The sequence below is a fragment of the Cyprinus carpio genome, chromosome A5 (assembly GCF_018340385.1).
Source record: "Cyprinus carpio isolate SPL01 chromosome A5, ASM1834038v1, whole genome shotgun sequence".
NCBI lineage: Eukaryota > Metazoa > Chordata > Actinopteri > Cypriniformes > Cyprinidae > Cyprinus > Cyprinus carpio.
Window position 1 is genome coordinate 37,684,596 of NC_056576.1, and position 144,179 is coordinate 37,828,774.

Genomic DNA, 144,179 nt, shown 5'->3' on the forward strand with positions numbered 1-144,179 from the left:
GTATAAACAGGGTCCTCCATGAGGCTTAGAATATGCTTTTTTAAGCTAGCGCATCGCGGTTTGTGTCCTCAACCAAATATCTTTAGTAACCATGCTTTAAAATGTTCAAAAAACAACATTATTTTGAAAACCTAGTAACGCATAAGCAAAAATTCTGCATTGGATTAATAGCCGTAAATAGATATTTTTAAACAAATCTTTAATTAAATTAACGTTACAGTAGGCAAATTTCAGACGCACTCCTACCTTCTCAAGGAAGCGGTCATCCTGTCGGCAGGGCATCATTCAGCCCCCGGGTATATAAAACACACCTTAGCGATTCCTAAAATCTCTTTCGTAGATTGCGTTCTGGCCAAATTTTCAATGCTTTTTGCTGTCATTTTAGAAACTATTCCACAGCATCTAAATGTTTCAGACTCGAGACTGGCCTGTAAACCACTGGTCTAAAAGGCGGATGCTTTTGACCCACGCCTGTCTTTCTTTGCGTGCAAGATTTGTGTTGGCAATTATGCAGAATGACAAACTACGCCTTATGTTGACGCGAGCGGACACATGGTGGGTCATCGTAGCATTCGGTTTGCCGTTTCAGGGGGGCGTGGCAATGCTGGTATATTTTCTGATAAAATGCAATATCACATTGTTTATTCGTGACTTCAGTCTTTACAAACTTAGGCCCCTTTACCATAGCACACAATAAGTATGGTACTAAAATCTATTTCCCTAACATAATAAAATCAAGTAAAATAACGCATCATATGACCCCATTTAAAAATTAAAAAAACAGAAACCTTAGAGGTTGCATACTGTTTCGGCATATATGCTTTTTTAAACATCATAGTTGTGTTGTTATAACTATTATCGTAACTATGCTCTAACTCTGCATTTGGAACCGACGTCTCTGTTGCAGTAACGAGCAAACACTCTGCATTTGTGGATAGTCAATAGCCCAATACGTTAAACTAATAACATACTTACAAGTAGCCCATGATTCAGAAAGCACTCCTAGGTTCACTGAAGCGGGTCATCCTAAATGGCATTGCTGTTTTTGTTGTAAGTAATCTCTTAAAAGATCCTTCAATGAATCTACTTTCGGAAGGCCAGATAAAGTGTTGTGGCAACACAAATGGGGGCCCATATGGATGTTCAACAAATGGGTTAGACATGGGCAAAAACACAATCAGTTCCCATAATAGGCGCCTACAAATGGGCTCAAGGTAGTACCCACATAGGTAATATTTGTGTGGGTTGTGAACGGGGACATACATATAGGGTAGTGATGGGTCCATTTTTTTTTCATTTTTGGGAAACGATCTGTTCATTGCATCTGTCACCGTGACCTAAAAGCTCTGCATGTAATAACTAGAACGGTGCTGTTTGTCTAAGACTTGATGGATGCTCTGTCAAATTCTTCGTTCATCAGTGTAGGAAAATAGGCTGTGCTATTTGATAGCAACTTCTCCTATAGAAAGCCACATTTCTAGCATGTTGTCAAACTGGCATTTTTCCATTTCAAAAATATATCTAAATTACGGCCTATGCTCTCATTGTCAAATGCACAAATGTTAATCCATGTGTTTATGACCTCAAGGTTAGATTATGTAATGCTATATTGGGGGGTTGTTCTTGCACACTTAGTAAAACAAACTCCAGTTAGTCCAAACTGCAGCAGCGAGAGTTCTTACTAGAACCAGGAAGTATGATCCCATATTAGCCCGGTTCCAACACATGGCACTGGCTCCCTATCAAACATCCATATAGATTTCAAAATCTTTGCTTATTACTTATAAACGCCCTGGAATGGTTTAGGACCTCAGTATTGAATGAGCTCTTGTTACATTATAGTCCTCCATGTCCATTGCGTTCTCAAAACTCTGGGATAACCTACATAACATTGTTCGGGAGGCAGACACCACTATTGCAGGTTTAAATCTAGATTAAAAGACCATCTGCTGTAACCTGGCTTTACACATAGCACACATAATATGCTTCTTATATCCAAATCACGTTAAAGGATTTTAGGCTGCATTAATTAGGGTACCATAGGTGTGATTGGCAAAGGACAAAAAGCAGGAAAACTATATGGTGGGACTTTACACCCCCCACCCCCCCACACAGTGAACATATTTTTTTTTTATATACATTTAATGAGAAAATTGCAAAACAGTGCACATTGAATTAGACTACTTCGTTTCTTGCATAAGTAGTGTTGTCATGGTACCAAAATTTTCAGTATTACGGTACCGATTTACCAGGTAAACATCCACGGTTCTCGGTACCAATTTCGGTACCAAAAGCAAAAAAACACAAAAACCATAATTAAAAAATTTGCAAAAACATTTTAGAGTTTATTCAGCGAAGAATAACATCTAAGTTAGCTAAAAAATAAAAATAAAAAAGGCCCAGGACTGCTTTTCTGACTGATATGGGACACCCCCAATGTTAACTATTTATTCATTCTTCTCTAAAATGCGATATTCTTAGAATTCATAATTCATTTAAAAGCCCTCTTGGTGGTAAAAATAGTAAAATAGCATCATGTCCTCTTGTTTTTTTTAACCCTAATAAAAGTTATAGGAGCATTAAATAGTTAAAGAAACTTATTTCTAATGCTCATTATATTTATGAGTAGTTATAATTCATTATACGAGTAAAACTACCTCTAATAACAGCATTCATTTCAATCCGACATTCAAATTAAATATTTAATAATATTTCATAACGGAAGCGGTGTTTTCCACAGCCTTCACACTCTATTTTTTGACGGCATATATCTGCAAAGTTCATTTTTCTGCCAGCAGAGCGCGCTTGTAGAGATGCGAGAAGAGGTTTCCTCAGTAACGGCTGTAATCAAATAAGCGCTGCTCCTTTCCTTAAAAAAGGAATAGTTCACCCAAAAATGAAAATTATGTCATTAATTGACTCACCCCCATGTCGTTCCAAAACCACGTGAGGGACCTCCGTTCATCTTGGGAAACACAGTTTAAGATATTTAGATTTAGTCCGAGAGCTTTCTGTTCCTCCATTGAAAAAAAATGGTATGTAAGCGGTATACTGTCCACGTCCAGGAAAGGTAATAAAAACATCTTCAAAGTAGTCCATGTGAATCAGAGGGTCCGTTAGAATTTTTTGAAGTATCGAAAAATACATTTTTTGGTCCAAAATATCAAAACTACGGACTTTATTCAGCATTGTTTTCTCTCCCCGGTCTGTTTTGAGCGCAGTTCACAACACTGCAGTGTAGTGATAACGGTTCGCGTCTACAATAAGCATTAATCCACAAATGACTTAAGCTGTTAACTTTTTAACATGGCTGACACTCACTCTGAGTTCAAATAAACCAATATCCCGGAGTAATTAATTTTACTCAAACAGTACACTGACGACAAATGCTGTGAAAGAGAGAACTGAAGATGAACGCCGAGCTGAGCCAGATAACTACGAAAGATTGACTCGTTCTCGAGTCAAGAACAAAAAAACCGTTTCGGTCGGACGCGTCCGGTTCGAGAACCGAGGAGCTGATGATTACTGTGCATGCGTGATTCAACGTGAAGCAGACTGACAACACAGCGCCGTCTGAACCGAATGGTTCTTTTGATGGACTGATTCTGTTGCTCATGTTATCAGTGCGGGTAAACGAAGTCGAGCGCAAAAGAACTTGTGAACCGTTTTTCGGCAAACCGGTTTATTGAATCAAACTGTCCGAAAGCAACAACGGTTCGCGGAAAAAGAAAAAGAACTTCCCATCACTACTGGTGATCACGAAAAAACGATGCAAACCTGTTCTTGACTAGAGAACGAGTCAATCTTTCGTTCGTTATCTGGATCACGGCTAGGTCGGTGTTAATCTGCAGTTCTCTCTTCACAAGCCAGTTCAGTCAGTGTACGGTGTTTGAGTAAATTAATTACTCCGGGATATTGGTGTATTTTGAACTCAGAGGGAGTGTCAAGGCCATGTAAAACAAAAATTAACAGCTTAAGTCATTTGTGGATTAATGCTTATTGTAGACACGGAAACTGTATTCAAACGATTCAGTTCGATTTGGTGAACTGGTTCAAGACAGATACGGTTATACATCGAGTGCTTCATTCGGCGAACCGGATATCACTACACTGCCGTGTTGTGAACGGGCTAACAACAGACCCGGGGAGGAGAGAAGACACAACGCTGAATTAAAGTCGTAGTTTTTGATATTTTTTGGACCAAAATGTATTTTCAACGCTTCAAATAAATTCTAACAGACCCTCTGATGTCACAATGGACTACTTTTGAAGATGTTTTTATTCCTTTCTGGACATGGGACAGTATAACGTACATACCATTTCAATGGAGGGTCAGGAAAGCTCTCGGATAAATCTAAAATATCTTATACTGTGTTCCGAAGATGAACGGAGGGTCTCACGTTGTGTTGGAACGACATGAGGGTTTGAGTCATTAATGACATAATTTTAATTTTTGGTGTGAAACACTATCCCTTTAATTCCTCCTTTTGATGTAGTCATGGTCTCACTGCTTTCTGAAGACAGCAGCTGACGCATTTGCCACTCTTTCGGATAGTTGCATCAAGAACCGGGTTGCGGGGTGCTGGGTTACCTCCGCCCCCCGGGTACTTTTGACAAACACTACTGGGCAAGCAAGCTTTTTCAATGCTTTCAGGCCGCAGCTTTTTGATAAGTCAGAATACGATTCCCATAGGTTATATTTCAGCACGAATTCGCGAATGGACATCGACTCTTAAGTAGCACGTAGCACGGCGGTCATGTCAAGTAAAATTCTTTTGGAAAAAAAAAGCGCGTGGAATTGCGGCGAGCATTTGTAACCTTGCACGTGGAGAGTGCTCTTCAGAGCGTAAGGATACATCGTTTATCGGGAAAAACTACGACCCAGATTCCAGTTTTAAGCATTCATCCAAAGTGAATTGGTTTCAAAGGAGTCATTAGTTCGCAAATCGCGACGTGTCATTAGTGGACAGATATGCTCATATGCCCCGCAACATATAACGTTAACCCCAAATATATTTTTAGGTCGTTACAGATTAAATTTTCAGGAGCATATGCGACAAAAAAATGTTGGCAATTCGAGCTTTGTAGAAGCTGCTAAGCTTTTAACGTTAGCTAGAAGTAAGCAATAAAAACAACATGGCATTACTTTGCTATAGTAATCGTTTAACATTAATCGTTATGGAATCATGACAAAAATGATCATTAGATTGGTTAAAATTTTACTAGACCCTGCATATAAAAATGAAAGACAATATATTGGATTTGATCACCTGGGAATTCATCCGTGTTCGCTGTCTTCGTCAGTGTCCAACTGAAGCGGTTCACGTAAAGTAGATGCTTGGGTGTGTGCGCATTTATAAAACGGCGCTGCGTACACACTTGACCTTTCAATCGTGGACAAATGGGGATTGGGAGACTACTTGCGGTGTGACGCATGAATCAGCAGGGCACAAAAAATGTTGACACGCGGTGGATCGCGGTGTCATTATGGTTTACCCAATAACCCAAAACACATTCGCAACCCCCCCCTTCTTTTTTTTTTTTTTTGCAAGATTAACGGAGAGATCATTTTTCAGGTCGGAAGAAGCCGGATTTCCGGATTTTCCGGAAGGAAATCACACCCTGAGGTAAAACCAGAACCGGGAACACTTCACCATAAAACACCCCGATCGTACGTGCTACATCCATTAGAAGAATGGCATCTACGCTAATATTAGTCTGTTTCTCTATTATTCCGGAGGTCAACCACAAGCCACCAGATCCAGTCTGTATCCAAGTACAGAGGTGTCAACTGCAGTCACCCGGATCCAAGTACGTATCCAGACCAGATGTGTGGATCTAAGGGAAAGGAAAACCTCTACAAAGCCCTGAAAAGACGACGCGGAGATGACCAGGGACCCAAAATAGAGATGCGGCCCCACGATACAGATCCCTGGTAAAGACCGTCTCAGGCGCCCCACGGGGACAAGACCAACAGGAAACAGATTGATTCTTCTTGCACAAATCTGACTTTGCTGCGCTGGAACTGACACTGCTGGTTTTCGTCTGGTTCAGAGGGAGAAAATGGTGACTTGACTTGACTTGACCTTGTCCAGGAGTAACTTTTTTTTTTTTTTTGCTACTACTATTAAATTCAGTGTGGACCCAGCAAACTGTTTGGTTACCCAAATTCTTTCAAAAGTATCTTATTTTGTGTTCAGCACAAGACAAGGTTTTGGGACAACGTGACAGTGAACTAAAGTAATGGACAGAAATGAAATTTTAAGTGTGATCTATTCCCTTGACAGTAGGCTGCAATGTTTAATAGTCCTACTATCCCCCAACTTTAAGACCTTGCTACGCATCAAATATCAGAGTTATGTGGAGGCGGAGTGGAGCGGGCACACAATGTTCCCCCTATCCGCTTTTCCGACCATTTAATAATCCTCTGCTCGCGCGCTCACGGCAAGGATACAGACACACTGCTCCTTACTTCGCTACGTTGGCTAAAGTTATTTCAGTCTGTTTTGAAAAGTTCACCTACACGTAGCCTATATTAACTGAATAAAATAAATAACAAAAACGGGCGATTCAAATTTGCGCATGAGGGCTCATTTTGTGCAAAAACTTTTTCACATTGCCAACAAAATGTTTTGTGTCAGCATTAAAAGGTATAAATTGCTGCTTTCTGCCCTGTGCAAATTGTTGTTTGTGATGAAAATAACAGTTTAACATTTTCACAGTTATTTTTTCTACAAGATCGATGCATTGCTTCTTACAGCAGTTTTGCTCACTTCCACAAAATCAGATTACAGATGAAGTAGCACTGTAAGGAAAATTTACATTTTGTTTGAAGGCTGATTGCGGAAAAAGCGATGGTGTATGAATGTGTTGTACCTGTTTTTATTATCATGCTTTAACCAAAAAAATATTCAGTCAAAGGAAACAGGACCAAAAAAAAACTCCTTGAGAAATAGTCTGTAACTTCTCCTTTCCGCCTCGGTTATGCTGTCATTTATAACATTTCTGCATTCTTGAGAGATCCAACTGTTATCAAGCCTATAAGCTAAAATATGTTTAACACGTGTGAAATTTCTTGGCTAAAAAATATTGCAGTTATATTACGGGAGTCCCCGTTGGCCAGGGAATTTGTTACTCGTGGAGGAGCACACTCTTGGAGCAAGAGGAGAAAAACCACGGATCGCATCCGAACTTTTAAAAAAAATCCTGCTTTCCTCGGGTCCAGGGTCAAATCAACCCACACCGATGTCAAATCTGTGCTTTCCGATCCGATTCCTGGTGTACGCCCGGGTGCTCAGAAAATAAAGACACAAGGTCAAGGACCAGCCACACGGAATGAAACATTTAGCAAGGGAAGGCACAAGCAAAAATTTAATGGAGAGAGGTAATACTACTCCCCGCTGATGTTAACACTGCTGTGAATGCACGTGGAGTAAGTAAAGTAATATGATGGAGGTGGCCAGAAACTGCAGCTGGATGGAAATGTGCGCTGTAGCACGAAACTACGATTATCCTTCAAAAGCAGATCGTGGAGACATTTTTATCGTCCACGAGCAACAAATTCATTCATAGACGCACCAACCACTACCTACAATAATGTACCAGTATTTGAAAAATAATGGTTTTTGAACCATTAAAAGCATGTTCTATTAACCCTATATTCTGTTTACACCAAATAGCTACAACAAAAAAATAATTTGATCCCTTTTAAAAAAGCATCATAAACTCTCACTCATTCTCATCATGGATTCGCACCAAAAGTTCCGTTTTAACCAAAGAATGTACCACAACAATGAAACGTTTTTTTTTTTTTTTTGTTTTAAATGACGTTACGAGCCGATAGAACTCAGCAGGACCCAAAATGAGTTAGTGGGTAGAGTCCAACTAAACACATCTGACTGGCCATTGCATTGTAGAATCAACAAAATGTCTGTGATTGGTTAACTTTGCTTCCCCTCTGCGAAAAGCAATTTTTAAAATCATTTGATGCTTCCAAAACAGAAGGCAGATAACTGGATTCTTTACCATATCTATTTCGTTATGCTATTATCATGAAGAAAACAGATCCAAGACCAGACTGATCATGGAACGTACCAAAAGAAGGGGGTAAGATTGTAAATTTTACATCCTAGTTACATTTTAATAGGCTATTAGAAAACAGTGTATAGACTATTAGTTAGATGCCAGATATTATTATTAAGCTATGACTCTGAATAATTGATTTTTAGAATAGAGATCCCAGTTCTCCCATGATTCTGAAAACAAAACATTTGACAAAAACAAAAATAATGTATAGGCTAATTCACTTAGGTTTCTTACAAAATGTTTTATTTATTGTTATAAATGAGCCTATTGAAAAAAAAAAAAACCCTGTTGGGTTTTATTGTTTTTAACCTTGTTCCAGACCATTCAGTTTTAGGCTTTGGAAGTCTGATATAGATATAGATATTCAAGATTCAAGATTTTTATTCGTCACATGGTTATATAGACCATATATAACCAGCAGTGAAATGTGAGTCAGGTCCACTCCATGGACAGTGCAATGATTAACGAATAAACACAGATGAAAATATCCATAAATAGAGGTATGACAATAAAAAAAACAAGTAAAAATAAAAATCGTCCATAACATATATAAAAAGATGGTTATACTGTAGAAGAATTAAATGATAGAATAGAAAATATGTGCAGAAAGTATACTGTGGTATTAAAATTACAGTACACAGGAATGTACAACAGTGCAAACAGGTAGTGACACTGTCAGTATGTCATATGAGGTAGAGAATGGGAAATTGGGTACTAATTTAATGAATATTAACGTGGGGAAGTAGGACATAAGGAGGTGGTTTTGAGTTTAGGAGTCTTAGACCTGGGGGAAGAAACTCCTCCTAAGTCTCTCGGTTTTTGCCATCAGGCTACGGAATGCGTTCGTACCGGATGGCAGCAAAGTGAAAAGATGGTTACTGGGGTGAATGGAGTCCTGATGATTTTTAACAGCTTCTGCTTTTGCAGCGTTTTGAGGTATTAATGTCTTGCAGAGAGGGAAGTGCGGACCTGGAGATGGGCCTCAGCTAATTGCGCACACAACTCTGCCAGGGCTTGCAGTCTTGATCTGGAGCTGTTCCCATACCACCACTGAGATACAATGCTTCAGTACCACTTTCTATGGCCCCATGAATAGAAAGTTTTCAGGATTGTGGTGAGACCCTTAATTCCTCAGCCTGGTCGCAGATGGTACAGTCTTTGCCTGGTTTATTTACCTCCTGTTATTGAATGTTGTGAAGTCAAAGTAGGTCCTCGGAGAATGTTTACCCAAGGTACTTGAAGTGCTCACCCTCTCCACAGGGTCCGCTGATAACTAAGAGGAGTATAGAGCTGTACTTGCGTCCCCCCATTCCTGAAGTCAACAATAGCTCTCTTCTAGTTTTGTTAACCTTCAGAGAGAGGACAAATTTTGTCCTGGCACCCCGATGTTAGTTTCTCTACATATCATCCAAGTTATGTGGTCTATTAGCATATGTTGTGAATGAGGCCCAGAACCCACAGTATCCTCGAAGCCAACATTTGATAATAGAGGTGGAGCTGTGGGAAGATTACACGCTAGGTCATGTGTGTAGAGCGAGTAGAGCAGGGGGACTCAGGACACAGGCACTGTGGAGCCCCACGTTTCAGGGCTAGAGGTGAACGGCCTACTTTCACACTTGTGTCTGCTGGGGAGGAACAGTATTGTAATCCAGTTGCAGATGTGAAGATTTCAGGCTGAGGTCTATGAGTTAGACACTAGCTATTTGGGGACTATAGTCTTGAAAGCTGAGCTATAGTCGATAAACTAAGCAGGTCTTAGATAGTTCCCGTTATTGCTGTAAATGTGCGTGAGAAGAAAAAGTGCAGGATGTGACAGGCTGGCATCATCAGTGGATCTTTGGGGCGATAAGCAATACTGAAGAGGGTCCAAAGTATCCGGGATGGAAGGGAGCAAATGTACGTTTTACCAGTCTCCACGACCTTCAGGACTATTGATGTGAGGGCAATGGCTGACGACAGTCATTCAGGACCAGAGAGAGGTTTATTGTTTTAGGCACAGGGATGATGACAGATTTTTTAAATGATGTGGTGGGAACCCCCGAGGTGAGCAAGAGACTCATTAAAAGATGGATGTAAACAAACCAGCGAGTATGATTTTACGCCAGGACCTCAGAAACACGGCCAGAAATCCCGTCAGGTCCGGATGCTGTTTTTGACGTTCACTCGCTTAGACCCCGCACGAACCTCGTCCTCCGACATGGTGATTAAATAGATTTTTTTTATACGCTGCTCTGAATGCTGCTTTCCTGACGCGCTGTGATTCCGATCAGGCAGACTCATAGCTGTTAGATTGTTTTCAAAGCGGCCATATTTTTGAAAGAGTTTGTCACTCGTCAGCCAGCGACGGATCTGCTCTCACAACCTGCAGAGGATTTGTTTCCAAAGGCACAGATGGTCCTTGAGTCCTTGCCACATACGTCGGGAGACATGCGTCATTGAGCTGGAAATGAGGACTCCATTCATTCCCTGTATTGGAGTTGGCAGCTTCTTATGCGCCATCGAGAGAGCATAGCACGATGCTTTGTACTCGCTCATGTTTCGGACAAAAGGGACGGCGGCTGTATGCAGCAGTGCATTGTTACTGCAGCACGGATTGTTCTGTCCCACCCACGGTTTCTGATTAGAGAAGGTCCTTATAGTTATTGTTTCAGTTGCTTGCGTGGCTAGCGTGTTTACAAAGCTTAATGTCTACAACTGTGAACTCGACGCTGACGCAGAGGAAACTTGCCCGAAAATTGTCCCACGGTCTACGTCATCAAGAGCCGCCTGTAAGCATGGCTTATGATCGTGGGCGGTACCAGCGCGCGCACACGTCTTCTGCACCAGGGGTTCTTGAACGAGCCTTTGTGTTAATCGCGTATGTCTTTTCTTGTGAGTTGAAAGGAAAGCGGTGGCATGATCAGATTGCCAAAAGCCGGAGGGTGAGTGAGGGTTGTAGGCATCTATTAAACTGGCGAGTAATGCAATGGTCCGCAGTGTATTCAGGCATGTGGTTGGACAGGATACATGTTGATAAAAGTTCGGATAACCTGCCTGACGGTTGGCTTGTTAAAGTCCCCAGCAAATGATAAGAGCAGTGTCATTTGTGTATGTTGATGTTGCCGCTGAGCACATCGTGAAGATTAGACAAAAACCAAGCAAGGTGTCTGTTGTGGTGGGTGTAGTGTAGACAGCAATAACGATGATTGATGAACAACTCACTCTATGGGGTTAGATCGAATGGGCGGCAAATAATGAATAAATGTTCCAGATTGAAGCAAGAGGTTTTTGTCAGGAGCACGGGACCAGAGTGGAAGATTATTAATGGGCGTCACACCATTCTTGTTAATCATGAAACATCCACTTCCTCCACCTTGTACCTTTTACTGGCCTTGGCTGTCCTGTCCATCTGTAAAACAAGAGAGAAGTTATCAGACGGTTGTTTATCAGCAGTGCCAGGGACGAGGTCGTGAGCCATGGTTTTCAGACAAACAAAGGATTTTACAGTCCCTTTATGTCCCGCTTGAAAAATTATCCTGGCTCTAAGATAATCCATCTTATTCTCCAAAGGACTGGACACTGGCGAGCATTCTGTTACCGGTCTAGAGGAGGAATGTGAGCTTTCTTTTCCTCAGGTCTGTTGCGAATCCCAGCGCGTTTCCGCTGTGTTTCTTGATCCGTCGGCTCGGGTGCGTTATTCAAGTGGCCATTGTTTCATCTCTGGGTTCCGGAGGAATCTCACAGATGGCCACGATGGATTGGAGGATAAAGTGTCCTGAAACAGGTCAGTGAAGCATGTCCAATGTCCAAAAGTTTTTCTGTGTCGTAAATGATCAGTTGCAGACGTTATGTGTGTTACAGAGAGAAAGCCAACACGTATGTAAAACAGTAAATAAAATTCAATCTAAGCAGAGCGACCTGGATGGCATAGGCCTCATAGATTTACGTTTTTAACGAAGTCTCTTATGCTCATCAAGGGCTGCATTATGTGAATCAAAAAATACAGAAAAAAATATTGTAGAATAATATTACAATTTTATAATAACAGTGTTCTATTTTAATATACTTTAAAAATGTGATTTATTCTTGTAACAAAAAAGCTGAATTTTCAGCATCATTACTCCAGGCCTTCCGTGTGCACATGGATCCCTTCAGAAATCATTCCAATATGCTGATTTATTTCAATGGTTGGAAACATTTTTTTTGGAACTCGGATAATTTTTTCAAGCTCTCTTTTATGAATAAAAAGTTTAAAGAATTCATTTAAAAGGCATTTATTGAAAATTATGAAACCTTTTGTAATGATATCGTTTTTACTGTCACTTTTATCATTTTTACACATCCTTGCTAAAAAAAAAAAAAAAAAAAAATTTACTGACCCCAAACTTTTGTTTGCGCGCTAGTGTATATTCTTGCAAAAGATTTCTATTTAGAATAAATGCTGTTCCTTGGGGGACTGATCCTTATTCCCTATTCCCTGGTGGGTTGTCAGCCACTGCCATTCTTTAACAATATGCTTTATTTTGTCTCTACTCAAAGGCTTAAGAAAGCTGCACACATTACACAACCCTACATCTTGAAAAGATTTTTAATGTCTGCCTTATTTGCAGAAAAATAGCCTAATATTGCTCTAATTTGATGATACTGACCTCAGAAATAACTATAAAAACCAATCAGATACCCATTGATTTCATTTCAGCAAAAAAGAATTTAGACTTTTTAAATTATATATAGGCATGTATGCGTCAGCTTTAAATGCACTTATCAAATAACAAAAGCAAGTTCAAATGTCAAAAGTTTTAATGACAAAAATGATTTAAAAACTCATTCAGTGTTCATGCTACTCCACTCTGATCACAGAATTATCTGTTGATGCACTTATTTGCAACAACCCTTCAACTCATTAAACCTCAGGCAAAACTTCAAGGGTGGCATATTAGAAGGAGTTTAAAGTTTGATTAACATCTGTAAGCAAATATAAATTGTCATAATTTAATTTAATATGTATCACTAACTTCCATGTGTATGTATATGATATTATATTAATCATCATTATCACGTAATCTAACCTGTCAAATGCATAAGCCACCCAAACTAAATGAAAATGTATGTTCCTGCAATGGTTAATAAAATGAAAAAATAAAGTTTTGTTACATTGAAATGTGTCCTTTTTCTTATTTAATCCATATTCATGATAGTTGACTTTTACCAACTGTCGAGACTGGACTGGAAATGGAGGATGCTCTGTGGTAACCTACTTTCCCGGTTCACTCTTTTTTACTTTTTGTGCTTTGCCATCAGGACGAGTGTTCTGAAAACAATTTACGGAAATTTAGGGCAATGGCAATGTTTAATGAAGAGGAATGTGACTCACGCTGCAAACGGGGGGGGGGGATTTGAGAGCATAGGAAGGCCACTACATCCAGGCTTTAGTGGTAAATGATACCAGCTCAGATCATGTGCCTGAAATCGTAGATGTTTGCTCCTTCTCATTGCCGCATCACAAATTCGATCCAGTTAAACTGCCCGGTCCAGAGGCTTCCATCGGCTGATCATGGTGGTATTCTGGGACCGTCTCATGATGCCTGTTCCTGGTACCTTATTTAGAGAAGAAAATACGGAAGCACTGCTTAACACAAGAACAAGCTCTACAAAAAGCCTACAAACATTTATAAATTTTTTAGAATGTGGACAAGCCATGCTTTGAACCTATGAGATTGTTACTGTAAGCATCATGTTTGAATAATGTGAATCCTGGACTGTGAAACATTTATATACTCTAATGTACAGTGCTCAAAGAAATTCATTAAGGGTGAACACTGAAACTAAAAACTTTCCAGTTGAAAATCTTGACTTTTTTATACATGTCACAGTGGGTATAGAAAAGAATCAGCCCCCTTAACCCACCCTAATCACATTTTTGCTTTGGAGCCTGAAATGAAAACAGCTAATTTTTGTTTTATCCAGCTGTATTTACTCAGTGCTTACTTATAACAATCCATGTCGCAAAAGCAGTAACACCTCACTTGTCAGGAAAAAAAAAGAGAAAAAAAATCACTGAGTAGGAAGTGTAGAACGATTTTTATTAATAAGATTTTTTATTAATCAAGTATAATAGAGGTGGCCACATCCTAGCCATTTTCTCCATATATATATCTATCCCCTATATATCTATATAGAATATATATTATCATCTATCCAGAGGACAGCTGAAAAGGTGTAACCAAGAAACTGAAGGGGATCCAGACAAGGAGACCAATTAAGTGGCCAACATTGTTTAGAACTGCTGTGATTTGGGGCCTATGCCGCCAGCTGTAAAGAGCTATCAATTTGTTAGGTAGAGATGCATTATGTAAAATTAGGGGCTACAAATTTGGGTGTTTTCCAGAAGAAGGATATTTATTGATGCAATAGGAAACAGGAAACCACAATTATGGTAGTTGCAGAGCCAAAGCCAAACTGTCTATGGATAGGACAGATATGACAAGATGTGCGACAGACAGTCAATAAATGGGGGAAAGTTTATTTGGATTTAGCACAGATTCTGAAAAACACACCAGCACTACCTAAAATCAAGAATTTTTATTGCACAATGATATATATCCGAGAGGTGATGAAAAAATAGAACAAAAAAATGGCAGAAATGTAGAAACAAAAAGGCCAGCACATTGAGATAGTCCTCCCAGTAAATCATAATAGGTGCAAACAGGCGAGCCAGACTTGGTAAATATACTCAGATGTGTGGAATTTGTTACAAAATGGTTCAGTGTAACTAATTTCTGTCCCGCATATTGCTTATTATATGTAGGAAAAAATTGTTGAACGCAAAGAGATTTAGGACCAATGATTGAAACAGGCAGAAACAAAGCAAATGGGGAAACCAACAGAACAGCCATTTGATTTTTCATTTTCAGCTGACAAAAATTACATCAAAATTTTCGGTGTGCAACCAGTTTGCTGGGAATTCCTCAGAAAATAGTTATTGGTCACAAGAAAGTGAACCAGATGACTACAACCAGATGACTACAACATCACCACATTTATTTAATAAAATTCTTAAGGCTGATCTAGAAGATCTTATAATAGATGGTTCACTATTACAAATATATGAATGATTTAAGATCTGTTTCTGCTTCACTAGATAACAATCTCAACAAAGATTCAATTAAGTATTGACAAAATTAGCGCAAGGAGGAATAAGGTGTCCAACAACACAATTACAGTATGGCAAACCTCAAGTTGAATTACTTGGATTTTAGATTTGATTGCATTTGGCATGCTGAGCTCTATAGCTCCAGCTCAATTAGACGGCATTATAGTTAAAACCACTATTGCCCTCAGGACAGTAGGGACAACTGATGACTTCCTAGGAATGATGGCTTTAGTGCCGGACTAGATACGAAGATATTCTGTAAAGACTTATTAGGGCCATTGAGAGGAGATCATGAAAACAAGCAGGATTACAAAACATTTGAGCAATCCAGTAAATGGAACACAGATGCAATTACTAAGCTTTGAAACAATAAAAATAAGAACCACAACAGGACACCTCCCCTGGAAAAATGGCACCGATTTATGATAAATGTTTCATCTAATGTGGCAAATAGAGCTCATGGTTTAACGGACACAGCTGTACTGATTGCAAGAGACTGTAGTGTGGGGAGGAAAAAAACAGACTACTAGTATATTACAGCACAAAAGTTAGACATTATTGTGTATTTTCCCAGGGATAACCAACATGGTACCAACTAAAGGCCTTAGCAGCAGTATATTTTGTATGCTTATGGAAAAAGTATCCACAATACAACTATGGGTGTACCCAGAAAATATAGAGTCTTCGATTACACAAAATGAGGAAATTAATTTGAGAAACACAAAGGAAATTTTGTCCTGAATCAAGCTTGTACGATTCGAGCCTAGTCCTCATTACTCATATATTCCATTTGAGTTACCATTAAGCGATGCCATCCCAGTTAATCCAACCTAAAGTTAATTCCGTTGGAATTTTGAAGGAAAACAATCAGGATGTGTAAATAACATTCTTGTCAAACACCTATCCCTGAAGGCAGAAGTTCACTTTACGTCCTCGCTGTTTTCAAGCTTTAGAGACCATGAGGAAATCATACAGGAGATTAGCAGTAGTGCAAACGAGACAGAGAAACAAAAAAAGTAATTGGAACCTGTGGCGCGTGTGAGAAGTTCATTTCATTTCATTGGTTCTGGATTTTAATGGATTCATGGCTCGGTGAATCTAAAACAATCTGCCACCTTCCTTGGCCTTAAAAACCCAAAGCTTTTAGCCCTGAAACTTCATGCAGTGTAAATCGCAAAACTCTCTGCAAGCTGATTTTTTAATGCCGGTTTCCTTTCTGGTGCCAGCCGGGCTGGGTGGTAAATTGCAGACCAGTTCATAAAACATTATGACCAAAACTGGGAGAAACAGGACAAAGCCACCAGCTCGCTAGGAAATTCTTGCAAGGGAATAAGAAAAGTAAATGTATTCTAAATGGAGAAACCTTTTTGACTTGATTTACTTTTTGTGCTTAGAGTTTTTTTCTTTCATATCATTTATTTGAGTATCTGCAATTTTTTTGTATAGTGTGTTCAAAAACTTTAAATGTGGGTAATTCTGCATATGAATGAAACTTTATGTTTCTTCTACATTTTCCCTGTCATTCTTGGTATCTGTTTAACCGTCTTGATTTGACTACGAACCCCTCCAGACATAGGAAAAGTACAGTAAAATGTATTTATTGGCATTTACCCTCTTGCGGAAATATAAACTGCTGAATTCTGAAAAAAACACCATAAAACTGCAACAGATTGTGTGTGTCTTCCCCAGAGACAAAGGAACTTTTTTCCCGCTTCAGGATAGTGGACGTTCATTGGTTTGTTCGCGCTTTCCCCCGCGTTTAACAGAAGTCGTGAACCCAGTTTCTTCATAAGAGACTGACACAGAAACCGTATTGTTGCACCTTCGTCTCCGAGCATCTTCCGTCGTTTTTCGATGGACTCCTTGAGGAGCTTTCATTCTACGTTTTTCTTTTTCTTTCTTTTACTAAGTTTTATTATCAGATTCGCCTATCCATACACGAGGGCGACAAACTCGGACTTTATTTTCCGTTCGTTGGTAAAACTCCACGTTCGTCTGAACCATTTGAAACTTCTGCGTGCGAGTCTTTGGATCGCCCCTTAGAAGGGACACTAGAGATACCTCGCATATTTAATCGGAGGTGGCATCGTCCTAGTTTGATTGTATTATTGAGTTCCAATTATTCAAATACAAATATATATCATGATTGCTTCTGTCTAAAAATGCTCACCATCACGAATGTCAAATGGAAATGTTTGATCTTAGATACCCCCGCTTATTTGTTACTTTTCAATAAACCTAAAATTTTTAATAAGGACAGGAGAATGGTTGCATCGGCGCAGAAAATATTTTCTGGAATTTTTATAAGAACGCTGATAACTTATTGAAAGTTGATAAGTTTAATCCTTACTGGCCCTGTTTGTGGACAAGTCCAGTACAAAGTATAACGTTAATGATATTGACGCATGGAATCTTGACAGATTAATGAGGTACATTACCGTTGCCTTGTAATGCGTTATTGATATAGTAAAATTGACCTAGTTTTTGATCTTCAATAATTTAAATGTAAACTGTCAGATAGAGATTCTTATATAATCATCATATTCCGGAGTAATTATTGGAAAATCCCTATATATCATTGAAGCTAACGTTAATTGTACTACCCAGTGCGGTTACCACCTGTGATAATAAAAATAAATTACAACATGTGGTACTGCCTTGCTATGCTCAAATTCGTCAGGAATTAAAAGCTCCTTAAAACGGCATGTCAAGTTGGAGGATTTAAGGACAAAACTGCCACTCATTTTCACCGATTCAGCATATGACTAATGGTGTATGTCAGCTATCGGAGCAGAGCAGTGTGGAAAACAAAAGAGGTTTTTTTGTAAAAAAGGGATGGGAATCCCATCCAACAGAGGTGACAACCAATCAAAGGTGGCACCAAAGGGGAGCTAAAAAGACTCACAAGTAGATCCGGCGTACAAATGAAGGACACATTGTTGGACCTACTTCACTTTTGAATATTCTTATTACAGATGCGCATGGCTTTGACCATTGCGCTAAGGGGGAAGTTGGTAAGAAAAAGTAAACAGCAAGGATCTTGGTCTCCTTATTTATATGCCAATGGTGGATGATTTTTGTCCACATGTGAAGTTTGTGCCAAATACAATGGGAGAAAGGGGATAGCAAAAAACCAATAGGCCATTATTCCAGTCCATGAATGGGCACTGGAAGCATTTAGTTAATGGAGTAGGTGGCTATGCTAAAGACGAGTACAAGTCAAAAAGAGACATGCTTGTTATCATGGACAGATGTAGACGGCAGTACCATCAGCAGAATTGGTTAGCAGGAAACCCCAGTTAATTAAATTTCTATTTTACAAGAATTTCGTAATTCCAGATTTGGTAAGACCATCAGAAATATAAGTTCAGATAATGGGTCGGCATACATACAAAAAACTGGGAAAACAAGTACTGCAACAATTAAGATATAAAACCGAGACTCGCTGCATTATCTCTGCGGAACACCGGCCCAAGGGTTTGTCAAAAAATGTAAGGAATATCAAGGCAAAAATAGAATACTCCTTACATTTTCACGCAATTATCTTTACTTTCTACTCCTTACATTTTAAAAATAGCCTCGTTCTTGATTTGTTTTCATTCAAAAAAAATAAATAAATAAAAAAAAAAAAATAATAAAATAAAATAAAAAATAAAAACCTATCCAGATAAGTATGGAGTTAATTTTGTTGTGGTTTTGTTTGTGGTTTGATGTTAAGAAACCTTATTGGTTTGTACGTGATCCATCGCGCCTGCACATGACACAAATCACATCACACTCCAGCAAGGACATAGCCAGTGTTGGGTTCGTTTATCAAAAAATATATTTCTTAAAAGATATTATTTCTTACTACTGGCTGATTTATCAAATGGGTGCTTTCTCTTGTTCTTCCGATAATTAAGCTACTGTAGGTAGTTCGGTAGCGAGACGTTTGAATAAATTGGCGTTTGCGATTGACAACGCAATTGACAATGTTGTGATAAGTAGGCTATACCAACTTTGTAACTCGTTATCCCCTCGTTCAACTTTTTAAAAACATGTCTCGAGAATTTATGGTGGGTTTTTCCCCATCCCACATGCCTCTCATGTTTTTAAATAAAAAATGTATTGTGTGATTGGCTTTCCGCGCTTTGTATTAAACTATGCATGCATACATGATGCTGTTTTGTTTATAGTTGTTTAAGCAACTTAATTATAATTGGTTTATAAACATTATTTTAAATATTATTCACTTAACTGTCATGTATTCTAATGCTTGAATAAACGTACATTAGTAATATTTTGCTCGATGCGCCCTCTTGTGACCTCAGGAGAAAAGCCACTCTTCACCCTAACTGAAATTATGCATTTTAAATTTGAATATAATTCGAATTTTGATAATACATAAGTAAAAAACTCGAATTTAGTTTTTCAGCCATTTTGACAGCCCTATAGCAGACGTATGTAGCGAATACAGGAAGGTATCAGTCAAGAAGGTATCAGGATTATGAGTTATTTTTCATTTTTATTTTTTGATTAATCACTTGGATTAATCATTCATTTTGACAGCACTAATGTTTATTGTATATAGACAACCATACAAGGGTAATTGTTACTAAGCCTGCCCTGGGTACACAAATTTTCTTGTCCATTGGCCTCGCAGATTCCTGCAGCTAAGCTTGGATGTACATTTAAATTCCATTAAAGGTTATGGATGACATGCCTCTGAAGTTTGACTTTTTGCACCATTACAATACTTATAGGCAACTAGTCATCATACCTCTAGTTCTTTAATGTATTTGCATTGTACTAAAGTGCGTTCATTTTCAATGGGCATATATGCGGCTGAAACAGGTAGCCTAGTGCATCCCAAATTTTTAGAAAAATGTTTTTTTGAGGAGGTGGGGTAGTGGCGCGAGCTAAGCTTTTGTTCTTAATGGCATTTTTTTTTTTCTTACATTACTTTTACTTTTATACTTTAAGTAGTTTTGAAACCAGTACTTTTACACTTTTACTTGAGTAAAAAGCTTGATTTAATACTTCAACTTCTACAAAAGTCTTTTTAAACCCTAGTATCTATACTTTTACTTGAGTAATTAATGTGAATACTTTTGACACCTTTGTTGTAGACATTACTATCCGTTACAGTGTGGCCAAGTCCAAGTCCGTGGTTTTCCAGTGGAATTGGGCTACTTTATCACCGTTGCCGCAGGATGTTTTTCATGTCCGCGCCCAGGTTGAAGCGACCCCAATAATGTTATTTTAGCACCCGGAATGCGATTTTTACTGGGGGACCCCCCTCGAAACGTGGTTAGTTTGGGCTAGTTTTGTTGTGAACACCTGGCAACCCTTTCCATCAAGCAGGTAACATTATTATTACTAAGTTAGCGGACTAATTGAAAAATACATTGGCAGCATGTATTAGAGAGAAAATAATCACTCCATCCTATTTTTAAGTGAATAAAATAGCCATTGACAGACTTGGACCAAAGCACCGTGAGGCAAGGGAGGGGGAGACTAAAAATCTTTCTAAACTTAAAATGCATTTTTACCCCTTTTGTGTTGTTTTACTACTTACACAATTATTTAAAGTATAAAACATTATTATTTACAATACACAGCATGGTTTTTAATCATAATTTTAGGGGGGACAACCCTCAGATTGAGGGGGTGGGTCCTGTCTTCCCCAGGATTTACGTGCCTAGGTGTGCTATTTGATATCAATCTTTCCTTAGAAAGCCACATTTCTTGCATTTGTAAATCTTCATTTTTCCATCTCAAAAATATCTAAATTACGACCTATGCTCTCAGTGTCAAATGCAGAAATGTTAATTCATGCGTTCATGACCTCAAGGTTATTGTAATGCTTAATTGGGTGGTCCAGCTGGTCCAAAATGCAGCAGCTAGAGTTCTTACTAGAACCAGGAAGTATGACCGTGTTAGCCCGGTTCTGTCAACACTGCACTGGCTCCCTATTAAACATTGTATAGATTTTAAAATCTTGTTTATTACTTATAAAGCCCTGAATGGTTTAGCACCTCAGTATTTGAATGAGCTCTTATTACATTATATATAATTAATGGGATCTATAATTTATAGTCCTCCAAGTCCGCTGCATTCTTAAAACTCTGGCAATTTGATAATACCTAAAATATCAAAGGCTGCATTTACACTGCAGGTCTTGATGCCCAAATCCGATTTTCTGACTATATCCGATTTTTTTGACGACCCGCTTACATCATCTTTTAAAAGTGACCTGTATCCGATTTTTGCATTTACACTATACACTGCTGAAACTACCAAACGTAGACGTTCTGACTCGGAAAAGGAAGTAAAACAGCATAAAATACAATGGATGCAGATGCAAATAAAATTATACAGTGTTTTGCTTTCCATAATATATTGAAAAGTCAACAAAAAAAAAATCAACAAAACATTGGTCTCGTACGGCGGAGAAAAAAGCGCTTAAACCGTGCCTCCCCATATCTCGTGAAATGTCTTCAAACTTATTTATTTCTGTAACAACCCTGCATTTTTGCCTGCACTGTCTCTTCGCCCCAAAGACTTAAAAGACATGAAACCTCCGCATTGCTCCACTGTGTGTATCCTTCGTCCTCTATCACGCCTATAATAAGTCATGTGATCTCAGTTGGTGGTGTCCGCCTGAGTTGACGTCACTTTTTTAAGACGTACGACTCGCATTTACTGGGGAATATATCCGATTTGTCTGCTTACATGGCACACGCAAATGCACGTATCCGATTCATATCCGATTTTATTACCACATATGAATGAGGCCTGAATCCGATCTGAGAAAATCGGAATCCATGCGGTTTTTTCCTGCTTACACGTTCACCGGTCATATCCGATCTGTGCCACATGAGAGGAAAAAATCGGAATTGGGTCACTTGAACCATGCAGTGTAAATGGGGCCTAAATCAACTGCGGGCGGCAGATCCTTTTCCTATTTAGTGCCCAAACTCTGGAATAACCTACCTAACATTGTTTGGTAGGCAGACACACTGTCAGTTTAAATCTAGATTAAAGATCCACCTCTTTAACCTGGCTTACACATAACACACTAACACATTTCTAATATTCAAATCTGTTAAAAAGGATTTTTAGGCTGCAGTAATTAGGTAAACCAGAACCGGGAACACTTCCCACAACACCTGATGTACTTGCTACATTGTTAGAAGAACAGCATCTACTCTAATATTAGTCTGTTTCTCTCTTATTCCGAGGTCACTGTAGCCACCAGATCCAGTCTGTATCCAGATCAGATGGTCACTGCAGTCGCCCTGATCCAGTACGTATCCAGCCCAGATGGTGGATCAGCACCTAGAGAGGACCTCTACAGCCCTGAATGTCAGCGGAGACCAGGACAGCTAGATGAGTCCCAGAGACAGATCCCCTGTAAAGACCTGGTCTCAGACGGCCACTGGGACAATACCACAGGAACCAGTTGAGTCCTCTGCAAAATGTGACTTTGCTGCAGACTGGAATTGAACTGCTGGTTTCGTTTGGCCAGAGGAGAACTGGCCCCCGACTGAGACTGGTTTCTCCCAAGGTTTTTTCTCCATTCTGTTACCGATGGAGTTTTGGTTCCTTGCCTCTGTTGCCTCTAGCTTGCTAAGTTGGGGACACTTCATTTGCAGCAATATCGTTGACTTGATTGCACAGATACTATTTAAACTGAACTGAGCTGGATGATGACATCACTGAATTCAATGATGAACTGCCTTTAACTGAAAAATGAGTGTTTACTATTGTCATCTTGTAGTATTGACACATTATTTTCCTAATTAATGCTGAACAGTTGCTTTGACACAATCTGTATTGCTAAAAGCGCTATATAAATAAAGGTGACTTGACATGTTGGTGTTATTTTTTTTTTCACTTGGATGCTGTAAGTTGCACTGAGTAAGTACAGCTGGATAAAACAAAAACTGTGTCTGTCTTAATTTCAGGCTGCAAAAAAACAAAATGTGATTATTTTAAAGGGTGGTGATTCTTTTCTATATCCACTGTGCCTAATTCATTGAGAACAAAATTATGTGACAATGTTCACTGGAAACCAAATTCATGGATTCTATAAGCCCATAGTGTGTATGACCCCCATGTGCACGTATGCACTACCGACTTTTGCCTTGTCCAAATACCCACACTGCGTTCTTTGCACTTGACCACTTGACTACTTATATAACGTATTTCCTCTATTTTTGTGTTAGTGTGCAGAACTTTTCATTACCTGATATGACACACTTATAATGTTGTAAAAATGCAAATGTTTACAGAGCTTTATTTTTATTATTAATACTTTGCATTTTAAAATCAACTTCTAAATGTCTGTTCAGTAGGAACATGAGGACGTCAATGGCATCATTGCCTTTGACATCCAGAAACTGCCTACATGCTCTGGCCACACGAGGCCGGACACTGTCATGCACCAGGAGGAACTCAGGGCCCACTGCACTAATGTAATATCTGACAATGTCTCTGACGGGTTTCATCCCAGTCCCTAACAGCAGTGAGGGTAATGTATGCTAGCACGTGGAGGTCTTGTGACCCTCCAGGGACATTCCTCTCATTCCCGTTACCTTCCCTGCTTTGCTTCTCTCATCTCGTCTATTGTCTTATACTTTGAGAGACTCTCTCTGCACTGCTCTCCAAACTAAAATCATGGATTTGATCAACTGGTCTCTCAACACAATTTACACCATCTTCTCGACGAGAAGCTTGGGTTCGGGGGAACCTGACTGCCCGGCCGGAATGTTCGCAGCTGGCTACACGATGGATGCGTGGGATAGGTGGTGGGTCGTGTGTCTGGCGGCTCTTTCCGTGGAGGACATTGAAGATATCTACCTATTCGGAACCATGATAACAGGTCTTCTGCTGATTGGATTAGGCTTTGCCCTGGGTTATCGAAGAATTCAGAAAACGGGAACAGCTGTCCAAAGCCTCACAGGGCTGCCCGTTGTGATTGGAGCAGTGGGCAGAGTGGTCAGCGCTGAGACTGAGACTATTAACTGCAATATGGATAAAATCACGGAGAAGCTCACGGCTTTGCAAAGGCAAATGGATCGATTTGGAGACCAGAATGGACTAAGAGGGTAGTCGTGTAAATTGGAATGCGGCTACTCGCCCTAAGACCAAACAATCCCAATCTTATCTGCTTTCGGCTCCTCTCAACCAGCACTGGCCTCAGCTAAGGCCGCTGTTGGAACAACAACTCCTCCGGAAGAGCACTGCAGTGAGACGCTCTTGCGTTCCTCCCCCCACTCCACAGACACCTCGACCCCCCTTTTCCCCTCCCATGTTGCAAAGTTGTGTGTTTATGAACTGCTGGTGGTTCCAGCTAACCCATCGTTTCATCACAACTTCTCTATACAGCTGGGTTCGTCAACCATAACTCCTTCCAGGACAACAAGAAACCTAGGAGTTGTGATGGATCATCAGTTAAGCTTCACAGACCATATTGCTACAATGACCCGGTGCTGCAGATTTGCCTTATACAACATTAGGAAGATTAGACCCTTCTTGTCAGAGCAAGCCACCCAACTTCTTGTCCAAGCTCTTGTTCTTTCCAGACTGGACTATTGTAATGCTCTCCTGGCGGGCCTTCCTGCATGTACTATCAAGCCTCTGCAACTGATCCAGAATGCAGCAGTGAGGGTTGTCTTCAATGAGTCAAAAACAGCTCACATTACTCCTCTCCTCATCAGGTTACACTCGCATCAAATTCAAGGTACTGATGCTTGCCTAAAAGATGACCACTGGCACGGCACCAACATACCTATGCTCATTAGTTCAATCTTATGCGCCCTCCAGAAGTTTGCACTCTGCAAGTGAACGATGCCTTGTGTTGCCATCCCAAAGAGGTTCAAAATCACTCTCACAGACCTTTTCCTGGACTGCGCCCAGCTGGTGGAATGACCTCCCGATCTCAATTTGAACAGCTGAGTCTTTACTCATTTTCAAAAAATATCTAAAGACTCATCTTTTTCGCCAGCACTTAACCAACTAATACTAGTACTTACCTTTTCTTTTCTTGTCTATCATATTCTTTAAAAAAAACAAAAAAAAAAAAAAACCTGGCTACGTGTTCTGTACTAGACTAACTGAGACTTGTCATGGCACTTGTATACCGTTGTTGTTCTCTTGTTGATCTGATTGCTTCTATTGTTCTCATTTGTAAGTCACTTTGGATAAAACCGTCTGCTAAATGATTAAATGTAAATGTTTATGCTGTATTGTGTGATGAGTGGGGCGGGGCCGAGAGCCGTGGGAACGGAGCGAGGCCGGTGGAGTGATTGGGAAATGAGCGACACCTGCTCCACTCACCGGTCTCGAGTCCCACGGAGGAGATCGGGAGGATACAAAAGAGGAGCGACGACAGTGAAGGACGAGAGAGGACCAGGCCTGGTTTTATTTTGTGTTTGGTTTTTGTTTGTGCGCGGCAGTTGACCGTGAGGGGCTGTCGCGCTGTTTTATGTTTATTTGATTATTAAAGTTTTATTTGAGTGTCCACCGGTTCCCGCCTCCTTCTTCCCGTCATTATGGAGTTTTTATATTGTTATTACATATTGATTATGTGCTTTTGTTGCTGAGGTGTTTTTCCTGTTCTCAAACTGTACTCCCAAAGGAGCATAGTCTGGGTGTTGTTTTTTTTCTCCTCCCTTCCCTAATGTTATGCTCTATTTATTTTTCACCTGTACTGCATTTCGTTGCCTCGTACCCACATGTGCAATGACAATAAAGTTGAATCTAATCTAATCTAATGTGCTCAGTATGAACCTGCTCTCATCTGTAAACAGAATGTGGCACCAACGGTGGACCTGCCAATTCTGGTGTTCTCTGGCAAATGCCAATCGAGATGCACTGACTGGGCTGTGAGCACAGGTCTCAATACAGGGCGTCGGGCTCTCCTGCCAACCTCATGGAGTTACTTTCTAACAGTTTATTCAGAAAGATGCACACCAGAACATGCTCCTCCTTGCAAAAAGAGCAAATGCCAGTCCTGCTACTGGTTTGTTTTCCTTCTCCAGTTCTGTCCAACTCTCCTCTTGTAACAACCCATCTCCCATGCTCTTGAGATTGTGCAGGACGAAACCCCAAACCTCCTTGTGAAGGCATATGGATGTGCCATCCTGGAGGAGCTAGATTACCTGTGTAACCTGATTGGGTTGCAGGTACTGCCTCACTACAAGGACTCTAACAAAACCCAAAAATTGAGACAAATCAGTCAGGAAGAATTAGGAGAGAGCAATTGTCTGTGGCCACTACCTGCAAATCCATTCATTTTTCAGGATTTTATTTCTGTTGCCTTTCCAGTGCACCTGTTGTCACTTTCATTTGCACCAAAGCAGGCGAAACTGATTCACAGTTATGCTTCTTAACTGGAAAATGTTGTCTTATACTGTGATGATTAAGTGTTCCCTTTATTTTTTGAGATGGTCCTCACTGCAGAACACAAGATCCAGGGGGCGAGGTTGAATCCAGATCCAACTCCTCCCACCTTCCATATCCCTAAACCTTTCCGTCTCCACCCCATGGATGGATCTTGTGTATTGCAGTGAGGGGCTATTTTATTTTTTTGAGCAGTGTATACATTATTCCCCTTGAGGTTAAATTTATAATTTTAGTGTTTTTCTCTCTCCCAAAAACCAATAGTAATAACCAACTATTTTCCTTCCTGTCTCAGTGAGTCCCCTCACTGAAAAACACCACTTTAGGAGAACTGAGCTTATTTCTAGAGCTTACTTTTTATTAAATGGAGAACTAAGCTTTAAATTTTTCAGATTTATGAAACTTGTGACTTAACTCACGATGGATTATTTATGACAGTCTTGAGAGCATCCACCAGGTCTTTGGACTGTATTGAGCTGATATCAAGAACAACAGCAGCTCCTTTGGTTTTCATATGCAGTAGATTATCAGGCTGGTCACCCCACAGTGGCAAGCCCACCATTGGGACACCATGATAAATAGCCTCATACAGTCCATTCGTCCCACCGTGGGTTATGAAGCGCCTTTGTTTTTGGATGACCTATCAGATAAAATAAAGTCTGAATCTATCTGACATCAATTAATGTCCTTTATGTATAATGAGCACACATGACAACACTTTCCTTACCAAGCAAATCATTCTGTGGAATCCAGTCACAGAGTTTTGTATTGGGGGCGAGAGTTTCTGGCGTTTTCCCATTATAACGCCAAACAACCTGTGCAAATACACATATGCAGAACTTATTAACAGTTGCTTTAGGGCACTGAGCATATGAACACTGCAACAGGTTTATAGAAAAAGTTTGGTTTTGTAAAAACTGTATTTATTTTTTCTGTTGAGAAATATATTTTTAATGATAACATGCAAACCTTTTAAGACACACTTACAGACCTGGGTCTTATTGATCAACACACATACATAGAGCACATCAAATATGGTAAACAGACAAGCTCAAACATAATTGCGTGATGCGTGAAAAACAGTGTGATTTCTTCTTGTGTGTCACGTGAGTACGCTTGAGCTGCCATTGACCATATTTGATGTGCTCTATGTATGTGCGTTGGTCAGTGTTTATACATGAATAAAAGCCTGATTTTTGATTTGTATGGATTGCTTTTGTGATGTCTTTATGAACTTTTTGAACCTTGAACATTTTGGTGTAATGACCTTAAAATGGAGGGGCAGATATATCATGTTTCGCAAAAAATATCATCATTTGTGTTTTAAAGATGAAAAAACAGAAATCTTATGGGTTTTGAAGGACATGAGGGTGAGTAATTGATGAGATTTTCAGTTTTGGGTGAACTATTTGTAATTCACAATGATTGATTAGTAGTGTATTATTGCCTCATAAAATTGATCATAAAATATATTAAGTACATGTTTTTAGAATTTGTGATTGAAATTTCTATAGAGAAAACTGGATGGAAAAATATTTCCAAAACTAAGGCAGCTAAAAAGTTAGTGATTACTGTTCTTTTGGTATAAAAAGGTAGTTACACACCTTTTGTGGCATTTGACCAAGAGCAGAAGCAATAGTGTTTGCTCTTTCCAATGTCAGGTTGCCCAACATGGAACCCAGTGAGAAGACAATGATGCCATGATCTCCAGAGCTCTGCACAAACTCCTCCAGGTCCTAAAAGACAAACCAATGAAAAAATGAAAGCAAGGCACGAAGTGGCAGTTTTAAGTGACTTAAAACTGAAATGATTTGCCATCAGAAACGTCATGTCAAAGTTTACAAAATGGGAGTGACACCACAAATCCAGTGTCTCTTTTGAGGTCAATGGAGCCAAATCAGATCCCTCTCCATTCATACATCTGGCATGAAGTTACGATGTAACTTGTTCCATTCGAGTAAGGATTCCTTTTAGGAAGGATGCATGCTTTGATGCAAAAAAAACATGTAAAACGCATCAAGCATATTCAAGAAAAGCATATATTTCAAAATAACATATGGCATTACCTTTGACAGAGGCTTGGCGGGTTTGCATTGTAGTCCTCCAACAAATTTAAAATTAGGCATGATTGGACGTGGATACTCGTAATCCCAGTAAGTTCTAATCAACCAGATGTCGGCTTTTCCCATGGTCTCACACATTGTTGTGGGCTTTCCTGTGACATACGGAGATATTGTGCAACTCAGTTAATGTACAGTGGGTCTACAGCTTTCTGATCCTGATCTCTTTACATACGCAATATACAATACACAATAAAAAGATATTCCAGGTAGACAGACACTACGGGGTGTCATGACACAAAAAGTGCAAAAACCCAGAGCGGTTGGTGCACATACTGTAATAATTACTCTGATATTCTGAATTATGACAACAACTCATGCATTAAAATAATTACCTGATATTTCAGTGTAGAGCTTATCTATAGTAAACTTCAGCCCCAATGGAAATATAGTTGTATGTATGATGTAGAGGAGCATGTTTTCAACTCTCTCTATGAAGCTCATATGATCGGTGAGGTGGTCGTGCAAAGCGACCGCAGGAACGTAGGATGGTGGCGCAGGCATCTGACCGCAAAGCTGCTCTGCTACGTACGCGAACGTTGCGCGCATCGAGAGGACGTGCGGGATATTCAGCTTCTCTGCCATCAAGTCAGGGAATAGCATCATCGGATCAGATAAAAGCACATCATAATGAGATTCCCGAAGCGTGTGTAAAAGATCCTCATGAAACATGCCCTTGGATATATCAGTAAGGAACGCCATAAAGTTGGAAAACACTCGCCAGACCATGAAGTCTCCCTTGTATTTGTTGGCTGTGTCGTTCGTCCCGAGATGAATCATATCTCTCAACACAGAGTTGGCCTCTTCTTTCGTCATGTTGACTTTATACACGATGAAATCGAACCGCTCCTTCCGTGTGTGCTGTACAGTAGGTGATGAAGAACTGACCAGAACCGTCACACTGTGGTTGCGATCGACCAGCGCATCAATGATCGCACGCATGTTGTGCCAGTGACTGTACTCGCCTGGCAACACCAAAACCTTGCCAGCATGACCAGCTTCGACTCCACACAGCAGTACAAGCACAAATAAAGTCCCAGAAATCATGGTCAGATGTTTCTGCTTCTGGAAGTGCAGTGTGATCTGGTAAACGAGGATCAAAGTGTATAGCCTCTGTGCACAACAGGATTTGGGCAAAGGTCACGCTGCATTATTGCTTTGTCCTCAATCCACCTTTCTACCACACCTCGCCTCGCACCAGAGTAACTTCTGTCAAACTGTAAAACAATCAGAGAAAACTTGTGTTTCATCTCCTTCTTGTTCATGGCGGGTTTGCAGACCATGGTTAAAGGCGCATATACCGCCACCTACTATACCGGAGTGTGTAAAATCATGGCTTCATTCATCTCGGTTGTGGCTAGAAGGGATAGAGCTACGGCCGCATGAGACGAAAAATCTCGCCAGATGGACAGTAAGAAAGTGAAAAATAAACATTTCAAAGGGATGTTGTCTCTAGACTATTATAAGTTTCTGGAATCGCTGTATTGATGGTTCTATATGGCACAGAATTTGGAAATGTACCTCATAAATATTTAATAACAAATAAAGTAAAATACATAACTCATTTTAAAATATTACCATAGTAACTATTTCCTTGTAAACAGATTTAACTGTGATACTGACATGCTTTGTACTTTTTGTGGTCTACATATAGTACAGAAAGGTTTTTTGTTTTGGAGTTGTCCTTATTCAACCAGGTTTTGGTTCGATTTCTGCTCTTTTTTTAGAGATCATGTCATGCCCAGCTTTCAACTTTTGTTTGGAATATATATATATATATATATATATATATATATATATATATATTTACCATTTAGGTTGTTTGTTCATTTACCATATAGGTTGTTTATATATATATATATATATATATATATATATATATATATATATATATATTTATATTTTCACTTACGATATGTCAATCCATAAGGAATATTATTTATTATTATTTTTCACTTTTGTTGGCAAAGTTTAGTATACATAAATGCAAGTAAGGTGATTATAAACCATTATTTTAACTTTTGACGTCAGAAGTTAAACAATACCTAAAATCTGTTTAAGCAAAATCTGATAAGCATGAAAGCTGTTAAGTGTATTAATGTATGTACATTTCCATGTTTTTATTTAATTTGTCATTTTTTAATTATTTTAAAATTATTTTTAAGTTTTATAATTTCAATGTAATTTCTTTTCACTTATCTCACTTTTATCTGTATTTAACTTATTCATTAGAAATAATGTGGGTTGCAACTTGCACTTTACAGTATGCTCTGTACTTACAGTGTGAAAAAGTGACGTGACATACAGCCAAGTATGGTGACCCATACTCAGAATTCGTGCTCTGCATTTAACCCATCCAAAGTGCACACACACACACCGTTAACACACACCTGGAGCAGTGGGCAGCCATTCATGCTGTGGCGCCCGGGGAGCAGTTGGGGGTTCAGTACCTTGCTCAAGGGCACCTCAGTCGTGGTATTGACTGCCAGAGACTCGAACCCACAACCTTAGGGTTAGGAGTCAAAATCTCTAACCATTAGGCCACGACTTCCCCTTACAGTGTACTTAAGAAAGTACTGGAAAATATAAGGTTATTACATATGTTAGGTTACGGTAGGTTGCTGTTAAATTAATATAACAAGAACATAGTAGGCCTATTTACATGTAGAACAAGTATGAAGGTAAAACAGTGGCAAAACTCGAGAGCTTGTTGATTTGAATGTGAGAAGTTTTCATATTAATATTGGTATTTGTAAGTTTAAATTTACACTTTCACAGCGCTGATGTGAAAAGCTGAATCTTCTGATTTGCACATACAGACACTTATCAAAGCACCCGTGTTTTGAATTCGAAGTTGCAGATTAATAGTTACAAAATGTGTAAAATGATAAGCAAAATGACAGACACAAATGTGTACGACATATTTACTTTTGCACTTTACTTCAGTTTCGCTCTACAACCACAAGTCAGCACATACATTCTCTCAGATCTGGCAGGACAACTTCAAATCTTAGCACTTTGACATATTCCTTTAGCAAAACTCACCCGTGCACTTGTACATACAGATGTGAGAGAGCAGAACTGCGGTGCAAATGAAGACATTTTATTGGTCGATGACCAAAATTTAGTTTTAAGGTATGACTAATTTTATTTCACAGTAACAATATATTTCACGATATAGTTATTTATATATGTAGGCTAGTTATTCTGAAAATCGACAAAAGGGTTTTATATAATATACAAACTCAAATACGTTAGAAATGAAAAGCACTTCACCTTGTTTGATTTTTCTTTTCTTTTTTTTTCTTTGGTAAATTATTTTAGTGAAAACACACTCAACTTTTAGATCAACTGCTCCCAACTGACTGATATTAAATGAAAATTGTAGGTGCAATTAAACTTTAAATAAGGTGTTTTTGAATCATTTTTAAATCTCATGTTATTCTTTACAAACAGCTGTCGGAAGCAAAACTGCTCTGAAATGCAGCATATTTTGTGAGAAAAACTGAAATGCTATAGAACAAAAGTACTACTTTCGGGATCAGAACCCATTAATTAGTATGAAACAATTGTTGGATTTTATTCAGCAAATAACGTAGAATGTTTTCTGTCACTCTTAACCATGGGCTTTTACTACACACCTGTATAGCACTCACCTGTCACGCTTTTTACACGGGAATGGATGGATGTCACCCTCATTTTTGTAATAGTTCAATAGTAGTAAAAAAAAAGACAGGGCAGAGAGAAAAGAGTTTCCTGCACTATTTTTAACCTGAGGCACTTTTAATTTATTTTACTTGATCATTCACATGTATTTCATTAAGAACATAAAGTTAGGAATGTACACAAAATGCACACTGGCCATCATACACACACGACAATACACATACCACAGTCAACTGATGGCAATGCTTCTATGGTAACCTACTTTACATTCACTCTTTTTTACTCTTTTGTGCTTTGTCATCAGGACGAGTGTTTCTGAAACATTTACGGAAAAGGCACTGGCATGTTTTAATGAAGAGGAATGTGATCAGTGCAATGATTGAGAGCAAGAAGGCCACTACATCCAGGCAGTGGTACTGATACCAGCTCAGATCATGTGCCTGAACTCGTAGATGTTTAGCTCCTTTATGCCGCATCACAAATTCGATCCAGTAAACTGCCCGGTCCAGAGGCTTCATCGGCTGATCATGGTGGATTCTGGACAGCCTCATGATGCTCTCCTTGTACCTTATTAGAGAAGAAATGGAAGCGCTGCTTAACACAAGACAAGCTCTACAAAAGCACAAACATTTCTAAATATAGAATGTGACAAGCCATGCTTTGAACTAGAGATTTTTACTGTAGCATCAGGAATAATGTGAATACTGACCGTGGAAACATTTATATACTCTAATGTACAGTGCTCAAATAAATTAAGGGAACACTTAAATCACTTAGATCTTGAACTAAATTTTCCAGTTGAAAATCTTGACTTTTATACATGTACAGTGGGTATAGAAAAGAATCAGCCCCCTTTAAAATAATCACATTTTTGCTTTGTAGCCTGAAATGAAGACGGACAATTTTTTTATTTTATCCAGCTGTATTTACTCAGTGCTACATATAACATCCAAGTGAAAGCATAACACTCACATGTCAGGAAAAAAAGAGAAAAGAATCACTGAGTTGGAAAAAGGATGACCACCTCCTTAAAATGACTTGCAATCTCAATCAGGTGTAGCTGATCACCTTCTCAATGGCACACAAAGCCATTTGACTTTCAACTGTGATCAGCTGTGCTCATTTTGATCAGCTCAGTATGAAAAGAGCTTTCCCGGAGAATTTCAGCCCTTGGTAAAGAAACTGAAACCATCAACTATGGGTGGTAAACCACTGTCAAAAGATCTCCAGGATAAAGTTGTGGAAAGGCACAAGTCAGGAGATGGATACCAAAAAATTTCAAAGGCTTTACCAATGCCTAGAAGCACAGTGAAGTCTATTATTAAGAAGTAGAAGATATTTGGTATAAGTACAACAGAGACCCACCCTGGATCAGGACTGGATGAAAATGTCAGGAGGAAACTGGTCAGAGAGGCGACCAAGAGGCTGACAGCAACTCTGAAGAGGCTGCAGGAATTTATGACAGAGTGGTCATTGTGTGCATATGACAACAATATCACAAATATGGCTTGTATTGGATGGCTGCAAAAAAATAATAATAATAAGTCACTCCTCAAGAAAGGCCACATGTACTGTAGTCAGAATGAGCTTTGTCAAAACACACCTGGAAGATTCTGAGGCAGATGAGACTAAAATTGAATTATTTGGCCTCAACACCAAATTATATCTCTGGTGGAAATCCAATCCAGCTCACCATTCAGATAACAGCATTCCTCCAGTAAAGCACGGAGGTGGTGATATTTGTTCTGAGGTGTTTCTCTGCAGCAGGGACAGGAGCACTTGTCAGGATGTAAGGAGAAATGGATGGGCAAAATACCATCAAATTCTTGAGGAAAATCTGCTGCCCTTTGCCAAAACGTTGTCAATGAGATAAAGGTTTACCTCCCAACATGACTATGACCCAAATCACACAGCAAAACTGAGCACACAGGGGTTGAAGGAGAAAAAGCTGAATGTCCTTGCATGGCCTAGTCAGAGCCCAGACTTAAACCCGACTGAAAATCTTCGGAATGACTTTAAGACTGCAGTCCACAAACATTCACCATCAGATTTAACTAAACTTGAGCAGTTCTGCAAAGAAGAGTGAGCAAATATCGCAAAGTCTAGATTAGTCTCACGCAGCCAGACCTTCAGATTGACGGCAGAAGGTTTGGAAATCTTGGCCACTTTGAATGGCCAAGGACTGCCAAAGAGGCCAAAGAGGCCATAAGTCTGACAGATTATATAGCAAACAATTATGTTTCATTTTGTGACATGACATGTTTAGGGGCGTGGAAATGTCCCCAGAATAACAGACCGTGTGTAAAACTCTTGGACATATTTTAAAGATTCTATGCAGCAAACTTTAAATATTTTACATACTTTTGAAAATCCAGTGTATAGTTGATCCTGATAAGCGCACACTGTCATAGTTGTAAACACAACGGCATATATTGGTGTCATGGCATATTTGTTTCCAGGCAAAACGTTAAAGAACTTGACACGCACATCTCCCGGAAATCCTGTATAATCCAACCAATCCAATGGACAACTTCGAAACTCCCAAAGTGTTTCTAATTTTATGTGCTGTATTCATCAGACAGTCAGCCAACAGTCCGTGGGCGTGACAGCTGAGGCTGAGACTAAAGTCTAGATGGTCAAAGTTAGTAGAGAAAAAATCCCAACAAACTAAAGCTGTAATTAAAGCAAAAGGTGGTTCAGCAAAAATACTAACACAAGGGGGAGATCCTTTTCCCAACTCAGTGATTCTGTTTTTTTTTTTTTTGACATGTACTGAGACTGCTCTCATTAGAGTTATAAATGGACCTGATCTTATCATCTGATGCATGGTTGTATCTCTCTATTAGTGCTATTGGATCTTAGTGCTGCGTTCAACACTATTGACCACAACATTCTTTTTGAATAGACTAGAAAAACGTTTGTTGGCATTAATGGAAGTGCATTAGCATGGTTCAAATCGTACTCATATGATCGCCATCAATTCGTAGCAGTGAATGAAGAGGTATCATATCGATCACAAGTGCAGTAAGGAGTACCTCAAGGCTCAGTACTAGGGCCATTACTCTACCCTTGGGGAGAGATCATCAGGAAACACAGTGTTAGCTTTTCACTGTTATGCTGATGATAACTCTATGAAAACTAACAGAATGCGTAGAAAATAAAAAAATATTAAAAAACTGGATAACGAGTACTTTCTTACTGCTAAATTTTCTGAAAAAAACAAAGGTGTTAATTATAGGACCTAAAAACTCTGCATGGTAATAACCTAGAACACTGTCTAAGACTCGATGGCTTGCTCTGTCAATTCTTCGTCATCATTTAAGAACCTAGGTGTGCTATTTGATAGCTTTCTTTTCCTTAGAAAGCCACCTTTCTTGCATTTTGTAAAAACTGCATTTTTCCATCTCAAAATATATCTAAATTAAGACCTACGCTCTCAATTTCAATGCACAAATGTTAATTCATGTGTTCATAGACCTCAAGGTTAGATTATTGTAATTCTTTTTTGGGTGGGTTGTTCTGCACGCTTAATAAAAAACACTCCAGCTGGTCCAAAAATGCAGCAGTTCTTACTAGAACCAGGAAGTAGACCATATTAGCCCAGTTCTGTCAACACTGCACTGGCTAACCTATTAAAAATCGATAGATTTTAAAATCTTGCTTATTACTTATCAAGCCCTGAATGGGTTTAGCACCTCGGTATTTGAACAAGCTTCTTGTTACATTATAGTCCTCCACGTACGCTGTGTTCTCAAACTCTGGCAATTTGATAATACCTAAAATATCAAAATCAACTGCGAGTGGCAGATCCTTTTCCTATTTAGATTCCAAACTCTGGAATAACCTACCTAACATTGTTCGGGAGGGGCAGACACACTCTGTCAAGTTTAAATCTAGATTACAGTCCCCTAACAGCAGTGAGGGTAATGTAAGCTAGCACGTGGAGGTCTTGGACCCTCCAGGGACATTCCTGGCTGCTCATATGTGATCTCAGTATGAACTGCTCTGAGAATCCGTGAACAGAATGCACTTTGGCACCAACGGTGGACCTGCCACTTTCTGGTGTGAGCACACGACTTCTCTCATTTCTCTCTCTTGTCTCAATACACGGGTGTCGGGCTCTCCTGCCAACCTCATGGAGTTACTTTCTAACAGCACCTTTATTCAGAAACATGCACACCAAAACATGCTCCTACCACTGGGTTTCCTGTTCCTCCTTGCAAAAAGAGCAAATGCCAGTTGCAGAACTGAGAAGTTGGGTTCTTATCCCTTTCCGTCCCCCTAGTTCTGTCCAGCTCTCCTCTTGTAACAACCCCTCCCATGATCTTGAGAATGTGAAGAAAGAAACACCAAAACCTCCTTGTAAAGGCATATGGATTGCCATCCTGGAGGACTAGATTACCTGTGTAACCTGATTGGGTTGCAGGTACTGCCTCACGCTACAAGGACTCTAAACAAACACAAAACTAGCAGACAAATCAGTCAGGAAAGGATTAGGAAGAGAGCAATTGTCTGTGGACACTACCTGCCAATCCATTCATATTTTCAGGATTGTATTTCTGTTGCCATTTCCAGTGCACCTGTTTGTCACTTTCCATATGCACAAAAGCAGGCAGGCAAACTGATTCACAGTTTATGCTTCTTAACTGGAAAATGTTGTCTTATACTGTGATGATTAAGTGTTCCCTTTATTTTTTGAGATGGACCTCGCTGCAGAACACAAGATCCAGGGGGCAAGGTTGGATCCAGATCCAACTCCTCCCACTTTCCATATCCCTAAACCTTCCTGTCTCTCCACACCCCATGGATGGATCTTGTGTATTGTAGTGAGGGGATATTTATTTTTTTTGCGCAGTGTACACATTATTCCCCTTGAGGTTAAATGTATCATTTTAGTGTTTTTTTCTCATCCCAAAAAACCTAAAGCAACTGTTTAATAAGTTCTGCATATGTGTATTTGCACAGGGTGTTTGGCGTTATAATGGGAAAACGCCAGAAACTCTCGCCCCAATACAAAAACTCTATGACTGGATCCAACAGAATGATTTGCTTGGTAAGGAAAGTGTTGTCATGTGTGCTCATTATACATAAAGGACATTAATTAACTATTTTCCTTCCTGTCTCAGTGAGTCCCCTCACTGAAAAACACTACTTTAGGAGAACTGAGCTTATTTCTGGAGCTTCTTTTTATTAAAGGGAGAACTAAAGCTTTACATTTTTCAGATTTATGAAAACTTGTGACTCCTTAACTCACGATGGATTATTTACGACAGTCTTGAGAGCATCCACCAGGTCTTTGGGGACTGCATTGAGCTGATATCAAGAACAAAAGCAGCTACTTTGGGTTTTCATATGCAGTAGATTATCAGGCTGGTCACCCCACAGTGGCAAGCCCACCATTGGGACACCATGATAAATAGCCCTCATACAGTCCATTCGTCCCACCGTGGGTTATGAAGGCCTTTGTTTTTGGATGACCTATCAGATAAATAAAGTCTGATCTATCTGACATCAATTAATGTCCTTTATGTATAATGAGCACACATGACAACACTTTCCTTACCAAGCAAATCATTTCTGTGGGATCCAGTCATAGAGTTTTGTATTGGGGGCGAGAGTTTCTGGCATTTTCTTTTTTGTTTTTTTGCCATTATAACGCCAAACAACCTGGTGCAAATACACATATGCGAAACGTATTAACAGTTGCTTTAGGGCACCGAGCATATGAACACTGCAGTGGGTTTATACCCTGAAAAGTTTGATTTGGAAAAACTGTATTTAATTTTTCTATTGCGAAATATATTTTTAATGATAACATGTACCGGCAACCTTTTCAAGACACACTTACAGACCTGGGTCTTATTGATTCAACACAAATACATAGAGCACATCAAATATGGTAAAACAGACAAGCTCAAACATAATTGGTGATAAACAGTGTGGTTTCTTCTGCTCGCATGTTGTGTGTACGATTGAGCTGCCATTGACCATATTTTATGTGCTCTGTGTATGTGCGTTGGTCAGGTGTTTCTTACATGAATGAAAGCCTGATTTTAAATCGGTTCATCATGTTTTCACCGTGTCTCTTTAAAACACTTAATTAAGCTGCTTGATTTTTATGGATTGCTTTTGTGATGTCTTTATGAACTTTTTCGAAAGCTAAAAAAAATATCATCATTTGTGTTTTAAAGATGAAAAACAGAAATCTAATGTGTCACGGTTCATGAATTCGCTGTCTCTCTCTCGGGCTTGTTTAGTGTGCAGGTGTGTGTCCCTGTGGGCATGGTCTTTGATCACGGGCTGATTAACAGCACCACCTGCGTTCCATTATCTGTGTCTATTTAAGTGCAGTAACTGGTGTCTCAGTTGTCAGAATCATTGTGGTTCTTCCCTGTGTTTCGTGCTGTTTCCCTTGGCTGTGTTGGATCTGGATTCCCCCTTGTTCTTCGTTTGTGTCTTCCTGCACTCAGCACCGGGATCACGAGCACCTTCACTGGGAAATACAGCACAGGATCATCAAGGATCAAGGAGGGGCAAGGCTGTTCTGTGGGGAACAGTGGTGTGGGGAAATCAGGATCCATGCTGCATCTCGTTCCAGGCACTCCCAGAGGAGTTGAGGAGGGTTTTCGATCATGCGGCTGCAGGTGAGGGGAGGCGGCCCCAGACTCCTCGCCGATCTCCGCCAGGGGGAGCGCCCGGTGTCGGAGTACTCCATCCAGTTCCGCAGCCTGGCCGCAGAGTGCCATTGGAACGAGGAGGGGCCCAGTGTGGGACCAGTTCTGCATGGGTTGGCTGACCGTGTCCAAAGGGAGAATTTACATGCTGGACCTTCCACCCAGACTTAATGGACTCGAGTCGAAACTGGCATTAATGGTCGGACACACGCTTGAGTCGCATGAGGCCGTTTGCCATCTCCAGAACAACCCCGTTTCGCAGCGCAGAGGACTCGTGCAGAGAGGACACGGTCAGCCCCGTCTCCGATCCTGAGCCCATGCAGGTGGGTAGAGGCTCGGCTTTCCCAGGACGAGAGAGAGACTTTTGCCTATACGGCGGAGCGGAGGGGCGGGCCAACTTCATTTCACTCCTGCCCAGTTAAAAGATCAAGCCCGGTAGTATCGATGAGGCTACTATCGGGTGGGATCTCCCACCGAGAAGACCTCATCCACACACCTCCCGGTAAGACTAAGGTGGGGCAACCCAGACGCATGACACAAGGGCACTACTGGACTCTGGGGCACAAGGTAACTTTTTGGATTTTAAACTGGCACAACAGCTCCACATCCCCATGTTTCCCCTCCCTCACAAGATTTCCGCGTTAATGCGCTAAATGGACAGCAACTCCCTTACCTTTCTCATGTTACCGGATCCAAACCCTCATCACTTCTGGCAACCACTCCGAGAACTAAACATTCCTCCTCATGGACTCACCACTGGCACCCATAGTTCTTGGTCACCCCTGGCTCACTCTGCACATCCTAGTATCGATTGGGTATTACAATTCCGTGTGTTGCTTGTGAGCATCCCTTGTAATTAAGTCTTGTCTTGTGTCTGCTTGTTCATCTGTGCCTGTGTCTGTGTTCCAGGAAGAGGCAGTGAATTTGTCTAACATGAACCCAAGAGTACCACTGACCTGAGGGGAGCTTCAGTTCAGTAAGTCATGGGCTTGCTTTTCTACCTCCGCATCGATGTCCTATGACTGTGCCATTAGACTTATAGTACCAGGTAAGACTCAACCTAGACTCCACCTAAAGGCAAGTTATATTCACTTTCTGTTCCAGAGAGGGAGGCGATGGAGAAATATATTTCTGATTCTTTGGCATTCAAGTTCATTCGTCTTCCTCATCTCCGGTGGGGCGGCGGGGAGTAGTTTTTTGTGGGGGAAAAAAACGGATGGATCTCTGCGACCATGTATTTATTACCGGGGGCTGAACAACATCACGGCCTAAAGAATAGTTGGAAATGGTTGACCAGTCATATATGTTTACCTGGATGACATATTGATTTTTTCATCTTCTCTCCAGGATCACGTTCAGCACGTCAGACGAGTGCTTCAGAGGTTCTAGAGAATGGGCTTTTGCAAGGCGGCAGAAATTGCATTTTTTCATGTGCAGTCTGTTCCTTTCCTAGGGTACATCTCGTCTCCTCTGAGGGAGTGCGTAGGGATCCTGACAAGGGTTAGGGCTGTGATAGATTTTTGGCCAAGTCCCAGATTCACCGTAACGGCCCTACAGAGTGTTTCTGGGGTTCGCCAATTTTCTTGTCTGCGTTTTTATTCGCAATTACAGCCAACTAGCCGCACCTCTGACTGCCTTGACCTCCCCCAGAACGACGTTCAGGTGGTCTGATACAGCTAAGGCTGTATTTGCCAAACTCAAGAGTCGCTTCGTTTTGGCTCCCATCCTCGTTGCCCCTGATCCCATCACGTCCGTTCGTGGTGGAGGGTCGAACGCATCAGAGGTGGGGGTAGGAGCAGTATTTTCCCAATGTTCTTCCGCAGATGACGAAATGCCTCCCTGTGCATTTTGTTTGTCATCGTTTATCACCTGCCGAAAGTAACTATGACATGGTAACAGAGAGGTGTTAGGCAGTCAAGTAGCACTGGAGAATGGCGACATTGGTTAGAAGGCTCAGAGAGCACCTTTTACTGTAATGGACTGATCACAAGAATTTAGAATATATTAGAACCACCAAAAGACTCAACTCTAGGCAGGGCTCGGTGGGCACTTTTTTTCAGTCATTTAGATTTTTCTCTTTCGTACTGCCCGGGTTCCAAAAAACATCAACCCGACTCTTATCTCGTATTTTAATCATTCCAAAAGCCTGTCTAACTCCCGAGTGTATTTTACCCGAGACTCTAATTGTCTCCACTCTCAGGTGGGCGGGTGAATTGAAGGTCATGACGGGCCTTAGAAGACAGCCAACCGAATCGGTTGTTTGTGCCAGACGTGGTATCGGTCCGACGTCATTCAGTGGGGCCATTGTTCCAGCATAGCATGTCATCCAGGGGTTAATCTACCACCTGTTTGGTAAAGCAATGATTATGGTGGCCATTAATGGACTCGGGACACAATCCGCAGTTTCGTCTTGGCTTGCTCAGTTTGTGCCACTGGTAAGACTTCCAATCGACCTCCAGATGGGTTACTTCAACCGCTGTCAGTCCCTTCGAGACCCTGGTTCCACATCACTCTAAATTTTATTACCGCCCACCCAGGGCAAGACGGTCGTTTTGACCGTCATGGACCGGTTTTCTCAGGCGGTTCACTTCATCCCCTTGCCTTAATACCCTCCGCCAAGGAGACAGCGGTTAACTGTGATAGAACACGTCTTTCGGGTACATGGCCTCCGATAGATGTGCTTTCTGACAGGGTCCCCAATTTGTGTCCAAATTTTGGCAAGAATGTTGTAGATTACTGGGGGGCGAGTGTCAGTTTATTCTCCGGGTTTCATCCCCAAAGCAATGGACAAAAGTGAGAGAGGCAACCAGGGTTTGGGAGAGAGTGTTGTGATGTTTGGTTTCCAAGAATCCTTTCCTCTTGGAGTCAACAACTCTCGATGGTGGGAGTACGCCCACAATTCATTACCAGTGGCATCCACGGGCCTTTCTCCATTTGAATGTAGTTTAGGTTACCAGCCACCAATTGTTTTCCCAGCTATGAAAATCGAAGTCTGCGGTCCACCCTCCACTCCCGCCTTCATCCAGAGGTGCCGTCACACTGGAGAGAAGAATCCCAAGTGAGGAACTCTGCTCCGGGTGGGGTGTGCGCACCAAGGCCAGGCCGATCGCCACCCGGTCAAAGACTCCCTATACGTCATTGGTAAAAAGTGTGGCTGGCTTTCTACTAAGAAACCTTCCGCTCCGGAATCTAACAAATTGGCTCCTAAATTTGATTGGCTATTGAAGGCACCGTGTCCCTGTCACCCAAAATCCATTAGTCCCGGTGGCCAGAGTCACTGCCTCAAAACTTTCCTCCTGCGTACAGGGAGAATTCATCCCGGCTTCCAGGTTGCAAAACCTAAAACCTGTGTTTCATTCACATATTAACCCGCCGGTCCTGGTTCCTCCACCGCCGCGTGCTTGTAGATGGGGAACCCACTTATTCGTTACCGTTTATTCTGGGATTCCAAACAGGAGGGGAAAAAGGATAACGCTGATTCCAATACTTGGTGTGGACTCGGAGGGTTAACGGTCCGGAGGAGAGGAAGTTGGGTTTTCCCTGCTATGGGACGATTCTGGATCAATCCCTGATTAGTGGTTGTCACCGGTAACCAAAATTTCAGTATTTCGGTACCGAGTCCAGTGAAAAATCCACAGGTTCTCAGTACCCATGTCGTACCAAAGCAAAACCCAAAAATATGCTAAATAAAAACCACCTCACAGTTGTTTTATCACTAAAAATAAAACCAATGCCATTCGTTATACTTATTTATAATTGTGTTAAAAAAGTTTTGCTACAAGTAATATAATTATGAAAAAACAGTAAACAAGTTTCCCCAATACATTTGTTCTTTTAATTAATGAAATTTATTAAAGCAACCTTTTTAATTTTGTTAAATAAACAGGGATTTGTTTAACAAAAGTAACCATAGTAAAAATATTGTGTGATTTATTTATTTCTTTAAAAAAACAAATAAAGTTTATTCATAATTTTTTCACCAGTATTAGCAGTATCCATACATTCCACTAAAATAATAGTAATACTTCTCTCAGACAATGGCCTTTATGGTACAAAACTTTTATTTTGACGGGGTTGCGTGTTTTCCCACAGCCTTACACCTCTATTTGTGGCAACCCTCACAACTCTCACACTCCCGCCCATATCTACCTTATATATGCGACTTCATTTTTGGCCAGCAGGAGTGCGCTTTTAAGGCGGGAGAGATAGGATTCTCCGGTAACGGTGCAAAGCAGCGCTGAGCTCACAACACGCTGCCTTATCAAGCATTTACATGCAAATGAAATGAAGAATGAAATCGAAAATTTTCTAAATACAGTCGGTTTCCTTCTGAAATACAGTCATATAAAACACCCGCATCAGTTTTTGATTTTTGATACGTGCAGTGCTCATGTTTATTCAATGAAGTTCAAAGCCTTTTGGAACCAATCTATTTGCTGGGCGGGTCAGTTTTGATATTGTAATAAATCATGTGTGGAAAACCCTGGGTTGCCGTGAATACCTCTTAAATTGCACCATCTGGTTTACTCAAATGAAAAACGTAAAATGCTTGTGAAGTGATCTCAGCCTAGTTCTGTGATTGTTTGTTTATGTATTTATGTCCCTCATTGAGAGGCAGATGCTGAAAGTACTGCAAGTGTCCCACGCGCTTCAGTCTATGTAGTAAACAAAACCCGCTTTTCTCTGCCATTCATTCATTTACACAGAGAACGCGCAGCAACATGCAGGAATTTGACAAAAATTCCGTGACTGTCCATATTAAAATGTAATTATTCATTTTCATGACTGGATTTTGACATGCCGTACGCGTTTTCTGCTTCGCGGAAAATCATAGCGCTGTATGGGTGTCAAGAACTGGGTTGAACCGGTACTCGGTACCACGGTACTTAAAGAAACCTGGTACCGTGACATTTTCATTTTTTTAGTACCGACTTTTACCGAGTACGGGTCCGTTTGACAACACTACTCCCTGCATCAATGCTTACAATCGACAGGTAAGTCCGTCGAGGAACGACCAGGAGGCGTTCCTAGGGGCGGGGGGGGTACTGTCACGGTTCATGAATTCGCTGTCTCTTCTACTCGGCTTGTTTAGTGTGCAGGTGTGTGGCGTGGGCGTGGTTTTGATCCGGCTGATTAAACAGCACCACCTGCGTTCCATTATCTTTGTGCTAATTAAGAGTGCAGTAACTGGGGCACGTCCAAAGCTCACACCGGTACGCAACGTTTGCTACGTGTTTCGGGTTGAAACGACACGTTTCCTGGAAACGTGTGCAACGGTGTGCAAACGGGTTTTGAGTCAATGCGTTTTCCTTGTTTGGGGGTGTGTCAGAAATTCGGCCCAATCAGCGGCAGCAGTAGATAGAACCACGCGGCATTAAAGGACACCTCGCACAATGGGTCCTAGTAAAGTAGTTTTACACAATGTGTCCGCTGGCAGCTGGTATATGCAACAATGGGGGAAAAAAAAAGGGGGGGGGGGGGGGGAAACATTAGAAGGACATGTTTTGCCGTAAGAGTTTTCTAGTAAACTATACATATCACCCTGATGATGTAGTTGTTTATATTGGTAACTTCATTGCAAGGCAAGTTTATTTTTATATCACCAATTTCAATTTCATACACAGTGGTAATGAAAGTGCTTTTAAACAAACAAATGAGAATGATAATTAATACCAAGGTATTTAAAAAATTAAGAACCTACAAATAAAATAACTTACATTAGAATTGATTAGCTTTACCAGGAGATAGAATATATGTGTTTTCAGTCAGAATTTTGGTAAGATGGGTTCTCTTTCATGTCGAGACGGTACTTAAGGGCAGTTGACTCGTAACATCGAGGGTAACTTTGCAGTATTAAACAAGTATGTTATATCAATATCATCAGGCTCCCGGAAAATCTTCAAAAAGAACACCGAGAATGGCCTTCTCAGCTGCCGCCATAGTTGGCAAAACGCTTGCGTCATCACACAGGTGGTTCAACACGCCACCGTTTCCCGTGTAAAACAACGTTTTGCAACATGTTTGGTGGGGCGTGAACGACAGCCCTGGATGTCTCATGTTGTCGAGATCGGTGTGTTCATTCCCTGTGTTTCGTGCTGTCTCTCTTGGCTGTGTTGGATTTTGGATTCCCCCTTGTTTCTTCGTTGTGTCCTTCCTGCACTCAGCACCGGAGTCACGCGCACGATCACTAGGAACATACAGGGGCAACAGGATCATCGAGGATCATCACTGGTTGTCCCACTCGAAGGTCCGCTGGTCACCCACTCATCTGAGTTTTGGATCGTCACCACTTCCCCCCCCCTTCAGTGTTTTGGACTCTATTGTTGTCTGTTTGTATTGCCGACTTCCATATCCTTGTCACAAATCGCCTTGCAATTGCATTCTGCCTCTGTGTCGTGATTATGGGTTTGGAAGGACATGAGGATGAGTAATTGATGAGATTTCAGTTTTTGTAGGTGACCTATTTGTAATTAATCATGATGATTAGTAGTGAATTGCCTCATAAAATCGATCATAAAACATATTAAGTACATTTTTTTAGAATTTGTAATTGAAATTTCTATAGCCCAAATACTGATGGAATTTTTTTTTCCAAAACTAAGCGCAGCTAAAAAGTGAGTGATTACTGTTCTTTTGGTATAAAAAGGTAGTTACACATAAATCTTTGTGGGATTTGACCAAGAGCAAGAAGCATAGTGTTTGCTCTTTCCAATGGTCAGGTTGCCCAACATGGAAGCCCAGTGAGAAGACAATGATGCCATGTATCTCCGAGCTCTGCACAAACTCCTCCAGGTCCTAAAAGACAAACCAATGAGAAATGAAAGCAATGCATGAAGTGGCAGGTTTTTTTTAAGTGACTTAAACTGAAATGATTTGCCGAATCGAAACGTCATGTCAAAGTTTACAAAATGGGAGTGACACCCACTAATCCAGTGTATCTTTTTGAGGTCAATGGAGCCAAATCATATCCCTCTCCATTCATACATCTGGCATGAAGTTACGATGTAACTTGTTCCATTCGAGTAAGGATTCCTTTTAGAAAGGATGCATGCTTTGATGCAAAAACATGTAAAACGCATCAAGCATATTCAAGAAAAGCATATATTTCAAAATAACATATGGCATTCACCTTTGACAGAGGCTTGGCGGGTTTGCATTGTAGGTCCTCCAACAAATTTAAACTTAGGCAGAAGTGGACGTGGATACTCGAAATCCCAGTAAGTTCTAATCAACATAATGTCGGTTTTTTTTTCCAATGGTCCTCACACATGGGTTGTGGGCTTTCCTGTGACATACGGAGATATTGTGCAACTCTGTTAATGTACAAGCTTTTTGTCAAGTGCTCAAACATTTGCTTTCTTCTGCTTTATCTACAGCGTTCTGATCCTGATCTCTTTTACATACGCAATCTACAATACACATGAAAAAGATATTCCAGGTAGACATACACCTACAGGGGTGTCATGACACAAAAAGTGCAAAAAACCCAGAGCGGTTGGTGCACATACTGTAATAATTACTCTGATATTCTGAATTATGACAACAGCTCATGCAATAAAGCCTAATAATTACCTAATATTCAGTGGTAGAGCTTATCTATAGTAAACTTCATGCCCAATGGAAATATAGTCGTATGTATGATATAGAGGAGCATGTTTTTCAACTCTCTCTATGAAGCTCATATGATCGGTGAGGTGGTCGTGCAAAGCGACCGCAGGAAACGTAGGATGGTGGCGGCAGGCATCTGACGCAAAGCCGCTCTGCTACGTTACGCGAAACGTTCGCGCATCGAGAGGACTCGTGCGGGCCTATTCAGCTTCTCTCTGCCATCAAGTCAGGGAAATAGCATCATCGGATCAGATAAAAGCACATCATAATGAGATTCCCGAATCGTGTGTAAAGAGATCCTCATGAAAACATGCCCTTGGATATATCAGGAAGGAATCGCCATAAAGTTGGAAAACACTCGCCAGACCATGAAGTCCCCCTGTATTTTGTTGGCTGTGTCGTTCGTCGCCGAGATGAATCATATCTCTCAACACAAGAGTTGGCCTCTTTCTTCGTCATGTTGACTTTGATAAACGATGAAGTCGAAACCGCTCCTTCGTGTGTGCTGTACAAGTAGGTGATGAAGAACTGACCAGAACGTCACACTGTGGTTGCGACATCAATCAGCGGCGTCACTGATCGCACCGCTATGTTGTGCCAGTGACTGTACTCGGCCTGGCAACACCAAAACCTTGCCAGCATGACCAGCTTCTACTCCACACAGCAGTACAAAGCCCAAATAAAGTCCCAGAAAATTATGGTCAAATGTTTTCTGCTTCTGAAGTGCAGTGTGATCGGTAAACGAGGATCCAAGTGTCTTATGCCTCTGTGCACAACAGGATTTGGGCAAAGGTCACGCTGCCATTAATTGCTTTGTCTCAATCCACCTTTCTAACCACACCTCGCCTTTTATTTTTAAAATTATTTTATATTTTAAAATTATTTTTATGTTTTATAATTTCAATGTAATTTCTTTTCACTTATCTCACTTTTATCTGTATTTAACTTATTCATTAGAAATAATGTGGGTTGCAACTTGCACTTACAGTACATTGCTCTGTACTTGCAGTGTGAAAAGTGTAGTGACATACAGCCAAGTATGGTGACCCATACTCAGATTCCGTGCTCTGCATTTCTCTGCGGCGCCCGGCGAGCAGTTTGGGGGTTCAGTGCCTTGCTCAAGGGCACCTCAGTCGTGGTGGATTGATGCCAGAGGACTCAGGAACCCACAACCTTAGGGTTAGGAGTCAAAATCTCTACCATTAGGCCACTTCCCTTCCGCTTACAGTGTACTTAAGAAAGTACGGAAAATGTAGACGGTTAGTTACATCTGTTAGGTTACGTAGGTTGATGTTAAATTAATATAACAAGCACATAGTAGGCCTATTTACTGTGGAACAAGTATGAAGGTAAAACAGTGGCAAAACCGAGAGCTGTTGATTTGAATGTAGAACTTGTCATATTAATAATTGGTATTTGTAAGTTGTAAATTTTACACTTTCACAGCGCTGATGTGAAAAGCTGAATCCTTTTGATTTGCACATACAGACACTTAAATATCAAAACACCCGTGTTTTGACTTCTAAGTTGCCGATTAATAGTTACAAATGTGGTAAAATGATAAACAAATGACAGGACACGAAATGTGTACGACATAGTTTTACTTTTCCACTTTACTTCAGTTTTCGGCTCTACACCCACAAGTCAGCACATACATCCTCTCAGATCTGGCAGGACAACCTTCAATCTTAGCACTTTGACATATTCCTTTAGCAAAACTCACCTGTGAAAATCGACAAAAGGGTTTATATAATATCCAAAACTCAAATACGTTAGAAATGAAAAGCACTTCACCTTGTTTGATTTTTCCTCTTTTCTTTTTTTTTTCTTTGGTAAATTATTTAGTGAAAACACAATCCAACTTTTAGGATCAACTGCTCCCACTGACGGATATTAAATGCAATTGTAGGTGCAATTAAACTTTAAATAAGGTGGGTTTTCTGAATCAATCAGTCGTGGCGTAATGGTTAGAGAGTCGGACTTCCCACTCGAAGGGTTGTTGAGTTCGAGTCTCGGCGGCCGCAGGAATTGTGGGTGGGGGGAGTGCATGTACAGTTCTCTCTCCACCGTCAACTACCATGACTGAGGTTCCCTTGAGCAAGGCATCGAAACCCCCAACTGCTGCTCCCGGGCGCCGGCAGCATACAAATGGCTGCCCACTGCTCCGGGTGTGTGTTCACAGTGTGTCGTGTGTGTTCACTGCTGTGTGCGTGTGCACTTTGGATGGGTTAAATGCAGAGCACGAATTCTGAGTATGGGTCACCATACTTGGCTGAATGTCACGTCACTTTTTTTAGGGTTATCATGTTATCTTTACAAACAGCTGTCGGAAGCAAAACTGCTCTGAAATGCAGCAAAATTTTGTGAGAAAAAACGACATGCTATAGAAACAAAAGTTACTTACTTTCGGGGTCAGAACCCATCATTGTATGAAACAATGTTGGATTTTATCGCAGAAACTAACGTAGAATTGTTTTCTGTCACTCTTAACCATGGGCTTTTACTTACACACCTGTATAGCACTCACCTGTCACCACGCTTTTTACAACGGGAATGGATGGATGTCACCCTCATTTTTGTAATAGTTAACAATAGTAGTAAAAAAAAAAGACAGGGCACGAGAGTAAAAGAGTTTCCTGCACTATTTTTAACACTGAGGCCTTTTAATTTATTTTACTTGAACATTCACATGTATTTCATTAAGAACAGAAAGTTAGGAAAAACAAATGTACCAAAAATGCACAAGCTGGCCCTCATACACACACCGACAACTACACATACCACAGTCAAATGATGGCAATGCTTCTATGGTAAACTACTTTTACATTCACTCTTTTTATATCTCTTTTGTGCTTGGGTCATCAGGACGAGTGTTTCTGAAACATTACGGAAAAGGCAACAGCAGGTTTTTAAATGAAGAGGAATGTGATCAGTGCAATGATTGAGAGCAAGAAGGCCACTACATCCAGGCAGTGGTACTGATACCAGCTTAGATCGTGTGCCTGAACTCGTAGATGTTTAGCTCCTTTATGCCGCATCACAAATTCGATCCAGGTAAAAATTGCCGGTCCAGAGGCTTCAATCGGCTGATCATGGTGGATTCTGGGACAAGTACTCATGATGCTCTCCTTGTACCTTATTACAAGACAGAAATGGAAGTGCTGCTGCTTAACACAAGACAAGCTCTACAAAAAAGCACAAAACATTTCTAAATATAGAACTGTGACAAGCCATGCTTTGAACAAGAATGTTGTTCTGTGTACATTTGTATGTACTCTTCTGTATGTATTATTTTCCTTGATCTGAAATTATCATTTTAGTGCTAGTTTTTGTAGAAACTACAAAACAACATTTACAACCTGTCTCTAGCCTTTTAAGTAAAATAAACAAACAAACAAAACAAACGAAACAGAAACTGGAAATGCCTTTAGTAATAGATTATTTCAAAGGTAATTTCAAATTTATAAAGGACTAACTCACGATGGATTATTTATGACAGTCTTGAAGCATCCACCAGGTCTTTGGACATGCATTGAGTTTGACATCAAGAAAAACAGCAGCTCCTTTGGTTTTTCATTGTGCATTAAATTATCAGGGCTGGTCAGCAAAACAGTGGCAAGCCCACCCATTGGGGACACCATGATAAAATAGCCTCATACAGTCCATTCGTCCCACCGTGGGTTATGAAGGCCTTTGTTGTTGGATGACCTATCAGATAAAATAAAGTCTGAATCTATCTGACATCAATGAATGTCCTTTATGTATAATGAGCACACATGACAACACTTTCCTTACCAAGCAAATCATTCTGTGGAAATCCAGTCATAGAGTTTTGTATTGGGGGCGAGAGTTTCTGGCGTTTTTCCCATTATAACGCCAAACAACCTGTGCAAATAACACATATACATATACACCTTATTAACAGCTGATTTAGGTCACTGAGCATAAGAACACTAAAGCAGCAAGTTTATTGAAAAATTTGGTTTTGTATTTATTTTTCCTACATAAGATTTTTTTTTAACCTTTTTAAGACACACCTAAGAACTCTGAGGTAATTAAGAGAGTACATCATTGCTTTGTATGATTAGCATATTAATTTAGGCTTCAATTCACATATAAACATACACAGAGCAGATCAATTATGTTAAACAGAGCAGCTCAGATGTGCTTGATTAATGCGCAAGAATCAGCAAGGTTTTTTTTTCACTGCCGTTGCCCATATTTGAAGTGTACTGTATGTGCACTGATCGATTTTTGTATGTGAATAAATACCTAAATTAAATCTATTCATCATGTAAAGCAATTGTGTCTCTTCAGAAGACTTGGATTAAATGGTTTGATTCATATGGATTACTGTTATGATGTCTTTAGGAACTTCTTTGATTGGATTTTGAATGGGGGTCAGAAAATCTCAGGTTTCATTAAACATCTTCATTTGTGTTTTGAAGTTGAATGAAAGTGTTAATGGATTGAAAACAACATGACGATGAGTAATTGATGAAAGAATTTTCATTTTTGGCTGAACTTTCCATAATTCACAGTGAGAACTTTATTGCTTTATGATGTTTTATTGTTGTATTTCTTAATTTTTTGTTTTGTTTAATAGGTTTATTATTTTTTTTTGTAGTTGTATTTATTTGTTAATGAGTCTTTAATGTTATATATCATAGCTATCAAAAGAAAGATACCACACCTGTTTGGTGGGATTTGACCAAGAGCAGAAGCAATAGTGTTTGCTCTTTCCAAATGTCAGGTTGCCGATCATGGAACCCAAGTCCATGAGAAGACGACGATGGCCATGATCTCAGAGCTCTGCACAACTCCTCTCAGGTCCTAAAAGACAAAACCAATAAAGCACATTCAGTCACACAAAAACTGAAAGTTAGTAATGTAAAAATTCAGTTCAATTATTGCCCTGACATGTTTATTCCCTATATCCAGCTTTACTAGTGACTTAAAAACTAAACTGATTTTCCATCAGAAATGTCATTCAAAGTGTGCCACGTGCAGTTTACAAAATGGGACTGACACTGTAAAATCCACAAGTATCTTTTAAAGTCAACAGATTGCTGGAATTGCAAATTTAAGAATCTTAAGATCTGCTGATTCTACATTTTGACATAACATCACATGAAAAACTAAGGTGAAACTATAATTGTATTGGGCATCAAGGGGAACATGATGAACACGATCAGCACTACAGTTTAATGATAAGATTGAACATAGTTCCAGTGAGGGGGGTTCGCCAGTCTCTTTTCTTCCTGCTGAGTAAACTATGTGTGAATATTTACAAGGAATGCGCCCAATGAATGCTTAAAATACAAATGCATGTCTGCCATAGTCAGACTCGATGGGACTGCTTAGAGATGACCATACAGCATGTTCTCATTAGAAGAATCCTGCTGAAGATACAGCAGAGTCTCTGTGTCTTTGCTTCTGTTTTTCCTACAGGAGCTAAATGAGAATCCCACTCCCCTACAGATCCATGAGCATGATGAAGTTTGTTACTTGATCTATTCAAGCAAGGATTGATGCAATGTCTTAAAGCAAAAAAAAAGTAAATGCATCAAGAATATTTCAGAAGAGCAGATATTTCCCAAATAGATGGCCAAAGCCAAGTCGTTACCTTTGGACAGAGGCTTGGCTGGGGGGTTGCAGTGTAGTCCTCCAAACAATTTAAAATTAGGCAGGACCCTTGTGGACCGGGGATACTCAAAATCCCAGTAAGTTCTAATCAACCAGATGTCGGCTTTTTCCATGGTCTCACCATTGTTGTGGGGTTGCCTGTGACATAAGGAAAAAGTTATTGCTACATGTTAATTTACCCCCTAGTCCAACTATTCAGATTTATTTGCTTTCTTTTGCTTCATTTACAGCAGCCTTATTGAACACTCAAGAATAAAACTGTAAATAAGTTTTTTTTTCAAATCCCATCGACAAAATAGGCAGGTTCAAACATATACGTGCTTATTTTTTTCCCAGGTGTTTGGGATTATTTGAGGTCTACCCCCAAATCTAAGCAAACAATGCATTTTCATTTTGTAGAAAAGAGCAAGTCTGACATTTTACAATACCCGTTTTTGCAAATACCCATAATTTTAACAGTAAAATGCCAAGTGCTAATGTCCTGAATAAACCATTTTTTAACTAATCAGTTGAAGGGCTAATTCAATGACTCATCATAAAGACTGTCACCCCCTTTGTGTATCTGTGTAACCTATAGAAAGAGTCGCTAAAAGGCCCCTTCACTAATGCTTGTAATGCAACAATCACAAAGAAATAGAATGAAACAAATGATGCAAAAACCCTAGAAGCCAGTTTCCACCACTGAAAAAAAAACATAAAACAAGGTACGTTGCAAATTTTTATTTCACAATTCTGTCGCAATTGTGAGTTTACGTCTCTTCTTGCAAAGTTTATGTTGCAATTCTGAGAAAAGTCAGAACTGCAAGAAGTAAACTCGCAATTTCGTGAAAAAAAGAGTCAGAATTGTGAGATAAAAAGTCTCAGTTACCTTTTTTATTTTTAATTCAGTGGTGGAATTGGCTTCAATAAAAAAAAGAGCCACTGGACAGTATCAGCACTCTTAGAACACCGTTCATGCAATCAAAATAGATGGACTATATTGTAAAATAATAAAACATTATTTGTTAAAAAGGTTGCTTTTGTTTTCACTGTAATACTTACTAAGATATCTTACAGAACTGAATACTTTTGAATTATGAATGTAGCAGGATATATGTTATTAATAGCCTATATTGTTTTTGCATCTAAATCCCACCTTTTCACACATTCAGTAGCTTATATTCACTGAAAAATGATTTAAACCATCAACTTTGTATGCCGCAAGGGTAAACAGCATCTAGAAAGATACTAAACAATTAAAACATAAAAGTGGCCCAAAAACAAAAATAATTACCGTCCATATTTCAGTGTAAAGCGGATCAAAAGTGAACTTCGTAATGTTCAGGGTCGGAATATAGTCATATGCATTATGTAGAGGAGCATATTTTCAACTCTCTCTGTGAAGCTCATATGATCTGTGAGGTGATCTTGCAAAGCGACCGCAGGGAAGTAGGACGGTTGGCGCAGGCATCTGACCGCAAAGCCGCTCGAAAGTATACGCAAATGTTGCGCGTAGCGACAGGATGTGCGGGATATTCAGCTTCTGTGCCATCAAGTCAAGTGCATGGCATCATTGGATCACCCCCCCGAAAAAGTACATCCATAATGCAGATTCCAGAAGTGTGTGTAAAAGATCCTCATTGTGAAACATGCCCTTGCATTATGTCGTAAACAGCAGCATGAAGTTTGACATCACTCGCCAGATGTTGTTGAGCACCGTCTCGTATTTTGTGGCTGTGTCATTCATCCAGAGGTGAATGAAGTCACTCCACACCGCACTCGTGGCCTCTTCTTTCTTCGTGTTGACTTTAAACACGTTGAAATCGAATCGCTCTCTTCCGTGTGTGCTGTACAGTAGGTGATGAAGAATTCTGACCAGAACCGTCACACTGTCGGGTGTGCGATCGACCAGCGCGTCAAGGATCGCACGCATGTTGTGCCAGTGACTGTACTCGCCTGGCCAACACCAAAACCTTGCCAGCATGACCAGCTTCTACTCCACAACAGCGAGCAACCCACAGGAATAAAGTCCCAGAAATCATGGTGTAAAAATATATCTGCTTCTGGGATAAGTGCATTGCCAACTGTGGAACGAGGATCCAAGTGTATAGGCTATGTGCACAACAGGATTTGGGCAAAAGTCACATTGCATTATACGAGAGTAGGTGCACTTTGTCCTGAATGCATAAAGCCATTTTCCTAAAAGATAATTGTTACTGTTGACTTAAACTTTCACTTAATTCAAGCTTGCAACTTTTCAATAACGTGCTTTAGTTTCATTTTGTATATCGCTCCAACTTGCATGCTCTGTATCTTACTCAGAGAATGTAAAAACACTATTATGAAAAACAATGTTACTGAGAACATCACTGTTATAATGGATATATTTAATAAACCTTCCATTGCCTTAGAAATTTAAGTGTCCAATTCTGAACAATAACTATGGTAACTATTAACAGGTCAGATAAACAAGTCCAATCAATTAAAATAAGGTTATAGTTATTCATATAGGAACCTTTTAATATTTGCCACTGTACAATGAAAAAGAAATCTAGTTAAAATAAAACTTAGCCATTTTTTTTTTTTAATAAAGGGGGATAGTTGAATAGTTTTTTTTGAATATGAAATGTAATGGAACTACAGATTTGCAACCAAACGAATGATGACAGAATTTCAAAATTTTGAGTGAACCCATTTAAATTCACTGGTGTGTTACATGTGTGAGTGTGTTAAGCAGTACCTGTTCTTGTGCTTTTGTTTTGTGTTAGGAAATGTCTGCTTAGTTACTATAGTCTGTGCTGTTTTGTAGTCTTTTTGTAGTTTAATTTGCTGATTGGTTACCCTTAATTGTCTCCCTAGGTATTTATTGTTATCCTGTCTGTACTTATATATTTGTAGTTTGCTTGTTACTTTTCAGCTGAACGTAAATGTGGATCTACAGTGTCTTCTGTTCTCTGTGTTTCTTTGTATCCCATGGTTCCTTGTTCCACCCTTGGCCTTGTTTTGATTTATTAAATGCTGCAATTGGATCTTAATCTCTGCTTGCCTTCCTTGTCTGTGCTACAGTGAACAACAGAAAAAGCTTTTAATAACCTTTAGCCAGCATTGTCTAAGATAATCTGAGCCAAGTTATTTGGTGACAAACACTCAGAAACACTCAAGGAGAATGGCGCCGATGCACCCGACCATGAATATTAGAAACAAGACTTTTGTTTTTAGACCATCTGTGTTCACAGTTTATGAGCAGAAACTAATTTTAAATGGTGTTTTTAGACTCCTAATTCTCGTGCAAAATTTTTATAGCATTTTGCCATCCGGTTCAATCCATCCTGCCAGCTGCCATTTTTAACACCCAAGAGAAATAATAAAATTCTGCCTTCAGCAATGGAAAACAAAAAAATAAAAAAAAAAAAAAAAAAAAAAAAACCAACGTTGAATGAGAGTTTGTTAAAAAAAAAAACTGGTATTTTGCCCCATGGATTGAGAAGCGGCAAAGTTGCATTTTTTAAAACAGTATTGATGACATTTAGGGCCATATCCTACATGTGGCTTGCAATACGCGCCATGGCGCAAACGCCAGTGTTTTTTTGTTTTTTTTTTTTTTTTTTTTTTTTTTTATGTTTTCTTTTTTTTTTTTTTTTTTTTTATGCGCAACCGCAAGGTTTTTTTTGCTATTTTCATTTTTGTTTTTGTCGTTCTTATCTTTTTTTTTTATTTGTTACCTCTGTTTTTTTTCTTACATCCTTTCATTTTCATTTGCTAGTTCAGCCATGCACAGTTCCCTGTATCCTGCCAAATAATAGCAAATGCCACCATTTGTGCCTATTTGTGCACCCACGGGCATGCTGTTCTCTGAAAACAAGGTGTTGTTCAGGGCATTTGTGTGGCGCACTGCTATTTTTGAGGCAACTGAAAATAAGGGCCTTTCGGGGCCGCGATAACACCAGGACCCATGAGGCCTCAGCCACTGGAAAGGCATTAGGGTGCGACTTTAGTACCGGACCCTCTCTGCCTTTTTAGAGAAACCAAATTAGGTCCCTACTCCGGAGAGGGGGGGTTCTTTATGTTATATGGTTCTAACCAGCTCAACTGGGCGAGGTACTGCCCATGTTCGATGATATAAAAGTAGTAAGTATGCTACACTGATTGGCCAGATGTTCGTGGTCGAAAAAAAGCAAATCACCCGCCATTATTTAAGATTCTTTGTACATTACTGTCAATACTGTAACACTGTGAATTGAGTCAACGGGACGCGGATAGTGCAGGCAATTATAGAAAAAAAAAATGTAGCACACTACAACCAGTTTGTCGTTGGAGAATTCTTAGTCCTCCTTTCTGTTCTTTCAATCGCTTTACGTATACGGCGACATTCTATGGGTCCAGTTTATTTTTGAAACCCGTGAGATGCAACAAAAAAAAACAAAAAACTAGCACAGCCGATCACAGCGTCCTCCATGTCCCTCCTCCTCGTTGTTAACGTTGTTCTCTTTGTTTCGTAGTTGTTGAATGTCTGCGCACAAATGAACATTGCTGTCGACTTGGGCTTACTGTCACTTACTAGTTACACCACTGTCAGTGCGAATGCAACACTTTAACTGGTACGGGGAAATAGTTCACACACAAATCGTCCCAGTACTTTAGTTACTGTACATTTAGTTCTGGAACTAAAGCAGTCTCTGCGAAGAGCCCTATTAGACTGTGCCTTTGACCAAATGGAAACCTGGTCTAAAAGTCAATGGCACAATTATTTTTAATTTTTTTGGTGGTATTAATTCTTTTAATTAATTGTTTAAGTAATATGCGCGTATAGGCGTACATGTGAACAAACCGCGCGTACACTCTGCTTATTTACACACCCACGGGATGTGCAGCAGTTGCCACATAACATGACAAATATTTTAAAATATTAAAGGATTACAATGTAAAAATATTATTATTGTGCCCCGCCCCGTAGATGGTCTGCTCGCATCCGTCACATGAGCAGATAACCTTTTCCTCTCTGAAAGAAGCTTCAGGCCTTTTCTCTCTTGCAAATTCCGCCATGTAAATAGCGAATCCACCATGGCGCAAGCAAAGGGGAATGGGAGATGAGACTCTGATGGTTTTTTTTGCACCACAAAACACACCCATGACTCATTGAAGAGAATAGGTACAACTCTTTTGGGCCATGGGCGCCCGGCGCACGCCCGACCGTTTTTCCCACGTTTTTAAACAAGCAGAAGTGGATTCGGAGATGCCCCTGAGTGCGTTTGTGCCATGCACTCTATACCATGCACTTGAGATCGTTTTGTTTAAAACATGGCCCTATGACTCAAGACTTGCACAAAACCACGCTGGGGATGTTTTGGGCTCTGAACAGGAGATTTACTTGCATTTTCAGCAGAATTAACCATTGGTGTGTACACACAACGGTAGCAGCGGTGAAAGTGCTCCTAAATGAATCATAGTCTTTTTTGAATTAATTGGTTGAGCGAAATATTCAATGTCTCATCAATAAAAGACATTAAATGTGGCAATCTACTGGCATATTATATAGTAAGATGCGCTGAAAGCCCCTTAATGGTATATAACGTGCAAAACACAAAGTAAGTAGAATGAATATAAACGGTATAAAACCCTCAAAAGTTAGAGGCTGTTTTTACACTGGACAAAACCCATTTTCCAAATCTATTTGTATTTCATGTACATCAGAACATCAGAAATTGAATGGGGTGTCCACACCACATTCAGTATAGTCAGAACCACTAGTATAAATGGGGTTCTAATGTAGTTTGAGAGATGAATGGAGCTCAGTGTAGTTTAGGCAGACCACGGTGTGAAAGCCAGCATCAGCTGATGCTCAGCTGATGTTACTTCTCCACTACAATTAAATAACATATATAAGGTTCATCCCATACACTTGCCTTAGTCTGTTGCTTGACACAGAACATGTGGTTAGTCAGCTTCAGTTCTGTCACACGTCAAATTAGCTTTCAGTTTCGCTGAACAGAAAATGCATTAAATAAGCCTTCAGTTCTGTCGTACAGAAACTCGCTAGTCTGTCTCACAGACAAACATTAGTCAGCTTCAGTTCTGTCGGCTAGATGCATTAACTCAGCTTTCAGTCACTATACTCTCTGTCGCACAGACACGCTTAGTCAGCTCTCAGTCTGTTGCACAGACTTTCGCTTCTAGTTCGGCCCCAGGACACTTGCTTAAACAGCTTCAAAATTTTAATTGTCACACAGATACTCGCTTAAGTTAGCCTTCTATTTCATCACAAACACTCACACAGGAAAGCTTTGCAAAACAGATTAAAGGATCTGTTTTCCCACCGAATTTCACTACAGATTCAGTTTCATGATCCTGAACACACAATTCACCACATCGACCAGTATAAGCGGCTTGATTAGAGGTGACTTCAGAACAATTCAGTCGCGATCAGTCCTCACCTACATGAAGGACTGTGACATCAGTAAGATCAAGCATCTTCATCACATCTGGAAAATACTTCACTTCATTCATCTGAATGTGTCTACATAAAGCTAAGCTAAGTTATGTTTATCATTGGGAACATTCTCGTTGTTTGGCTAAGCTGCTGATCAAAGATTTGTGTATTATTAACATCCTAGTTGTTTAGGCTTTTGGTTATTGCCAATAGCCTGCAGTTAAGGAGACACTGATTGCCTATCTTCAAGTAAGCTAACCGTTATACCATTTTGGAGGGATAATAAATTGAGCATCATTCTGCCATCTCATGGACTCTTATTTTCAAAATTTTGTCTGGTGTACATGAGTTTTCTGTTAATACCCTCACCAGTCAACTTACAAAGAGTATTATAATTGAAATATGCTATCTTTGCTGGGACAGAGGCCAGAATATGGAGCTACTCCCATTAAATATCAATATCAGGGCATGTCACCCCTCTTTCCAACCATTCAGGGAGCTGCATTCCCTGATCGATCTTAGAATTTAGCACACTACGTCATTGTGTTGTGGGTTTCAAAACCTCAGTAAGGTTTGCTTGTGGACAGCTCAGAATCTGAAACCCTTCAGAGAGAAAAGCCTTCCACCAAAAAAAAATGTACAGGACCTTTACAATAATCTTAATCAAAGAGTGATCCTGACTGAAATGTAGTTTTTTAAGTGAAGAATGGAGCTCAAGCATAGTTCAGGCAGACACAGCCTGACAGCCAGCATCAGCTTGATTGTAACTCCTCCCACTACAGTTAAATAAGGTATATAAGTTCACCGGTACTCACACTTGCCTTAAGTCCCAAGTATACTCTGTTTATGTATGTATACGCTAGTGTATGCGTATGCAGTCGAACATGTAGCCTTTCAAAGTATACTCTATTTGTTTGTGCGCGCGAAAAGCGGGCCGTCGACTGATCACCGACATACGCCCTTGAAAGCTTCATCCCTGTCCAGTGTGAACCTGTGCTCTATTTTTCCACATAAGTTATGGCCCGATAACAAAATATTTTTAAACTCTTTTAAACCAAACCAAAGCTGAGCTGTCTCAATACCCTCTCGCTCACAAGCGCTTGTCAATGCAGCCGTCTGTTTGTTGTTGCAGTCTCGCTTCTTGCGTTGCTGTTGTTGTTCCTGTTTCTTTAGTTTAATTTTCTACTGTGAAAAAAACGGCCAGGGGATTAGTGTTGCCACCTGTGGGAAACATCTGATTACTGCAAAAAATAATTTAATGCAATGAACATATGTGACCATTCGCATACAAAGTACTCACGGTTACAAAAATCGAGTTGGTGCATGCCACAATATGCGTATTACTATTCTTATGACGCAATTTGCGTCACACGCACTGTATGCTGTCCTCACATACGCATGAAAAAGTGAGTTGAAGTATACTTTGGGCTTGAATCTGCACAGATATGCACTTACCCTCCTCCATCCCCAGCTCCTCCTTATACAGGCATGATTTACTTAGTGCAGGGGTGGCGAAACATCGGTCCTGGAGATTCCGCGAGCCTTGCAGAGTTTTGCTTCAACCCCTAATCAAACACACCTGAATAAGCTAATATAAGGACTGAAGAGTTATTAGAAAGCTATACAGGCAGGTGAGTTTAATAAGGGTTGAAGCTGAACTCTTCAGGGCTGTGGCTCACCAGGACCGGGAAGTTCGCCACCCCTGACTTAGTTGTCTTGTCCACCGGTATCATCTATCAGCTAAAATCGTTGCTTAATCTTATAAGCTTCAGGGGTTTTCAAACCCTAAATGTGGTTTGCTTGCGGACATTTTCAGAATTTTAACCCCTTCTCACCAAAGCCTGCCGCTAAAATAATGGTTGCAGGACCCTCTACAATAACCTTAATCAAAACTTGAGTGGTCCTGACTGAATTGACTTTTCATGTGTCCATGGCTGGTTGCGACCAGTGTAGACATGTTAGACAGCTGCTCAACCAATCAAATCAAGGGCCATAATACTAACTGTTGTAGAATAATAAATATATTATTTATTAAAAAAACTGTAGCTTACATTTTTACTGTACTTAAGCTATCTTACAGGCTGAATTATTTTTCGTGATCAAAAATGGCCGCAAGTGATGTAAAATCATGTTTTTTGTACTGTCCCTATTCAAATAAACTAATAAATAAACTTTTTGAACTTATGAAAGCTAGCAAGATCATGTTATTAAAGCATATTGTCACTATTGCCCAACATTTTTAAATCATTAACTGCTGTGCTTCCACATATTGTATATCGTATATTCATTGACGAATGGATTGATTAACCATTCAGTTTTTGTGTGCCAAAGAGACAAACCCTTCCATACATTAAAGCACATGCATAAAAGTTGGCCAATAAAACAAACTAAAACAAAAAATTACCCGATTTATTCAGTGTAAAGCCAGTCATAAGTGAACTTCGCATGTTCACATCGAAATATAGATGTATTTTGATGTAGAGGAGCATGTTTTCAACTCTCTCTGTGAAGCTCATATGATCCTGTGAGGTGATCTTGCAAAGCCGGCTGCAGGGACGTAGGACGGTGGCGCAGGCAATCGGACCGCAAAGCCGCTCGATAAGTATACGCAAATGTTGCGCGCGTAGGGACCAGGAAGTTGCGGGACGATTCAGCTTCTGTGCCATCAAGTCAGTGCATGGCATCATTGGATCAGAAAAAAGTAACATCAATAATGAGATTCCCAGAAGATCGTGTGTAAAGGATCCTCATCTGCCAGAAACCCTTCAGCCCTTGCATATGTCAGTAGCCAGCAGCTGAATGAAGTTTGACATCACTCGCCAGATGTTGAACACGGTCTCGAGTATTTGGTGGCTGGTCATTCATCCAGAGGTTGAATGAAGTCACTCCACACAGCAGTGGCCTCTTCTTTCTCCATGTTAACTTTTCAACACATGAACTATCGAACCGCCTCCTTCCGTCGTGTGTGCGGCTTACAGTAGGTGATGAAGAATCTGACCAGAACCGTCACACTGTGGTTGCGATCTAATGGAGTCAGCGCGTCATCTTCATGATCGCATGCATGTTTTGTGCCATGGACTGTTGCTGTACTCCGCCTGGCAACACCAAAACCTTGCCAGCATGGACCAGCTTCTACTCCACACAGCAGAACAACATGAACAAAGTCCCAGAAAATCATAGTAAAGATATATCTGCTTCTGAAAGTGCAGTGTGATTTCTTTGGTAAACGAAGGATCTAAATGTAAAGCTATGGTGCAACACACAGGATTTGGGCAAAGTTCGTGTTGCATTATAGAGGGTAGTTGCACTTTGTCCTCAATCATTATAAAGCTATTTTGGCCAAAAGATATGAATACTGTTGACTTAAACTTTCATTCAAACTCAAGCTTGCAGTGGACACTCTAATATCTTTATTTTTTTTCTTTTGTGTTCTGGACTATGTAGAGGGAATGCAAATGTTCCATTAACAACACTTTTTCTTTAGAAAAGGAAGTCTAAAAACCTTATTCAGACAGTATATTGTTTCTCATGTGGATTGTCTGGTAAAAAAAAATTATATTGCACCCCAGTGATAAAACTATTGATTCGGATGATGATTTATGTCACAGTGAGAAGAAGTGAGTTCTGTGATCATACGAAAACCCTGCTCACAAGGCCACTCACATGATTGTCTTTCTGTAAATAAAATGCCACAGTGCTTGGAATAATACATACAAATAAATTCATATTTAATAATTATCCTATTTATTTTTTGATATTCAAATCTCCTGTTTAAAAATAGGATAAACAGACATGTGCTATAGATGAAATGGATTCTGTGTTGCGATTTTATCTCTCAAAATGATGGCTGTAATTAATAACATACGGAAAATGAGCAGAAAAGAAATAAGTTACTGCAACCTCTTATTTACATAAACAATGTAATTATTTATTTAGGTAAAAACAGAGCTGCTTACTTTATATATTTTTATATGTATATAATTTTACTTTACGTATATAAGTACATGATTTGTAAAATCACTGCCATAGAGACCCCTTTTAATTGGTAGGGGAGGAAACACTCTCTTCAGCAAGTGGTTAAAGATCACCATTATCCAAAACAAGCCTCTGTCACCATTGTACGTCTAAATAATAATTATTACATAATGGAAATGATAAATATAGCTGCAAGCAGCAGTTATAAAAGTCCAAACTATCAGGTTTGGATAGGGCATTATAAGGATTCAGTCACAGAGTGCAATGGGCTCTCTATTTAAGTTTGAGGGAAAAAAAAACAAAACACAGAATAAAAACTACCCAAAAGTAACAAATACGCGTGACAGGGCAGGCAGGACACGTAGGACAAGTGCCTGGGAGTCTATCCGTCTTCGGCCGTGCGCACACAACAGGAACCAACAGGGAACCGGGGCTGTGTTCCCAATTCATTTTTTATGCCCTTTACTCGCTAAACCCTCTATCCTGGTTTAGCGGTTGTACGTTCATTGATTACATTGCATGAGTGCCCGTACAAGCTGAAACTTTGCAATGGCTGAACTGGAACATCCTAAGCCCTTGATCACTTGGAATCTGCAATGATGAATTTATTTATTATTTATTATTTTTTTAATTAAGAATTTGTTGGGATGCAGCATCTATATGTATGCTTGTTTTTATATATTATAGAGTTGTTTGGGGTGGGGATACAATTACATGCGCGATCTGCAATGACATCATTATCTGCACTGTAGTCTATGGAGCGGCCCGTAGTGTACATATGAAGTAGACTCACTACCTCGGTTTAAAATTGAGGAGCGAGGATCTGTCATCATATAAAGGTCCCTTGTCCACTTCACGAAGTGAAAAATGGCAGTGGGGATTTCCCACGAGGGAAAGTGCTTAGGGAAGTTTGCGAGTGGTGTGTCTAAAAGTGAAGTGGAACACAGCCCAGTATATTGGACAACAAATCTGGCACAGGACAAGCAGGGGGGCAAATGAACCAATAATGAGATACCTAGGAGGGGTGGGGTTAGACAGGAGAACACATGGCACATAGAAACAAAGCTGTTGCTGTGGAAGCTGCAATGCACTCCTAAGGGAGTATGGTAGTGGTAACAGGTGCCTCAGGGGAAGCTGCAGCAGTTTCTGAACAAAGCCAGGGGCTGCAGAAGGTTCTGCCACCTTTGCCCAGGCGGCAGACCCATTATACCTTCTCCTACAGTAACAATAAGGAGACTGAAGTGACAGAACCCTTACAATAATCCTTTTAGCCCCCTTTCAAATAATAATAGTAAAAAAACAATAACAGTGGTATTTTTGATATGAAGATTTCTATTTATATAAAGTATTAATATTATGCTTTTTTTTAGACAAAAAAAAAAACCAGTAAAATTTGTTTATTGTTTGACATGCGTTGAGAATGTTGGTTTCATTCCCATTAAACTGTATAAGCATATTTTAAGCCTACAAACCAATTTAGGTATACATAACTTAAATGAAAGATTGACCATAAAGGTCTCTCTTACCGAGTGCAAATGCTCGGAATATCATTCCTTATTAAAGCACAAGTTTTGGAGATTAATATAGTCCCGTACATGTTTTCTCTCTCTTCATTCAACTTGGCTCCCATTTATCACGGGTGTTGCCACAGCGGAGTGATCCGCACAACTGATTTGGCACATGCTTTATGGCGGGTGCCCTTTCCTAGATAATATAGAACATTAAAATCCATTGAACTCCAAAACTGTTTAGACTAACAAAGATGCCGATTTACTATTTTGGGGGCATCAAGATCATTTCGGGGGAGACTCAAACAATGTAGAGGTCAGAAGAATTAATCCTAAAGCACAGCGGCAAGTTTTGGCTTTATTTTTCGGGACAGCTTTGACTATTATAAGTTACAATTTTTAACTGGTTTACAGTGATAAATACAATACTTGCATGCACACACCACACACACACACACACACACACACACCACCACACACACACAAACACACACACACACACACACACACACAACGTATATGTTTGTGCGCAAGGGATATTTTGTTTGTGTATATCTAAGTTGCTTTGGGCTCAAACTTTGAAATGGTTGCATTGAGGTCTGAAACTGAATATATAACGAATATTTAAACATTAAAAATTTACCACAATTTATATAAAAATACAGTGCTGTTGCAACTTTAAAGTAGTTTGCTGATCATTCACTACCACAGTTAACCATGGTAAATAATTTCAAGTCACTCAGTCTGTGAGCAATGGATGAAAGCCTGCAGCAGACTTTACCCGACTTGAACTTTATAGCTAAACTAGAAAAAGAAACTCAATCGATTTGTCCGCAGTTTACAGATGTACATGAGAGGAAAAAGCAACATTTGCGAACCCTTTACATCCACAAGGATCTTACTAATACTTCACTGTAGTAATTATCCAAACTCATCGAGGCCACCCGAAACGCAAACAATGAATAAACAACATACACAATCATATTTTTCACTCTTTCCATGAAGCTCATGTGATCTGTCATCTCTGTCGGAGGAACCGTTGACGAGGGTACATAAAGGGCGGTGAGGGCATCTGTCCACACATCTCTCCATTGAAAAGCCCATGAGCAAAAAGCGTAGGGAGAAGCCACACGACAGGCAGGTCCAGAATCTCTGCCAGCAAGTCAATGCATATGATCATGGGATCATATAAGAGACACCCGCACATTCAAACTTTAAAGCCCGAATCGTTCAATTGCGAGCCCTCGACTGATCGAAAGCGTTTCGTTACGCAGCATGCAGTCACACATAATCCGGTGCATTTCACTCACTTACCCATCAGATCCATGATCTGGAGAACGATTTGGACCTTATTTGGTCTGGGGTACTGCACCAGATATTAAGAAGCTGTTCACTCAGACTGTGCACCTCGTGCGCCTTCCGCAGAGGCACGTCACACACCAGATACTGCAAACCTCTCCTGACTGTTGTGAAGCTTTTACTGTTGGCGAGGCTGAGTTCACCAGAACCGTCACGCTGTGATTGCGGTTCACCCGACCAACAGTTCGTCCACAATGTTGTGCATGTTGTACCAGTGGCTGTATTCTCCCGGCAGCACGAGCCACATGTCCACCGTGCGTAAAGCTCAAGTCACCGAAAAAGAAGATTACAAAAAGTGCAAATGACTTTCCCAAACATTGCACTCGTGAAGACGCAGCAGGCAAACAGACTGTCTGATATGAGCGGTTTTCTCCTTGGGTTTGGATTAAGATACCAAGGATCTGGGTTTGTTACCATTGCAGGACAGAATGTTTCTGTGTGAAAAGGTGGGGTGGGCTCGGAGGGCGAGAGCGTGATTTCACCAAGTACTTGTACAAACATGTTCCTGAATCAACATCCTTGTTGATCCTGGAACAACATTCCAATCAACCAATCAGAATTGAGATATAACTTTTCAGGAAATATCCGTTTTAGGCTTACAATCATGGTTAGCTTTTTTCTACACCCTTGCCAAGCAGCTATCATTTCCCACTGATTTTAGGAAAATATGGGTTAGGGTTAGTTTAGGGGTTGGGGTTTGGGTTAAGTTTATATTTTTGGACAGTAATGTTATCCAGGATCATCAAAAGATGTTTGATCCAGGAACATATCTTACTTGTAAAATCATGGCGGAAGACCGGTGGCATAGCAAGGCTTTGGAGTTGCATCACTTCACGTCACACTCAACGAGAGTAAAAGAGTCTGGAAACAATATGCACTATTTTTATACAAACAGACACACTCACTGTGTGAAAAAGAAGTGCGCTTAATTGTAGACTATTGAATGTGCTCTTGGAATGCACTTTAAAATCTTAAATGTATATTTAAAAAAAAAAAAAAAAAACTGTACATGCATGTAATTACAGTCTATTAATGAAACAAAAGACCATTTAAGTGTATAAAGAGAGTCATTTCTCAACTAGGTGCCCTCAAGTTCCAATTTCCTGTAGAGTTTAGCTCCAACCCTAAGCAAACTCACCTGAACAAGTCATCAAGGTCTTCAGGATCACTAGAAAGCCACAGGCAGGGGTGTTTGATTAGGGTTGGAGCTAAACTCTGCAGGACAGTGGACCTTGAGGGGAAAGTGCCCACTGAAGCTCTGTTGAGTCCTTTTGTTGGCCAGATTTATACTGTTAGAGAGTGCACTCACTCAAAGAAAATATATGAGTGTCAGGGCTCTGTCAGCAAACTTAAACTTGCTTAAAGGGATAATGATTGCAACAAATGGACTGAAAATATTCTACTGTCATTTACGCACTCCTATATTTTTCTACATCTGCATATCCTTCTTTCTTTCGAAAAGTAGATAATTGTAGGAATGTTGTAAGCAATTTTGGTTATCAAATGACCCCCCCCCCCCAAAAAAAAGAAAAAAAAAATACCATTGAAACATTTCTTCAAATCGCTTTTATTATTCTACAGGAGAAAAAGTAATAAACATCTGGAAACGACATGAGGGTGAGTAGATGATGACAGAATTTAAATTAATTGATGTGTTTACATGTTAATAGTATGTTATATTAAGCTTTTAATAACTTATTTAGTACTGTCTAATGATTTTGGTGCAAACATCCCAGGTGCACTCTAAGAGATATAAGTTTATATGCAGACACAAATTGAAAGTGTTCATTTGAAACTGTGACAGAATGGATCAATGCTTAGAGGTTGATTAAAACTTAAATTGGGGGGTAGGCGTGTTGTGTATTAATTTGTAGAAATGGACACAGCGACCCCATTGGATTCAACGGAGACACGTGAAGTCAATTAGAAGCACGCACTTCCTGGGGGTCGAGCATACTGCGCAGACTCAAACTCAGCTTGATGAAGTAAATGTCACATGAGCGACCTGTCTGACAATTGTAAGTCTTCTAATCGCTGTGCCAAGAGAAATCTGAATCACCCACCAAATCTTGCAGACGTTGTTGAATAATTTTGTCACGTTGCTTTTATGGACTCTCTATGGGCTTCTCCCTTGACTTCATGCCTCCACGTCCCCCCGATAGCCTCATGGACAGTAAAAGATTGCCTGTGAGCTTCTTCTCCTGTCCATACGGTAATTTCTCTACTGTGCGACTGAGAGTCGCAGGTTATGATGCAATCGTTAGCCTATTTTTACAACAAACTGTTTCTACAGGACCATAACGTAAGATACAAGGTAATGAGGCCTTTTATACATTTTCGTGTTTCTTTAGACCCCTCAGATGTAAAGTTATTCGCTGTCAAAGTGACGCCAAAATGAATGGGAGTCAATGGAATGCTAACAGCAGGTGGGGGTCCGCTAGCCAATGGCGGCGCCCAGGATGCTTCAATAAAATATGAAACCCTGCCCCCCTGGCGATTTTCAGAGAGGCTAGCAATAGCAAGCTAGATTTGAAAGCTTAAGATCAAAACCCTCCCTGCAAATCACTCTCCAAAGCCACACCTCCTCAAAAAACACATGAACACACACAGGCAGAGCAGAGGCCACCAGCGACATGATGAGAGACGACAATGGTGGAGGGTTGAATGCAGCACTGTCAGATTTTCTCGTCTCATTCACTGGTGACGGGAAAACATTAGCATACAAAGCGCATAATAAGCCTTCCATTCTCACTTGGTCTGCAATAGCGTAACGGAATGCGATGATGATCGTATTATGTCTGTGTGAACTGTGAGCAGAGGTATGCAAATACATTCATTGACAGGGAGGTAGGACAGCCTTAGTGATTGCTATCAGGATGTGAAGAGACTTTCAACCAGTATAACAAATAATGTTTTTGAACCAAATCACATACCTTGCCTTTTACAATCGTCAGAAGAGCGAAAGGGTAACATTTTACTTATCATTTATGAATAATGGATTATAAAATATTCATAATAAACCATGCAATGCATTATATCCTTTCATAAGTAATTGAATCTTCGCAAAGACCCACTCCCCTTAGTTACTGTTGCTATGTCCGACAAGCAATGGCGCTTTCACGCCACACACCATGTTCTCATGCGGTGAAAAATACAGTGTGGAGCAAAGAGGACACTGACAACACGCCGACAGACAAGACAAAGCAGCTTACTTTAGGTATAAAACAAAGTCTCAGCTTTCAAATGTTGTCATTTTTTAAGCAATTCAAATAAATACCGTTCTGTGGCTCTTTAATGTGTTGTGACAGATCGCTGTACTAGCACCTCAGTTCAAGTGAGATGTGAACCGATCACCTCTTCCTCTTTACTAGTTATAGCACGAAATAAACATGAATGAACATCAGAAGGAATCTTGTTTCAACAGCGGAAAGACGTCAAAATACACCATTTTTTAGGTTCAAGTCCACCGGCTTTACTCGTTTGGTTTGTTTGTCCGACAAAAATGGCAGATTTGGTGTTAGCACTGTCACACTGCTCCCTTATGCTGAGGCTCAAAGCTGAGGATGCGTGCACGATGATAGTACAAGCACAGCAGTAAAATTAGTTTATCATTTGAAATGCGTTGGATGTTTGGTTTCATACCCTTTAAACTCTCTGCGCATTTTTTTAGCTAAAGCCTAAACCAACTTAGGTATACAAATAACTTAAATGAAAGATTGACCTAAAGGTCTCTTACCAAGTGCAAATGACTCAGAATTTCATTCCTTATATAGCAACAAGTTTTGGAGATAATATAGAAAATTAAAATCCATTAAACTCCAAAAACTGTTTAGAGTAACAAAGTTGCTGATTCACTATTTGTTGAGCATCAAGATCATTTTGAGGAGACTCAAATCAATGCAGAGGTCAGAAGTTTAATCCTTAAGCTCAGCGGAAAGTCAAGAACATTTGACTATTATAAGTTATGATGTTTATTTGGTTTACAGGGCTAAATACATACATGCAGGCACGTACATGTGTGTGCGCAAAGGACATGTGTTTGTGTATATTTAAGTTGATTTGGGCTCAAAAGTGTGAGATGTGCAGCAAGGTCTGAAACTGAATATATAACGAATATCAAACATAAAACTTTACCACAGTTTCTATAAGAATACAGTGCTGTTGTAAGTTGTTGGCTGATCATTCACTACCACAGTTAACAGCAATGGAACAACAGCCATGGATGAAGCGAAACTGCCGCAGCAACTTTACCGACTTGAACTTTTATAGCTAATATCTAAACTAGAACTCAATCAATTTGTCCGCCATTTACAGATGTACATGAGAGGGAAAAAGCAACATTTTGCGAACACTTTACATCCACAAGGATCTTACCTAATACTTCACTGTAGTAATTTTATCCAAACTCATCGAGGCCATCTCCGAAACGCAAATGAATAAACAACATACACAATCATATTTTTCACTCTTCCATGAAGCTCATGTGATCTGTCATCTCCGTCCGGAGGATAACCCGGTACATAAGAGGGCGGTGAGGGCATCTGTCCCACACATCCTCTCCATTGAAAACCCCAGAGAAATGCGTAGGGAAAGCACGACAGGCCGGTCCAGAATCCCGCCAGCCAAGGGGGGCACAGTCAGTGCATATGATCATGGGATCCATATAAGTAGCACATCAAACTTTAAAGCCGTCAAAGCGACTGATAAGCGTTTCGTTACGCAGCATGCAGTCACAATAATCCGGTGCATTTCGCGGTATTTTCCCCAGCAGATCGATTATCTGGAGGACCGATTTGGACCTTCTTTGGTCTGGGGTACTGCATCCAGATATTAAGAAGCTGTTCGCTCAGACTGTGCACCTCGTGCGACGCTTCAAGAGTGCCCGTCCCCCCCCCCGAACACTCCTCTCCTGAAACCTCGGTCGTCTGCTGTGCTATTGAAGAGTTACTGTTGGCGAGGCTGATGTTCACCAGCGAACCGTTCTAAGCAGCGACGCTGTGATTGCGGCTTCAACAGTTCGTCCACACTGTTGTGCATGTTGTTAACCAGTGCGCTGTATTCTCACGGCAAGCACGAGCACATGTCCACCGTGCGTAAAGCTCCACGTCCCACCGACAATCGAAGATTACAAAAAGTGCGCAAATGACTTTTCCACCCACATGCATTTTTAGAAGCACTCGTGAAGATGCAGCAGGGCACCACAAGACTTGTTCTGATATGAGCGGTTTCGCCTTGGGTTTGGATTAAGATCACCAAGGCTTCTGGGTGTGACATTTAGGGAACAGAATGTTTCTGTGTGAAAGGTGTGTGGCAGAGCAGGACTTTGGAGTTACGTCACATCAACGAGCAAAAGCTAGTCCGGGAACACATATGCCACGTTATAATGCAAGAGTGATTCTATAATTGCGGGTACATGTTGGTCTCTGAGGTCCATTATTTTTTCCGCTTCTTTTTGCATCTGCTTATATTTCTTACATATTTTACCACTGTGCAAGTGTGGGAAATCAGTGCAACGTCGTTGACATTTGCCACCAAGTATGGTAACCCATTACTCGGGAATGGTGCTTCTGCACGGCGCAACCATACAAGTTCACACACACAGCCAGTGCCGAATACTGCGAAACTTGTTATATCATATCCAGCACTACGGGGAGCAACTGGGGGTTCAGTGCCTTGCTCAAGGGGGCACTTCAGCCATGGGTACTGAGGGTGGGGTGGAGACGAGCGCTGTTCAGTCACTGTTACTCACTGTGTTACTCATTGTTATGAATTACAAGATGTGACAGTCCATACACAAACTATATATGTCTTGAACTAGAGTGAAAATCATGATTCTTATTGTCCGCAATTAGTCAGTGCCTTTTTTCCATCTGTATCATCCGGTGTAATCAACAAATATTTTATTGTACTTTTCTTTTGGTAATATTTCATTCATTTCTAAAAGCCCTAAAGAGTCATGTACCTAATTCTACAACCTTATTGCTTTTAAAAAATAAATTTTTTCTTATAAAAATGTGTCCGTAAAGCTGCGGTCAACTCTGGTACCGTACCATACTTTGGTTTTTTTTTTTTTCCTTTAAAAATCTGGTGGAATTATTTTCCACAACTATGTAAGAAACCAGGGAAATTGTCACTTTCCCTCACTGTTAAGATCTAAAAGCATGACAAGTCTATGTGCTTTAAATAAGGAAATCATTTTTAATCTAAAACTTCTTACACCAAGAGTTATTTTTATAAATTGTCAATATGTTACAACAATATCAAAAGGAAAATGTTTTTTTTTCATGGATCACACTTTGTGTTATTTAATAAGTCTTTTAATCATGATTTCAGTAGTGGCCATGTGCTCTTAGCATTTTATGCTAGCCATTGGGAGTTTTGGACAAAAAAATACAGAAAATGGTAAATTTTGTTACAGTCAACACTCTGTGTACCAAGGTTAGAGTAAACAATGGTGACAATGCGGTAACAGATTGACAGTCCATCGGACAATTTCTGTCAATTCTGTCGTACTTTACAAATTCTGTTACTTAAAGGGTCAACTCAACTCTGTTTATGAAACTATTTTTCACACTCACAATAATAACATAAATAATTGTTTTTTCAATATTAAAATCTAAAAAAAAACACTTATTGATTTATTTTTGCACCTTTTATAATATTTCAACATCAGTTCTTTTTTTAACTGGATATTGTATATAAAACATTTTCAGATGAAAAATATGTGTGTTTGTTTTTTTTTTTTTGTGTCCACCAGGGGACTGCTGTTCTGTTGAATGAAATACGTTTTTTTTTTTTTTTTTTTTTTTTTTAATGTATGCATGGGGGAATATTATCTCAGTTTCAAGTGATGGAATGTAAGGACTGTTTGTCTAATGAAACCAGAAGGATTTTTCCTGTTATTATTATTGTTATTTCTACACGTGACTAATTTGTCTGTAAACAGAGTTGACAAACAATATCACAATAAAGACATCTGTTTTTTTTCATTAAAAGTAAAAAAAGGACCAGTAAACAGTAACTGGATTATTGCAAAATTAACTATGTTTTCAAAAAGATACTGAAAAAAACTCTGTTAGTGAAAAAGTTTTTTCTTAAACTTTCTGCAATGCCAAATGTATCTCCAATTATAGACCCATAAACCGACACACTACAATCACTTGTGCAAAGAAGTGCCGCTTAATTGTAGAATGTGCACTTGGAATGCACTTAAAATTTTGAACGTATGTGTGTCCGTATATATATATATATATATATATATAATTATATTTATAAAAACCGTACGTGCCCATAATATAGTCATATTAATTAAATACCTGACCATTTAAGTGTATAAAGAGAGTCATTGTCATTATGTTTTTAATAAACGTTTGTCATGCTTCACTTATTCTGATGTGTTGACTAACAGCACAAATGTAAAGTTGGCCTACTTGATACTGATTTAAATGTGTTTTCAATATTTATATTTAAAATGTATATATTAGGTACTAAATTGCAACTTCGTAATTACAAATAGGCCTGTATCTAAATTCATGACATAGCCTACTAGTTCAATAGGCCCTACCAATAACATTAAAGTATATTTTAGTTTAATATAGGCTAAAGGCTTATTAGTACATTTGGCAGTAGGCTATACTTTAAGACAATATTTCAAAGACAACAGAATTATGAAATTACACATAAGGATGTAGCCTACTTAAGTCCTAAGAACTCTAATTTTCAGTTAACTGCATTTCATATAAATTAAAACTACAATACATTTTCATTTAATCGCAATTAAGATGCAGTTTAAGTGTCCGAAAAACATTACATTCATTTCACACTTAATTATATTCTTTTTAAGTATGTTATTTCCATATAAAGCACTCTTTGTATGTTAAAGTGTAATTCTTTTTCACATGGATTATTAAATTAAAAACCAAAATACCCATAAGTAACAATGGGAAATAAAAAAAAAAGTAAATTCAAGTGGAAGTATATTGGTACAATGCCACCTATGTGTCAAACACAACAAACACACAAACACACAAAAAAGTCATTTAAGTCATGAATCTTGAATCTTGTCGTGTTATAACCTCCAGTGACCTATCCAGGACCTTCTAGCTCGTGTTTTTCAGTTTGTTTAATGGTCAGAACTGTAGAAATAAAACAACATATTCCCAAATAGAATCTGGCGGTAATTATGTTTGTAGAACCTAAAATAACGTTGAAAGTTCTAGCCAGAGTTGCCAGTTTTACTGGTGACCCAGAATTTGCTTGTTCATGTTTAAGACCAGTCATAAACCCTTTGTATTATCTTGCTTGTGTTTTTATGTTCAAACACATCATCATATAAATGTTTAAACATTGTTTTATTTATGGCAGGTTTATATTCTTTATAACTATGTGAATATTTCTGAAAATCAATAAAAGAGTCCAAGGAATGGCCTGAGCTGTTTTTAACCAATCAGAGAACACTGAGAACACGCATGGGTTTGCTGACATGACTTTGTAGGTAATGCATGTTGTTGAAGTGCAAGGATCAGGAGTGTGTTTTTCTTCATCAGCACACTTCAATAAGGGCATGTGATCATAAAAGGTTATTTGATTTAAGCCAGAAAGGTGAAAATGTTCAACAGCCTTTCATGTGTCAGTAAGGTACTGTATGTGTAAATATATGTAAATTCACTTTGAACTGCATATCAATTTTCCATCCATTTGGACTGCAGTTACGACATAAAGTAATAAGTTTAATATCATGCATATTCGTCAGTAATGCATAAATGTAACAGGTGAGACACAGATAAGATTTCTGAACTTCTGAACTGAATTTCTGACAAAAGGGCAGAGTTTATTTACTAATCCTTTTTAATACATCAGTTATTATATACATATTACATATCAAAATGGATTTATTCAGTTTGCGTAGAATTGGCATTAGTCTGTTCATTGTGCAAACAGTTAATTTATTAAGTTAAAAAATATGAACATGGTTACAATATGGCTAGCTGTGGAAAAGGCAATATTCAGTTATTTCAAATGTATGAGATAAAAACAAATAGGATTTACTGATGATAAATATATATAAACTGTTTTTTTGAATGTGTGTGTTTTTGAAATGCATTTTGTTTATCAGTACTATTACAGAAATCTTACCCGTTACATTCCTCTCACAAATATGTGTATTAAGTTTATGTTGAAACCGTTTGCTTCAAACTGATGGAAAGTGTATATCCAATTCAAATACACCAATGTTAAATTTAGGCCTAAAAGTGCTCACCATAGAAGATATAAAACAGTGCTTACTTGAGTAAAAAGACGTGCAACAACTAATTTATGTATTTATGTATACCAGATTTACATATATAAAAAAATGCATTCATGATCTACTGCATCTAATACAGAACAAGGCCTTTTTCATTGCAATGAATTGTAAATGTACTTACCCATCACTTGCGTATAAAAGTGATCCCACTTTGATTTAGCCACTAGATAAAACAGGACGTCCTGTGTGCCATAAAAGAGAATGTTTTTCAGTCTCTGCAAGAAATTCATTTCATCTGTATTCTCAGAGACGACTGCAGGGACGTAGGATGGCGGTGCCGGCAGCTGGCCGCAGAGCCTCTCAACAGTGTTACCAAAGGAAAACCTGAGACTGAAGATCAACGGTAGGTTCAACTTCTGTGCCAGCAGCTCCCCGCACATGAAAAGGGGGTCTGCAAGTAAGACGTCAAACTTCTCTTTTCTCCACTTCTCCAGCAGGTCTTTTCTGGCAAAGAGTTCATTGCACACGGCCTGATTCTGTTCTGTGCCTATGTCAATCATCTCCTTGATCTTCATTGAAGCCTTGATGAAGTTGTCATTGGGTAGATCGTGAGTCCAGTATTTCAGCATCCTCTCCATATTCTCCAGGATGTCCTGCTTTGTGTGAGGCACCTGTAGAATCTCCACATTGTAGCCCACGGATGGGGTGGTGTTGACAGACGGTGTAGCTGTGTGGGTCACCACTGTGATATTGTGTCCTCTTGCGATCAGTTCATTCAGGATGACTTTTACATTGAGCCAGTGGCTGAATTCAGAAGGCCAGACGATGACCTTACCTCCCGACACACACTGTGGGTTCAGGGTCAGGTTCAACAGAACTAACAGGAAAAAACCAGCGCTTCCTCTGGGACTCATGACTGCAGTGAGCAACACTCTGAACAAGCATGTGGAGGAGGAGCTACTGCTGCCTGGACAAGCACAAGTTATGCAATCAAATAAGGGGGGAAGGTCTTAATCAGTCTGGGTGTTCTTTTAGCCTGACTTCGTCATACTCATATTCTAGGCCGTCCAAAAAATGTTGTGGGCGGGGTTTGGGCTGGCACCCAGGCTAGCGTTCTTTAGTTTCAATGGAATAGAAAGTATAGTCTGACAGACTGATGAGTTACTGACTGATTATTTGTAAGGGATAATGTATAATGTTGTAATTCAACAATAATTCAACATAAACATCTTTGCTTATAAAATTTAGCCAGCAATGTAAATAAATTAACAATGTATTCAAGCCCTCTTTTTAATTTTTGTAATACTCAACAGTATCCTTAAATGTAAAAACGTAGTTAACCTTTCACTAAATTAAAAATAATTATTTTTTTGCCAATTCCATCCATCCAAAAGTTTCGTACAATTTCAAACTCACGTGATTTTGAAGCTTGTTCAACACGTGTACGTCCCACGTTGCGTCATCAGAGCGCGACCGCAGCACCAGAATGCTGACATGGCCGCGTCCATCGAGCTGAGACTCACTTTAAGCGTCTGTCTTGTCTTTATTTCGGGATTTTCTTCGGTCTCCGCGCTCATTGAGGGACTGTATTGCGGGACTCAAAGTTGTTATGACGTGCTGGGGGTTTCGCGGGACGCCGGTAAAGCGGAGATTGGCCGCGCGTACCGCCAGCTGGCCCGGAGATATCACCCGGACAGATACCAGCCCGGAGAGAGCGACGACTCCCGCGAAACCGCGCAGCAAAAGTTTCTGCTCGTCGCGACCGCTTACGAGACACTCAAGGTAACCCTGAAAACAAGCGCCCGTTTCCACGCCGCCCTTGTTAGGAGATCCTTGAATGTGCGCTATGAAGGAAAACGGTTTCAAACTTAAACTGCACGTAAAAGCTTGGGAGAGGTGGATTATCTATAGTTTCAGTTTAGTCGGAATGCATTAATGGTATGCTGATGTTATTATTGCAACCTATTGAATGTTATTGCACCTACCTACTTTATTAATATTCTAATGAGTGGTGCTCAGAAATATAATAATCTGTTACTATAACAAACTTCAGCTCTCTAGTCAAGAGTGGCACTGCTCGTGTCCATTATAACTAGGGGTGTCACGATTTCGATTTTAAATCGAAATCGATCGAAATTAAGTCACAGTCTCAAACTTCGAATTAAAAAATGGAATCGTCGATGCTGCCACGCCCCCATGTTGCGTCTGGTTACTTGCCAAGCGGAAAAAAACACGTGTTGAAGACAAGTGCTGCGAGTCAACCTCCTCTAACAGCCACTCAAAAGATAGCATGGCAACTGCAGATGCAGGAGACCCATCGACAGAACTCGAATCCCCTCCTCTTTCACTGAAGTCGCTGGTGTGGAAGTATTTTGGATTTCCAGTGAGTTATGTTGACAACGTTCGCGTTGTCGACAAAAAAACAACAGTTTGCAAGCTGTGCTATGTGCGTGTACCATATTCTCTCACTGGCAGCACGACTAACATGGCAGGGCATCTCCGCGGGCACCACAAAAACATAGATTTATCTGTTAAACCAACAACTACACAAACTACTCTTCCGTCTTCATTTGGAATTAAACTTCCAAGCAACTCAACTCGTGCAAATGCAATTACGCGTGCGGTAGGAGTATTCATAGTCGCGGACATGCGACCTTATTCGGTGGTGGAAAACTCCGGTTTTAGGCATTTAATTAGCGTGCTAGAGCCACGCTACGAAATCCCAAGTAGAGCGCATCTCACAGCTACGGTGATTCCATCCATGTACAATAATGTAAAAGAGAAAGTTATTGAAGGTCTGAGCAGCGCACATTTAGTTGCCTTGACTACAGATTGCTGGACATCCAGAGCAACACAGAGCTTCATGACTGTCACAGCACATTACATTAATGATGACTGGGAAATTCAAAATCCAGTCCTTCAAACTCGCCCCATATATGAAGCACACACAAGTGAACATTTAGCAGAAGTGCTGAGGGAAGTGGTAGTGGAATGGAAGTTGGACAGACAAAATTCAACCATCCCTGTGACAACTGATAATGCTAAGAACATTGTCAATGCCTCAAATGCAGCAGGATTGTCACCACACATTGGATGTTTAGCCCACACTGTGAATCTGGCCTCCCAGAAGGGGTTGGGAGTTAACCAGATTTCCCGTCTTTTGGGCAGAGTCAGGAGGGTGGTCACTTTTTTCCACAGAAGTACCACTGCAGCAGCCATCTTAAAGTCAAAACAAGACATGCTTCAGCTTCCTCCTCACAAGCTGGTTCAAGATGTCATTACAAGGTGGAACTCCAGCTATGACATGATCACACGCTATTTAGAGCAACAAGCTGCTGTCTATTCTGCACTTGCAGAAAAAGACATAAAAAAAATGCCAAAGACCTTATCACCCTCTCTGAAAATATTAAAAAAATCACAGTTCTCGTCTGCCCATAGAAATGTAAATAGTTAATATTTAAGCAATATTTTAGTAATATTTTAGCAGTTCTCTTTCCATATTCCTCTTTAAGAAGAACTTAAAACTGCAAAATTGTTACAGTTGTCTTGTGTTGTTCTATTATAAAAAATGTTAATGTTTTTGAAAACTCAAAGAGCAGCTCTAAACAACATATCCATCTTTAGGAAGAACATGGAAGAATGAAAAAATACAGTCATCATTCTCAGGGGATAAAAAGTAGTTATCAGTGTGGTATATGTTCATCTGTTCGGAAATAGTTTAAGACACTTAATTGTTCAGAGACTATGGACATGTCTGTTTTATTGTTTTTGTTTTTGTTGTGAACTTGAATGTCATCTTTTGTGAAGAAGACTGCACTTACAAAAGAGAAACTGGATGGCAGTTTATTTTAAGTTTTCAGTTGACTAAAGATATAAGTTTATTGTTACATTATGTTGTTAATAAAAGTTTTAAATTTGACAATGTAGTGTGGTACATTGCAAACAAAGGTCAGATATTATATTGCATAAAAGTCTAGTTTGAAAAATGACAATCTGTGCTTTAAAAAGAATAAATGTAAAAATATCGAGAATCGAATCGAACCGTGATCTTAGAATCGAAAATGCAATCGAATCGAGGATTTGGAGAATCGTGACACCCCGATATTGTAACTGTAATGTTATATTTGTATTGAGTTTTCAATTTAATTGTTGATTTGGTTTATTTTAATATTAAAACATAGCAAAAAAGATGCTTTGAAATCTTTTAATTTATGTCAACTAGTATGCGATGTTGTGGTTGTTTCAGCAAACTTTGTACATTCAGTTTAACAGCATTAGGTTAAAGAGGCTAACCTCTATCATTCAACTGTACCATGTGCATGCATTTTAGACACTTACATTATATTATTGCTCTGTTTATGCATTAAATGCACATACTGAATGTGGTTTTCTATTGTATTTACTTAAGCTGCTTAGGTGTCAATGGTATGACCCATTTAGGATCGGCCAAAATTACAATTTTTAATCATAATATGAGCACAGCTCTCTTACATTTACTGAAAATATAGAAAGGTTAGCATTTCTGATGAATAAACACTATCATTAAGCACTGAAGTGTGGTTAAACCCTTTTTCACTGGACACTGTCCCAGTAGTTTGAAAAGTAAAAGGTCAAAAGTCAGCTCGAACCCATTTCTCTGTTAAAGTTAAACTTATTGTTCTCATTCTTGTAAGGTTCTACATGTCTGTACATAACTCTTCCTAGAGCTTGCTGGATAAATACATGATGCTGTACAAACCCTGGTGCTGTTTTGCTATGACTTTTATCTTTATCTGAGGCCCTGTTTACACCTGGTATTAAGATACATTTTCGTTGATCAGATCATAAGTGGACAGCACTGAATACAGGTGTGAACGGAGTCTAAAAACTTTTTGAGCTTGTCCACATTAGACCACTTCCAGAGGTAGTCGAGAACTCATTCACTAAAGACCACCTACTCTCCGCTGACTGTGCTAATTCTTTAACATTTCCATTTCATTTCCATTACCATTTTTAATTTAAATGACAATGGGTTATTGTAAGTATAAAAAAAAAAAAAAAAAAAAAAAATCATCAACGAGGTTTTTTCCCCTGACGAAAGCGAGACCATTATATTATAATATTTGAGTGTAGGTTTTTGTTTACACTAGTTTTCATAACGTAGACAGGGCTGTATATCTGAAGTCTTTTGGTGTTTATTAGTCTCTGTATTGATATCCTGTTATAAATCTGTACACTAACATTAGATGAGGTAAAATAAAACATTTATACCAGTCGATATTGATTTGTGCTTATGCTTATGTGAAAGAGCAACTTCTGAGGAAATGTAAAAATTAATTTCCCAAATAACATCAATCATTGCAATTAAAATTGAGCAAAATAATAATTTTTTTCATAATTTTAACCATTATACAGGAAGATCTATAAAATATGACGAAAATGTGTTTCCACGGACTAAAACGTGACTAAATCTAAAACAGGACAAGTTGACTAAATATGATGAAAACTAAAAGTTACATTTGACACAGGACTAAGACTAAATTAAAAATAGCTGACAAAATGAACACTAGTGAAAACCGAGAAAAACAGAATAAAATGACAGATGATAGGAATAAAATAAATAGGCCTACACAAAATATGTTTCAGTTAAATAATTAACAAATTAGCTAAAGAAAAAAAAACAAGTTTCATTTCATTTTTCTAGTTTAGAGGAATCAGAGATGGCTGAACACGCACCCTGTTTGATTTTCTTTATTTAACAAAGGCATAGTTTGGTTCATATTGTGAATATTTTAATTATTTTCTGCTGTGATAAGGACAATATCTGTGATCTTGCCGGAGCCTCTCGCCCATACACAACATATCATTTATAGGACTGCAGGATGTTTAATAGGACAGTGTTGTTTATAACGAATGCAATTACAATTTTTTTTACTTTATAATTGAATATTTTCTCATTTTTATCTTGTTCTGTTCTGAATACTGGTAAAATGTAAATTTGCACACAGTGTATATATAGTTTATATATAGTGAATAAGGTTTTTTTCCAAGAAATCACAGCAGCGTCTCTACTTCCTTCGCAAACTGAGGAGAGCCAGAGCCCCACCCCCCATCATGTACACCTTCTACAGAGGCACCATCGAGAGCATTCTGACTAGCTGCATCACTGTGTGGTATGGTGCCTGCAACGCGTCCTGCTGGAAGACCCTTCAACGCATAGTGAGAGCAGCTGAGAAGATCATTGGTGTCTCTCTCCCCTCCCTCCAGGACATTTATGGAACCCGTCTCACCTGTAAAGCCCTCTGCATCGCAGATGGAGACTGCAGAGTCTCCAGGCCAGAACCAGCAGACTGAAGGACAGCTTCATCCATCAGGCTGTCAGGAAGCTGAACTCGCTCCCGAACTTGCCCCCCCGTCCCTCTTCTGCCCCAGCCACCACTGAACTATGAACACCCCCCCCAGGTCCCACATCCCCAGGTCCTTCCACTAACATACGATGACATGCACCAGTCACTTTGTGCAGCATTGGTCTGCTCACTACCTCATTCACCATGGAGCTGATGTCATTCTACCACCTCATCAGTCAGTTTAAATAAAATAACTGCTCTTGAGCCCTTTTGTCACTTTAATCAGACTGAATAAGCTTTTCTTTATGCACTTAAAATCTTTTTATCTGCACTGTTTGTTCACTGGTTTGCACTCTTATCTGCCATGTGCCTTGCGCTGCTTTTATTTAACTTTATTTTTATTTTATTTTTTTTTATTATATGTCTTTTTTTTACATTCCCTTATTGTATAGTTATATCTTATATTTTATATTTGATCTAGATTTTTTAGGCTCTACTGTTAGTGTTATCTGTATGCACCGGGGGTCTGAGAGTAACGCAATTTCGATTCTCTGTATGTATGTACTGTACATGTGGAAGAATTGACAATAAAGCAGACTTGACTTGACTTGACTTCTTTTTTCGCAATTTTGATTGATATGTGTGGCAGATTTTTATCCATGCAGTAATTGTTTTAAAAATATACCTTCCCGTCGAAAAAAAAATCAGGACAGAAGTGGTCGAAAGTGGACAGAAGAGATGGATTAAAACACCAGGTGTGAACAGGAATGTGTCTCCCGCGTCTACTTGTGATCTAATCGACCAAAACGCATCGTAATACCAGGTGTAAACGGCCTGAAGGTCTTTCATAGTGTTTGTCTGACTGACTGAATGTAAAGTCTTAAAGCTTTTACAGTAAAAATAATTTCAAGGGTTTGTCAAACTAGCATCAAAGTTGAATTTTGCTTTCCATTGCAAATGAGTTATAACAGCTTAATAGACTCCCATGTTGCATCTTTCAGGATGAAGAATTACGTAAGGACTACGACTACATGCTGGAGCACCCAGAGAAATACTACAGCCACTACTACACCTACTACAGAAGAAGACTTGCTCCCAAAGTAGACGTTAGGATAGTGATTCTCGTAACTATTTGTGCAGTCTCACTGTTTCAGGTGAGTACACCCTCATCACAAAATGTTCTGGTCATTTACTGCCATCTGTTGCCAGTGGCTTGAAAAGGCTGACGTACTGATGATGTTGTTTTTCTTAACCATCATCTTCCTTATATTCATTTCTAAATCTATTTTGGCATCAGAGACTGTAAATCTCAGAGAACCCAGTTTGGTGTGTTTCATCTATGGACCCACGTGACAAAAAGCCAAAGAAACGTTGATTCATCAGATTGTTTTGTAGATATGAGCCAATAATATTGTCATCCATTTTGACAATTTGTATTACATACATTTTGAAGTACACCAAATTTAAAAACCGCCCATAGCAACAAATACTGCAACATTTCATTGTGAAGCCCAAACTGTAAAGCCTATAGACTTGAAACCAGGAATTTATTAAGTATTATTTCTCACTACTCAGATGCTAGACTCTCCCAGGACGGACGTTGGGGGCACTACAATAAAAGCAGATATGTTGTAGGCAATAACATCTGAACCATATGTCAGATACAAGACTGATATTATTGAATCCTTGGTTCAAGACAAAATTTATTATTTTTTTCAATAACAATTTTTTTTGTTTTAGTGTCTATTTTCAGAATAAAAGAATAATAAGCCATTTTAAGCCAGGCAAATAACACTGCATTATATGCAAAAATGTACTGTAAAAATATAAAGGTACATACAATATAATTACAGTGTTTTTAAATTATTGAACATGTCATAAGCTCTACTTAAGGACTGTGTGATTTTTCTCTTATTCATTAATTAAAAAAATTATAATCTAAACAATTATTACAAAATTCATTATCCCGTGGTAACTAGAGATTATGCCAGCCTCAGACTTCATCACCTCTGAGTAGATGAGACACTTACGTCTGTGAGGACTCCAGAGCATCTAATGATTATACAAAACGATCATGTTATCGTTGTTTTAAAGTAGACACTAATTTTACTTAAATGCGTATATATATTTGTGAATACTGTAATTTGTACTACCTTACAACTGTACTTTCTGATATCAGTTCAAACAAGACTACTTTAGGTTTGCAACATAGAAGCAGGCATTTTCTGTAAAGCTGCTTTCAAATGACATGGATTGTGAAAAGCGACATACAAATGGATGTGAATTACATTCAAGTGAATTGAAATAGTCATTGTATTGTTGATGACTAGCATTTTGAAGTTATGGACCCAATCTGACAATACAGTTAGAAGAGCCATCATATTGTTGGCCCATTTAGGGATGGTAAAAGTTTCACAGGTGCCATATACCCAGTGTGCTTGATTATCTTCATTCAGACATTGTTAGTGGCATTTTGAAGTTACTGACCCATGAATTTGATATTTGTGACAATACAGTTACAGGAGAAATAGCATTATTGGCCCAGTTTGAGGTGCTATATCTCAGGGGTCTTTATGGGTGCTTTAAAAGTTTCCCTGTTGCCTTATTTCCAGGGCACTTGACTGTCACCATGCAAAACTATAGACATTTTTACTGTAGCATTATGAAGTTATGGACCCATGAATTTTATATTTGTGACAATACACTTAGAGGCGAAATTGCATTGATTGTTGGCCTCTATCTCAGCTGACATTGAGAACTTCAAAATGCTTCAGTAAAAATGTCTATAATTTTGCATGGTGACAGTCAATTGTCTTGGGAATAAAGCACGATATCAGAAAGTACAAGGTAGGATAAATTGTAATATTTACAGATATCGTATATGCATTTAAGCAAAATTAGTGTCTACTTTAAAACAATGATAACATGATCGTCTGTATAATCAGATGCTCTGGAGTCCTCACAGAGGTCAGTGTCATCTACTCAAAGGTGATGAAGTCTTCATAAGAGGCTGGATCCAAGCTGATAGCTGGCATCTAGTTACCACCAGGATAATGAATTTCGTAATAACTGTTTGAATTATTATTTTTTTATTTATGTATATTATGTAAAATATATTTAGTCAATATTAAACAAGGATTAGATTGTGCTGTAAAGTGTAGAAACAATTGTCAGGCTGTTGGTGCCTCTGCAGGCATTTAATATTATACATAATATACATAAGTTATGATTGTATAGTTTTACATGATTACTTGGTTTTGATAGTTTATTTGAACCAATTAATATTGCCTTTTTTCTTTGTATTTATTTATAAGTATTTATATTTAGTAGCATATACTTGATAAAATCTTTGATATTGTCAACATGAGTGACACATACGTGTTCCTTAACACTAAAGTGAACTTAAAAACATACAATATGAATGAGATTATATTTCAGTTAGATTTTTGCTAAATAGAATTTGAAACGCTGCCGATCATTTTTGCTACACATTGTAGAGAATTTTTTTTATTTATTCCACGTTTTCATTTTGAAGGTAATGGTTAGATTATTGTGAATATTTTGAATGACAGGCTATACAGTCTGTTTTGCGCGAATTTACAAAAGGTGCCAATATTAGTAGAGGATGTGTTAAATCTTACAATGTTATTAGTTCGCAGTTTTGGAAGTAGCAAGACTAAAAATTATATGTTATGTATTATATAAGTCAATTAAGCCAACAACAATACATGGAAACATTTACAGATTATAGAAAATGACAGCAAAAAAAAAAAAAAAAAACTAACTATATGAAGAAAGACAACATATATTTCCTTTTAATGAAGGGTGTAACCCATTATTGTACCCAGTCTTTGAAATACTTGAGAACTGAAGCTCATCTACAGCTTGATCAGTGCACTTGTTTGGTGCTCAGGAGCTTCAACAAGAGCTTTGGTGTCCGTCATAGGCTGGTGTCAGTTGCAGCAAGCAATGTCTTTGTGTGGCATGTCCTTTTTTAGAATATGGCTCACAGAGTCAGAGCTATGTATTTAAGAAGAAACAGATGTTTTTATTTATTTGCAGTATTACAGCTGGTGGAGTAGCTACACAGAAGCCATCAACTACCTGATGACCGTTCCCAAATACCGCATCCAGGCTACTGAACTGGCCAAGCAGCAAGGTCTGCTGAATAAAACCAAAGAGAAGGGCAAGAACCGGCGCTCCAAAGAGGAGATCCGTGAGGAGGAGGAGCAGATTATCAGAGACATCATCAAGAACAAGATAGACATCAAAGGTGGCTATCAGAAGCCCAATATATCTGATATTCTGCTTTGTAAAATCATTCTGTTCCCGTACCATCTGTGCACCTATGTGGCGTGGAACTGCTCGTGGTTTTACCGTTTCACCATTCGCGGGGAGGAGTATGGGGATGAGGAGAAACTTTACATTATCCGCAGGTACATGAAGATGTCACAGGCTCAGTTTGATAGTCTGGACAACAGCCTGGTAGAGACTTTCCTGAAGCAGCAGCTCTGGATCAAAGAGAATTATGAGGTTTGAGAAGATTTCTTTCTTTTCTTTTCTTTTCTTTTTTTTTTTTTTTTTGCAAAGTTGATCAACATAAGGGAACGGTGATGATGTTTTTTGTAGGCCAAGCCGGAAGTTATCATCCCCCGGTTCCTTTGACAAAATCCCAATAGGGTTTTCCATTTCCTTTTGGATTACTGCTGAAAATAAGATCTGTGACCAACAAAGATTTTATGATTCCTACACATTTGGCTTATCATGATAAACTTCGCAAATAAAACAACTTTTATGAATGTTGAAGACTACGTACAATCTGCAGAAGTAAAAAACTTTTCAACATTTAAGCTTATAATCACAGTGAGATTGTGAACACGGACTCGTGAATAGATGAGTTTTTTTTTAATGTTTGGTTTGATGATGTTTAATGTCCCCCCACAACCTCTGTAGTTTTATTAGTGCAACTGCAAAATAGCAATCACAATTTTTATGTCATCGAATAAAACGAGAAAATCTCTTTGGCTTGTGTTAAACACAGAACTTAAGAAGGCACTTAACCACAACCTATTCAAAAAACCCTTTGACTTTAGGGCGATGGAACAGGAAGTGCTAAAATACAAACTTTTTTCTGGGTATGGCCTACAAAACTACATCACCCCTGCAGCAATCTATTAATTGCTCTACAGTTAAAAATATCAGTTTTAAGCTATTTTCTTGGGCTCTTAAAGCAGTCTAAAGTTCAAAAACCCTTTAAAAAACATTGCTGTTAATGCATATGTTTAGTTTTACATTGTAACATCTGTGTTGATTTCATGTCTGTTTTGCCCGTAACAGTGCAAATATATATGTGTATATGTGTGTGTGTGTATATATATATATATATATATATATATATATATATATATATATATATATATATATATATATATATATATATATATATATATATATATATATATATAATACACTATACACACACACACACACACAAAAATTCAACTTAAGATCATATAAATAATTTTATGATGGAGAATCAGATTCACCCCAGAACTTTTTCATATAAAGAAGAAACATTCCTTAAGTCACTCTGTGATTTACTTATTTTTATTACATTATTTTATATTTATTATATTTTTAATAAGCAGCTGGAGTGTGTGGTGTCAGTCTGTTTGTGTTTATGGGAGTGTTCATACTTCGTGTTTATGAAAGGCCTACAGAGGAGGAGCAGGAGGAGGAGATGAAGATGAAGATGGCCACAGACCCACGATGGAAACGCTACAGGCGCTGGATGAAGAGTGAGGGGCCTGGACGCATTACCTTTGCTGACGATTGACCTCACATGCACAGAGCGCTGTCCCAGATGGACGTCCAGCCTGAACAGCCTGAGCTCACGTGTGTGTAATTACACACAGCTCTGTGCGCCCTTGTTTACAAAAGACTGAAGATTCATACTTCATCAGTAATTTATAATATTGTTATGTGTGCATAACCAAAGGTGCGCATAAAAGGTCTATCCCCCAAAGACTTTTCATTAGATTCATTTAGATTGTTTTGTGTTTGACTATGTGCCTTCTATGAATGCTTGTAATTTCTTCATTTCAGTGGAATTTCAAAATCAGCTTTCCCTCGCCTGTAAGGATTCATTGCCTGAAGTCTGTCTTGAAGAGACAATGTTATTATAAGTATATTCTATCTAGAAAGTAGGAGATAATTTTTTTTTTTTAAAGTATGTATGTCCTGGTCATTCTTTTCCCATGCAATGATTTTATTCTGCAATCTGTAACAAAAACAAGGCTGAAGTGAGAACAGAGAGATCACAAATTTATTGTTTGCATAGCATCTAATTTTATCATCTCCAAATCAATAACTCGAGTCGTCTTGTTTATGTAACCATGGACCCCTGAGTAGTAAACAAAACGCTGCCTCAGTAGGTAACACTATCCATTTGATAAGCATGATGTCATGTGTCACCGTTTCCGGGTCCCAAAAGCACACAACAAATGGTGTTTATATATATATATAATATAAACAAACTGAGCTGTAATACATGATCCATACCTTTATCTCCATACCAAAATCTTAGTTGGCCAGGCAGTGCAAAAGTTTTTTTATAGTGGAAAAAGGTTCTTTAAATTTTTAAAATGTTCTTTCCACTGAGAAGTATTGGCTCTGTTAAGAACTGTTAAAAGGTTCTTTGAGGACCCCCCAAAAATGGTTCTTCTATGGCATCACTGCGAAAAACTGCCTTTTGGAGCCTTTATTTTTTAGAGTGCAGGTGCGTTCATTAAACTAGAAGCTTCACACTTCTGCTTTTAATTACTCCATTGGCCCCATTTCATTCTAGTTCAATGCCACAATTTTGCCTTAAGTTAAATTCAGTGTCATAATGTCATCTTTTTTTTTTTTTTTTTTGGGTTTAGCTGAACCTGGAATATTCCCATACGCCATTGCTAATGTACAGTTCACATTTTAAAAACCTGACATTGATCTGCTGCGTTAAGGGGATTTGTGAAAATGAAAATATATGAACAATTTGTATGTCACTGTGAGTGAAAACTGTATTCAGAATTAAATCTAGAAAACTCAAAGTCTGCTCAGTTTGCTGCGTTTGTGTTTTAGTGACAGTTATCTTCTTTGGTGACAGCAGGCTGCGGATGCTATTATTAGAACTTTTGAATCTAAAACATTTCCATTTTACTTCTAAATTTCTGTAATAGTTGTATCCAGAAAACAAGCAATTCTGAGGGGTGGGGGTGTTGGTTTTTGATTTGCTGTGCACCTGGATCACCGCTTGATGTCACGATTACAACTGAATGAAGAGTCAAAATCTCACTGGGCCACTAAACATATGAGCTGAACACATTTTGGATAATTCATAGAAAGATATTTAATAAATGATGCTAGTAAAACAGATTTAGGAATTTTCAGATCACATTAGCCTCAGCTTTGGACAGCATGGACAACCTACAGTCTGTTCACTGGCCATCTGATGCATGTTGCACTTAATTCTATGCATGTGTTTGTTAATCTATAAATCAGTTTCATGTGCCTCAGGATTTAAGAATCCAGAAGTTCATTTCTTAAAATTAATCAGCGGTTCCTGGTTTTCCCTATATGAGATCACATCATTGTGTTCAATGGATACAGAATATTAATTTTAAGGAGTGGATTTGAACTATACAAGTGCATTGAGAATTCCTAAAAATAATGTGCATGTGAATCTGATATAATCATAGAGCAGAAAAGTTTCAAGCATATTCTGTGCTGTATTTAGATTTATATTTGTTGTGCCAATGTTTCTTTCTTAAAATAATTGTACATTTATTTTTTTTAATTTTTTTTTTTTTTTTTTTTAATTGTTAAAGGCACGATATGTAAGTTTTCGCCTCTAGAGGGCGTGTATTCAAAAGAAACAAAGAAACAGAGGCGTAGTTTGATGATGCCATGACTGAGTGTGGAATCATGGGAGTTGTGGTCTTCATCCCCACAGCCGATGCAATCCGATGGGAAGCAGTGCTGTTTTATCATACTAGAAGCATTTAAAAGCTCTGTTATAATGCTACTCTGCGGTCGTCACCTGTCTGATAAAACGTATAACATATTAAAGCTTCTTTGGTGTTTCCATGTTTTCTACAAAACCAGAAATCGAGGGTGTATGTCCTCATTGGCAGGCGAAAAAATGGCACTATGATGTTGTTAAGTGATGACGTAAGAAGCGATGTTTCCGGGTCCAAGCCTCAACTCGCTTCACTGGAGAATACGACCTCAGCAGCTGTTTATGTGCACTGTTTATTCATATTAATAATTTAAGCTAAACGCTTTCAAACTTACGGTGTACACTACAGTCTCCGTGCTCACAGCGTCCCAAACACAAATAATTTTTATATTTATTTATTTATATTTATACTTTCATTGTCTGGCTATCTGGGACTTCGGTATGGAGTTAAAAGGTTAGGATTATAACTTTCTCGGTAGTATTATATCACATTGTGAGTTTATATTAGCACCTTTTGTTGTTTTCTCGTGGTATCTGATTTTTGGACACAGAAGCGGTGACACGTGACGTCAGACTTAACAGGCGAATAGACACAGTCCGTGTCACTAGGTTAAAATTGCCTATTTCTCTATATTTAAACATTCTTCTAAACATTTGGGATAATGTAAGTACACAAGTCAGCAAAATATATAACACTGTTCTAGTAGTTTTTGTATATTTTAATAAAAAAATCATACATATTGTGCCTTTAAGCTTAAGGAAAATTAAACTCACCCGTATGCTTTGTGTGTGCTGTTACTAAAGTATGTTTGTGTCTGTCAGATGTAAGCTGTGAGATTATGGTTGATGGTTCAGTGTTTTGCAGCTTGTTGGGACGATTGAATGATGGGGCATGTGTGTAATCAGGATTAAAGTCCCTCTCTCTTCTTCTGTAATTCTGGTCGCTGGCAGGTCAGTATACCAGCACAAACACATCAGTTTGCTGAAAACAACTCGCAAAATCTTTGAATGTTTGTTTTTTTTAAGTATGGAACCAGGTTAAACATGACAAATATATTTTAGCACTTAAAATAACAGGCAGGATATTGATATGTTACAACATACATTTAAAAATATGCCTATATTAAAATGAAACATGCAATAACATCAGGGGCGCAACCGCACATTTGCTGAAGGGTATTCACGATCAGTGTTAGCACCACCTGTATATTCTAGCCCCTAACACTAACCCTCAATGACCAAAAGTACAAAAACTAGCTTGTGCATGGAAGGATACAAACTCATCAGGAGTGAAAAAAGTGTGGATTCCTTGCCCCTCCCCCATTTTCAATATCAAAAAAGAAATAAGACAAAAAAAGTGAAAGTGCCATGACATACAGCCAAGTACGGTGACCCATACTCAGAATTGGTGCTCTGCATTGAACCCATCCAAAGTGCACACACACAGCAGTGAACACACACACACCCGGAGCAATGGGCAGCCATTTATGGGGCAAGTTCGGGGGTTCGGTGCCTTGCTCAAGGTCACCTCAGTCGTGGTATTGCCGGCCCGAGACTCGAACCCACAACTTTAGGATTAGGAGTCAAACTCTCTAACCACTAGGCCACGACTTCCCCATTAATAAAGTAGCAAGAGTTTTCGAAAAACTTCTCGGATCTATACAAATGGCCTACTTTGGATTAAAAATGGCAATTTTCGGCGAAAGCTGACTATGTCACAATATTTGTTTAACGAGGAATGAGGGAACACGGAATGCACAATAATCTTTTTTTAATTTCAATAATCCAAAGGGTACACGGGGTAGACAGGAGCACAGGACACACATACTGGTAGACGTATAATCTCCAACATAGCCCGAGGCAGAGATGGAGAGCCGAAGAGCCAGGGTGACGGGGAGGATCCAGAGGTCCTAGGCAGAGCCGATGGCGCCGGCGACCAATGCGGAGATGTGGATCCAGGAGGCCACGGTGGAGCCGGAGCGACAGAGGACTGAGGTGGAGCTGAGAGGATGAAGGAGCCTGACAGAGTCAGAGGGATGGAGGGATGAGGCAAAGCCAGAGAAGTGGAGTCCTGAGGCGCAGGATGGTCGATGCCAGACCAAGGCGGAGCCGGAGGGAAGAGGGAGCCAGGTGGAGCTTGTGGACTGCCGGGCCACGATGGAGAGGAGGGAGCTAGGAGCCATGTTGGAGCCGATGGATCAACGGACCGAGGTGGAGTCCAGGCCTTGGTGGCTGGAGGGGGAGGTGAGGGAGACTCTGACCATGGCGACGCTGGAGGATGGCAGTCTTGTGGGGCTAGCACTGCATAGATGGTGGGCTTAGGGTGAGCAGAGGGGCTGCCAGACAACAGCGGTGGAGGAGGCAGGAGTGGGTGGGAAGGCGCGCATTTTCGAGGAGTGGGCACTGGAGGGCACATTCTAGGAGCGGGCACTAGAGGACACTTTCTAGGAGTGGGCACTGGTGGATCGGAAGCCCCCTCAGGGTTCGATCTCCAGATCAGATTCCTAGTCAAGAAGATCCACCTCCTCATTTTGACCCTTTTGGCGTTCCATAGTCAGCTCACCCTTAGCCCCGGTGCAGGGGGCGAAGCTCCTCTCCACGCTCACACCGTTTGCGGCACTCTTCCTCGTCGCAGGCACTGTTGCCGGCTCACACACCTTGACTGATGTCACGGCCTCTGGCTCTGCGGCAATCCTCAGCTCTGTCGCTCCATGTGGCGATGGAATGACTAAATTAACAGGGACATGGAACACATGGGGAAGAAACTAGACACACCTAGAATCAAATTAAACCACGGGAGACAGAAACTGGGTCACAGGGGCAAAAACACACACAGACAAGTCCATAGTTCTGACAGACTAGTTTGCATCTTTTTTTTAAGCAATAGAGATACTCAGAACATTAAATGTTGAATTACTTCATGACTTAATAATAATAATAATAATAATAATAATAATAATAATAATAATTGGGTAAGCTTACCAGTCATTCAGACACGGCTGTCCTCATTTTAACTGTTTTTCTTTTCCCCTTCTGGTCTGCGCCCCAGAACACCCTCATGTATAAATTTTGATTATGTACTGTCTGTGACAGTAATATGTCAAAGGGTGAGATAATATGTACTCAGTTTATCATAATTTTCTTTAACTCATTAAAAAGCTAAACAAAAATTTATCTTTTTATTATTTATAACATTTTATTAAAGATGATTTTCACAGAATGATTTCGGCAAAAAGGCGCCCCCCTCCATGTGGCAGCCCTATGCACTGCATGTACTGCATACCCCCTTTTAGCCACTGAATATTATGTTAAGAATTCAAATATTTATTTTTACTACACTGATGGCAGTGCTGAGAGAACATGAGCTTGTACTGGAAGGTTATAGGGAGAAGTTCAGAGGCTTTAGTAAAACACCTAAACAAACTTTTCTCAAATTCGCACACAATAAAAGAGCAATGCTAGAAAAATGGTGTACTGCGTCAGAAGCCACAACGTTTGAGTCACTCCAAGAATTGAGCCTGGTCTCATGATGAAAACGTACCTGGGGGAACTTTTTTGCAAGACGTGAAATGTGTAGCGCCATGTACATTTCATGACATATTAAGTGTGAAATGACTACTTTTTGTCAAGGTTTAGATATTTTTAGTTAGATAAGTATCAGGTTTTACATTATGATTACAGTCAAACATTAAAATCTTGTTAGAAAGGGAACACATAGAAAGCATTTTTGTTACTCAGTATTTGATAATTAAAAAATCTAACAAATTAAGGAATAGATAGTGATAATTCAAAATTCTTTATACAAACATTTTGTAATCAATTTCATATTTTATTCAATGTAATTCAATAAATGTTAATAAAACTTCAGAAGGGAACAGCAATTATGATGAAACACAATAAACTAACAACAGCGAAAACAATCAGTATCAAACAGTTGTCAGGGAGTATCTGTCACGTCACCAGCTCTGGACTCCATACCCCAGAATCCTCCTCACCTCACACCTGTTCACAGTCATGATCACCACTCTCACTAGATCACATTCACCTGGATTCTGATCACCTGCACCTGCCGCCACTAATCAAGCCACCTTCAAAAGCATGCTCCTTTCAGTCACTCACTGGCTGATGTATTGTTTATGTCATTGGACTTTTCTGGACTTGCTCTGTGATACTCACCAGTAACGACTTCTATTGTTTAATCTCCCATGATCCTCCAATGTCTCCACTCATCCTGTTCAGCAATCTCCTATGATTCTGCAAAAGAGACACACCATCAGCCCTCAAATAAGCAACTCCTGAAACCTTCACTGTGTTTAGTCTCACCTGCATTCACCTCATCTGTTCCATTCCTCTGCGAACCTGTTAATAAACATCCTGTTTGGCACTAACCTCATGTCTCTGCCTTGTGTATTGACAACAGTAGATGTAAAAGGAATACAAGTTTTCTAACTATAAGCAGTTTTAACATATATATACAAATACAAACTGTAAGTATTTTATGCATTGCTGCACATGCAACAGATATTAGGAACATATGTTAGGCTAAAATAAGATCAAATGCAATAATTATCAAACAGCAAATCGAAGAAAAAGAGGAATAAAAAATCTAAATAACCATAAATAATTAGAATTGTAACTATTTACATACAAACCGTAATTGTTTTACACATTGCTGCAAATGCAACAGACTGTATTACAGTGTCTATTGCACACTGGAAATCTGCACTTTATGCAAAAACTGCTGGTTTTCACATCCTTTGGCCAGCACATGTGGCACCTTCTTTTCTGTGAGAGACTGGTTATTGAGGGATGAGCTGCGGAAGGACCAGCCATGGAGGGACCAGCTCCAAAGGGTTTACATGGGTGGTAGTTTGTTTCCAATTAAAGTGGACACTGACTGTAACCCACTGGTTTTTCTGAATAGTATATACAGTACAATACAAATCAACGCTTAATGCAGTGGTCTCTCACCATACCAGAGTTTAATCTGGACATAATTTATAAACGGTACAGAGAATGTGGTCGCTGATGTGCTGTCCAGGGCATATAGTGCTGAAATTATGGAGGGAGTAACTAAAAGCTGCAGTGGGGAGGTGTGTCACGTCCTTGGAAGTAACTTTGTGTTTTGACTCTCATGTCTCTGTTGAGTCTGGGAAGGTATTCTGTTTATTTTTGTCTTTCTCTGGTCTGATTAGCATGGCTCTGTTTTTTTGTCTGTGTGTCTTTGTTGTCTTGGAGCATGTTTTTGTTTTGACAGTTTACCATGTTCTTCACTGTTTTTGTGGTGTTTTCCCCCACCATCTTGTTTTCTTATTCCTTATATAATTATTGTTTCATTCATATCATTTACTCTCCTTGTTAGGTCCTATCTATTTGAGACCACGCCCTGCCCACTGTCAAAGAAAGTCTGGTCCAAATTTATATTAAGTGGCCTTAACTACTATGTAATAACATCAAAACATAAGTACAGTGTACTTATTGTGTTCATATTCTATTGCAAAACACCTCCTTCCCAGGTGTGTTTTCCTAAAGAGTAAGGGTATTTAATTAAATTTAATTAAATCCTTTGTGTTTATCTTTAAGGTTGAGCCAGACTATTACACATCTTGCTTTTAGAGTGATCTTTGTTGGTGGACATGGTCTTGAATTTTCTCCATTTGTACACAGTCTGTCTGACTGTGGATTTGTGCAGTACAAACTCTTTAGAGATGGTTTTGTAACCTTTTCAAGCCTGATGTGCAACAACTCTTTTTCCGAGGTCCTCAGAGATCTCCTTTGTTTGTGCCATGATTCACCTCCACACACTTGATCAGACTTTGATAGATCACTGTTGTTTAAATAAAACAGGGCTCACACTAACACCTGATAGTCATCCCACTGTTTGAAAACACCTCTGAGAAGATGAACTCTAATTTTCACCTTCAAATGAACTGCTAATTCTAGAGATTTACATATTTTTGCCACTCACAGATATGTAATATTACATAATTTTCCTGAATAAACAAATGACAGAGTATATATTTTCATCTCATTTGTATGATTTGGTTCACTTTGTCAACTTTCAGGTCTTGGGTGAAAACCTGATGATCTTTTGAGTTATATTTATGCAGAAATATACAAAATTCTAAAGGGTTCACGAACATTCAATATGTAACCATGAGTGTTTGTATGTATGTATGTGACCCTTGACTATGTATGTAAATAACCCCTGTGGTTTTATAAAAGCAATAAGGTACTCAAGGTGTGCTGTATTGTGAGTTGTATGCGCTCTGCTTTGTATCATGCTTAACAAAGCCCTTCAGTCCCCACAGTTATTTGGGAAGTAATTAGGAACCTCTGTCTTTAAATACAGTCAATTATTAATGGTGGTATTAGTTAGAGTTTGCAGGCTTCAAAGGACTTTCTCATCAATAATGTAATATTGGTGTCCCTGATTATTATGACATTATGGAGATCAAGCTCCAAATTCTAAGTTCCAACAATTCCTGCTGCCTCAGAAAAGCAACATTTATGGATAACAGGGAAACAGGAAAGTCTTCATTCTATATTTGAAAAGTTTAACTGATGTTTGTTAAACTTTCTTAAAAACAACTTCAGTCTATTTGAAAAAGTGCATTTCCAATCCCTTTACAATTTGAAATGACAGGTCTCTCTAAAGCGGGGCACACACTACAAGGTAATCGGGATGATTTTAGGCCGAATTGTCCTCTTCTGACTATCCTAGGTAAAGCCCCGATTGTCCTGATGGTTCTATACTGTGGTGTGGGGTGTGTTAACTTAAGAGAGACTGAATCTGCTTGGAAGAATGTCAGGGCCACACTGATATCAAATAGTAAATAACCAACATGTTGAATATTTTCAATCAGAAATCCTGTTGTGCGGGGGGATCCCTGAGGACAAATGCGCATGCACTCTGTAGATCAGGGGTTTTCAATTGGCCCTTGAGGTTCACTGTCCTGCAGAGTGTAGCTCCAACCATAATCAAACACACCTGTCTGTAGCTTTCTGTTAATCCTGAAGACCTTGATGAGCTTGTTCAGGTGTGTTTGATTGGGGCTGGAGCTAAACTCTACAGGAAAGTGGACCTCGAGGGCCAGAGTCATGTGGAACGAATCGATTCACAATCAGAAAGCAAGCTGACAGAAGAGGGAATTATTACTCACCTCCGGCTTGCACAACATGTAAAGTTCATGTTCATGCCGTCTTCATGACTTCACCCAAACATTTTTATTTTTTTTTTTCCAAATTTTTTTTCTGTAAAAAAGTGTAAAAACTGTTTTATCAATTTTTTTTTTTGTGTTTTGTACTGTTTGTTTACTCTAAAGGCACGTTTGACCACGAGAGATTCTGCGAGATTTCTTGTGTTCACAGACGCGACTCTTGTTGTTTGTGAATGGAATCTGTTAGTGTGTGTTGTGCCATCTTGGTAACATTGTGGCACTCCACACACTATAGAAACAAAACTGTTAAATGTTGAAATGTATGATTTTTTATCATTATGTTTGTGATCTCTCAAATTTTGAAAATCTGATTAGATTTTAAAACTCTTACAGTGTGGGTCAGCCTTAAGTGCCATGGAAAACCTGCAGTTAGTGCCTATATATCCACATGGTACTATATTGTCTAAGATGGATCAAACCAGCAATTATTTATTCCTTTTAATTTAAACACACACACACACACACACACACACACACACACACACACACACACACACACACACACACACACAATACCCCTCAACCAACAAGCAAAATGGGTTTTTGTGGAATTACTCCCAAACTGCAACTAAAAGCTGGAATACACTACAATTTTCAGCCGATTTATTGTCTGGAGAATTTGATGCTAGTTGCTGAAAGTCAGAGCCAGTCTGCAAACTTAAGTTGACGGATTTCATAGAAAATCGGATAGTGTATGACGGTCACAGACTCTGATTTTTCAGCTTTAGGCACACATTGCTGCGTGAATTTGTGTGAATCGGAACAACTTTATAGACTTGTAGTGTGCGATCCTCAGTCGTTTGGTGTATGATTGCCAGTTTTTAAAAATCTGTTCAGATTTTAGAAGTTATGTAGTTATACTACTTATACTACGGGGCCGTTGATCCTTGAATCTGATTGGCTGACGAACGTTCTGAGGTGTGCAGTTATTTTCAGGGAAAGGCACAGCGAACATAGTTCCAGGCAGCTATCTTGACCGCATTACAGTTCCATATCACTTTGCATAGTCAACTGTTATAACGGAAATTAGCTATACCTAAAGTACCTATACAGCACACAGGTCTAACAAAAACAGCAACATGACAGACGATTTTCCGAAAGTAAATACACATGACATTTCTCACTAGCAAGGTAATAACAGCGCTGTTAAGAGACGCTGCTGCAGAACACTGTTGAGGGACGCACAGAGGTAGCCTAATTCACACAAGCGCTCTCTCTTTCTTTCTCTTTCTCTGTGTGTCTCTGTCTCTATTGCTCTCTTTCTAATAACTTCATTAATAACTGCATTAGAAAGCTATCAGTGGCTCAAGCCTCCATTACCAGCTTTAAAATGACGTTTTGGAACTAGCAAAAGAGACGCTGGATGAGATGCGGAAGAAATAAAGGGATCTGACCACAACCAGAAAGTACATGTGTTATTTCTTGTTCATCAGAGGTGGAAAAGTATCAATGGCCCACACCACACAACTCGCACAGTTCAAACTTGTCTTTATTTCACTATTTTACCTAAGTAAACAACTGTGGCTTGGACAAAGTCATACTTGCCCAATTGACCTTACGCCTGGTGTCACAAACAGATACACAGTCCTTAAATTCCCTAAAGATGTAATATACAGTGATATGTGGAAACAACAACACCATTGAGGTAAACCACTCAGCCATCTAACCCTGAGATGACATGATTCATGACGTGATCACTGGAATGTGGACAGGGCATTGCGAGGACTAATCTCATAACCCAATAATACAACCTCAAAGGGGAATGCTGAAATAATTTGATGATATCCTTTGCAGATCAAATTCACTTTACAAACTGAGCACATCCCACAAAGTCACAGGATTTACTTTCCTAGAATCCAGGCTTCTTCAAAACAGGCCCACTGTCCTGCCGAGTGTAGCTCCAACCCTAATCAAGTTCACCTGCCTCTAATTGCCTTGTAATCCTAAAGAACTTGAATAGGTTGTTCGAGAGTCTTTGATTAGGGTTGGAGTTAAATTGGACAGTGGACCTCAAAGGCCAGAGTTGAGAATCCCTGCACTAGACTCTTCAGTGAGGCTCTTTGCCCCATTTTCAAACGATCCAATGAGATGAACATATCATTTAGTTCATTTCATTTATCATTTATATCCTAAGTAACAAGCCACATTCAAGTAGTGCTGGAAAGGTCATAATTAGGTGTTGAACACACATGCCATGTTGTAATTATGAGGGGGAAGCTCAGTACTTTCTTAAAGCCTCAAGTTAAACCCCTCCCCTTGAATGCAGATGAGCCAGTGGCAGTTGAGTATCAGCTGCATGGGACTGGAACTCAGGCATCTTAAGGTTTCAGCACCATAGAGAAACATTGGAAGACTGAGAGGATGGTGCTACTTCTGTGGCAGAATAGTGGATGATTGTTCATCTGTGGTATCACAGGTTCACATGGTGTATTAATCCAATGATATGGGCGCAGTAACCTGGTTCCCTGAGTATTCAACCCTGATCCCAATGAAGACGAAAACATTCCATTTTCTGGTTGTCATATTCTCATTAGGTTACAATTAAAGCTGCATACAAATCTAAATAGCTAACTGTTCTCATGTCAAGTACAATGTACATAAACAAAGTTCTACATTTTAGTGTCTCTCCATATTAAACTGGTTAAATGAATATTAATTTAATCTTACCCTGCAGTATATGAGCAGTGTTGATCCTGGATGTTGTCATCTGCGATCGTGACGACCGTAACATGAGGTTTTTCCCGCTTGCATTGTGATCTGTAAACCCTTGCTTCCAAATTAATCTTGTTACCCACCATATTTATTTTAAAATCTTTTATATACCCCTTCATGGCATATTTAAGTCCCACTTAAATGCTCCTCAACAAAAGGTGGTCCTTCTGTTTCCAAAATTTATCAAAAACATCTCGGGCCAAGGTTTTCACACTGACAGCTGTCATTGTCTGTGTTCCGAAAGCCTAGGCAGCTGATTTGCTGCCTCAGTGTAACGGTTTAATGATCTACAACAAAACAGAATGAGTTTTGATGATAACTAAACAAATATTTAATTATTATAATATAAATTTTCGTTAGAAATAAAGTTAGTCAGAAAAACACGTTTACACACAAACTGACCACCAAATGCAACTTTCAGACACCATTTTTATTTTATTATCCCAACTGTCACAGAATGGAACGCACAGGATTGTGGGATACCAATGGCAGCGAAGGATACATCTATGCTGCCTTCAAAATTCGATTAGAAGGAACCTCCAGAGACAGGAAGTGAAGCATACCATGATGCCTTCATGCCTTGAAATTCTGCCTCCAAAAGCAGCATTTTAAAGCTTTCGCATGCAACGATTGTAAGGCAGTGAGAAACTGTTTGTTTGGTTTGTCGTTGCGATAGTGAAAGGGTGTGTTTCTTTGTGATAGGTCAATTGGGAGCATGTCAGTAATAAAACATGGTAGATGCAATGGATGTAGTGTCTGTATTGATGGTAAATTTGTAAAAATGAATGAAATGATTATTTTTATGTCTCTAATTGGGTTCATTGCTTTTGTTTGCCATGGAAAGCTGGGAATGCCATTAGCTCCACCTCACCCAGGAAACAGGAGCCTGGCATCATAAAGCCTCAGACAGCAACCACCTCTTTTGACCTCTGGTGTGTTATTCAAATCAGATTCCTCTGGTGTGTCTTAGTCTGTGTGTGTGTATGAGAGAGAGAGAGAGAGAGAGAGAGAGAGGAAAGAGGGAGCATTACACATGAAAAGACTGCAGGGTTTTCCCCTTCACCTCCCACAATTACTACCCTCTAATTCCACAGCTAGAACAGATAAGAAATTGAGTTACTGGAGGGTTTGTGTGAAATCGTGAAGCTGTGAGCATTTCATGTATTTTAAAAAAAAATTTTGTTGGAAAAGATTTCCATTTTCTTTCATTAATAAGGTTTCAGTGCATAAAATAATCAAGATTTATAATAGCATATATATTATTAGTAATATGTAATATAAAATTAGGAAAGAATAGATGGAGGTGACCCTGAATGGGAGCTGCCAAAAGTGAAAGAGAGAGGACAATCAAGAAATGACTTGAAATAACAGAAAGACAAAGTGAAGTATTAAACATTCTTCAAATATATAAAAAATTTACCTGACACACAAGTAATTAACAGTGTACTATAATGTTTTTCCGCTCTGTTCTTCCTGTACTGTATTCCCTACATTAGTCCACTAAATAGTCTACTTAAATGATTTGATGAATCAGTGCATTGGAAGTGCTGCTGCTTTTGCATTGTTTGTCCTTGCTGTTTCACAATAAAATCAAAAAAGCTGTCAGTGTGGTTGAGACTGCTTTGTGTCACAATTATGGACTTTTGTGTTTCTTTTCCCGTTGTCCTGTTTAGTTTTGTTCCTTTGACCTAGTTTCTGGTAAGTATTTGCAAGCTGAATGTAACCTAAAACTATAAAATAGCCAGATAAGTAAACACTGGATCTAATTGACAGGTCTGTTATATAAATGTTCATGATAAATGTTCAATGTTTTATTCTTCTGTGAATTAATGGGTTGAGAGGACTATGTTGAAGCTTGCATCTGGCTGAATTAATATTTAATTGCCTTAATTTACTAATTAGCAGATTATGTGAGGTATCACAGAGAGACTCCAACAGTTACCAATTCGACCTCCTGGCTCTTCCTCTTCTTCCTCTCTTCTATTATCTTCCGTTTTATCTGTCTCACCCTGACATCTGTCAATCCACATCCTCTCTCTCTCTCAGTCCCTCCCTCACCAGCTGCAGATATCTGTCCGCTCTATTAAGATGCTTTTACAGACGATTATTGTCCCTGTCCATGAGATCAAATCTATGCGGCACAAAAGAGCTCAGATCACGAGGTTTATTGTTGTAGCATATTTCAGAGCTATAAATAAATTTTGGGGTTAGTGAATTAGAATTAGAAATCATTTAAATTCTAGTTCAAGACCATGCTGAATGCCTATTTTTGGATGCAATATGAGTTGTCATTAAATTGTTACACATTAATGATTCATGATTCATTCTTCCTAACCCATTGACGTGTTTAAAATAAAAACATCATCCATCTTACACCATCAGTCTCAGTGGATAAGTCACATACAGTAAATAATTTCTTATTTTAGAATTTAGAATTATTTTGTGTTGGTCTAGTGGTAACTTTGCTTTTTTGCTTTGCATATTTCCCAGTTCTTTCGCCCACATATAACCTATTTTAATTAAACAAAATGCAGATATATAAACGTATTCAGCTCAAAGAGGCTGCTGGGTGAGTGGAGGATTAAAGTTGGTTATATGGGGAGTGAGAGAGGATGGATGGAGGGAGGGAGGGAGGGAGGGAGGGAAGAGGATGGACAAGCCACATACATCACTGAGAATCATACACACCCTGTGGCATTTGCCCAGAGTATAGAGTCAGCAGCGCCTTGCTCCCGGAGTCCAACAACATTTTGGTTCACATTTATGTTGAAACTGAGTTTGAGATAATAACTTTCACTCTCACAACATCTGTCTGTACATCAGTGTGCATGTGTCAGCAGTGATTAGGTGAGTGATCTCTCCTTCTGTCTTCTATGTGTCTAATGAGTGTGTTACATTAGTCATTAACTGAGCACAGCCTTTCTATTCCTTATGAATCTCATAGATTTTTTGGTGAAGTGGAAGATTTCTGTCTTTGTCTTTGTTTGTAATCTTTGGATGAATCAGTTTTGCATGTACTGACATTTGCAAGTTGTTATAATCACGCACACACATGATTTTATTCAGCATCTGTTTCTACAATTTCTTTGTGGCTGGGGTTGAGATAACAGGGACTCATCAACTCTTGATGTCAGTGACTTCTAACTGCCTGAATAGATTAACATGAAGAACTGAATCATTATGCATTAATAATCACATGTTCCTCTATGGATCACTAACTTTCTCTTTTGCTCTGATTTGTCACTCTGTTATATTTTCAAGTTACCTAAGTATTTCTAAATTGTTGATACTCTTCTTACCAAAAGTGGGACATGCTGCTCTTTAATGCATTTTTTAGTGTGGGTAGACTGCATAATGTTGAGCACAGGCAGTGTATGTGGTTTTGCCTACATAGCCTTCAGGATAATAAAACCTGAAGTTTGACATTGTGAGAACCAACCAACATTTTCCACCATAAAAAAAAAAAAAAAAAAAAAAATATAATTAAATATCTTAAATTTAAAAAAAATATTTTTGTGAGGGCTCAGGCCTGTGAGTGTGATAAACATTTTAATTTTAATTGGCGCCTGTTGTTGTGTCTGTTCAGACCAACATGAACATTCACATGCTGTCAATGTGACGGGGAGAGTGTTTCTAATCTACTAAGAAAGCTGAACAACCAATAAGATTTGCACTTTTTGACATGCACCAAGAGATGATGCAGTTACATAACAATTACGGCATGGTGGTGCTCACAAACATATTTTGCAGAAAAACAATGAATAACTAAATGAGAATCTGAGAAGAGATGATGCCAACCCCTCAGAGGACCTCAGATGATGCTAACCCTGAAACAACATACAGAACTACCAAATTTTGTTATAAGTTTGATTGCATCATATAATAATTTCCGTTAATAGTATTCATCATCTGTTGTATACGTCTTTGATTTTTTCCAAACATTTCTGCCGTATGCACATAAACTGACAGTCATCACTGATAAGCTACAACTAAATATTGTAGAAACTTAATTTTCTGTAAAGTTGCTTTACAATGATTTGTATGTTAAAAAGCGCTTATACAAATAAACTCGAATTGAATGGAATTGAATCTGTAACTGACAGTGGAGATGGATATTGAGCAGCTCTTGTCTTCAGTGGTGCTTGATCCCCAAGCAATACAAAAGTATAGATAGGATTGAATAAAAAGTATTGAACAGCTTTTTTGAAAAAACATAAATACTACTTGGCTTCTTTTATTCCTCTTTGTGACAAGTATCAGAAACTGAATTTTGCACAGTGCTGCTTTTTATACCAGAGTGTTTTCTATATGCGCCATACACCATCAGAGAGTGATTCTGTATTTTCATTCAGCCTATCTGTCGTTACATGCAGAAATCAGACTCAGTTGTTTGTCTTTGTGTGCACAGGTTGTTAAGGTCAGTAGTATGGGTTAGGTGTTGCATGGCAGAATCTTGTGCAAAATATTAGTAGCCGACAATAATACATTATAAATGATGTGATCTCTTGCAGCTCAGACTCTATATCTGCACTGGCTGTGCATGTCCCAGATTTTGTATCTTCAAATGAAATGCTAACATGCTCCACAACTCCACTGTCAATTATGTGAAGTGCAAATGCCTCAAGCATAATGAGCTGCATGAACAGTCTGTGGAAAGTGCTGCAATAGTGTAAACCAGGCTTAAATGAACATTAGAAGTCAACTGCACACTGAGCACTTCCCATGATTGTTCTGAGTTTAGTTATGAAACTACTCTGCATCCCATTCTGTGTACTTCTATGTGAGACTAGAAGAAGTGTGTCCCAAAGCATAATATTCTGAAAAGAGGCAAATGTCAAAAGTCCCCAGATGGTCTACTGTTTCTGGTACATTTTCAAAGTGACCCATGACTGACAGATAAATGTGCTACTTCTTCTTCTCCAATATGGTAGGAAGAATTGTCTGAGCATTGTAAATTTAGTGAAATAAAACTTGAAAAGACAGATCAATTGTTCCCAGCTCATCATGCCTTTGGGGAATCAGGTATGGCACTGTCCAGACATCGCAAAGCTCTTTCCTGTTCAAAACATTGTGGAAGTTGTTATAAATATGCTAACCTGAGCACCCCAAGTAGTACTGACTATGCCAGTTTAAGAAAGTGAAGGACCTCAGTACTTACAAATGACCCAGAGAATGACACCATCCAACTACCCGATTCTCAAAGTCATCAAAGTAGACATCAATAACTGGTGTGGAAAGAGGACAGACAAAGCAAACACTATATATATATATATATATATATATATATACTATATATATATATATATATTTACAAATATATATTTAGGGAATGTACAGCACTCTCTCCACATTCAAAGGCATGACTGAGGTGCCCTTGAGCAAGGCACCAAACCCCAACTGCTTCCTGGGTGCTGCAGCATAAATGGCTGCCCACTGCTCTGGGTGTGTGTTCATGGGGTATAGTGTACTTTGGATGGGTTAAAAAAACACCAGAGTTTTTTGTTGGACACCAGAGTCCATTGCTTTGGTTTTGCAAGCTTGGAAATCCTCTCATTATAGCAAAACATTCATGAGATTGTAATTAACTAAGAGGAGGAACAGCTTTTTAATGATTATAAAGGGAGTGCTCTTTGTGTGCTTTCAAGGCTATATATAATCTATTCAGAATTGACAGGTATTGTGCATGTTTATATGCTATTCAAATTTCACACTTTCCTAAAGATATGTTACTTTGTACACCTTCATATTACAGTCCTGCAAAGAGTACAGAAAATGTACTCATTGCTGTCCTGTGGCAAAACATGAGGGCAGCTGCATTTTTGATCAAACATATAATGGTGAGTGAGCTTGACCTACACACGTCAGTGAATGATGAGATATTTTCATAAATAAAATGATCCTGCCAAAAAAATTGCATGAAAACTTATGTCTGTTCCATCTGTATCGTCTGTATCACTCTGCGTGTGTGTGTGAGACAAAGCGACAGCGAGTCGTGCACCTTCACACTAGAGTCTATGGTACGTCAAATACAGGTGCGTTGCACATTCATTGAGATGAACTGAAAAATAGCACAGATGTGACAGATTGTTTGAGGGAGAGTGAAACTCTGAAGCGCTCAGTCAGTGTTTTGCGATTGAAAATATATCTGTGCTAAACTTATACTTAGCCTCCAACTCACACACTGGTGAGAAAAATCTGACAATTTATTAGCCATTGGCTAATTTTAGACATCATTTAGTCACCCAGAGTGAAGATTTAGTCGCATATGCAAGTGATTTTACTCGCAACGTAGAGGGTTTGTCAAGTGAGTGGGTGAACTGCAAGCACTGTCAGTCAGTGCATCCCGTCTTGAGTTTGGGCCTTGGTTAAATATTTAATTTTAATCTTACCCCTGTCAGTATATGAGCAGGTTGATCCTGGATGTTGTCATCTTCGATCGTGACGACCGTAACATGAGGTTTTTTTCCTCCCGCTTTCATTGTGATCTGTAAACCCTTGCTTCCCAATTAATCTTGTGTTACCGCACATATTTATTTTAATCTTTTATATACCCCTTCATGGCATATTTTAATCCCACTTAAATGCTTCCTCAACAAAAGGTTGTGCCTCTGTTTTTTTTTTTTTTTTTTTTTTGTTTTTTTTTTTTTTTTTTTTTTTTCCCTCCTTTTTTTTTTTTTTTTTTTTTTTCTGTTTCCAAGATTTATCAAAACATCTCGGGCCAAGGTTTTCCACACGACAGCGGGCCTTGTCTGTGTTCCGAAAGCCTATCAGCTGATTTGCTGCCGTCATGTAACGGTTTAATGATCTACAACAAACAGAACTGAGTTTTGATGATACACTAAACAATATTTATTATTGCGTAAATATAATTTTCGTTAGCAATAAAGTTTAGTCAAAAAACACGTTTACACACAAACTGCACCAAATGCAACTTTCAGACTTCCACCTCTGCAGTTTTATGTTAAATATATCCCAAACTTCCCAGAAGGGAACGCACAGGATTGTGGAGACCAATGGCAAGCAAGAAGGATACACTATGCTGCCTTCAAAATTCATTAAAGGACCCTCCCGATACAGGAGTGAACTACCATGATGCCTTCATGCCCTTGAAATTCTGCCTCCAAAACACATTTTACTAAGCTTGTCTCATGCAATCGATTGTAAGGCAGTGAGAAACTGTTTTTGGTTTGACAGGCAGTACTAAAGGGGCGGAGGCTTTACCGATCTGTCAATGGCGAGCATGTCAGATAATAAAACAATGGTAGATGCAATGGATGTAGTGTCGTATGCATGGTAATTGTGTAAAAAGGAAGTAAATTATTATTTTTTATGTCTCGAATAAAATTGGGTTCATTGCTTATTGTCAGTTGCCATGGCAAGCCTGGGAATATCCCATTAGCTCCACCTCACCTCAGGCAGACAGTAGCTGGCATCACAGACGCCTCAGCAAGCAACCACCCTCTTTTGACCTTCTGGTGTTTTATTAAAATCAGATTCCTCTGGTGTGTCTTAGTCTGTTTGTGTGTATGAGAGCGAAGAGAGGATGAGAGAGAGAAGTCAAGAGAGGAGCATATACACAACGCGCGTGAAAGACTTAGTTCAGTTGTTTTCCCCTTCACCTCCCCCATTACTACCCTCTATCCAACAGCTAGAACAGGATAAAGAATTGAGATTACTGGAGGTTGTGGTGAAATCGTGAAGCTGTGAGCTTTCCATGGGTTATTTTAAAAAAAAATTTTTGTTGTGAAAAAGATTTTCCCATTTTCCTATTCATATAATGGGGTGTGTTCAGTGCATAAAAAAATCATATTTATAATAGCATATATATTATAGTAATGTAATCAAATTTAGGAAAGAACTAGATGGAGGTGACCGAATCGGAGCTGCCAAAGTGAAAGCAGACAGAGACAAAAATCCCCCAAAGAAAAAAAATTTTGAAAAAAAAAAAAAAACAAAAACCCCTTTGAATAAAACAGAAAAGACAAAGTGAAGTTGAAACATTCCTTCAAATAGATAAAATTACCTGACACACAAGTAATTAACAGGTGTACTAATAATGTTTTTTCCGCTCTGGTTCTTTCCTGTACTGGTATATCCCTACTTGTCCACCTAAATAGTCTACTTAAATGATTGATGAGCAGTGCATTGGAATTGCGTGCTTGGCTTGCATTGTTTGTTCCTTATCTGTTGTCAACAATAACAATCAAAAAAACTGGTCCCAGTTGGTTGAGGACTCAGGCTTTGTGTCACAATTATGTACTTTTGTGTTTCTCTTTCCCCGTTGTCCTGTTTAGTTTTGTTTCCTTTGACCTAGTTTCTGGTAATTATTTTGCCAGCTGAATGTAACCTAAAACTATAAATACAGATAGTACACACTGAGCTATTGACAGTCTTTTATAATAAAGGTCATGAAATGTTCAGTTTTATTCTTCTGTGGATTAATTGGTGAGAGACGATGTTGAAGCTTGCATCTTGGCTGAATTAATGATTTAATTGCCTTATTTACTAATTAGCAGATTATGTGAGTATCACAAGAGACTCCAACAGTTACCAAGTCGACCACCTCGCTGGCTCTTTTCCTCTTTTCCTCTCTTCTATCTCTTCCATTTTATTCTGTCTCCCCTGACATCTTAATCACATCCCCGTCAATCTCTCTCAGATCCTCCCTACACCACTGCAGATATCTGTCACGCTACTATAAGATGCTTTGACATAGACGGATTATTGTCCCTGTCCATGAGATCAAATCTATGCGGCACAAAAAAGAGCTCAGATCACGAGGTTTATTGCTGTAGCATACTTCAGATGCTATAAATAAATGTTGGGGTTAGTGAATTAGAATTAGAAATCATTTAAATTCTAGTTCAAGACCATGCTGAATGCCCTATTTTGGATGCAATTATGAGTTGTCATTAAATTGTTACACATTAACAATGATTCAAGGATTCAGTTCTTCCTAACCCCTTGACGGTTTAAAATACCAACAATGCATCCATCTTACACCATCAGTCTCAGGTGGATAAGTCACATACAGTAAATAATTTCCATTTTTTAGAATTTAGAAATTATTTTGTGTCTGTCTAGTGGTAACTTTTGCTTTTTTTGTTTTCAGTGCATATTTCCCAGTTTCTTTTCACTACATAACCGAAAGAGTATTTTAATTAAAAAAACAAAATGCCAGATATATAAACGTGATTCAGCTCAAAGCAGGCGTGCCTGGGGTGAAGTGGAGGATTAAAGTTGGTTATATTGGAGTGATAGAGGATGATGGAGGGAGGGAGGAGGGAGGGAGGGAAGGGATGGCAGCCCCATACATCACTGAGAATCATACACACCCTGTGGCATTTGCCCAGAGTATAGAGTCATCAGCGCCTTGCGCTCCTCCCCGATCCAACACATTTTGGTTCCATTTATGTTTGAAACTGCGTTGAGATAATAACTTTTCCTCTCACACATCTGGCCCTGGACATCAGTGTGCATGTGTCAGCAGTGGATTAGTGAGTGATCTCCTCCTTCTGTCTTCTAATGTGTCTAATGAGTGTGTTACTTAGTCATTAACTGGCACATAAGCCTGTTCTATTCCTTATGAATCTCATAGATTTTTTGTGATTGGAAGATTTCTGTCTTTGTCTTTGTTTGTAATCCTTTGGGATATCATTTGCCATGTACTGACATGTGCAAGTTTTGTTAGAGATCACGCACATCAACATGATTTTATTCAGCATCTTTTTCTACAATTTCTTTGTGGCTGGGGTTGAGATAACCGACTCAATCAACTCTTGATGGTCATTGACTTCTAACTGCCTGAATAGATTAACAATGAAGAACGGAATCATTATGCATTAATAATCACATGTTCCTCTATGGATCACTAACTTTCTCTCTTTTGCTCTGATTTGTCCACTCTGTTCTATTTTCAAGTTACCTAAGTATGTTCTAAATTGTTGATACTCTTCTTACCAAACGTGGGACATGCTGCTCTTTAATGCATTTTTTTTGTAGTGTGGGAGACTGCATAATGTTTGAGGCACCAGGCAGTCGGTAGGTGGTTTTGCCTACATAGCCTTCCAGGATAATAAAACCTGAAGTTTGACATTGTGAGAACAAACCACATTTTCCACCATAAACAAAAAAAAAAACAAAAAAATATAATTAAATATCTTAATTTTAAAAAAAAATATTTTTGTGAGGGCTCAGGCCTGTGAGTGTGATAAACATTTTAATTTTTAATTGGCGCCTGTTGTTGTGTCTGTTCAGACCAAACATGAACATTCACATGCTGTCAATGTGACGGGGAGTGTTTCTAATCTACTAAGAAAGCTGAACAACCAATAAGATTTGCACTTTTTGACATGCACAAAGAGATGATTGCAGTTTACATAACAATACGGCATGGTGGTGCTCACAAACATATTTTGCAGAAAAACAATGAATAAACTAATGAGGAATCTGAGAAGAGATGATGCCAACCCTCAGAGGACCTCAGATGATGCTAACCCTGAAACAAACATACAGAACTACCAAATTTTTGTTATAAGTTTGATTGCATCATATAATAACGTTCCGTTAATAGTATTCATCATCTGTTGTATACGTCTTTGATTTTTTCCAAACATTTCTGCCGTATGCACATAAACTGACAGTCATCACTGATAAGCTACAACTAAATATTGTAGAAACTTAATTTTCTGTAAAGTTGCTTTACAATGATTTGTATGGTAAAAAGCGCTATACAAATAAACTCGAATTGAATGGAATTGAATCTGTAACTGACAGTGGAGATGGATATTGAGCAGCTCTTGTCTTCAGTGGTTGCTTGATCCCCAAGCAATACAAAGTATAAGATTAGGATTTGAATAAAAAGTATTGAACAGCTTTTTTGAAAAAACATAAATACTACTTGGCTTCTTTTATTCCTCTTTGTGACAAGTATCAGAAACTGAATTTTGCACAGTGCTGCTTTTTATACCAGAGTGTTTTCTATATGCGCCATACACCATCAGAGAGTGATTCTGTATTTTCATTCAGCCTATCTGTCGTTACATGCAGAAATCAGACTCAGTTGTTTGTCTTTGTGTGCACAGGTTGTTAAGGTCAGTAGTATGGGTTAGGTGTTGCATGGCAGAATCTTGTGCAAAATATTTAGTAGCCGACAATAATAACATTATAAATTGATGTGATCTCTTGAAGCTCAGACTCTATATCTGCACTGGCTGTGCATGTCCCAGATTTTGTATCTTCAAATGAGAATGCTACCATGCTCCACAACTCCACTGTCCAATTTATGTGAAGTGCAATGCCTCAAGCATAATGAGCTGCTGAACAGTCTGTGGAAAGTGCTGCAATAGTGTAAACCAGGCTTAAATGAACATTAGAAGTCAACTGCACACTGAGCACTTCCCATGATTGTTCTGAGTTTAGTTATGAAACTACTCTTCATCCCATTCTGTGTACTTCTATGTGAGACTAGAAGAAGTGTGTCCCAAAGCATAATATTCTGAAAAGAGGCAAATGTCAAAAGTCCCCAGATGGTCTACTGTTCATGGTACATTTTCAAAGTGACCCATGGACTGACAGATAAATGTGCTACTTCTTCTTCTCCAATATGGTAGGAAGAATTGTCTGAGCATTGTAAATTTAGTGAAATAAAACTTGAAAAGACAGATCAATTGTTCCCAGCTCATCATGCCTTTGGGGGAATCAGGTATGGCACTGGGACTCAGACATCGCAAAGCTCTTTCCTGTTCAAAACATTGTGGAAGTTGTTATAAATATGCTAACCTGAGCACCCCAAGTAGTACTGACTATGCCAGTTTAAGAAAGTGAAGGACCTCAGTACTTACAAATGACCCAGAGAATGACACCATCCAACTACCCGATTCTCAAAGTCATCAAAAAGTAGACATCAATAACTGGTTGTGGAAAGAGGACAGACAAAGCAAAACACTATATATATATATATATATATATATATTATATATACTATATATATATATATTTACAAATATATATTTAGGGAATGTACAGCACTCTCTCCACATTCAAAGGCATGACTGAGGTGCCCTTGAGCAAGGCACCAAACCCCCAACTGCTTCCTGGGTGCTGCAGCATAAATGGCTGCCCACTGCTCTGGGTGTGTGTTCATGGTGTATGTGTACTTTGGATGGGTTAAAAAACACCAGAGTTTTTTGTTGGACACCAGAGTCCATTGCTTTGGTTTTGCAAGCTTGGAAATCCTCTCATTATAGCAAAACATTCATGAGATTGTAATTAACTAAGAGGAGGAACAGCTTTTTAATGATTATAAAGGGAGTGCTCTTTGTGTGCTTTCAAGGCTATATATAATCTATTCAGAATTGACAGGTATTGTGCATGTTATATGCTATTCAATTTCACACTTTCCTAAAGATATGTTACTTTGTACACCTTCATATTACAGTCCTGCAAAGAGTACAGAAAATGTACTCATTGCTGTCCTGTGGCAAAACATGAGGGCAGCTGCATTTTTGATCAAACATATAATGGTGAGTGAGCTTGACCTACACACGTCAGTGAATGATGAGATATTTTCATAAATAAAATGATCCTGCCAAAAAAATTGCATGAAAACTTATGTCTGTTCCATCTGTATCGTCTGTATCACTCTGCGTGTGTGTGTGAGACAAAGCGACAGCGAGTCGTGCACCTTCACACTAGAGTCTATGGTACGGTCAAATACAGGTGCGTTGCACATTCATTGAGATGAACTGAAAAATAGCACAGATGTGACAGATTGTTTGAGGGAGAGTGAAACTCTGAAGCGCTCAGTCAGTGTTTTGCGATTGAAAATATATCTGTGCTAAACTTATACTTAGCCTCCAACTCACACACTGGTGAGAAAAATCTGACAATTTATTAGCCATTGGCTAATTTTAGACATCATTTAGTCACCCAGAGTGAAGATTTAGTCGCATATGCAAGTGATTTACTCGCAACGTAGAGGGTTGTCAAGTGAGTGGGTGAACTGCAAGCACTGTCAGTCAGTGCATCCCGTCTTGAGTTTGGGCCTAACAACTGTAGAGCTATGTGCCAAAAGTGCTCTCCACTCCGTTGAGAGCACAAGTCATCACCCTACTAATGCCCCACAATCCAGATGGTGAGCAAGTGGTTGCCCGCAACAGAAAAAAGCTCTACCTCTCTTAGTTCTCATTCAACATATTAAGATTAGATCTCAGAATTAACTGTAACAGAATCAATATTACAACTACAAACCCGATTCCAAAAAAGTTGGGACACTGTACAAATTGTGAATAAAAACAGAATGCAATGATGTGGAAGTTTCAAATTTCAATATTTTATTCAGAATACAACATAGATGAATGTATCAAATGTTTAAACTGAAAAAAATTATAATTTTAAGGGAAAATAAGTTGATTTTAAATTTCATGGCATCAACACATCTCAAACAAGTTGGGACAAGGCCATGTTTACCACTGTGTGGCATACCCTTTTCTTTTTATAACAGTCTGCAAACGTCTGTGGACTGAGGAGACAAGTTGCTCAAGTTTAGGAATAGGAATGTTGTCCCATTCTTGTCTAATACAGGCTTCTAGTTGCTCAACTGTCTTAGGTCTTCTTTCTCGCATCTTCCTCTTTATGATGCGCCAAATGGTTTCTATGTTTGAAAGATCTGGACTGCAGGCTGGTCATTTCAGTACCCGGATCCTTCTTCTACACAGCCATGATGTTGTAATTGATGCAGTTTGTGGTCTGGAATTGTCATGATGGAAACTGCAAGGTCTTCCCTGAAAGAGACGACGTCTGAATGGGAGCATATGTTGTTCTAGAACTTGGATATACCTTTCAGTATTGATGGTGCCTTTCCAGATGTGTAAGCTGCCCATGCCACATGCACTCATGCAACCCCATACCATCAGAGATGCAGGCTTCTGAACTGAGAGCTGATAACAACTTGGGTTGTCCTTGTTCTCTTTGGTCCGCATGACATGGCGTCCCAGTTTTTCAAAAAGAACTTCAAATTTTGATGCGTCTGACCACAGAACAGTTTTCATCTTTGCCACAGTCCATTTTAAATGAGCCTTGGCCCAGAGAAAACACCTGTGCTTCTGGATCATGTTTAGATATGGCTTCTTTTTTGACCTATAGAATTTTAGCTGGCAATGGTGAATGACACGGTGGATGGTGTTCACCGACAATGTTTTCTGGAAATCTTCCTGAGCCCATGTTGTGATTTCCATTACAGTAGCATTCCTGTATGTGATGCAGTGCTGTCTAAGGGCCCGAAGATCACAGGCATCCAGTATGGTTTTCCGGCCTTGACCCTTACGCACAGAGATTGTTCCAGATTCTCTGAATCTTTGGATGTTATTATGCACTGTAGATGATGATAACTTCAAACTCTTTGCAGTTTTTCTCTGAGAAACTCCTTTCTGATATTGCTCCACTATTTTTTGCCTCAGCATTGGGGGAATTGGTGATCCTCTGCCCATCTTGACTTCTGAGAGTTTTTGCCTCTGTGTTGGGGTATTTTTATACCCAATCATGTTGCCAATTGACCTAATAAGTTGCAAATTGGTCCTCCAGCTGTTCCTTATATGTACATTTAACTTTCTCCGGCCTCTTATTGCTACCTGTCCCAACTTTTTTGGAATGTGTAGCTCTCATGAAGTCTCACTTTCAACATTTGATATGTTATCTATATTCTATTGTGAATAAAGTATAAGTTTATGAGATTTGTAAATTATTCCATTCCTTTTTTACTCACAATTTGTACAGTATCCCAACTTTTTTGGAATCGGTTTTTGTATTTCATCTGTTCGTCCACTGGCAGAATGATCATTTATCAATTCTAGGAAAGATTATCTTCCTGGCCAAGAAAGAATAGCTTTCCTACTCAAACAGTACTAGCAGTAACTTAGCATGTAGCAAGATCAGTCTTCAGGGACTCCGAAATGTGAGAAGCACACACCGACATTCAGTTATAAATATAAGGAATTTAATTAATGAAACTACAGCTAACACACAACTAAACTAAGCAAAACACATACATACAGAAAGAAGAAAATTAAGGAAAGAGAGAGAGAGAGAGAAAGAGAGAGAAACAAAAGAATGGCAGTTTTTAACATCATTAACCCCAAATCTAATGAGAATCATCAGAAAATCAAAATCAACTTAAAAAAGGGACCCAAACTTAGATACACATCTAAATATTTGGAAACGGTTACTTGCATTGGCATTGCTTAACAACAGTCCGGATGCTGTAGACAAGTTGGTTCTTGATGAGTTTGTTAGAAATTGTCTCCCTTTACAACCCATTTGCATGTTTATTGCTGGTCTGAAAGATCTGTACAATATTAAGCCAATGTTTGGTAAAAAGAATATGTTGCTTATGTGGAAGTTATGGTGACATCCCATACACCATCAATCTGGGAATCAGAAGACAGTCATTTTGATGCCTAACATGGAAAACATTAGGGCAGTGATGCATTCATACATCTAAATCCAAGTATTTGGAGCCCTACTACATTACTACTTAGTTATAACTAAGCTACTATAACCTATGAACATGCATACAACACAGAAATACACTATATACACTTTGGGATAGTTGTATTATGGCTAGATGGAGCCAATGTCCTTTCCTATGTGTATTGTGTATTGTTGCCTCTAGATTTAATTACAATAAGGGAGGAGGTCAAGTTTATGATGCCTAAAACTTGATTGAACATCCTGATTACACCAAAATGTTATAATCTTAAAACAATCTGGTATATGACAGAGGATTAAGAAGGTCTTTATGATAGGAATAGCTCGGTCATTAAGAGTTTTATAAACAAACTACAAAATTTTAAACTGACTGAGGAAGACCCAAATACACTGAATTACAATAATCTAAACATGAGATAATAAACGCATGAATAACCTTATCCAAGTCTTGAAAAAACAAAAGTGGTTTAAGTTTGGAAATAATCTGTAATTAATAAAAATTGTTATTTACAACATAATTGATTTGTTTGGATAAACATCATTATGAGTCCAGAATAACACCAAGGTTCCTAACCTGGGAGGAAATTGAAGGGAAATGATCCTCCCAATCCCGCGCCATTACAACATCCAATGGGGAGGTGTTCTCTCTGGGGGTCTCTAGGGACAGGGTTACTGGATGGAAGACCTCCATTGTGCTGCCCATTCCGGGACCCACAGCGGAGTAGGGAGCTCGGGGATCCATGGTGGAGCAGGGAGCTCGGGGAGCCATGGCAGATTAGGGAACTCGGGATGCCATGGCGGATCAGGAAGCTTTGTGGGCTATACTTTGGAACAAGGGCCCTCCGTAGGCTATACTCGGGAACAGGGGCCCTCCGTGGGCTATACTCAGGAACTGAAATCCTCCGTGGGCTATACTCGGGAACTGGAGCTCACTCTGGGCTGGATTCAGGGACTGGGAAGCCCTTACTGGAGGGTGCTCTGGAGGAGCAGGCACATCAAGGCATTTTTGAGGAGCTGGCACTTTATACACTGGGGCGCATTCAGGGGTGGAAGCCGACACTGGAGTGCGCTCTGGGGCTGGAGCCGACCACCTTCTCCTCCTTAGATTCCTCCTTTGGTTCGGGATGAAAGGTTGTGGTTGGTAGGCTTGAGTGAGCCGTGGCCAGTGGGCTTGAGATCGGCGTGGCCGGTAGGCTGGAGAGAGGAACTGACTGACACTTTGTAAGTGGAGAGGTTTATGTTATGCAGTCCTCAGAATGAACAACTTTGGTCTCATTATTGGCTCGTGCCTACAGGAGCCTTTAGTATGAGTGCTCCAGGGCTGGGCTCACAGAGTGGCTTTATTCTGCACTTGATTATAGCATGGGGCTATTGGACACATTCCCAATAAGCGTGTCAATGCAATGGAAGGGACCATTTTAAAGGGAATGCTCTGGCTACTAATGTAACCTTGGTTCCCCGACATAAGGGAATGAGCATTGTGTAGGCTCCCATGTTATAAGGCTGCATGTAAATCAAAAGATTCTGATGAAATGGCTCTAAGAGCTGACTTATATAGAAGTCGGCTTCTCCCCTTTTGTAGGATTGAAGCACCATTGGTTCATGCAGCTAGACGAATGTAAACAAATTAGGCTGCAGTATCAGAATAAACAGGAGTTTCCTCCATAAGCTTGTCAACCCAAAGCTCATTATCACAGAGAACCAAGGTTACGTTAGTAACCAGATCGTTTCTATCCCATTACCCTACCCTTACCCCTAAATCTACCCCTCAAACAAAACATTCTGCATTTTTTAACCCCAGTGTTTGCCTTTTAAACAGAGTCATAACAGCAAACCATTTTAATGCTTAAAAGGACATTGTTGATTTGGGCAAGCCTCTATCCATAGTCTACTGATGACAGAGGTGAGAGAACATTTTCTATTTTTTTTTTTTTTTTTTTGCTTAGGGGAAGAAGAAGAGAGAGAGAGAACAAGTAAAAAGGGGTTAAAACCCTTCAAGCAAGAAACATCCACCTACACAGATTTTTAAAGTTTTCTGTAGCAGCGTGTGTGTATGTGTGTGTGTGTGTGTGTGTGTGTTTATAAAGGAGACAAAGCCCATGACTCATTTGTAATCACTCATTATCTCATCAGAAGCTGCTAAATCAAACCATGATGCTGTCTCCAACTCCGCAAACCCTGAGAATATGCAATGCTTAACGGTGAGTGCCAACTTTCCCTGCAAGCTTTTTTTTTCTGTTGTGTGTGGCTTATGATCTGGAACTCACTATAGAATATTTTGTCATTATTGTTATTTATTTGTTGTGTGGTGATGTTAAGAGCTTATCTTTTTACATTTGTTGATTGTCACCATTCTTCAGATTTGTGTGTCAGGTTTTGAGGTCTAAGTACAACATTTTAAAATAATATCCCAGATATCTTTGCTTTGTAAGATGATTGCTTCTTCAGAAACAAAGTAGCATAGTTTACTTTGTGCCATTTAAAACTGTATACGTTGTTACCAAATTGGTAGAATTAATTTGTTCTGCTAAGTTTATTTTATAATAAACAAAGTAGTTGCTTTGATGAATTTATTGGCTGAATGAAGCATTTTGAGTTTATTTTTGACAAAATATTGTACTTTTTACTTAGGACATACATTTAACTTATGACAAAAATTAAAACAATAGCCAAAATAATTTAAAATACTAAATGCATCATGTTGCCTTTATTTTTAATTTTTTTTTAATTCTAAACAAATCCTCTTTTACAAAGCACAAATCTATCAATGGGGTTACCTGTGGTTGTAGGTCCATGCATCTTTTCGAGTGCCTGTTTTGAACAAATTAAACTAAAGTGTACATGCCGAATACAGGTAAACAGAGTGTACTCTTGTAAAAGCCTGTCACTCTCTGTTGCATAATTTAAAAGATATAGCTCACCTCAAATGAAAATTGTGTAATTTACAAGTATGCTTTTCCAAAATTTTCTAAATAGTTTTTTTTTCTCCTGTGGAACACAGATGGATACATTCACACTGCTATTTTTGACTATGAAACGTACAAAACAAAAAAGCACCGTAAAGGAGGTCTATATGACTTGTTTGTTGCATGTTTTCTGAAGCAATAGTGACTTCGAGTGAGGAAGTGGTTGGGTCAGATAAGCTGTTCTTGGATCTGTCTAATTGAATAATATATTTAAGTTAGGACAAGTCTCAGAGTAGATTTAAAGAGGATTTAAAGAGAAGATAATGACAGTGGAGGAGGTGCTGCTGCCTAACATGGGTCAATACATCACACTTGAGACATGGGAGACATGCTGCAGATAAAGCACAACTAAAACACTGATAAACACAATACTGCACTGCTGAGCCAGTTGTGGGGGTGAGTACCAGTATCTAATGTTTTGTCATGAGGGTATGAGATTCTGATTGGGTTATATACCTACAGCCTGCCCATGTACATTTTCCTAACTCAAAAATGGGTAAACTTCAGAATGAAAAACTACTTTAGTTTTATTGTGCTCCAACATGCATCAGGCAATGATTAATATGGTTGCATTTTTATACCGTTTTCTCATTTTATTTGCAATTATATCACAGTCTGTTTTCAAGTTTAGTAACTTGCTGTTTCAGGAAAGTTTTGGAGTTCTACTCAAAAGGTCCCACTGAATGATCCATTGATTGTTATAGTGTTTTGTCTATCAAATATTGAGGTGTGTGTGTGTTACTCAGTCTCCCGTTCCCAAAATATTTGCTGTAAAGTTTTGTCTCACTGATTATATATTCTATAATAGTATAATTGTATATTCTATAATGTATGTAAATGTAAAATTCTATAATGTACAGTATATAATTGAATAATATTAACATACATTCAGCATAACATTTAACATTAATTTCCACCAGGTGTTTCGGTCAATGCGACAACCATACCATTTGGCATAAATTTAGATCAAGACACATGCCTGCTTTTGCAAAATCTACATTGCGATCTGGTCAGTTCCTACAAATTGAATAATATAAGCAATAAGCCCTAAGAAGCCATGGTTGATAGTGTATTCATAACAACTACAGGGCATTGCTAGGAATTGACAACATATCTAGAGAAAGTTGAGCATAATATGCTACAAATAAAAACATGCAAACTAACTTAAATGACATCATTAAAAGGGATAGTTAACACAAAAATTTAATTTCAGTCTCTTCATTTACCTGATGTTGTTCCAAACCTGTATGAATTTCTTTATCCTGCTGATCAGAAAATAATATATATATATATATATATATATGTATATAAATAAATATTTTTTTTCCCCTTCCATACTATGAAAATCAACTTAAACAGGTTTGAAATGACATAGGGGTGAGTAAATAAAGACAGAATTTTCAATTTTGGATTAACTATCCCTTTAACTTACCATACGTTGTTGATGTAGTTTGCGTCACGGAGACGAACCCTGTGATTCACACACGCATCCACCCACTCATTTACACTGATTACACTACATTACCATTAAGCCCCGTCCTTGGACTCTGATCACCGTCACAGCTGCAACCCATCAGGACTGGTGCTTATAAGCTGGAGTATCACATCAGTTCAATGCGAAGTCTTGATTTGCTGTGTCTGTCATTTCTGAGCGTTATGACCCGGTTTTGGTTTCCTGTTGCTGATCTTGTCTGTTATCGTCTACGTACCTCCGCTGCCTACCTACCGACCCTTGCTTGTTTACTGGACATTGATTCTCTGCCTGTGACCCTGACATTCTGCCTGTCCCCTCTTTACGTCTCTGCTCTTACTGCGTTGTTGAAACTGCTGTTACTGACCATTGCCTGTACGACTACGAGTTTCTTAATAAAGCCTGCACATGGATCCCACTTCGAGTTCTGGTTCATTACAGATTGTCTGATTCGGATGGAGATAAAAGGCCAGTTGATTGGACAGCAGGAATGAGATCTGGAGAGAGATCTGCAGTCAGGTCACAGCTGATTCTTTGGCTGCTCAAAGATCAATCACCATAGACTCTTTTGTTTCTTTTGCTGGCATCTTTGTGTTTGTGCATATGTTGAATGATAACATTGCATACCCCCTGACTGTTCTCATCCTGGACGATGTAAAAAATGATTCTGAAAAAAAAAAAAACCTTGTTGAAAGTGATACATTTTGGGTCTTTTAACAGACAGCAGGATTGGCTCATAATTGATATACAGGTCCTTCTCAAAAAATTAGCATATTGTGAAAAAGTTCATTATTTTCCATAATGTAATGATAAAAATTAAACTTTCATATATTTTAGATTCATTGCACACCAACTGAAATATTTCAGGTCTTTTATTGTTTTAATACTGATGATTTTGGCATACAGCTCATGAAAACCCAAAATTCCTATCTCAAAAAATTAGCATATTTCATCCGACCAATAAAAGAAAAGTGTTTTTAATACAAAAAAAGTCAACCTTCAAATAATATGTTGAGTTATGCACTCAATACTTGGTCGGGAATCCTTTTGCAGAAATGACTGCTTCAATGCGGCGTGGCATGGAGGCAATCAGCCTGTGGCACTGCTGAGGTGTTATGGAGGCCCAGGATGCTTCGATAGCGGCCTTAAGCTCATCCAGAGTGTTGGGTCTTGCGTCTCTCAACTTTCTCTTCACAATATCCCACAGATTCTCTATGGGTTCAGGTCAGGAGAGCTGGCAGGCCAATTGAACACAGTAATACCATGGTCAGTAAACCATTTACCAGGTGCCAGGTCGTGCTGAAAAACGAAATCTTCATCTCCATAAAGCTTTTCAGCAGATGGAAGCATGAAGTGCTCCAAAATCTCCTGATAGCTAGCTGCATTGACCCTGCCCTTGATAAAACACAGTGGACCAACACCAGCAGCTGACATGGCACCCGCCTGTGCACGGTGGCTCTGGATGTTTCTACTCCAGACTCAGTCCACTGCTTCCGCAGGTCCCCCAAGGTCTGGAATCGGTCCTTCTCCACAATCTTCCTCACGGTCCGGTCACCTCTTCTCGTTGTGCAGCATTTTTTGTTACACTTTTTCCTTCCCACAGACTTCCCACTGAGGTGCCTTGATACAGCACTCTGGGAACAGCCTATTCGTTCAGAAATTTCTTTCTGTGTCTTACCCTCTCGCTTGAGGGTGTCAATGATGGCCTTCTGGGTTAACCTCTTACCCATGATTGCGGTTTTGAATAATGAACCAGGCTGGGAGTTTTTAAAAGCCTCAGGAATCTTTTGCAGGTGTTTAGAGTTAATTAGTTGATTCAGATGATTAGGTTAATAGCTCGTTTAGAGAACCTTTTCATGATATGCTAATTTTTTGAGATAGGAATTTTGGGTTTTCATGAGCTGTATGCCAAAATCATCAGTATAAAAACAATAAAAGACCTGAAATATTTCAGTTGGTGTGCAATGAATCTAAAATATATGAAAGTTTAATTTTTATCATTACATTATGGAAAATAATGAACTTTTTCACAATATTCTAATTTTTTGAGAAGGACCTGTAATTGTTAAATCCTGCAGCCAACATAACTGCTGTAACCAACAACTGCTTTAAAGGGTTCACATTTCCTGTTTTTCACAACACATTTTTGAAAGACAGGCTTGAGTGAATCTCATGCAGCACTGCTCTTCTGAACTTGAATGAAATGATCACTTTAGTGCCCCATAATACACAACCCTGTTCCACTGATAATTAAACTCGCTTAAGCCTTATTCAGATAGTAATGGTTTCTCATGGAGACATAAGCTATTTGCAACATTTACAGGGATTAGTCTATGATTTTTATTGCTGTCCAAATCCAGAATGTTGGTGTTTTTCTCCCACCACCCGCATAAAAATCCCTGGCAGAATTACCTAATGTTTTTTGACAAACACCAAGATTGTGTGGTAATTTATTTGCGGTCCGACTCCACATCTCTAAATTTACAAGAAGAGATCAATTTAAAAATGTATTGTTTAAATCTGTCACGATAAGGGGTTTTGTCTTTGTTATCTCTGGACTCCATTCCCCATAAACCCCTGCCTAGGAACTCATTATTGCACCACACCTGTTTCCTATCAGTGACACTATAAAGTGTGCACTCATTCTCACACACATTGCTGATTATTGTTTAGCCTGTACCATGTTCCTAATCTCCGTGTTTCCTTGCCTTCTTGTTTTTGACCTTGGACAGTTTATCGGATTACTCTTTTTTTTTTTGTCCTGGATTGAACCTATTTGCACCTGTTTTGACCCATGCCTGTTTTTGACCACTCTTTAATAAAAGCCTGCAGATGGATCCACGAGTCAAGCCATGTCTCGTTCTGAACATTACAAAATCCTTTTTGACCATTGTCGAGCACCGTATGGTCACTGTTGAGCTTCTCTATAATTTGCATGGATTTTAGATGTACACTTATTACTGAAATGCTGGAAAGAATTTACAAGAAAAATATTTCAGTACCGCTCCACCACAGCGAGTGGGAGCTGTTAAGAACAAAAAGAAAGAAAAGAAATGCACAAACATTTTAAACGGGCCGCAATTATGGCAACAAGAGGTATGCAATAAAATTTCAAAATATTATGTACAATTACATAAGCTAAATTAAATATGTAAACCAAACAGCTTTATTTTTATCTGGAAAGTAAGAGGTTGTGTTGTCTTATTTCTGCTAATTTCCACATTTAAATGACATAAAATATAAGACAAAAAAGCTATTTCAACTGTAGCATGTCTCATTTTCCAGTTTTAAAACAGGATATTTAAATAATCAAATAATAAATACTATATAATTTTCCTATTATTAAATTAAATATGAATTTATTGTTATTTGCGACTGACCACATGAGCAGTGCATTCCCAGGGTCACAGGATCACAGAACGATAAATCTGAATAAATCTTTGAGTTTATTACTGAGCTGCCATGTAAATTTATTTTTACAGACGTGCACATGAGAAACAAATACTGTCTGAATTGGACTTTAGAATAATACACTTAAATATTCGACTCATTCTGCCAAGCTTCCACAATATTTCCAAAAACTCTAGATAGTTTTTGGTCTGTTCTTGTTATCTGGGCAGGCTGCCTTGCATTAAGAGCAACTTCTTTTAATTTGGTTACACAGAAGAAAGTGTATTTTTGCTTCAGTTCCTGATTTGTGATCTCTGGCAAAGTAATACAATATACAGCAAGCCATTTGCGTTTACTCAGTACTCAGACTTTTGAAAAATTATGCAATCAAGACACTTATGCTTAACAGACAATGTCAGTAGGGGTTTATGATCCCACTGTAAACTGAACTATCTGCCCCAAAGATATTGGATTCTTAAGGTTTCTTTCCTGATTTGTTATCATATGAGATGTTGACCAAAGTGAGCTTTGTCACTGGCCAACAATTCTTTGCATTTGTTGAAAACATTTTATTCCAGCTCTAGAAAGAGACACTATTTCTCAAGCGCTTTTCATGAACGTGATTCGAGACCCCCCCCACCCCCTGCCAACACAGTTTTGCGTAGGGCCCCCAGAAGTCTAGGATCGGCACTGCATAACCCAATTAATATTTATGCATACACAAAATCCATTTTATTCATTTAGAAACATCTGGAGGGAGCATGATGAGCAAAACTCATCGCTCTCAAGGTGAATTAATTATTTTGAAACTTACCAAACTGCAAAAGTCAATGGCATGGAGAAAGCTCTCTGCATATCAGAGTGTGCTCTCTCGGTAGACTTTGGATAGAAAGCAAGCCGTACTGTGAAATGTACTTTGTGTATGCATTAGGAACTAGAGAAATTGTGTTCTGGTGGCATTATATAAAGTTTTTAACTCTCTAATTTCACTCTTTTGGGACAATACTGGATGTAGAGACTTTGTATGTGCAGCAGATGGTTGGGACAATTACTTTCCATCAAGGATCAACCTCCTCCCTCCAAGCAATAGTCAGTGGCTGCATCCAGAAGCTTAGGCAGCTGCTTTGTTGTCTTGCCGCCCTATCAGGCAATGACTTCACTGGTATGACATATGCAGTGCAACATTGTTGCTAGGTTGCCATTAGCTCTTCACTGCCATCTGGTGTGCTCACATTTACTTTTGATTTTATTCTATGCATAAATACAATAATGGTATTTGAAAACATTGAACATTGTTGAAATAGCCTGCTGAAGCCCTGCACACTAGAGGATAAGGCTTAGAATCCAAAACCTTCACCTTCCTTTTTAACAAACTTGCAAACTTGCTTAAATGAAATTCTATTTTATTATTATTATTATTATTATTATTATTATTATTATTATTATTATTATTATTGTTGTTGTTGTTGTTGTTGTTGTTGTTGTTAAAAAAAAATCTCTAGTGAGTTGAGGAGTCTTTTGGCCCTGTCCTCTGCAGTCGTCTGCCCGGTGTCTTATTTTCTAACATCTTCCTTTCTTCTCTGAAAAGGTCATTGAGGCTTCTCTTATTAGCCCTTTGTCTCTGACTTGGACCTGGCTCACTCTGCTCAACAAGGGATAAGGTAAAAGGACCTGACAGCTTTGGCTCTTCACAGGTGGAAGAGTGTCTCTGACATAAAGCCTTACTCATATGGGTGAATCAGGGTCATGATGCAGACTGTTGAAGAATTTTCCTGAGAAGCAGCAGTGAGAGACACCATGCAGTTAGGCCTAAATTTTTTAAAACACATGGATAATTAAACTTTAATTTAACAGAGGAAACATATTAATGTTTTAACACCAGAACAAGAGTACAACAAGAGCAAAAAAAACTAATAATTTTCAGTCTAGGCACTAAAAAAAGTGTCAGTATCTTAAAATAAGTTGAAATTACTGAGATTATCTCTTACACTTTTGTGTTCCAAGCAAGCAAATGCAAAACTGGTTATGAAAAAAAAAAAAAACAGTGGGTATAAAATAATCACATTTTGTTGCTTTGCAGCCTGAAATGAAGATGGACAAAGTTTTTGTTTTATCAAGCAGTATTTACTTCCAAGTGAAAGATATAACACCAACATGTCAGAAAAAACAAACAAAAAACAGAATCACTGAGTTGGAAAAAGGATCACCCCCCTCACTCAAGCATTACAAAGTGCAAGAGCTGAGTCTAAATCTTAAGTTCTCATTCTGCTAGATCTAGCTGCTGCATTCGACACTGTTAATCATCAAAATTCTTCTGTCCACCCTCTCATTGCTAGGCATCACCAGAACAGCACTCCACTTGTTTGATTCTTACCTCACAGGTAGGTCCTTCAGGGTGTCTTGGGGAGGAGAGGTATCCAAATTACATCAGCTGGTTACTGGGGTTCCTTAAGGATCAGGGCCCGTATTCACAGAACATCTTAAGGCTAAAAGTAGCCCCTAACTTGACGATTTAGGAAAAAATCTTAAAATAGTGGGCGTGTCAGTCCTAAATTTAGGACTCCTAAATTTTTGCTCTAAGAGTATTTCACAAAGCGTTTGATTATATCCTTAATATATAGCTGTTCTCGCATCCAGATTGGTTTTCTTTTATGTTTGCATGTCTTACTATCAGCCATGATTATTCTGCTAAATAAAAGACAGTTTATGTGCATATTACCTAAATTTTATTAGTCACTTAGTCGAAAAAAAAAAAAGAAATTCACATGAGGTGGCGAAATCACGCAGTCTGTGACGGACAAATAACAGCCAGTCTATGTGGTAATATAGTACATTGGGCAGGACATCCATATGCTCACCTAACATTCATTGACTTCAAATATGGCTTATTATCTGAGATATGTATGTAGTAGCAACTTTACATGGCAGCTCAATCTAATGTTAGCCTAGAAAAAAGTTAGCCACTGCGATCATTTTCTCTTAAAATACTTGAGACAAGAGTAATGCATCTTTTGTATCTTTAAAGACTCTACGTTTATTTGTGTGCACTCAGAATAGCAACGAAATGTTGCGCTTTTGTAAAATAATTAAAGCAAACATGAAGCGCTTTCTGCCATCTCAGACTCTGTGAACTTGAGTGCATCACTTCGAAACTCTGTGTATGCTTGCCTTATTATAGACATGAAAAATATATCTATAGAGAGTGAAACTTTTAAATTAACCAATTCAAACAGAAAACAAATATTCTCACATTATGTAATCCATATGAAAGATGCATACAGATGCTGCGGAGATGAGTCACTCTCGCAGACTTCATCTCTTAAAACGAAAACAGAAAGCACTAGTGTAACAATAAATTACGACATTACAATAAATTAAAACGTTAATGCAGTGTACTTACTGTTTTTCCCTAACAAATTCATAATTATTATATTTGCCGGTGCGCTGTGGCAAGCCTTTTTTGCATGTGCTTGAGCGGTTATTAGGCTATGTAGGCAATTAAAGGCTCATTATTATGATTTATATGGTTTACTAATAAAAGTGCGACTAACAGTCGACTAATGCTTAAAATGAACGACTTCTAGTTGACCAGGAAAATCTTTAGTCGAGGGCAGCCCTAATGCATATTGACTAATTGTTTAATAGAAGGATACAAATAAGAGGCTGACAATTAGCTGAATATATAGCCTACTTGTTTAATTAGTGACACTTAGCCTGCATTTTAAAATCTTTATTTGAATGTGGCAATTAACATTTTTATTTGAAAACCTTTATTTGAATATGGCAACATAATATTGCGCTCTACAATATATCTATGAATAAATCTCTGACAGAGACTATCAGCCAATTACTGTGTGCATAGTTAGTAAGTATACTGACATCATCCATATGAGGTCAATGAGGTCAACCCCGCCCTTACTCTTAGCTTAAGACTTCTGTCTATTCCTTAGTAAAAGTTTGTCTTAGCAGCTTTGTGAATAGGTTTTAAGAAAAAACGTAAATAGCTAAAAACTTTTACTGCTATTTAGGAGAACTCTTAGTGTTCTATGTGCTTTTAATAGCCTGGCCTCTCCTCGGCTCTGTGTTGTAATGTGCAGCTTTAAAAAGAACTGGAGGCCTCAATTTACGTTAAGTGAAACGAGGAGGCCTCATAATATATTTTGTCCAATGTCCAAATAGGATATGCAGCTTCACTATACACTGTACCCCTTTAATGTCTGCACATTCCATTCTCTTGCAGGCCTCCATACACACAGGAAAATACATAATTGTAATAGTAGAATAACTTAATACATAAATGGCTTTATTCACATTGATTATACTTGACTAACTCATATTTTGATTAATAAAAATCTTCTACATAAACTGGCTTCCAGTCACGGCTTGGATCAAGTTCAAGTCATTGGTGCTTGCCTACAGAACAGCCATGGACTCCACATCCTCCTACTTCCATTCTCTCTTACTTGTCTACATCCCCTTCAGCAGCCTGCGCTAGATAAATGAGTGACAGGCTTGTGGTCCCATCGCAGAGAGGTACAAAATCACTATCTAGGACATTTTCTTTCATTGCACCCTGTTGGTGGAATGACCTTCCTAACTCAACCCGGACAACCAAATCCCTGACAATCTTCAAGAAACAACTGAAAATACATCTCTTCCATGAGCATTTAACTGCCTCCTCATAAAAAGACAAACAAACAAACAAAAAACAAAACAAAAAATCAACAACAAAAAATTATATGCCTTCACTTGTTCTATTCTCTTATTATCCTTTATCCCGTCATGTCCTAGTTTTTACTATTTTAAACGATGACTGAAACCTTGTATAATGGGAACTTCTCATGTTTATTGCCATCTTATGGTAATTTGCTTGTTGTATTTCTCAACTATAAGTCGCTTTGGATAAAGTGTCTACCAAAGGAATAAATGTAAATGTGAAATTGACTTGTAAACTCAATCAGGTCTAGCTAATCACCTTCTCAGTGGCACACAAAGTCATCTGACTTTCAACAGTGATCAGCTGTGGTCATTTTGATTAGTTTAGCATGAAAAGAACTTTCCTGGAGCATTTCAGTTCTTGGTAGTGCAACTGAAGCAACCAATCAACTATGGGTAGCAAGGCACTGCCAAAAGATTGATAAAGTTGTGGATAGGCACAAGTCAGCAGATGGAAACTAAATAATTTCAAAGGCTTTATCAATGCCTATAAGCACAGTAAAGTCTACTGTGTATTAGTAAGAAGTGCAAGGTATTTGGTACATCACAGACCCTCCCTTGTTCAGGATGTCGCTCCAAACTAGATGAAAAAAGCGAAGAATCTATATTTCAATGCTTTTGTGAAAAAATGCTAAGTTTCCTGGGGAATGCATCAAAATATAATTTTTCTCACCATCATGTCCCTTTAGGTGCTCCATAACCTCTACAGACCTGCTCTTTTACTGCTTTGATCGAAGTAATGAAGAAAACAGGAAACATAAGAGCTTAGTCTTGTTTTGGATTTCCAAAAAATAAACATTCTAATGGTAACTTGTATGATTTGGTCTGTGACTTACCCTGAGTAACAAGGCAGAGATAGGAAAATACCTTCTGAATTCTCAATGGATTTGAAGTGACAGACTAAAAAGATTTAAGTGGTCATTTAATGCCCCTCTGAGAGCAGTGTTCTATGTGCTTTTAATAGCCTGGCCTCTCCTCGGCTCTGTGTTGTAATGTGCAGCTTTAAAAAGAACTGTGCTCAAACATAGGATATGAACTCATCAGGGTCACCAGGGTAACAGTGCCCTGGAGCTGTAGAAGTTTTGTCTTTCTATGTTTTTTTTTAATTTTTTATAAATCTACCTCTCACTTGGTTTTAAGAAGTGTGATTCTATAGAGTCTTTAAAAATCTGGTAGATTGACACAGAGTAAGTGTGGGGGCAGACTTTAACAGCAAAAATAGGAAACTAGGAAATAGGAAGTTTTTTTTGTGTGTGTCATCTTAGCAGTAACTTGGACAATATCTCTGATGGTGCTGTAAAGTTGATGGTTGAGTAAGTGCATGTATTTTCGATATTCAAGTTCAGTGTGAGCACTGGGGAAAACATCTGATTTTGCCTAGGTATTTAGAAAATAAGTTGGCAACACTTTAGTTTAGGGACGAATTCTCACTATTAACTAGTTGTTATTAACTAGTAAACAGCATATTGACATTTTATTAGCACTTATGAAGCACATATAAATGATTTATTCTGCATGACCATATTGTAGATCCCTTAATCCTACTCCATACCTTAACTTAATAACTGCCTTACTAACTGTTAACAAGCAGCAAATTAGGAGTTTATTGAGAACAAAAGTCATACTTAATAGTTAGTTAATAGTGAGAATTGTCTTTAAAATAAAGTATGACCACTTATCTTGTTCCATACTGTATGTTCACAATGCACCTTGTATATGTTGACAGACAGACTCTGTACCAATCACCACGTTGAAGAAGATACCCAGTTCATTTAATTTAATGGATGACTAGAAGTAGGGTAAAACTGAAAGGAGATTTTAATACAACAAATATATGAATTTAAGAACACTGAAAAGGGTGTGAAATATTCCTTTTTCAGTGTGTACTTTTTCAATGTAACATATACATGTACGCAAACTTATATGTTATATGATATAAACTACTGTCTCCCATATTTCAAACTGTATTCTGAATAAATTGCATTGTGGCAGTCGTGGCCTAATGGTTAGAGAGTCTGATTTGTAACCCAAAGGTCTTGGGTTTGAGCCTCAGTACCGGCAGGGATTGTAGGTGGGGGGAATGAATGTACAGTGCTCTCTTCCACCATCAGTACCATGACTGAGTTGAGACCCTTGAGCAAGGAGCAGCAGCAAAAATGACTGCCAACTACTTTGGGTGTGTTTATGGTGTGTCTGTGTGTGTGTGTGTGTGTGTTCACTACTCACTGCTGCGTGTGTGTGCACTTAGATGGGTAAAATGCAGAGCACAAATTCTGAGTATGGGACACCACACTAGGCCACATGTCCCATCATAACATCATGTCACGAGACAACCAAGTTTTGTTTACAGCAGAGGAAAACCAGTCTCCTCTTATATCAAAATCCTCCAACATTTTTATTTACAAATCCTTGTTTTGCACTTCTAATTCTTGACCGGTGTTTTGTTTTGCTTTCACATTCATGACTTCTCACCAGAGCTCACGCTATGCCTTAAGCCCGAGACACTGCACAATTTTCGGCTGTCCCAAACAAAAGATTGGCATTGTGAAACAATCGTGGTGATTTCTTTGATTGTGGCTCCTAATCGGTGGTCCTATGTCATACAGTGAGAGAGGTTCAAAGATGGCTGTTGTCACAGTCTTGCGACCAAAGATAGCCTACGATAATTTTTTGGCAGTGTCAGAAATTCAGCATGTTCATCGCACAGTGTTTGCAGTTACGACCCACGTTTAATAAACAACCAGTAAAAATGTGACATGAAATCAACGTGACATGGCACTAAAACATAAAACTGCTTACCTCAAGCTCTTATTTCTTCCACTTTCGCCGCTCCCACTTTTTTCCAGCACACATAAAAACTACAAGTGTCAATATGTGATTCATTATGCTCTTTATGTTTACCACTAGCACATGTTAATGACGTTTTATTCTTCTATAGATACATGCGTCGTAGTCTAAAATTCAATAGGTGTCATTCAACAGGTGTCATCGTACAGTCTACATGCATGTCGTACCCAAGTTTATTAGATCCATGTTGAAACCGTGCAGTGTGTAGAAGACTTAAGTCTTACGCTTGAATGCCACTCTCTAGTGAACACGCGTACGACAGTTAGCGGAAGCTAGAGATTACTGTTTATAAAGATTTAAATATGGATATTTTTTACACAAATTAATGTTTCACTTCAGAAGGCCTTTATTAACCCACTGGAACCATGTGGATTGCTTTTTATAATGGATGAATGCAATTATTTTCATTTTTGGGTGAACTATCCCTTTAACATAAACTTACATATCAACAATGCTTCTGAAAGACCCTCGTCCTATGACCAACAAGGATGAATGAAGAATGACTGAAATTTTCCAGTCTAACCTTAAAGGTCTAAATTAAACCCATTTTTGAAGACTTACTGTAGTGACTCAGTGTAAGGCATTAAGCTTATCTGGTACAGCATTGCACTTGAGACATCTCTCCTCTCCGGCATATTGATAGCTGTGGCTTGATGCTCACAAATTATCTTAGGAATCGAGCAAGTAAGAGACAAGCTCTGTTTATACAGTACTAAAGTGCATTTTCAGTGACCTGATTACAAGTGGTTAGCTGAGATGCATTTATCATTTACACCAGGTATACATGCATTTTCTAATGTGTCTCCTGTGACCTCTTCCGTTTAGAGCTTGTCATACTGTACAGCACGTTTCACTGGAGTGTCTAGTGCAGGTGTTGGGGATGAGCTACATCCCTGAAATTAGTTTTTGCAGGGTGGGACGTTTGGGGTATGAGTCCTGTGAAACATAAAATAAAAGAGCTCAAAGACTCAATGAAACTCAACTAAAATAGAATGGTTGCTTCAGGTTGCTTTTGCTAACACTATCGGTTAGGCTTAGCATAGGTGGCACGTTAACACAATATCCTTACAACAGTTTGGAAATAAAAGGGTAATTCATTCAACAACAAATGCAATAAAACGTTGCCAGATTCATGTTCCTCTGTTTTGGCTTAAACTGCTTTTATCGGAATTTACTGGACATTTCACTTTGGAAGTGTCACAGAGCATGCAAGAAGCAACATAATAAAATTTAGCAGAAATGTCACCACAGGCATGGAAGAACTTTAGATCAGATGTCTTCAACCCTGTTCCTGTGGACCCACTGGGCTTGTCCAAATACCCACACTTGCAGTCTTGGCCACATGATTTCATTAAATCCACCCGATTCAACTTCTCAGTTCATTAGTAGAGACTGCAAGACCTAAATTGGGTGTCAAGTCAAGTCAAGTCATCTTTATTTATATAGCGCTTTAAACAAAAAAGATTGCGTCAAAGCAACTGAACAACATTAATTAGGAAAACAGTGTGTCAATAATGCAAAATGACAGTTAAAGGCAGTTCATCATTGAATTCAGTGATGTCATCATGCAGCTCAGTTCAGTTTAAATAGTATCTGTGCAATAATTTGCAATCAAGTCAACGATATCGATGTAAATGAAGTGTCCCTAACTAAGCAAGTCAGAGGCGACAGCGGCAAGGAACCAAAACTCCATCGGTGACAGAATGGAGAAAAAACCTTGGGAGAAACCAGGCTCAGTTGGGGGGCCAGTTCTCCTCTGGCCAGACGAAACCAGCAGTTCAATTCCAGGCTGCAGCAAAGTCAGATTGTGCAGAAGAATCATCTTGGGTGTGTCCAATATTGCAGACTGCTCTGTTCTAGTGTATAGCAGACAAAAAAAAAAAAAAAAAGATTAGATCATATTTTTTTCTTTTTAGATGTTAATTGAGTAGAATTATATGGAGAAAATGCATAATCTGATAAGGAGAAGTAAATGAAGAGCATAAGGAAGAAGTTTTATTTTATTCTCTCATACCCTGTCATTTTATTCTCTATACTCCTTTCATTCTCTTCATATCCTCTTCACTCCTCTATCCCCTCTTCCTTCCCAGTCCCTTTTCTCTCTCGGCTGTGGTGTCTTTCTGTCTAATCCAGATTTCTGCAGTAATCCCTTCATTTCATGCACATATCAACCATCACACACAGAGGCTTAAACACCCTCTGCAGATGTGGTGGGTCTGCTTTCTATAAATTTCTCACATCACAGCGTATTTCCTGTATGCTCACTCTTGTGCTCTGTATTATTCTCTATACTGATTATCCTATATATATGCAGATGCATGACTATTTAGTCTTAGAAACAGACATTAGTCCTTTATTCATATTCTAATGTCATAATCTGACAAATGTAAATGAAGAAGCTCAGCCTGTCACCATATAAATCTCCATCAAAAGTCACAAGATGAGTCCACATTCCATGTAGAATAGGCCCTGATAACTATAGGCAATGGAAAACCACGAGCCTCACACACAAACTTAATTGTGTCCACAAGCCAATGTATTTGCTACAGCCAGCCCCTTCTTATGGTCACCAAAGCAGAATAAAAGCTGCTGGGATATACGCTGGTGAGCACAGTCAACACAAATCTGCAAAACCTTTATAAATTTGGCATTAATAATGTAGGGACAGTTTATATTTTGTCTGTGTTTATTAATTATATTCATTTTTTTAATTGTGAGAGATGACAGACGGCAATAGATATATGGCCTGAGTTAAGTTAGGTAGAAAAGCCAATGTACAATGTACAGCATGCTTTTTAGGAGCTGTGCTGTATCTACATAACACCAGTTCAATCATGACAACTTTCTGAATAGTTTTATCATGTTAATTGTATAAAAATTTATGATGGCACATGCACTGCTGCGACAGCACAGATCGTTCTTTGTTTAATTCCACAGTATGTTGATTTAGTCCATGTTATATAATGGTAGTTGTCATGATTCGCTGCCAGAAGGAACGAAGGAGGCGTGGATAAACAAAGCTGTATGTGACAGTATAGATGTTTGGCTTCGGGCTACTATTGGTTGCTTCAGGTAAAATTATTGAGCCTATCACAGCTAAAGGTGGAGCATATATACCTGCTTTGTAATGAATCACGTCACGGAGCTTCTTCCTTGTTTTCCGGTTCCGCATGCTAAGTGGCATGCGGGAAATTTGTCTGTTTGGTCCCTCGTATGGTATGTAGGAGATCGAGTGCTGTTTCCCACGGCTGACGTTCTTGTGTAGAGATTCCACAGGTAGGAACGCGGTTGTTTATAGCGTTTGTTTAATCTTTCTTATAGGGCAGTGGGTAAATCAAAATGCCTTCTGTTCTATTTATAGTGTGCGCATTGATTACGCACTTTGGACTGCCGTGACTTTGTATTCTGCCGAGTAGCGGGGAGGATTCCGTAGCTGGGGTTACCTGTCATTCGCCCGTTGATCATGGAGCGCTGCTGTTTTGCTGCTGTCTTAACTAGATATCAAAACGAAAGGATTTGTGTCAATTTCATCCCACTCTGGCTGCGGCCGAACAAGAAACTGTTAGTGTTTTAATTATGTATGCAGGTCGACAGGAGGAATATCACCACTCTACAGTTGGTGCGCGTGTGTGTGTGTGTGTAACAAGGCTGTTCTAGGTGGGGATTGAACCCGGGTCTGTTGTGTTCAAAGTCACTGAGTTAATGGAGTGAGCTAACTCCCCACTCAATGAATCCAAGAGCAGGGGTGATCAAACAGCAAGGAGTCGTGGATCTTCAACAAAAGAGAATCTTTACTAATAAAAGGTGCAACAAAACAAGAGAAGCCAGGCTTCCAAGAAACAGTACAAAGAAAAGTAGACACAAGGGTTTAAAGACTTAAACTTAAATTTTAACAGACTTAGCTTGCAAGCAGGTAACATAGGCTCAAGACTGAAAAACAAGGCATGGCACAAACACACTTAAATAGGGCAAGATACAGGTGTGATGCATCAGGCATAATGATTGGTAGTGATCAGCAGGAGTCTGGTGAGAGGCGCCACCTGCCAACCAGGAGGAAAATAGCAGTCCGGTTAAGGGTTCCTTACAGGAGTCCCCCCTCTAAGAACGGCTCCTGACGTTCACTTGGTGGAGTCTTTGGGTGCGGAGAAAATCCGTAATGAGAGTAGGGTCCAGAATGTCTTGAGCAGGCACCCATGAGCGCTCCTCTGGGGCGTAACCCTCCCAGTCGACCAAATACTGTACTTTTCCATGGACCTGACGAGAATCCACCAACCTACGCACAGTGTAAGCTGGTTGTCCGTCGATGATACGGGCAGCTGGGGCAGGTTTGCGAGCTGGGGAAAGAGAAGAACAAACAACAGGCTTTAACCGAGAGACATGAAACATTGGGTGAATCCTCATGGACCTGGGCAGATGTACGCGGTAAGCTACTGGATTTATCTTCCTGAGGATCTTAAAAGGACCAATATAACCTGGAGCCAGTTTGCGAGATTCCACCCGCAGAGGCAGATCTCTGGTAGAGAGCCACACCCTCTGACCCGGACGAAGCATTGGTCCCAACCTTCGACGCCGGTTTGCCTGCCTCCGCTGTTGTTGAGTGGCTTTCAGTAAAGCTGCCCGGGCCTTCTTCCAAGCCCGTTGACAATGGCGAACCAGTTGAGCAGCAGCAGGAACACATACCTCTGGCTCCTGTCCAGGGAACAAAATGGGAGGGAACCCATACTGGCACTCAAACGGGGACATGCCTAAGGAAGAATGGTAGAGAGTATTATGTGCAAACTCTGCCCAGACTAATCGAGAGCTCCAAGTGGTCTGATTGTCTGCAGCCAAACATCTCAGTTTTCTCTATCTTCTGATTCACCCTCTCTGTCTGCCCATTAGACTGGGGGTGAAATCCAGATGACAGACTGATGTCAGATCCAATGAGCCGGCCAAAAGCCTTCCAGAACCGGGAGGTGAACTGAGAACCTCTATCGGAGACGATATCCTGGGGGAATCCATGAATCCTGAACACATGCTGCATTAGGAGCTCTGCACTCTGGCTAGCTGTGGGAAGTTTGGGTAATGGCAGGAGGTGACAGGCCTTGGAAAATCTATCCACCACCACAAGAATGACAGTATTACCTTGGGATTCAGGCAGACCTGTGACATAGTCCAGAGATATGTGTGACCAAGGATGTTTAGGGATAGGTAGAGGATGCAGTAGTCCTTGAGGGTGGGTTCTGAGCCCCTTGTTCTGGACACACACAGTGCAAGCGGCGACAAAATCACAGACGTTTTTTTGCAACTTTGGCCACCAAAATCTCCTCTGGATGAGCTTGCAAGTTCTAGTGGACCCAGGATGACCAGAGGGGAGGGAGGCATGTGCCCACTGCAACACATCAGAACGTAGTCGGTTAGGAACAAAAAGACGTCCTGGTGGACCATTACCTGGATCCGACTGCTGCCGTTGGGCCTTCATAATGGCAGCCTCAATGCCCCACTGGATAGCTCCAATTATTCTGGAGGTGGGAAGGATGGGTTCTGGTCTGGCCTCCTCCTCTGGGGAGTCAAGCTGCCTCAAAAGTGCGTCTGGTTTTGAATTCTTGGAACCTGGGCGGTAAGAAAGAACAAAGTCAAACCGATTAAAAAAACAGTGCCCAGCGCGCTTGGCGGGAATTCAGTCTCTTGGCCTCCCGAATGTACGTTAGGTTTCTGTGGTCTGTCCTGATGAGGACTGGATGCTTGGCCCCTTTCAACCAATGCCTCCACTCCTCCAATGCCACCTTTACTGCCAACTGCTCTCGGTTTCCAATATCATAATTCCTCTCTGCTACCGTTAGTCGACGAGACAGATAAGCACATGGGTGAAGCCTGTTGTCAACCCTGGCTCTTTGGGACAAAACTGCCCCTACCCCCACATCAGAAGCATCAACCTCCACCACAAAGGGCAACTCTGTGTCTGGAAGGGTTAAGATAGGGGCGGACGTAAAGAGTCTTTTCAGCTTGCTAAAAGCTTGATTGGCCTTCTCAGTCCACATGAATGATCGGGCAGACTTCTTGGTGAGTGCGGAGATAGGTTCTGCAACAGAGCTGAAGTTTCTTATAAATCTTCTATAAAAATTTGCAAACCCAAGAAAACGTTGTACCTGCTTCACAGAATTAGGCTGAGGCCATTCCTGAACTGCTCTCGCACCTTGCCAGGATCCATCTGGATGTTGCCGTTGGAAACGATGAAGCCAAGAAATGGGGTTGAAGACACATGAAATTCGCTCTTTTCCAGCTTGACGAAGAGGCTGTGTTTAAGTAACTGGGACAGGACCTGTTGAACATGTTGTCCCAGGTGGCATAGTCATTACACTAGATCTTTAGGGGCTTTTCCCATACTTGAGACAGAGACATGGGTGGTTATTTTTGTGACTTGTTTTTGGGGTTGTATTTTGTCTTTCCCTCTCCTTTTTAGAAAAGCAGCAAAGCAGCAGTGCCCGTTTGGTTTGAGTCTCCCAATTGTCGTTGGTGCCTTCCTTGAGGGGGGTTCTGTTATTTGGTAAGTAAGTAGTTGCATATTATAATCATGAGCGAGGAACTCCAAGAGCTCAGGGAGTTGGTGGCGCAGTTGCGAGCCGATAATGAGATGCTACGTCAAGAACGTGCCCCTGTTGCCTCACCAGGGTCAAGTAGACCACCTGGTGACGCAAATGTTTTGCCCGCTACACCCCCGGCCCCATCCGTTGGTGCTAATGTTGGTTTGTCTGAATGATTTGTCTTTGTACCAAGGGATAGGAAGTGCCCTAAGTTTAATGGCCGGTCAGGTATTGGCATTAGCGAGTGGATTGAGGAGGCTCAGGGCTGTATTCAAATTCGTCATTTGTCCATATCAGATCAGGCTTTTTTTACCTTTTATTTGACAAATTGGAGGGGGAGACACGAGAAGAGATTTGTTACCATCCTGCTAGCGAACGAAGTGACCCTGAGAAAATATTTGCCGCATTGCGTGAGGTTTATGGAGGCTCTGAGTCCCATGTGGCCTTGCAGGAGGCTTTCTTTTCTAGGAAGCAACAAGAATTGGAGATTTTATTCAAAAGAAGGGGAGACTTTGTTAGGTCTAATGGAAAAGGTTAAACAACATTCGGCCATTGTGATAGATGTACCCGTTTTATTGCGTGATCAATTTGTGGAACATGTAGTTGACGGTGCGCTTCGGCGAGAACTTAAACAGTTAATGCGCCGTCAACCGACTGTTACTCTATTGGAAGTACAGGGTGAAGCCATTAGATGGGAGCGAGAGGGAATGCCAGGGGGTGCGAGGTGTCGCAGCCAATCAGTTCCGTTGTCTTATGGCCTTTCAGTATGGGGTTCAAGGAGAGTTGCATTCTGTTGTAGCTGCTTCTCCCAACCTGTCTGAAATGGGTGAGTTGAGAGAAATGTTGAAAGCCCAACAGAAACAGTTAAATCAACTGACACACAATTTTGCTCGGTTTCAAGAGTTTAGTTCGCGTGACCATTACCCACGTTATGGCCCAGTAATTTGCAGACGGTGTCAACAGCCCGGCCATTTTGCTCGAGATTGTGAAGGCCCACGAGTACCTTCACGTCCACCAATTGTGGGCCCTCCAATGGTTCCTTTGTCTGTGGATGGGCGCCGTCAAGATCGCCAGCCGTTGGGAAACTAGTACCCGCCGAATTGCAGAGCCACAGATCGGTAGGGGAGATCATTGGCTCAAATGAATTGTCTAGCTCTGATCTTAATTCTCACCTAATGTCTTCATGCCCACATCTTGTTGTCGGTATGCGAGGAGTGAAGATACCTTGTCTCATTGATACCGGCTCCATGGTTTCTACTTTAATGGAAAGTTGTTTTCTTGCTAATTTTGCACAATGTGGGCAGGAGTGTTTGAGGTTTTGCCAGTGGTTGCAGCTTAGGGCTGCAAATGGGCTGGAAATCCCCTACATTGGCTACCTGGAGCTGGATATCGAGTTGTGTGGGAAGGTAGTGTTAGGATGTGGAGTGTTAGTGATTAAGGATCCCCTGGGTGGTTTGGGTGTCCAAGTTCCTGGAGTTCTAGGGATGAACATTCTTAGTCGTTGTTACCGGGAACTTTTTGGGCAGCATGGTCTGTCCCTCTTTAGTTTATCTGCGGTTTCAGGGGCCCCTGGTCCTGTAATGCAAGCCTTGCAACACTGTCAACTGCAGGCTCAACCTTCTGGCTTAATGAGTAAGGTAAGGGTACGTGGGTATAAAGCAAGACGCATTTCAGGTGGTATGATGCAGATAGTAGTGGCCACATGTTCTGAACATTGTTCAGGGAACAGTGTTGTTTGAGCCTGTTGATCCAGGCCTTCCTGCTGGGTTGCTTGTGTCTCCAGCCATAGTACAGGTTTTTTGGGGTACTGTTTACATACCTGTGGTTAATGTGGGGACCGTAGATGCTCTTCTGTATCCTGGTGCAGTCCTAGGCACCTTGAATGCTGTTTTTGTGATTAGTTTACCTCAAGGAGTCACTGAAGTTAAAGCTGTGTCTGCAACAGTTGACTCGCAGTCATCACAGATTGGGTCCACTGTGCCTGAACAAATCAAGTCTATTGATTTAACTGTTTTGACACAGAGTGACCAGGTTCAGGTGAGGATGTTGCTTCAGCATTATCAGTCAGTGTTTTCAGCCCATGATGGTGATTTGAGTTGTACCAATTTACTCTCTCATGATATTCCTCTTCTAGAAGATACTCCGGTTAGGCAGAGGTATCGACGCATACCACCTTCCGAATATGATGTTGTGAAGTCCCACATCAGTCAACTTCTCGATGCTCAGGTCATAAGGGAAAGCTGCAATCCCTACGCTTCCCCTATTGTTCTTGTTAAGAAGAAGGAAAATAGTCTGCGCATGTGTGTGGACTACCTGAATGCGAAGACATGAAAAGATGCGTTCCCTTTGCCTGGAATTGAGGAATCCCTAGATGCGTTAACTGGAGCTCGCTGGTTTTCCACTATGGATTTGGCCAGCGGGTACAACCAGGTTCCGGTCACCGAGACAGATAGGGCAAAGACCGCCTTCTGCACTCCTTTCGGTTTGAGTGGAACCGCATGCCCTTTGGGCTTTGCAATGCTCCCAGTACATTCCAACGTCTGATGGAGAGATTGTTTGGAGATCAGCAGCAGCAGTCTTTGCTCTTATATCTTGATGATATAGTTGTGTTTTCTTCCTCGGTGGCCCAACATTTGGAGCGTTTGGAAGTTGTTCTGAGTCGATTAAAACGAGAGGGTTTAAAAGCAAATTTAGGCAAGTGTGCTTTCTTCCGACAACAGGTGAGGTATTGTATTGCAGATCCCAGCAAAGTTGATGTGGTAGCGCAGTGGCAGCGCCCCAATAGCCTTTCCGAGTTACATTCCTTCCTGGGTATTGCAGGCTATTACCGCCAGTTTGTAAAAGGATTCTCTAAGTTGGCGGGCCCCTTTGCATAGGTTGGTAGCCGAAATGGGTGGTCGCCGACCCCAGAAACAAGCAGAGCGGAATTTTACAAGTACGTGGACAGCCCGGTGCCAGGAAAGTTTTGACGCTCTGAAAAGTAAACTTATTACAGCCCCTGTCTTGGCATATGCCGACTTTTCCTTGCCGTTTATTTTAGAGGTGGATGCGAGTCACAGGGGTTTGGGAGCTGTGCTCTCTCAGGAACAGGAGGGACAGGTAAGACCTATTGCTTATGCAAGTCGTTGTCTTAGGCCCACTGAGTGCAATACTTCCACCTATAGCTCTATGAGGCTAGAGTTTTTGGTGCTCAAGTGGGCCATGGTAGAAAAGTTTCGGGAGTACCTGTTAGGGCATAAGTGTACTGTTTTAACTGACAAACAACCCTCTCAGTCACTTGCCTTCTGCTAAGCTTGGGGTGATGGAACAGCGTTGGGCGTCCCAGCTTTCAGCTTTTGACTTTGAGGTGCGTTATCGTTCTGGGAGGAGCAATCGCGCTGCTGATGCCCTTTCCAGGCAGCCTCCACTAAACAGTGGGGAGATGCTCGGAGTACTCCCGTTTACCTCAGTTCCTGGCTCGGTAAGGCAGGCAGCAGAGGCAGAGTTGGCCTCAGTGGCTACCCAACCCCTGGCTACTCAATCTGTTGTGACCACTCTTCCTGGTTGTCCATTGGCGGATATTAAGAGTTTGCCAGAGGCTGATCCGGTGATTGGGAAAATACTGCCATTTTGGAGGCTTGGAGTGTTTCCTAGTTTTCAAGAGCGTCAGCTGCTATCGAAAGACACGGTGACTCTTCTTCGTCAATGGGAGCGTTTGGTCGAACAGGAAGGTGATTTGTATCATCGTGTTTTCCGCCCAGATGGGAGGGAGGAGATCCTTCAGCTGATTTTGCACTCTGTTTTAAAAGATAAGGTGTTAACAGGGTTTCATCAGGAACATGGACACCAAGGGGTTGAGCGCACCACCGAATTGGTACGGCAGAGGTGCTACTGGCCAGGAATGGCGAAGGACGTGGCTTGCTGGTGCTGAGAGTGTGAGCGGTGTCAGCTCGGTAAGGACGTACAGCCAGGTGCTTCTAGTTTTTTTGGGCCACTTGCTGGCATCCAGGCCTAATGAAATCTTGGCCATTGATTTTACCATGCTTGAGCCCTCTAGTTCAGGCATAGAGAACGTTTTGGTGATGACCGATATCTTTACCAAGTACACCATGGCGGTTCCCACACGGGATCAACGTGCAGAAACGGTGGCCCGAATATTGGTAGCGGAATGGTTTTATAAATTTGGTGTCCCCGATCGCATACACTCCGACCAGGGCCGAAATTTTGAATCTTGTGACCTGTATAAGATCCAGAAGTCTCGTACAACACCCTACCATCCGGCAGGTAACGGCCAGTGTGAGAGATTTAATAGGACACTGCACAATCTATTGCACACGTTGTCCCCATCCCGCAAGAGGGATTGGGTGTCTTGCCTCCCCCAAGTCTTATTTAGTTATAACACTACTATAACTACTCCACCAGGCCACCGGTGAATCACCCCACTTCTTAATGTTTGGCCAGGAGCCACGTCTACCAGTTGATTTTCTGCTGGGTAGGACTCGAGAGTCAGCTGCGAGTAACGTGCATGAGTGGGTGCTGGAACACCAGACCAGATTGCATGTTGCCTTTGAGGGAGCTCAAGAGCGGTTACGGGTTGCAACAGATCACCGAAAAGCCCATTATGATCTGCACGTTCGTGAGGCACCACTGGAAGAGGGCCAGCTGGTCTATCTTCGTCAGTTTGGAGTAAGAGGTCGTTCTAAGATCCAAGATTTATGGAGCCCAGTAGTATACCAAGTAGTACAGGCACCTAGGAAGGGAGGATCAGTGTATAATATAGCACCTGTTGGGGACCTGGACGGGGGGGGGTGACGGGTACACCGGTCACTTTTAAAGCTTAGAACCCAGCGGGACCCTGATCTAGTTGTCCCTGTAAGGGATTCACCAGTTGAACAGACCCCCCCCTTAGAGGTTGAAGAACAGGAGGGTGATTTGTTTCTTTTGGCACCAGAAACGTTGCCAGGTCTCTCCGGGCAGGGGAGTAGTGATTATCAGAGTCCACCAGGGCCATCGGCCAGGGTTATGCAGCCTGGGATTTTTGATGCGTCCCATGTGGTTGAAGTAGCAGCTCAACCGCAACCTGAGTTAGTGTCTGCGGCGCCTTCAGTGGAGGATGGCATGTTAAGGCGGTCACAGCGGGCTACAGCTGGCCAACATTCTAATGTTTATCGTCTCCCACAATCCCTTGGGGAGAATGCAGTAGTGACTATGCCCCAGGTTTCTAACTCTGTCTCTGCGATTTTTAGGCCCTGGGATTAGGCAGTATATTTGAGAATATATCATCGGGGCGATGATACAAGAGTAGGGGGTGGAATGTGACAGTATAGATGTTTGGCATCGGGCTACTATTGGTTGTTTCGGGTAAAATTATTGAGCCTATCACAGCTAAAGGTGGAGCATATATACCTGCTTTGTAATGAGTCACATCACGGAGCTTCTTCCTTGTTTTCCGGTTCCGCATGCTGAGTGGCATGCGGGAAATTTGTCTCTTTGGTCCCTCGCATGTCATGTAGGAGATCGGGTGCTGTTTCCCACGGCTGATGTTCTTGTGTAGAGATTCCACAGGTAGGAACGCGGTTGTTTATAGCGTTTATTTAATCTTTCTTTTAGGGCAGTGGGTAAATCAGAATGCCCTCTGTTCTATTTACAGTGTGCGCATTGATTTCGCACTTTGGACTGCCGTGACTGGATTCCTCGCACCCCAAACGTGCAGCGTATTCTGCCGAGTAGCGGGGAGGATTCCGTTGCTGGGGTTACCTGTCATTCGCCTGTTGATCATGGAGCGCTGCTTTTTTGCTGCTGTCTTAACTAGATAACAAAACGAAAGGATTTGCGTCAATTTCATCCCACTCTGGCTGCAGCCGAACAAGAAACTGTTAGTGTTTTAATTACGTATGCAGGTCGACAGGAGGAATATTACCGCTCTACAGTTGGTGCGCGTGTGTGTGTGCGTGTGTGCGCGTGTGTGTAGACCACCTGCGTGTGTATGCATGTATGTTTACAAGGAGAGTGTTGTGTGTTGGTTGGTAATTGTATTGGTTTCTTTCAAATTTTTATTTTTAATTTTGTACTTGCGTTTTTACCTTGAACTGTGTATTTAATTTTATGTATGTGATTCTGTTTGATTTCATTAGGGGTTGAGTGTTCAAAAGTAAAGGGGTGGGGCTTGACTTGTGGATTATTTCTGTGCTGTGTATGGGCACCAGTGTGTGAAGGGAAGGTGATACTAATTTTGTTATTGTTCTGGTTTTCTTGTGCTACTTACCAGTGATGGAGTACTCGAGTCCTGGACTCGGACTCGAGTCCTGGACTCGGACTCGAGTCCGACTCGAGTCACTATTCTCTGGACTCGAGTCCGACTCGAGACTCCATTCTCTGGACTCGTGACTCGACTTGGACTCGCGTATTGATGACTCGTACTTGGACTCGGACTCGAGGATATATAAAATCGGACTTGAGCATTTATCACGTTGTTTTTGACTAAATATGTTATAAAAAAATTATATAAGGTGTTACACTTTACCTGTTTCGTGCCCAAGACCGGCCGGGATGTATTTTTTCCCCTCACAGACACTGCTACCGCTCGCTCTCTTTGCTTGACAACACACTCACTGACGTCACTCACTTTACGCTCGTGCATGTCAGATTAGATTACATGATTTTTTTTTGCCTGTTGCGATAGTCACTGTGTCAGATGGATTACGCAATTTTGACTCCTAAAATCCTGTGGTGTCGCGAACAAGAAACATGTCAGACTAACGTTACACGTTGCTTTCTGACCAGTCGCGTGCCGTCACACACACACACACACACACATTCACTTGAACACACAAACGCACTCATGCTAAATCACTCGTTCCAGGCCCGGCGCCACAAGGGGGCAAAAGGCGTTGGTGCCCCCTCAGATCTGACTTGTGCCCCCTCTGTTTCATTTTTGTATTCATGGTTAAAAATAAAATGTTCAACCTTTTGAGTTAAATAATAATTTAACCTTATCCCCATGGGATTTAGAATGTTCAGTGTTGTGACTCGTGACATTACTGCCAGATTCAAACGTCTTTCGCGTTGGTTGGCGCTGAGCCAGATACGGACGAACTCAACGCTGTCATATCAAAACTATGCAGTGTTTTCAACCTCATAATGTTTATTTTAGATTTCAGACATTTAAATACGCATAAGCACTGGTAAAACAACAGCCTATATTTGGAGTTTGTAAAATACACACTGATGTCTGTGGAAGCAAGTGCTAGTGTCGCATTGGTTGGCGCTGAGCCAGAGACGGACGAGCTCAGTGCTGTCATATCACAACTATGCAGTGTTTTCAACCTCATAATGTTTATTTTAGATTTCATACATTTAAATAGGCTACACATAAGCACTGGTAAAACAATAGCCTACATTTGGAGTCTGTGAAAGCAGCAAAAACAATCTATTCAAATATAATTTGCCGACGTGTGTTTTTCATATCAGATAAACACAGTGGAAGTAGGCTAACTATAAAGTTTACTCTATTGTTATAAAGATTTTTAAACGACCAAACACACTCACTTACACATATTTGAGAATCGGAATATAGGATAGTTGATGACATGGTAAGTAAGTTTGTGAATATTTCGAATAAAAAAGGAAAAACGAAATGAAGGATAGCCTACATCTGTTATACATTGTTATTATTGTGGCTGCGGTGCCTTGA

General features: G+C 39.6%; 1 protein-coding gene and 3 pseudogenes across 1 annotated transcript; 1 reads left to right on the top strand and 3 right to left on the bottom strand.

The window, feature by feature from the left end:
- LOC109105537 overlaps positions 1-266 on the bottom strand; it is a 15,581-nt pseudogene extending 15,315 nt beyond the window's left edge.
- Positions 267-26,358: 26,092 nt separating this feature from the next.
- Positions 26,359-29,943, bottom strand: LOC109080734 (annotated as a pseudogene).
- Positions 29,944-32,487: 2,544 nt separating this feature from the next.
- Positions 32,488-75,876, bottom strand: LOC122145104 (annotated as a pseudogene).
- A 262-nt stretch (positions 75,877-76,138) lies between these two features.
- LOC122145191 (dnaJ homolog subfamily C member 25-like) lies at positions 76,139-87,874 on the top strand. The gene is made up of 5 exons (XM_042757429.1): positions 76,139-76,593; positions 82,139-82,291; positions 85,200-85,670; positions 85,767-85,792; positions 86,850-87,874. Exons 1-5 carry the CDS (start codon positions 76,306-76,308, stop codon positions 86,971-86,973), a joined length of 1,062 nt encoding a protein of 353 aa, XP_042613363.1. The 5' UTR covers positions 76,139-76,305; the 3' UTR covers positions 86,974-87,874.
- The last annotated feature ends 56,305 nt before the right edge of the window (positions 87,875-144,179 follow it).

What these genes read in the sequence shown, in the direction of transcription:
- LOC122145191 (XM_042757429.1), top strand. Translation starts at nt 76,306, where the DNA reads ATGGCCGCGTCCATCGAGCTGAGACTCACTTTAAGCGTCTGTCTTGTC. An exon ending in GTGCAGTCTCACTGTTTCAG is followed by an intron (nt 82,292 to 85,199) that starts GTGAGTACACCC and finishes ATTTATTTGCAG; the next exon opens with TATTACAGCTGGTGGAGTAG. An exon ending in GGATCAAAGAGAATTATGAG is followed by an intron (nt 85,671 to 85,766) that starts GTTTGAGAAGAT and finishes TGTTTTTTGTAG; the next exon opens with GCCAAGCCGGAAGTTATCAT.